The sequence below is a fragment of the Bidens hawaiensis genome, unplaced genomic scaffold (genome assembly GCF_021521415.1).
Source record: "Bidens hawaiensis isolate Kalapana, Puna unplaced genomic scaffold, B.hawaiensis_p1.1 tig00001035_1, whole genome shotgun sequence".
Lineage (NCBI taxonomy): Eukaryota > Viridiplantae > Streptophyta > Magnoliopsida > Asterales > Asteraceae > Bidens > Bidens hawaiensis.
In genome coordinates, this window is record NW_027491061.1 from 225775 (window position 1) to 369953 (window position 144179).

Here is a 144179-nt window from a genome sequence, read left to right on the forward strand (position 1 = left end):
CAGAGCCACCCTCCATATGCTCGTCATAGGCGGCGTGGACGTATTCCTTGCTTACTGCATAAAACAAGACAAATGATATCAGCAAAACGAATTATATTCGCGCAGAAATAATGCAATGAGCAAATAACTCACCTAAGCCATCAACATGGATGACAGGCTCAGTCGCGCTGTCGGTCCACCTCTTGCTCATACCAACCCCCACCAGCGCCTCCTCGCAAAGCGGGGGATGGTTCAGCAGATAACTTGTTAACCCATGTGCCCGTTGGGTTCTTAAGAACATTCTCATCCGCGGGCGCAGAAGTGATCGCGCGCATGGTCATGCGGATAGGAATCACACCAGCCTTAATATAAAAAAAATTTTCAGCCCAGTCATGAAGGCTTTTGAAGGAAACAGTGCAGCACTTAACCTTCTGACTGCGCGGTATGAATGAGAACCAAGAATCTTGGATTTTTGGCTTGTAAAAATATTGAAAGCGCCGAGGGGTGGGCTCCTCGCGCTGAGCTTTGAACATGAACTCAAAATGAGTCATGCGCACTAGTCCACAAGGATGGACTTGGGATATGTGAATCCCATAAAACTGAAGTAGCGCACCCATAAACCTTGTCATCGGAAGACGAAGGTTACAGTGAGTGAAAAAGTGAGAGTATAAAGAGATATAGCCGGTGGGCGGATCTGCCGCCGTTTGCCCGGTCGCCGAGAGCAGATAGCTGTACTCAGGGAGAAAACCCTGAGAGGCGACGAGATTGTCGAAGTCAGACTGTTTCAATTTGCAGGGAATTTCATCCCATCTCTTCATTGTTTTGTTCTTCCCCACCTCCTCCGACGAGGCCTCAGCAGCCCGTTTACCCTTGCCGGTCTTCTTCAAAGTGGACATAACTAATGATTTTACACGGAAGATGAATGAAGATGAAGATGAAGAAAAGACCACTCAAAAGGCTTGCTTTTATAGGCCCAGGAGAGAGAAAGAAACAGGTAATGATCAGAGTTACGCTCACGCGCCCCCACTCGCAGGTGCAGGCCAACATGAGCGCGACACGTGTTCCTGACACTGTATGAGGAGACATGAAAGGCCACTGTAGCACCTCGAGCACACGAAAAGTCTGACACATAACGTCTCCATCTCTGACGCATGTCAGCACCAACCAACCACGTACATGGACGATTCATTTCAACCAAAAGGATAGAATTTCGCGCAACGCACATATGAGAAATGAAAAAGAAAAGACAAACCCTATTAAAAGAGCAAACTATTAAGTCTAATATCTATCTTACCTCGCTCGCGCGAGACAAGACACACATTAGACTGGGGAGGCTTGAAGAGGTATGCACCCGCCTTAACATCGAGCGGGGTGGGTCAACCCACAAGATATAGACAAGAGGCTTGAAATCAGGATGTCATGAAGACACAAAGCCAAAACCTATGCGCGTGGCGCATATCACATATGCTCACGCATATCACATATGTTCACGCATCACATATGCTCACGCGTATCACATATGCTCACGCATCATATATGCTCACGCTTATCACATCTGCGCGTGGCGCATCTGCGCGTGGCGCATATCACATATACTCACGCATATTACATATGCTTGCGCATATCACATCTGCGCATGAAACATCTGCGCGTGAGAATAAAGAGAAGACCTCGCGCATCCCCAGGATAGGCGCATATCACACATGCACATAATCAACCACGTCCTTATGCAAATCAGGATAAGGACAACCATGATTGTGCTCATCAGACAACCTTCCAGAAGGTATCCTTTAAGGAATAAAGAATATGCTGATGTTGACAGCTGCCAATGAAGGGTGGACAACTCAGCAAAGCCCATGTGCTACCACGTGATTACACATGGGTCAGGTGAAATACCTTGGTCAGAGAATATTCAATGAAAAAGCACCAGGTGTCCTAATGACACGTGGCGCGAAGCAATAGGAGGAGGCCAAAAAGGCCCTAATTGGGTCTGAGCCCAATCATTGGAAACCCTAATATTATAAATACCACACCACCTCCACAGTGGGAGGTAAGCAAGAAAATACATTCTAAGTCCTTACTCACTTTCAGATTATTATTATCTTCTCCTACAATATCTTATTCTCACACCGGAGGGTTACCCCAAAGAGGACCCCTCTGTCCCTTTCTGAGGGGTAAGTTCACGGTGCTGCTCGTTTTGTAGGTGGAAGAATTCATATTCCGGAAAACCATCGGTGATATTGCACACTCATACCTGAGGAAAGTTGATCGTATACTAGTAAGTCGATCCACGTTTCTTCAATCATATTTAGTAAAGAAAAAAAAATTGAATATTGCCGTATGTCCTCCGCGTCATAATTAATTAGCTACTTAATATGGTTGTGTATTGACCAACCTCTCTAGTCTCTAACGACCCACATGTCGGCACTTAACATGATAAGCTTAATTAACTTACTTTTCCTTTTTCAAGTACCTATAGTTATCTTCTTTAGACCATGTTCTCTTACTTTTTGCTATTAGTAATTAAGCATTAACCACAAGTTATAAGCATTGATATACTCACACAGTAGTATATAGGGTTTAAAAAAAATACTAACCATGATAATCATATAATCACTTACATATATTGCATATATTGATGATGAACTTATACGTATTGATGATAAATTATAGTTAAAAGAATAGTAAGTTATACAAATAAATAATTATTTTATATATTGATGACAAGACATAGTGCGGAAAAATGTTATTTATACAAATAATATATACATAACCGTTTTATATATCATAATTGTTTCGTATATCATAACTAGTTAGTTATGTATTAACTTCTGTTTAAATTGTTGCGCGTTAACCAACCTCTCTACAATCATGCGTCAATACTTAACATGATAAACTTCATTAATTAACTTATTTTTCAACTATGTATGGTTATCTTGCAAAAACAAACTTTGCAAACGTTATGATAGTACTTTTAATGTTAAACGTGACGTTTAACAATAAAATTATTAACAGAACATTTGTCAAGTTGGTTTTAATGTTCTTTATATTTCAATAATATTTATATACCAAAATAAGCTATATACAAATATTTTTGAGTTATAAAGATTACTATAGGTATGTGTTTTAACGTTTGAAAAATTGAACCTTTATCCATAATTAACATTTAAGACATTCCACATATATACATATAAATAGGAAATTTTCATTAATAATATGGTGAAAATCCCGGTAATTACAAACTTAAACAACCCCACAATAAAACCTCACAGAATAAAAAAAAATCCCAACCCACTATTGCATTTAGTTACTAGTTTTCTCAACTCATGTCAGTTTGAGAAACACAAACACGATAAAAAAAAATAAATAAAAAACATTAAAACTATCATATATAGCCTCTAAGCAGCTGACGGGGCAGTGATGTAACGCCTACCACTCTTAGTCACCGCTGCCGGCTTATCCACCGCCGTCAACTGCGTAGTCGCCCCAGAAATCCTCCAATAATCCAACGTCTCGTCGTTATAAATCTCCCACCACTTCGCCACTAGCATCTTAATATCTTCCCTATCCATATTCTTCTCTTCCCCAGTGTACCTCCACGGCTTCGACCCGTCAGCGCAATAATGCACAACCTTCACCTTCTCAAGGTCAAAGTTCTCCGGGTGACGCCATAACATGGCCAATATTAAGTTATACTCAGTTGGAAGAGGCTTGTAAACATCCTTAAAAAACATATTTAGGAAATCTTGTTCAGCGAATAATGTCGGAGGGGTTGTTTTAACGGATTGTAAGAGGTCGTGGTACGTGTTGAGATTGGGTTCAAACACGAACATGCCCGCGTTGAAGTAGAGTGGTGGTTTGGGGCCTAAGTGTTCTGGCCACTGGACTTTATCTGGTGTTTGTTGGCAGTAGCCGATTTTGTATTGTGGGCTGTTCTTCCAGTTTGGCTCGCAGTAACAGTCCATGACCGCGTAGAAGTGGCCGTCTGGTAAGTCGAACAAGTGGTCTATGTTGTCGAACACTTGTATGTCGCCATCTAGGTAGATCATTTTGCTATACTCCACAAACTGCAAAATAGTTCATATTGATAAATTAATAATCATCAAACAATATGCACACAAGGATACAAGAAAATAATTAAACATGTGCGTGACAAATCCGGTGGGACATAAATTATTGGGAAACATAAAAAAAAAATATTGGGAACTTTAAATTTTTTTTAAAAAATAGTGTTTTTTCATTTCTCTATTCTTGTTCATTTTACATATATAAATATAATATTAATATATATGTATGGGTAAAATTAAAAAAAAAAACTATATATTAATTAACAAATAAGTTATGATTATTTTCCTAGTTGCTAGGTATATAACTTATGTATATATATGTATGTAAAGATCCCAAATTTTTTAAAATATAACATTTTTTTTAGAACGACGACTTTTTTGCATTTAAGCTACCGCACTCTTCAAATTCGAAGATACCAGATGCCCCACTCTGGTCAGACTATGTTGTCTTAAACAATTGATTAGAAAGTAGAAACTACACAATTGAATTTCCTTTTTTTTCTTATATTAATTTAGTGTTATTTGATTATATCACCTTTGTATAGATTTGTGTGTGTGTGTTTATTGCAAGAAACATGAGGTTCTATAAATGGCCTTTTAAGGTATTGCCGTTTATTTTCATGCATGCAAAATAAATTTCTATATTTAGAAAGGAAATTTAAACTTTAAATGTTTCCTCATACACACACACAACTTTAAAACTTTTTATATAAAATTATGAACTATTTTCAAAATATTACCTCCCAAATACGAAGCTTGGAGTAATTAATAACATAATACGCCATCGCAAACTGCGTCTGGTTTTCTGGCGGGTAGAGCGGTTCAATCTCCCGGATAATACACCCTTGGGAGATCAACTTTTGTCGATGATCCATGGGAACATCAGGAAGCATTGCTACCACAAGAGGGTATATCGACTTAGCCTTGCGGAGACCCTTGGCTAGAGCCACCACACCTTTCCAGTAGTCACCGTTTCCAGCCAAGAAGGTGACATAGGCACGGCGAGGTAGGGTCTTGGTCTTGACCAGACCGTATGAGAGTCCGTTTGTGGTGGTTCTTGGAACTGGTGGAGCCATGATGGTTATAGTGATTGGTGTGTGAAGAGTGAGATTGATGGTGTTTGTGGCTATTGTTTGTAGAGAATATTCAAGTGTGTTTTGGAATGGTTTGTTGGTGATATGAAGGTTGGGTGGTGTAGGGTTTATATAGAGATTGTGCGCATGAGGAAACTGAATACTGCCAAATATAAATGAATAAATTAATATAAATAGTAGTTTTAATATTAAATAGGAATATACAAATTTTATTCCACTTTAGTTTTACTAAATTCAGATTTCTGGATAAAATTTGACTATATTGTATTTTAACTTGTAAACTTTTTTATATTTTTTAATTTTTAATGATTAAGTTGTAAACTTACATCATCTACAAGGGGCTTTATATCCATAGGTTTGAATCTATGTGACATTCATTGGAAGGTCTTATCACAAACTTTACCATTGTGGAGGAAGTTTGCTAAGTTGTAGTTCTTGGCTATAGACTTGTAACAAACAACCAAAGTGGGTCTCAATGTCTCATCCTCTCTCTCACACATATATATACATTATATACATATATAGTTTTAATATTTTTTAATGGGTTTGTAGAGGTTTGTTGTTGTAGAAAAAAGTGAGGTTTTTAAGAAAAGTTTAAAATTTGATGTGGCGATGATGTGTCGGTTTGTATAAGTTTGTTGTTGTAGATGCTCTAATAAAACTGCATATTAGTCTAGTATTTTCTTTTTTTTTTCTAAACTAATATATTTATATAATAATATAAAATTTCACTAAATTTTTGTAAGCCCGTTATATTAATTTATAAATAATAAAGTCTCTAGACGTGTGTATGAATTACAAGAAAGTTCATTGGATTTCTGATACCTATTTTTAAATTAACACTATCGAGCTTCTGATTCAAATGTGATGATTGTTAAGGTTTGAGATCTTAAAAGTAAAAGTTTGAAACTTAGCTAGCTCAATGGAATATTTTCGTAGTGATGGTTTCTTGCTTGATTGCATTCTGGGGTGAGTTAGACTTTAAGTGTCAAAATTAGTATGAACGATTGGTATTCTGTCTCTAAAAGACTCATCTGGGTATTAAAGGTGGTTCCAAACACTAGCAGTTAGAAAAAACGAGTGAATTGGGTTGATTTGATGTGGTTAATTCACTGTTGGTTATCCGATGGCATTAGATGTATTAACTTAATTTTAGCAAAGATCCTAGGTATATCTTTAATTGAATGAAATACTGAAAATACTTTTAATTTATAAAAGATTATAAGAGTTGAATAACATGTTGTGTAAATAAAAATTTTCGACATATAACATATTATGAGTCCCACGTGACAATCGGATAATTCAATTATTTATAGTTTTGCTAGTTTGAGGCCCGTGTATTACATGAGTAGTTTTTGAAAATACAATATTGAATAAATAATTAGTATACAAGAAACAATAAACCCGTAAACACTATTAATACAGTCGTTGTACAATAGTCTTTAAAACAAGTTTAAAGTAAAAGATAATTATAAATATCAAATGTTTGGGGTAAATATTAAATTAACAAATTTGAAGCATAAATTTTAAAAATGATAACTATTAATTTACTATTATAAACTTGTTAAAATGGGTGAGGTTTAATGTAAGAGTGACAAGTGGGAAAACTTGTAATATTTTATTATAGAGTATAGATACACATAACCGAACTATAAAAATCTGTCATAATAGACATAACCAAACATTGGTTTCTTAATTAATCAAGTTATTTTGATTAGGTTATATATATTTCAGTTTTTTTTCTTTCAATGGCAAATAATTTTACGTGTAAACCTATCTTTTCGGAGTTATGTCCAAGTTCGACTTCTTGGCTGTCGTGAGACCGTACCCCCTTAATGCGCGGGAACTAGATGGAATCCGTAGACACTCGTCTTCATCGGGTTCAAACACGGGATTAAAGTCATGATTAAATGTTCTTCGAACTGACCCATGTGAGAATCGAACATACGTCTCTATTTTAGAAGGACAAACCTCTTACCACTAGACCAACTTCTCAAGACGGTCATATTTTAGTAACAGTTCGGTTATTCAATTTTTCTCTTTCATGATCCCTAACTAACTAATACGTTATAATCCTAACCATAAATTTGTAATACATGCATGATTTGTCAAAAATCATTCCCATCACAAAAGGTTAATCATCAATCATGTTTTCAATCAATTATTAATCAAATATTAGCAAATCATTTATATCCAGTATCAAACAAATTGTAAACTTAAATTAACAAATATAGTTATTCAATGATGTTTCGGTTATCTCTAAAAAATCATATGTAATTTTATGTTGTTAATTAAAAAGTCTTCTAACAGGTTTTATTTGTTTTAATCAGATTTGATCGATTCAAATCTTATTAATCATATTTTTCCCATTCAACGTGAACCAAGAGCTGACCAATTCATATGTTTTTCTTTTAAAAAAACATACGGTCTGAGCACTGACTGAATTAGATGGCTCTCTCTTAATGTCTCCGTTTAGATGTAAACAAACAACCATCGCATATGATCAAATAAGTGCCCAAAGATTATTTTTAGATCACATAAGTATCTTTAATTTATCAAAATAACGTGATATCATTTCAAACTCTGATATGCAAAGAACTGAATAATATAGCTTATACGTGAGTCTAACTTACGTGCATGACCGCAAATTTTTGTCCACCAAGTACAATTAAATGGGTGGTTGTATATCGATACGCAATGAGAAAGAAGTGGTATTTTTTTGATTTTTTTCTTGATTTAGGTGGGTTGAAGAAAATAAAAGTGTTTTTAGGTAGTGTACTAGAATTAGAGTGCTTTTAGGTAATCCTCCATCTGAGATGACGGATTACATGTACACGCAAGCATGTTTTCCACGTGTATCTCCAAGTCGGATGCCATGTCAACGGGTAATACACGTGGAATCCTCTATTTGAGATAGAGGATTATATAAACTCATTATACCACCATTTACCATGGACTTACCATATGGAGTCTCCTTTTTTACCTCATGGACATGTGTCACAACCCCTGAAATCCTCCATCTCAAATAGAGGATTGTCAGATAAGGAATATATGTTAATAACTTTCGTGAATGAATTGTATTCAACATTTGGAATCAGTAAATGTCATATTTGTCACCATAAAAATGTATTCAACTTTCTCGTGTATAAAACCTTTTTTCATGAGTGAATTATCTGCATTGGACTTTTAAAATGTAACACTAGGAATCCTCCATCTTTACATTTAAAGATGTAATTATAACTATTCTTTACACACTCTTAATACAATATTATTAACTTTTAATGTCAATGAATATGTTACATTTACGTATAGTTAGTTAGGAGATGAGATAAAATAACAATAGATTTTATAAATTCTTCACTTCATTTTTAATATAATACATTACTTCATTTTTAATATGGAAAACTGATGCAGCGGTAAAACGAAAACGAAGATCGAATCACGTTGTTCAGTGAATACCCGTGATGAACTTCCAAAACCCCCAAATCCCACCCAAATGTCAAAGGTCAAGGGAAAATGAAGTGAAAAATCTTTATTATCAAAATTCAAGTCTGATCTTTCACATTACACATACTGAATATAAATAGATGTTCTAATACGGATTGGGCAAAAAAAAGCCATGGCCAACACAAACACAAAAATAAAAACATAAAAACTGCTGAAAAAACATAAATGCCCAAAAATTTATTTAGAAGGCGTTTTTGGGCTTTGTACAGGGGCCCATAACGTGCTCCTCGTCTCAAGCTTTGATTTGACTGGTAATGGGCCTGAAACGGAGTATCGTGGGCCAAGTTATACCCGTTTTCGTGGGTCACATTTTATAACGCTATTTTGGGTCTTTAGAAACATAATGGCCCGGTCTTCTATACTTGGGCCCACATCAAAAACCCTTCTCATGTGGGTTTTTCATACATTGTTTTTAATGTAATGTATAAAATCTATCTTTATTTTATCTCAGCCCCTAACTAACTATATATAAATGTAACATATTCGTTGACATTAAAAGTTAATTAATATTGTATTAAGAGTGTGTAAAGAATAGTTATAATCTGTAAGGCCAAAAAGTGTGGTTTGTGATATCAATTTACGAAACCCGTTAATTATATTATGGTCAAGAAAATAATTAAAGCCGACGAGAAAACCAAACACAAAACGAGAGCTTTGGGAACGCGTGTTTAGCTTCAACAGGATTACGCTTCTAGAATGTTTGTATTTGGCTATATATATGCCTTATGTATTTCATTTTAGTGTGTGTTTGATGTTGTAAATCACCACCCAAGGGGAGCTCACCTTGGGTGGGTCGGTTCTAGTTTAATGTATTAATCTTTTACCGATAACGAGATCGATTACTATCCTTATTATATTTATATTAATTTGTTCGGTCGTTTGATTTACCGCACCTGTCTCAACACGTTTATCGAGAGCAAACCCGTTCGGTGGTCATTTTGGGACTTACATAATCCTATCTTTAAATGTAAAGATGGATGATTCCTAGGGTTACATTTTAAATGTCCAATGCTGATAATTCACTCATAAAAAAAAGGTTTTATTCACGAGAAAGCTGAATACATTTTATGGTGACAAATATGACATTTACTGATTCCAAATGTTGAATATAATTCATTCATGAGAGTTATTAGAATATATTCTTTGTGTGACAATCCTCTATTTGAGATGAAGGATTTCAGGTTTTGTGACATGTGTCCAGGAGGTAAAAAAGGAGACTCCATATGGTAAGTCCACGGTAAATGGTGGTAAAATGAGTTTATGTAATCCTCTATCTCAGATAGAGGGTTCCACATGTATTACCCGTTGACATGGCATCCGACTTGGAGACACACGTGGAAAGCATGCCTGCGTGTACATGTAATCCGCCATCTTAGATGGAGGATTATCTAAAAACAGTTAAATTCTAATACACTACCTAAAAGCACTTTTTTTTTCTTCAACCCACCTAAATCAAGAAAAAAATCTATTTTTTTCATGCAAAGTATACAAGTAGACATGGATCCTTGATGAAGACAATGTATAAGTTGATGTGAGAATTTATGTAAGCGTAAATTATGGCTTAATTAGGGAAGAAAAATAAAAGGAAAATGAAAAAAAAATCACTGTAGATTTTTTGTCGAACTCTTAAGCTATGTGTAGTGGAGAGGTTACAAAATAGGGCGTTTTGCATCATATGACATCCAGTAAGAAAAGAGTAAGTTTTTATTTTAGGGGTGTAGTGGTGTTGTAGCCCCTATATATATAGGTATTGGATCATTTCAGGAGTTTTTTTTACAGCAAGAAGTGCGAGAAGTGAAAGTGTAACTCCATTAATCCATAATTTCACTCACTTTCTTATTGTGTAGGTGCGTATGTACGTGTGTAGGTACGTATTTCTGTATATGTGTATGCATGTTTTTATGTGTGCAGGTATGTAGGTTTGAATGTGGCTCGGTACGTTTGTATGTGTGTAGGTAGGTTTGAATGTGTGTAGGTACGCATGTATATGTGTGTAGGTAGGTTTGAATGTGTGTAACTAAGACATAAATTACATACATGTAGGTAACATCATAAGAAAGTGAAATTAGGGATTAATGGAGTTACACGTTCAAATAAAAAGAAGTTGTTTCCTATGAATGGTAAGAACCAATAGAATTTTGACATTTGGCATTAAAACCTATGATGAAAGAATAATTCTAGGAAACTATGTCGGTTATAATGGTGAAAGAGTAATTCTAGGAAACTATGACGGTTTTTGGTAATTTTAAATCTCAACCATTGATTGATATGATCCAATGGCTATGATTTATTCTTAGTATTCCTAGGAAACTACTTATTTTTAGGATAACCCTCCCCTATATATATATATATATATATATATATATATATATAGAGAGAGAGAGAGAGAGAGAGAGAGAAGATCAAATAAGAAGTTTGATTTTCCTAAAAAGGCTAAGAAGGATGGTATTTTTGTCTAATACATTAATATTGAAAACTCACTTAATTTAATTTCAAAAACCCACTTAATTAAAACCCACTTAAATTTTCACTTATCTCCTACAACCACCACCGCCCACCGCCACCACTTTGCCGGAAAAGTCTTCGGAAATTTCGCTGGAAAATAAAATACTATGAGAAACACAATGAAAAAGACACAATGTAAAAAACACAATGGAAAAAACACTATGAAAATAAAAACACAATGACAAAAACACAATTAAATAACACAATGTAAAAAACACAATGCAAAAAACACTATGAAAAAATAAAACACAATTGTATAACACAATTTTGTAAAACACAACTATGGTAAAACACAATCTGTAAAAACCCACGAAACTTTTTTTTTTATTTTTATAAAGCAATATGGTACTCATATAAAAGATAAAAAAACCACTCGTTTTTATGGTGAAATTGTTTTGAAAAAAAATGTCGTATAAAAATGACATAATTACAGAAATTGTCCTTTATGTTTACACCAGATTTCGCTCATGGTCCTTTATCTTTAAAATTAACATGCTTTATCCTTTACGTTTACAAATCTCACAGTGTTTGTCCTTTGGCCCTAACTCAGTTAGCTTTTCTCGTTAAGTCATGTCATGTGCAAGGCACATGAGGGCAAATTGGTCAAATTACCTATTTAATTAAAAGATTTTAATAAATAAAAAAACTAATTAAATTATTTTATGATAATACTAGATATACATCTCTCTCTATCTCTCCCTCTTCCCCTCTCTCTCCCACTTACCAGTTACCACCACCACCACCCTGTCGTCATCGGTATCACCATCAACTAACACCCTCCACACCCTAAAATATAATTGCTGTTGAACTTCAAAAAGCATTGTTGAATAATGAAGTCCATCATTTAATTCTCTCACCAACAATCCATAGTAGCTCTTCATTCTCGCTGTCATCACAAATCTGCAAATAGGATGAACTCCTTAACCATACCATCATTGAACCATAGATCTACAAATCCCCACTGCGCATCTTCCTACTCCTAACACATCAGCGGTTACTTCAGATCCGGCCCGAATTCCGGCTCCGGACCCATATCCAAACGCACATCCGAGTCACAGCTTCGGACCCATATCAAAAGTTCAAAACCCTATAACCTAAATTGTCGTTGTTGTGGTGGTGGTGTAGTCATAGCCAGCGGTGATAGTGGTTGTCTTAGGGTCGCCGGATTTAGTGTTTTATCGATGGCTTTTTTTTTGGATTTAGTGTTTATCGGATATGCGGGTTTTTTTGTCGCTGGATTAGATGGCCTGTGACGATGGTGGTGATGGTGACACTCGGTGGTGGTGATAGGCGGTGGTGATGGGTTGGTGGTGGTGGTTGAATGTGAAAGAAAAGAAAGAGGATGTGAGAGAGAACGAGATGTATATATACACACATGTATCTATATATTGAGTTTTTTATTATTTTCTTTTTGCAGTAGTCTTGGATGAGTTGTCAAAGTCGATTTAGGGGACTTTCCCGTGGTGCATGATGTTCGCAGACGATATTGTGTTACTTGCTGAGAAAAAACAAGATCTAAACATGAGGCTTGAGGAGTGGCGAACAACCTTAGAGACAAAAGGTTTAAAGATTAGCCGATCTAAGACGGAGTACCTACACTGTGATTTTGGTGAGATAAACGACAGTGAAGACGCACACATCACAATTGAAGGGCAGGTGGTCCCGCAGGTAACGAAGTTCAAGTATTTAGGATCATTTGTACAGAGCGATGGGGAATTAGACAGTGATGTGACCCACCGAGTTCAGGTAGGATGGTGTAGATGGAAAGCAGCCACAGGTATATTGTGCGACAAGAGTTTCCCGACTAATCTGAAGGGAAAATTCTATAGGGTGGCAGTTAGACCTGCAATGCTATATGGAACAGATTGTTGGGCCATCAAGAAGGCACAAGTGCGGAAGATGGAGGTAGCAAAAATGAGAATGCTACGTTGGATGTGTGGGCACACAAGGCTAGACAGAATAAGAAACGTTGTGCTTCGCGAGAGATTAGGGGTGGCGAACATAGCAGACAAGATAAGAGAGTGGAGATTGAGATGGTTTGGACATGTAAAGAGAAGACAGACGACGAATCCTGTTAGATCCGTAGAAAACATTACTATAGAGGGGAGGAGGGGTAGAGGACGACCGAAATTGACTTGGGATGAGAGGATTAGGCATGATTTGATAGACCTAAACCTCTCCGAGGACATGGTTGAGGATAGGAATTCGTGGAGAAGTAGAATTAAAGTTAAGGATTTTTAGAGATAATTGAATACCTTAGGGCTTAGACTTAACTTATTTAGGTCACATACCATAATGGTATTTCCCTTACATATTTTATTATTATTATTATTAGCTTTAATATTGCGGTTAAACTGTGACCTTATTATTAATATTATTATAATTAGTAGTAGTTTTTTATATAACTGTTAAACTTTGATTTCCTTTTTTTGCTTCATACACATGTTCTTAGAGCCGAGGGTCTCTCTGGAAGCCACCTCTTTATTCCTTTGGATAGAGGTACGGTGTGCCTACATCCCACCCTTCCCAGACCCTACCTATAGCTCCGCTGTCGGTGGGATTTTACTGGGTATGATTGATTGATTGATTGATTGATATTATTTTAATTATTTATTAAAACACTTTTAATTAAAAATAGTTAAATTGACCATTTTGCCCTCATGTGCAAAGCACATGACTTGACTTAAAGAGAAAATTTAACTGAGTTAGGGTCAAAGAACAAACACTGTGAGATTTGTAAACGTAAAGGATAAAGCATGTTAATTTTAAAGATAAAGGACCATGAGTGAAATATGGTGTAAACATAAAGGACAATTTCTGTAATTCTGTCTATAAAAAAGTTATGGACGTTTTAAAATGATGGGGGAATTTGACATGTGTCTTGCATGTTTAGAGAGAAAGTCAACAAATGTGTTATCCCTATTATGCCCTTACTCTTGTTTTACACTTGATGATCTCTCTAATTTTGTAAGGCCCCGAACCCGGTAGCCCTACTTTAACGTCGGATTTACTCATAAACACAATTCTTGCAATCAGAGTTAATTAAAACTTCCGCGGAAACGTTTACTTGAAGCATTCGATACAAAACATTCAATCTCTTCTTTGATACTATAAAACAAATCATTATATTTAAAACATCTTTTCTTCCATCTTAAGATGCCAGCCGTTCAATCCATGCCATGTGCCATCCTCATGCTAGTTATTTGGTCTGATCACCTGCGTGCATACTAAAAGTCAGCTACGCTGAGTGAGTTCTAGTTAATCAAGCAACTTATCATACGTGCAATATCCGAAGATCGTTCACGTACCGACAAGCATTATAAAATATATACCTCGTATAACATCTATAGCATACACTTACCACTTAAGGTAAGTGTATTCACACTTCACATCGAGTATGCACACAGCCCCGAAAACATAACAAGGAAATGGGGCTAGAAACTCACCTGAACTCTGCTTCTTCCTCCGATAGTTGTAAATCCCTTCTTTAACTGAGCTCGGCTGACTGTATAAGTTACACGTATCAATACTCGCCTGATTTAATCTGGTGGCCTAGTATTAGATTACTTTTACTTATCGTTTTAATTTATTTTCTAATCGAACTTGACTCTAGGCGAAGTTAAACCTTAGGCGAACTTAGCTTTAGGCGAAGTTAAACCTTAGGCGAACTTAGCTTTAGGCGAAGTTGTCATCAGGCGAACTTAGCTTTAGGTGAAGTTGTCATCAGGCGAACTTAGCTTTCAGGCGAAGTTGTCATCAGGCGAACTTAGCTTTCAGGCGAAGTTGTCATCAGGCGAACTTAGCTTTTAGGCGAAGTTGTCATTAGGCGAACTTAGCTTTGCAGGCGAAGTTCATCAGGCGAACTTAGCTTGCAAGCGAAGTTGTCGGCTGCAGCTACTGTTCGTCCTTAATCATCTTCGTTTCTTAACCAAATAACTCGATTTAGGTATCAACGGAATCGTCTGACCAGCGCCTACAAACCCCAACCATCAAATCGGCCTAACATCGATGTTTAAGGGGTGCGATTTAGGCATATAGGTTACGGATTCTTTTATCAATCAGTTAACCCATCAAATCTTAACCATTTTCAGTAAGTTTAGCTTTGTAGGATTCGTTTTTACCATACAAACACCGATCTATCATTTCTATACTAATCCAAACCTAAACGAACATGTTCTCAATATAAACGTATCGTAAATGAGTCGAACTACGAACACGAGCTGGTCTTGTTGCTTTGGTTCGTCACGACGATCTAGCACCAACGAGCTAGGGTCCTTGCCTTTGGATCTTGGTTCGGGTTGTGTGTGTTTTGGAGTGTGTAGAGATTAGGATGGATAAATGGATGGAATGGAAAGGATTGGGGTTTAAGGGGGTATTTATACTCCTTTAAGCCCATGGACCGAAGGCCCATATTTCCTTTTGGTCCATATCTAATCCCATCTAATTATCCTACTAAGTCTTCATATTTTGCTATTATTATTATCATTTCACTAACTCGTTTATTTCACCCGACAAAATAATATATTAAATATTACTTTAGAAATTTCGGGATGTTACAAATTTAATCTCAACCATTCAATTTTAAAATGAATGGACAAGATTATTTCTTATCCTTCCTAGAAAAACTTATCTTCTTATTATAACTCAACCCTATATATATATATATATATATATATATATATATATATATATATATATATATATAGTATCATTTAAGAACTCTTAAAAAGTTAAGAACTTTTAGGAACCCTTAACAACCAAACAATTTTTTAATTTTTTTATATATTAACATTATTTAAGAGTAGTTTTATCATATTCTATATAAAAAAAATTGATTATATATATTAATCATAAGTTTACATATATGTAAAATTTATGTACTAACAAATTTTATGTGTGTGTGTGTGATGAGTATCATTACAAAATAATTTTATAGTTCTGTAGTGATACTCATCACACACACACACATATATATATAGCACTCACATATGAATATATTAATAATAAAGGTAAAGGAAGAGAGGGCAAGAAACCCCCCCCCCCCTATCGCCCCTAGAATCGCCGAGGGGAGGGGGTGTTGTAGCCCGTCGTCGCCCAAACAATCCGCCCACTACGGATGGCCTTATCATTTGTTTGAAATAGTTTCATCGGTTAACCCACCGCATGACTTGAACACTAAGCCATGTGGGGAGAGACGCATTTTAATAATACCATGATACCATTAGGTCACTTTATATATTTAACATCGGTACTTTAAAACGAGCATTTTATTCATTTTAGTTTGAATATGATATAGTTATGTATTAATAAATCTTTTTTAATGTTGGTATCACATGCCTTTAACTTTATGTGGTTGTATACAATTGTACATTATTATATATCTACATACACATATATATCAACACTAGTTTTTATCCCCCGTATTACGGGGGCTATTTTACATTACTCGTTTTTAGTATTTATATATTTTTTTGGGTTTAATTTTATTTATTGTAATTAAATTTATAATACACCTAGAGTTTGATGATAAAAAGATTTTACAAATAACTAAGATGTTATAACCCGGTTTAAAAGTTATCAGGGTTTAGTAAGACCCAAGACCCGCTTATTTTTTTACTATAAAATTGTTTCTTATTTATAAATAATATTTTTAAAAAAAAAAACATATAATAATTTTTAGTATATCATATTTTATAGGATTTTCACATCAATAATTTGGTGAGAATAATTTTTAATATAATGAGATGTTATAACCCGTTTAAGGAATATCTGGGTTTGGTAAGACCCATATCCGTGAATTCGGGTCAAATGTATGAGAAGCTTTCATTTAAAAATTAAGCAAATATGATGACTCCAAAAGAAGAGGGAGTGACCACATCACGACACATAGGACTTTTATGTTTTCATTTATACATATTTTAGAGGGTACTTTGGTGGTGACAGGTGTGAGAGAAGTTAAACTAGAAAATTCCGTCTTAAGAAATGTTGAAAATAGTGAGGCCTTGTGGGTCTTTCTCAAACTAATTTAATCGGTAATATTGATTCGAAAGTTTTATAATACGCGGAAGGGTAAAGTAAGAAATTTACCCATATGTTGATTTTTTTTTATTAAATGCTAGTTACCAAGCCTTTTAAATTTAAATAACTATTGAATACTTAACTATTTTAAAAATATATCATAAAATAAGGTTTTTTTTCTTTTAATATAAGTATAATATTAGTATATGCTTCTCTAATATCATTTTTTATAACATCATTGTAGTAATTGTTTAAAATAATTGTGTTGTATATCATTACATTGTGTGTAAATTGTGTTATTTTACCATTCTAAGCTTACAATTATAAAATGTTCGGTTACTTGTAACTATATTGTAACTATATTGTTTTACTATTACAATTATGCAATTATACTGTTATAGCATCACAACTATATATGGTATAACAACACAAAGATAATGGTAGAAAACATAATTATACAATATAACTATGTTTTGTGTCCATAAATTAATGCAAATGCCCTCTCGTATGTAGAACCAACAACGTATATGTGACATGATCTCATTGTTACCTACGCTTATTAGGCGAAACCCACTCTATACTGAAAACACTTTAGTGCATTAATTCTTGAAAAAATAACTTAGTACATGAAGAACCCGCTATACACACGTGTATGCTTAGGTTGAAGATCAAGATTCGAGTTTCTCAAGAAACGGGTACCTAGGATGTTCAATTAAAAACTTGGAAGCATACGATCTTATTGGCCGTACTTCATATGTATGGCTGGTGTTAGGGAATGAATTTTATGCTAAGGATCCTTAATCCTTAACTATCTTATGGATAGATTATCCTTGAGATGTGTATCAAGTTATAAAGGATCAACGATCCTCGGTATTATTTGTTTACTAATGACTGCGTTTAGTATGGTGGTGTGTTAGACAGGTATAACAATTTTAAGGCGTACTTGCATCAATTATCCTCATGGAGTATTCTCTAGCTGGAGTATGGATTCAGGATCCTTATTGAACATAGCTAGTAATGGACGATTTCGTGTGAAGATTGATGTTTAAATATCAACAACGGCTCTTAGACTTGTTCTTCCACTTATTTCGCTACAGGACTTCTATGGCACGTGGTCAAAGTGATGGGAGTGGCTAGTGGAGGACTTGCGGATTATTACTAGTTATTGTTAATTGTATTTTCTTTATAATTATCGAGTTATGATCGATTAGGTTTTCACTTGTACTCTCATGCACTCTAGAGCAGAAGCAATTACTCTCTCTACTCACTAGTTTACTTTGTAACATCGATCATAAACTCCACAACACTTGTAACCACCTTTTACCATTAATAAACTTGGCGGTGATAGTTTTCACCGTCCGAGGGTTTTTTGTGCCGAAAAATATTATAATCACGTACCATCCGACCAAAGATTACCTTGTTAATCTTTGACCGAAGCAATTCGACCAAAGATTACCTTGCTAGTTTTTTACCGAAGTAAGATTATCATAATCAAGGGTTTTTTTCCCTCGTGATCAAATCATTGTGTTCACCAATAGTTCGGTTATACATTCACTTTTATCGTGTTAGCACTATACCTCACTTGACAGATTTGGATACATTATCCTTAGCTGATTTTCATCCAAAACAATTTCGCGCCCACGGTGGGGGCAATTGGTGCTACAATCCAGAAAATACTCTATCATTCTCAACCTTTTCATACCCATATCACTTCCAATGGCCTCTCAATCAACCTATGCTTCATCAACCATGCCATCTTCAGTTCCTCTCTCATCAAGGACTTTGCCACCAATGCCTCCGCCAATTACGGGAACACAACGGCCTGCTGCTGCTGCTGGAAGCAAGACGCAACTACCAGTCTTCCAGAGCTCGAAAAACGCTGCTGCTGCGCCGGTGGTTAATACTAACAGTGATGTTTCATCTATGTTTTTGCAGGTTAAAGCATACATGGAGCAGCAGAACAAGACCAACCAGAGGATCCTTCGTGAGATAGAAGATCTCAAGAAGAACAAGAGGCCAGCAGAGGATCTCACCCCCTGATGCCCAGGATGCTGGATTTTGCCAGTCTAGAATCCATGGCTCAGCTCTCACAAGGATCATCTATCCTTCAATAGGGGTCTATGGGTCAACAGGCCCAAGGATCGTCACTATTTCAGCAAGGATCATCTATCATTCAACAGGAGTCCATGGGTCAACAGGCCCAAGGATCCTCACTATTTCAGCCAGGATCATCTATCCTTCAACAGAGGTCCATGGGTCAACAGGCTCAAGGATTCTCATTAGATCAGCCAAGGTCGTCTAACCTACAACAAGGATCCATGGGTCAACAGAATCAAGGATCCTCATATTATCGGCAAGGATCAGCCATCCTTCCACCAGGATCCTATGGTACCCAACCTCAAGGATCCTTAATCCCGAATTAAGGATCCTTCTTTCCGAACCAAGGATCCTTAGGAGTCCAATATCAACGATCCTCAGAAATCCATGTGTAACATCCCGAAATTTCAAAGTGATATTAATTATATTACTTACTAATAGAGGGAAAGTTTACTCGGGTTGTCAGGAAATAAATAATAGAGTAGGAGTTGGTATGAGTCGGGCTAGTGTTGGATTAATGGAGACGGGTTAAATGAGAATGGGATTTAAGGGATATAAATATCCCCTAAAACCCCAAAATATCTTCATTTCCATCATTTTCCTAAAAACACTCCAAAACACACACACCACCTACAACCGCCGGCAGCAGCCGAGGAGAGGGAGAGCGAGGTCCGAGAGAGAGAGAGCGGTTGGTTGTGATTAAGCAAGTAAACGAGATCCAAACAAGCCCGAAAAGTCAGCCGAACTCAGTTAAAGAAGGGATTTACAGATATCAGAGGAAGAAGCAGAGTCCAGGTGAGTTTCTAGCCCCATTCCTTGTTATGTTTTCGGGGCTGTGTGCATACTCGATGTGTTGTTAATACATTTATCCTAAGTGATAAGTGTATGCCATATGTAATATATGTGATGGATATGAATGATTGCTTGTCGGTACGCGAACGATCTTCGGATATTGCGCGTACTGTCAGGTTAAAAATAAAGGTACTAATATTATATATCGAGGATAGTAAATTCCAAGTGGTTGATAGTGTGTACGAATGTTATGATGTGACTGGTTTATTACGTAAATACCGAACTGATATGAAGTGTGATATAGGCAGGTAGAGGTAGAGTGTGTTAAAAGTGGCAAGAGTCTAGTAAGAGTGTTAGTGGCATAACGATAGTACGTGGTAGGGTAAGCCTATACGTGCCTTCGTTATTAAAGTGGCAAAGTGGCATAACGTTCTACGTTATTAAAGTGGCAAAGTGGCATAACGTTTTACGTTATTAAAGTGGCAAAGTGGCATAACGCTTTACGTTATTAAGTGGCAAAGTGGCATAACGTTATACGTTATTAAAGTGGCAAAGTGGCAAGGTGGTAGGTGTAAATAAGAGGCTAAGTGGTAAGTTAAGCAGGTTAGGTGCGAAAGTGTGAATACACTTACCTTAAGTGGTAAGCGTATAGATGTTATACAAGTAACTATTATGTAATGCTTGTCGGTACGTGAACGGTCTTCGGATATTGCACGTATCGTCATGGAGAGTGATTGTCAAGTGGTTGTTAGTGTGTATGTATTCTATGATGCGACTTGCTTATTATGTAAATATTGTATTGGTATAAAGAGTGCTGTTGACAAGTAGTGGTAGAGTGTGATAGAAGTGGCAGAGTCTAGTAAGAGTGTTAGTGGCATGACGATAGTACGTGGTAGGGTAAGCCTATATGTGACTTCGTTATTAAGGTGGCATCAAGTGGCATATAGTGGCATAAGTGGCTAAGCTGTAGGGGTAATTAAGAGGCTAAGCTATAGGGGTAATTAAGTGGTTAAACAGTGGCATGTTAGACAGTGGACTATGTGTCTTCGGATACGTATATATTGTATGAAGTGGTTGTATGATAAGTTGCTTGATTAACTAGAACTCACTCAGCGTAGCTGACTTTTAGTATGCACGCAGGTGAGCTGATTATAGAGTTAGCATGAGGATGACACACGGCATGGATTGAACGGCTGGCATCTGAAGAAAGAAGTAAAGATGTTTTAAATATAAAGTTTTGTGTTATGGTATCAAAGAAAAGATTTAATGTTTTGTAACAAATGATTGATGTTTTATATTCCGCGAAAAGTTTTAATAAACTCTGATTTGAAGAACTGTGTTTATGAGTAAATCCGACGCTAAAGTAGGGTCACCGGGTTCGGGGCCTTACACCATGAAGGAGATATAATCCCCATGCAGACCATAGCCTCTGGAGGACCAACTCTTATCGCGGATTCCTCTTATCCCATCTATTCATCTGGGATGCCGACCTTCACCCAGCAAAGAGGTAACTTGTATGATCCTATATCCTTAGATACTAACCATGGTCCCATGCAGGATACAGGTATCAACCAGGCTATGGCCAAAGAACTACAGAAGCTTAAGGATATGATATCCAGTGTTCCCGGGGTGATACGACCAATCCCCGAGATACCTGAGGGAAACCACAAGTTATCAAGATTTGCTCCACCTATCTGTGATGCTGAAATTCCGAAGCGGTTCCAAACCCCCAACATGAAGACTTATGATGGGACCATAGATCCCGAGGAACACGTTGCACAATATAGGGAAAGGATGGAGATCAACCCTATCCCTGAGAGACTCAAAGAAGCTTGCTTATGCAAAGGATTCGGATCCACAATCACAGGATCTGCATTAAAATGGATGCTAAGTCTTCCTCCCTTTTCAGTTACTTCTTTTTCACATTTAGTTAACTTGTTCAACAGCCAATTTTCCTGTAGTAGGAAATTCGAGAAGTTAACTAGCGATTTATACCGAGTTATCCAACCTAGTGATGAATCCCTTAGGGATTTTGTTACGAGGTTCGGCAGGGAAGCTCTAGAATCCCTAATCTTGACATGGCTACTGCTGTTGAGGCCTTCAAGATGGGAGTTCAGAGGGGCTCCCCCTTTTATGATGATCTCGTGATGACTCCTTGCAGGTCTCTAGATGAAGTAAGGAACAGAGCACTCATATTCATACGGTTGGAGGATGACAAGAGGATCCAGGATCGTCTGGGGAATCAAACGAAACAAGAATCCTCCGACAAGAAGCAAGGATTCTCGTTCAAGAACAACAATACAAAGTTGTATAACAAATTCAACAACCAGAATGTACGAGCGGTTGAAGAAGGAGATGATGATGAAGACTATCCCTGTATCTCCGAGTATTGTTTCTCCGTAGATACTCATGGCTTGATTTGTGCCATGAAGGATCTAGGAGAGAAAGCAAGGTGGCCCCGAAAGAACGAGAAGATGACTACCTTCAAATACAAGTTTAAGTGGTGTGCCTTCCACGAATATTTTGGCCACACAACAGACGAATGCATCGGCTTAAGGAGGGAAATCGGATACCTCCTGAGCAAGGGTCACTTTAAAGAGCTCTTGGGAAGGAAAAAATCCAGGATCCTGAAGATCTTCCACAAAAAGCAACGCCACCACCACCAGACGCTCATGTGATCAAATTTGTCTCCAGAGACTACGAAATGTTTCAAGATTCGTGTGCTATAGAAGAAAAGCCCATAAAAGAATTCGAGTTGGACGATGAAATAAGACCGCTTATCCCCACTACTCGAGTGACTGATCGGAGAATCTTCTTCGACTCAAGGACCCAGGATCCTCAGAAGGATGAGCTGGATGTCCGAATGGTGAATTTCATCTCTGGAGGTTCAGACATTTGTGGAACTTCTTTCTCTGCAGCAAGAAGACTTGCCAAAGAAGTCAAGATGGATAACAGAGACCAACCGATAGTATCCACTACCTTAACAACAGACAAAAGGATCTTCTTCGACGAGGAAGACAAACTAAACATCCAGGATCCTCATCATGACGGTTTGATCATTACTTTATTTATCGCTAACCATTATGTACGCAGGATCCTAGTAGACGGAGGGAGCTCGGTCAACATTATCCAGCATGATGTCCTCAAAAAGATGAACATACCGGATTCGGAGATCATTCCTAGAACATCAGTGCTATTCGGTTTCAGTGGTGAAACCAAGATGACATTGGGGGACATCAACCTCCCAATTTATATCGAAGGGTTAAATTCATACTAGAAATTTTGTGTTATTGATAACCTCTCTTGTTGCAATGTTATTTTAGGTAGGCCCTGGCTGCATGGAATGAAGGCAGTAGCCTCAACGTATCACCAATGCATCAAACTGCCTACTCCTTGGGGAGTTGTGAAGATAGTTGGTGACCAAGCGGAGGCCAAGAACTATTATTCTTCATCAATGAAGCCAACAGCCAAACAAACTGTAGCATAGCAACTACAGCAACCTCCTACGGACGTGCTGGAAGCTCGGGAGAAAGACCTTAAATAGGTATCATTGGACCCCGAGGATCCAGAGATAAAGGTGTTCCTAGGATCCAGTATCCCCAGCAAGACTGAGGAGGATTTAGTATCCTTCTTAGGGCGAAGAAAATCTACCTTTGCCTTCAAGCACACAGACATGACAGGTATTTCAAGAGAGGTAATTACTCATAAATTAGGCCTTGATTTATCTGTTAAACCCGTCCATCAGAATCGAAGAAAATTCACTCCTGAAAGAAACAAGATCATACAAGAAGAAGTTGAAAAACTTCTTAAGGCCGGTATGATCAGAGAGGTTCAGTATCCTCGATGGTTGGCTAATATGGTCGTTGTTTCAAAAAAAATGGAAAGTGGAGGGTGTGTGTCGATTTTACCGATTTAAACAAGGCATGCCCCAATGATCATTTCCCGTTACCACATATAGATTCCATGGTGGATGCAACGGCAGGACATGAGATGCTTACCTTTATGGATGCTTCCTATGGATTTCAACAAATTCAGATGGAACCATCTGATCAAGAGGATACAGCATTCATGACTCCTACCGGCATATACTGTTATACTGCTATGCCGTTCGGACTATGAAATGCAGGGGCAACATACCAAAGACTAGTCAACATGATGTTCAAGAATCAGTTGGGCAAGACTATGGAGGTATACATAGATGATATGGTGGTAAAGTCGAAGAAAGCTGAGGATCACCTTAGAGACCTCGAGGAAGCATTCAATATCCTTGACCAGTATAACATGAAATTGAATCCGTCAAAATGCCACTTTGATGTTAAGGCTAGAATGTTTCTGGGATGTATGGTGACTAAGAGAGGAATTGAAGCAAGCCCTGAGCAGATTGAAGCCATCCTCAATTTGAAATCTCCTGCAAACGCAAAAGATGTCCAAAGGCTCACAGGAAGAATAGCCGCTCTCAATAGGTTCATCTCAAGATCCTCAAAAAGTGCAAGGACTTCTATGACATCCTTAGGATGAATAAGAAGTTTGAGTGGACGGAAAAATATGAGGCTGCGCTTACAGCCTTGAAGGATTACTTATCCTCGGCTCCAGCTCTAATGAAGCCTATGGATGGAGAATCCTTATATCTATATTTAGTTGTCTCGGGAAACACAGTAAGTGCCATCTTGGTAAAGGATCATAAAGGTGAACAACATACCGTTTACTATGTAAGTAAAAGTCTTCTAGATGCGGAAGCCAGGTATTCTCATTTAGAAAAGTTAATTCTTGCACTCATTATGGCTTCTACTAAATTGAGATATTATTTTGAAACTCATCCTATTATTTTGAGAACTAATTATCCTGTGAAGAGTGTTCTTAGAAAACCAGAGTTATCAGGTAGAATGGCCAAGTGGGCTGTGAAATTAAGTGCTTATGATATATAATACGAGCCGAGAACAGCAATCAAATCTTAAGCACTAGCGGATTTCACTAGTGATCTCAAAAAGAAGCTGACTTAGAGGTCCAACAACTAGAAAAGACTAAGGATCATTGGATACTCTTCACCGACGGCGCTTTTAATGTAAGAGGAACAGGATTATGGATCCTACTGAAATCGCCACATGGGGACATATTACCCCAGTCTATAGCCTGTGAGTTTCAAGCAACAAACAATGAAGCAGAATATGAGGCTTTGATCGCAGGTCTGCAATTAGGTAAGTGCATGAGGATCAGGTATCTTCAAGTATATATAGATTCATTATTAATTGCTAACCAATTTAATGGCTCATATGCTGTTAAAGGAGAAAAACTAATCAAATATCTAGATGTTGTGAAGGAACTAGCAAAATCCTTTGAGTTATTTAGCATTATACAGGTACCAAGAGAAGAAAATGCCGGGGCAGATGCTTTGGCAAATTAGCCTCATCTCTGAAAATTCCAGAAGATACGAAGATTCCAATTATTCATGTTCTCTCGCCAGCAATAGGAGAACAAGAAGTTGGAGAGATAACGAATGACAAAGAAATTGTACTTTGGGATCCATTATCCTCAAATAAACAAGAATCATGGATCCTCCCGATCAAAAAGTACATTCAAACTGGAGAGATCCCAATCACTGAGAATCCAAAATCCTTCAAACTCAAGGTATCACAATACTTTTTATTAGATGAAATGCTATACAGGAAATCTTTTGCAGGTCCATACTTGAGGTGCATCGAGGATCCTGAAATCCAATACGTGCTCAAAGATTTTCATGAAGGTGACTGTGGTAATCACACCAGAGGTAGAGACCTGTTTTCTAGGATTCTAAGAACAGGATACTTCTGGCCAACTATGAAGAGAGATGCAATGGAATATTCGAAGAAATGTGATGCTTGTCAAAAACATGCAAACATCCTCCACCAGCCAGCAGAACCTACGTATCATATATCCTCTTCGTGGCCTTTCATGAAATGGGGTATAGATATTGTAGGCAAACTACCTAAGGCACCAGGAGGAAGAGTATTCATGCTTACAATGACAGATTACTTTTCAAAATGGATAGAAGCAGAAGCTTTTGTTCAAGTACGCGAAAAAGAGGTGATATCTTTCATTAAAAGAAATATTATTACTAGATTTGGTATCCCCTCGGAAATTATTTGTGATAATGGTTCCCAGTTTATCGGGAAAAGAACCACTAACTTTTGTGACAGTTGGGGCATCAAGATGATAACCTCTACTCCGGTGCATCCTCAAGATAATGGTCAAGCGGAGTCTAGCATCAAAATCATCATCAACAATTTAAAGAAGAAGCTAGGATCCAAGAAGGGAAAGTGGGCCGAGGAACTACCATATGTTCTTTGGGCCGACAAGACAACACCCAATAATGCAACACGCCAAACACCCTTTTCGTTGGTATTTGGATCAGAAGCAGTAATCCCAACAGAGAAGGTGGTTCCTACTGCAAGAACGAGCATCCATGATCCTGAAACCAACAAAGAAATCCTTCTTAAAGACTTAGACACTGTAGAAGAACTCAGATACCTAGCAAAGATCAGAATAACAGCTTATCAACAAAGGGTAGCTGGGGCATACAACAAGAATATAAGGATCAGAAGATTTCAAGAAGGAGATCTAGTCTTGAGGAAAGCTTTCCAAAATACTACCAATCCGGCTGATGGAAAGTTAGCACCCAAATGGGAAGGACCTTATCAGATCGAGTCAAAAGCAGGAAAGGGGCCATATCATTTGATCACAATGGAAGGCAATAGATTACCAAGAGCATGGAATGCTATCCACCTCAAGAAGTATTTTTTCTAATAAGGATCCAGTATCCTGAGAGGATATATTATCCTTAAAGGATCAAGGATCCCCGAAAGTGGTAATACCTATCCGATTACTTATAGTTTTCAATTTCTTATTATTAATTTAAGGATAATACATTCTTAACATTTTATCTTTTCCAAGTCTTAAGTATCAATGCAGGGTTATAATAATATGTTTGATGATCAAGAGGTTGGCCACCTCTCCTTTACATTCAAGGTACTATCCTATTTCCCTTGGCCTAGCCCAAGTTTGGATATAACCCCCGATGGTCATATCCTCTAAGGTTTAAAGGTTTTCACCTTTCTTATAAATAGAGTTTCTACACTCTCGCCTGGAGCGCACGTTATCCAACGTATAGACCGGGGCAGTGGGACAAGTACACGCTTAGTGGCTGACAATTTCGTTGTTTTCTGCTATATGGAGGATCCTACGAATTATGGTAGACGTACCATACCACCGGTTTATAACGTTTTCACGTTATCTCAAGACAAAGGTTTCTAACATTTTCATGTTAGCTAAGGTTTATAACGTTTTCACGTTATCTTCGTTTGGGCGAGTCCCCAGTTAACATTCGTATTTGGGCTTGTCCCAAGTTTTGGGCTAGTCCCCAGTTTAGGGCTTGTCCCCAGTTTTGGGCTAGTCCCCAGTTTAGGGCTTGTCCCTAGTTCACGGGCTTGTCCCCAGTACAGGGGCTTGTCCCCAGTTGCACGGGCTTGTCCCCAGTTTATTATTTGGGCTTGTCCCCAGCTTAATGGGTTTAATCCCACTAACACTATAAGTTGTTTGCAACAGATTTTCTAAGTTCATTGTGAGGATCAAAATTCTAAGGATCCAGAATCCTAAAGTTATTCCTTCAAGGATTACTGAGAGTTTAGTACTTATGATAACGTAGGTCTACCTAGACCTTCTGGTATGGTCTCTGTTAATGAATTTATGTATTATCTTAGTTGCAATAATTTTGGATATTTCAAGTTAGAGGGTTATTCCTTTGAAGATATTTTATTACTAAAATTTTTTACCTAATTTTAAGGATCCCTTATCCAAAAATTTGTCCTTTAAGGATATTCTATTGTATAACTTTTATCGTCTTTTAAGGATACTTTATCCTAGAGCTTGTCTTTTAAGAATATTCTATCCTATGTAATTTTCATAAGGATCTTTTATCCTAAAATCTCTTAATCAAGATTATTTTTCGAAACTATCAATAATGCTAAAGTTATATCAAACAAACTTTTAAAATAAATAACAAGCAGATAGTTGAAAGTTTTATATTATTAAAACATAAGCCACCAGGACTTATCCAAAATTCTTAACCCGGACTTCACCATGCAAAAGATGGACCATCCATCCGGGTTAAGTGAGTACTACTAACTATTCATAAGTGCAGGAAAATTAAAAACAGGGGCAACAAAGGCTTCATCCCCACAAGCAGAGGATCTCTCCACCTTGTCACCCCCGCAAATTGTCTTAAGGATCTTGGATCCTTTACCCTATTTACTATGTCTGTTACAAACCAAAGTTATTGTTCAGAAAAATATCAACACAAAATAAAAGGTGGGCTCGGGCCTTGTCTTCTGTATCCTTCATCGCCCACCTAAGCTGCTTCTTCGCCCTCAGCAGCACCTTCTCCCTTGCCAGCTTCAGCCACCTCTTTGACGCCACTAGTCCCAGCCTCGGTATCTTCAGCCATCTCCTCATCGTCCTCACCACCAAGATCATCAAGGGCAGCCTTCCACTTTTCCACATCCCAGGTCGTCTTGTCGAAAGCATGATCACCAGCTTCCTTCGCCATCTTGATCCGTGCTTGGAATACCGACCTAGCAGCCCACACCTTGGCCTCATCTGTAGCCTGCTCCACTGCCTCTTGACGTTGGGCTTCGGCTAAGGATAGCTGATCCTCCAACTATTTTTTCTCCTTAGAGAGCTGGATCATGGCCTTATCCTTGGCAACCACGGCTTTCCCTAACCCCGACAGCTTATCACTCATTTGGCCGATAATCTTTTCATAGTGCTCTTTGAAAGCACTCATAGCCTACACACAACAAAGCAATCAAAATCAGAAGGATATTGGATCCTACAACTCAAAGTATCAGAATATAGGATACTTACAGAGAGGACAATGTCATAATGGGTCTCGGGATCAGAGGACCTCTTTCTTTTGGAGGCAGCGGACTTAGCCCTGGTCGTTGCAGTCTTGGGCTCGGAGCTAGTGCCTGCCTTTGAAGCCTCTTTCTTGACAACAGGAGAGGTGACCATACAATCAATGTCTTCAAGGGAGAACTTGCCGTTTGATTTCTGGGATTTCTTGGCGCCTGAAAAGGAAAATTTTAACAGATAAGTTTTCTTATTCTTATTTTATTTATCTTAAAATTATTAACTTACTTGACATGCTGGAACCTGAGGAGATATCACAAAAAGCTTCAATAAAACGGGCTTGAAAGGTCCTAATCTCAGTATCCAGTGCTAGGAACCGTTTTGTCTTTTCTTCTGTACCAGGTAACTTGCCCAAAGAAGCAAAGTTGTCAACTGCAAACAAAAAGGAAGATTCAGAATTAAAGTTAAAGCATTAAGGATTCTGCTATTTCTTAAGGATCTAGGATCCTACCCTTTCTAACCCACTTTGAAGGGAGATCAACCCCTCCTGGTATTGAGTCACGTTTTACAAAGAAAAACTGATTCCTCCACAAGGAATCGTTTAAAGTGACTTTTAGTATTGGGTGAGGTTGTCGAGGTTTGGATTTGAAGATAAATCGGGCAGGGCCGTGGGTGGTGAGGGTGTACAGGTATGATAACTCTGGAGGACCGACATCCATCTCTTGCTCTTCTATGATTCTCTCGATAATGTTGAGGACCCTTCAAACCATAGGCATAGCCTGTATATAGGATATGCCGGTGGAATCGAAGAAGCTTTGGGTAAAAGAAGGAAAGGGATACTTGTAGTCGATCAGGAACGGAGTCGCCGGAAAACACACCCAAACCTTGGAATATACATCGCAGCGGACGCTGGATTCGTAAGGTCGGAATAGGGTTTTCGGAGGGAACAGCGAGCGGAAGTCATCAATCTCGGGATCCGTGAGTTTGCAAATTTCGGTAGATGGCTTGGCTAAGAGGCATTGGGGTTCCATTTCCGACAACTCAGAGTCATCAGAGGTTTGTTCGGAAGGTTTAGAGGGAGACGGAGAAGAAGAAGATGAAGCAGTAGACATTGTTAAAGAAAATAAAGAAAAGAGTAAGAAGGATACCTGATGCGTCGGCTGAAGGTATGGTTATAATCAAAGATATAGGGCGGCATATATAGACGGTTATTATAAAAAGGGGGCTAAATGGTAAATATTTCTGGCAAAACTGTCCCATCTATCAGTTTTCGTAGTAAATTTGAATTTCAAAATGACAGCTGTGTTCCACTATCACCCGCCATTTTGGGGGCAATTGTTAGGCCATGAATTTTATGCTGAGGATCCTTAATCCTTAACTATCTTATGGATAGATTATCCTTGATATGTGTATCAGGTTATAAAGGATCAGCGATCCTCGGTATTATTTGTTTACTAATGATTACGTTTAGTATGGTGGTGTGCTAGACAGGCATAACAATTTTAAGGCGTACTTGCATCAATTATCCTCATGGAGTATTCTCTAGCTGGAGTATGGATCCAGGATCCTTATTGAACATAGCTAGTAATGGACGATTTCGTGTGAAGATTGATGTTTAAATATCAACAACGGCTCTTAGACTTGTTCTTCCACTTATTTAGCTACGGGACTTCTATGGCACGTGGTCAAAGTGATGGGAGTGGCTAGTGGATGACTTGCGGATTATTACTAGTTATTGTTAATTGTATTTTCTTTATAATTATCGAGTTATGATCGATTAGGTTTTCACTTGTACTCTCACGCACTCTAGAGCAGAAGCAATTACTCTCTCTACTCACTAGTTTACTTTGTAACATCGATCATAAAATCCACAACACTTGTAACCACCTTTTACCATTAATAAACTTGACGGTGATAGTTTTCACCGTCCGAGGGTTTTTTGTGCTGGAGATTATTATAATCACATATCATCAGACCAAATATTACCTTCTTAATCTTTGACTGAAGCAATTCGACCAAAGATTACCTTGCTAGTTTTTGACTGAAGTAAGATTATCATAATCAAGGGTTTTTTCCCTCGTGATCAAATCATTGTGTTCACCAATAGTTCGGTTAGACATTCACTTTTATCGTGTTAGCACTATACCTCACTTGACAGATTTGGATACATTATCCTTAGCTGATTTTCATCCAAAACAGCTTGCATATTGTGTATACCTGTACACGAAACGAAAACTTATCGTGTACATGTATCCCAAACTAGGGATGAGCACGGTACCGTACCTGTACCGAAAATACCAATCCCAAAAATCGCAAATTCTTGGTACCGGTACCAAAATATTCGGTTCGGTACCGGCACCGAAGGTTAAACATCCGAAAATACCGGTACCGTACCGTACCGTGCCGATCCCGAAACTTAAAACTTTGGTACCGATTTCGGTATCGGTACCGGCATGGGTTCAGTACCAATCGGTACCGGTACCGATTTTGCTCATCTTATCCCAAACACGAACCTATTACTACCTGGTATACACGTTAAATCACGAAAAGAGTTGTTTAGAAACACATATTTAACAACCTGTTTAGTGAAACAAAAGTCGTCGAAAGTTCATAAAAGTCTTAAAAATAAAGCATAAATTCATTATCCTTAACACATTTAAGACACAAGCCCATAGAATTCAAATCAAAACATTTATTGAAAACAATTCGACTATTCTAGAGCAGGATAAACTATAAAGATCTAAAAACTAGATTAATAACAGGTAGGTAGTAAACGGGATTTCAAGTAGAGAGATTACTAACTTACTAAGTAGGGTTAACGATGAGGCATCAAGCTGTGACAACCGAGGGAAGCACCGGCGGCTGCGGGGTTGAAGTTCAGAGGCAGCACTGATGGCTGGAGAGAGAATGTCGTGAGTGTTGACGGCCGAGAAACAGAGAGTGAGAATGTTTTAGGAATTTAAGGTTTAGGATAACGTGTGTGTGTGTGTGTATAATTATAAAAATCTAACCAGGTACTTAATAGATGCACACGTATTTTAACTGTTTAGACACGAAAATTTACAGGTAAATTCGTGTCTATTTGTTAGTACACGAAACTTGTTAAGACCTTACATGTTACATGTTAAATTCGTGTAGGCACGTATCATGTATTCGTGTCTCGTGTATAAATTATCATCCATGTTCATTTGGTATTCTCGGAATGACAAAATATATAAACAACAAATCAAAATACAACAATTGTTTTGGAATAGAGAAAGACAATTCAACATTGAAGGTTGAAACCAATGAGCTTTAGCTTGATTGACCTTAAAGGGAGGTGGAGATCTTGGATGGAGGTCACAAGCTCTCAAGATCGAATATGTCACAACCGGGTTTTCGTTTTACTGCATCGCGTCCCCGAATGGTGGGTTTTTCTTGAAACTTGATATGATGGGCTTGGGCTACCCGGGGAAGGTTCATCTACAAAATAATCTTAACATGTGAGCATAGAAAACAATACCAATATACAAAAATGAGAACATAGGAAACAATATCAACTACAATACCAATCTACATAAGCAATGTTTTATAATAACAAAGAAAAAAACCTAATAATAACAACAAAAGAATCAAAATCAGGAACAAAATAAGAACAACAAATAATTATAACAACATAAGAAAAAAAACTTAATAATAACAACAAATTGTAAATCAACATATACTTATAACATCTCAAATTGGAAATCAGCAAATACGAACAAAAAATAACAACAAACAATTATAAAAATAAACCTAATAATAACAACAAATCGGTTCTCACTTTTTTTCATGTTAAGAATAAAATGTATTTTATTAATGGGCTACTCAGTGCTATCTGAGATGGCAGACGTATGAGGTCACCTTCTGTCATGTGATTGTCCTGAATAACCGGGTTTTATCTATTTGTCGTTCAAATAAAAACCGACAACACGTGATTAAAGTTACATCAGGTTCTCACTGTTTTCATGTTAAGAATAAAATGTATTTGATCATAAAACTAGACTACTCTGTGCTATCTGAGATGGCAGACGTATGAGATCGCCTTCTGACTTCTATCATGAGATCACCCTGAATCACCGAGTTTTATCCATTGGCCGTTTAAATAATAACTGAACACACATGATTAAGTTATATTAGGAATCTCACTTCAAAATTCCTCATTTCAAAGGAGGTTGTTTTGCACTTTTGCCCTAACTAAATTGATTTACTATCCAAAAAGTATTCTACATATTAGCCATTATAATCCACGTGGCAAGCGTGTGCAATATTTTATGCCTCCATGGGTCATTCTACGATAATCTTCAAACTGTTTACAAATCAACATACAACACATTACAAGTTTACAACACCATGGTCCGAATATTATATTATAATACGTATAAATATAAATTTCAAAACATATAGGAAGAATAATATTATTATATTAATCATACATCACCATCGTCAGTGGTGGTGGTTGACAAGGTTAATAAATAACCACCACACCAACTAAACTACATATCCGTGGATGAATCCATCAGGTGACAACATGATCAATCGTGCGGCTGTTGTTTGTCTTTGACTATTTCACTTTCGTTTCAAATTCGCGGTTGTTGTTTGTCTAATGGAAAGAACCGGACATAAGGACACGTGGCGTGAGTAACTGAAACTAACTGCTTCATGTGGAAGGTGCTGGATTTGGACGGTGCAAGTTATCCTATAATTAAACCGCAAATACCGGAAGCTTCTGGCTTTTAGCATTGATTACCATATTAGAGTGAGGGGTGTGGGGCTTCAACAGGGGCGCGAGCGGAGGCGCTAACACCACACCACCAGGGCGCTAGCGGGGGCGCTAACGGGGCGCTAACGCGAAAAACAATGCAGGCGTGAGCCGGTTAGCGGGAGAAGAGAGAGGGCTGCACAACTTTTGATGGTTTTTTGACCGTTGGGAGCCGAACAAACCAAAAACAAAAAATATTTTTCCTATATACCATTTCACCCATTTTTATACCAAAACTTCAAACCTTCACCCAAAATCAATTCATCTTCTCAACTTTTTTTTAAAAAAAATGGCTGGAAATTGGTTCCCAAACCTTGATTCAGATTATCTTGACGATGATTTATGGTCGTCACCGCACCAACCGATGTTTTATTCGGAGCCGCAAGAATCATCGGGCTTTCAACCATCCAACACACAACCGTCTCCTAACTTTGTTGTTCCGGAGACACAAGAATCACACGGTGAAGCTACGGGACCAAAAAGACGCGTCCACCGGAAAAAACAAGTTGCAACGGACGGGTCGGGACCGGCTTCGACTCCGAGGACGAAACGGAAAGCCACTCCGTGGTCATCGGATGAGAATGAAGCCTTGTGTCGGGCTTGGATAGTCATTTCTGAGGATCGGCGTTGCGGTAATTGTTTTAACGTTTTTAAAAATGATTTTTAATAAAAAAGTTAAATAAAAAAGTTAAATGGAAATCTAATTTATTTAGTCATTTTGCAGCCGACTACCAAAAGAGTAAGATTTTTTGGACAAAGGTTAGGGAGACGTTCTACATGCTCGTTGGGAGTACAGAGCGGAACGCCGATATGATTTCGGGTCGGTGGTCCGAAATCAGAAAATTTGTCGGCTTGTTTACTAATCTTTTCAACAGGAACAGCGGTCGTATGAGACCAAGTGGCAGTGATGATTTGGCGGTTTACAATTTCACGGTCGAAAAGTGGAAGCAGGAGTGTTTGCGGAGGTATGGGATGGTGAAGACGTGGGACGATTTAAAGTTGTGGGAGAGGTTGAAAAGGTGTTCCAAGTGGGTTGAGCTAGTGGCGCCGGACTTTGATGCGGAAGTAAGGCCGAAACGGACTAAAACTAGTTCGTCTGGAGCGTATAGCACTTCAACCGGGTCGGATTGCCGCGTTGGATTCGACCTAAACATTGCGGAGGAGGAAACGTCTTCACCGCCGAGGAGGTGGCCATTGGGAAGGGACGCCAAGGGGAAAAAACCGGCTGAGGGGGAAGCCGTAAACATCGCCAATCTTGTTGAATCCCTCAATAAATTCAACAAAACCATGGAGGTGGTCTCTTATGACAAAAAGGAAAAAAGTCGAATGAGAGATTTGGACTTTCTTACTAGAGACTTCAGTAACCTAAATCCGGTCGATAAAATGCTAATGGAAAAGCAAAAGGAACGTATCCGAAAGAGGTTGATCAAAGAAGACCAAGCCGAAGAATAAGAAGAATATTTTTTTAGTACTTTAATTTTTATTTTATTTTTAGATATTAATGTGTTTTTTTATTAATGTGTGTTTTTTTTAATAATTTATGAGTTTTTTTAATAATACGTTGTTTGAATATATTTATAAAAAAATAAAAAGCTGGAGCCTCTACTGGAGCCCCTCCACACCAGGGCCAGAGACTCCAACGGGGGCTCCAACACCCCCCTTATCCAGTTTCTCTCTCTGCCACACGTCATAATATTATTGGTTGGAGCCCCCATTAAAGCCTCCATTAAAGCCTCCCACACCCCTCAGCCTTAACCTTAGTAGGTCCTAGACTACTATTCTTAAGAAACAAGTAACATGTGTACGTGTAATTAATATAATTAACTAAAATGTTAGTTGGATTATTAAATAACTAATTTTAGCTATAATTTCAACAAATTAATGCGATCTTTTGTCTTATATATCACTAATCACTTTATAATTTTTATTATACTTTTTGCCAGGTTAGTGGATTAGAAGATTTTGAATTAACAAAATTGATAGGTGAACACTGGGTCTAAACGTGATATATCTATTTGTATTGAAAACATCAATTCTAACCGTACACACTAAGGGCCGGCCTACGCCCTATACGGGGTTCGGCCGCAGTCTAGGGCACGGTCTTGACAACAGGGCACAGAATTATTAAAGTATATACATGGTTATATCCTTTAATATGTAAAATCAAACAAAACAATAGTATTGTTTTAGTGCCACTTGTTGAAATAGGCTTTTCAAAATTAGTTTGTTGCTGCCCATTTTGACGCGAGTTCGAATCCTTTACTCCTAAAAAAAAAATTTATTTGTAAATCAAATGTTGTCTTAAAGAACTTGTGTTTTCTTTATTTTTATTTTTTAAAATAAGACTAAAGGCCAGCCATGTGTTTGCTTTATTGCAACATAATTAGTTAATTTAGTCTTGAATAAACGAATGCTATTTTTGAATTTTGATTATTGAATTTGAGCTGCTTTTGCTTTGAAAAATGTTAGGACGTGATCCGTAATTAACTACCTAAAATAGGCCATTTTGGTAAAAAAAAATGATATTGTTTTAAATGTGGCCGATTTTTTAGTACCTGTTTAGGGCACTCAAAATCTCGAAGACGGCCCTGTACACACTTAAAATCGTGTCTTGTTCTTGTAGTATCTCTTAGATGCTTATTTGTGAATATAATTAAGTAACACGTAGTGATTTATTACTGACTTTAACTCAAAAGGAATACTGTTTTTGTGATTGATATGTTTTAATGTTTTTCTTGCCGATTAACCTTTCGCATGCATATATATAATTATAGAGAAAAATAAAAATCATAAGTATTAAAGGTTAAATACTAAAACCTTCTACATAACCCTCTATACATTATCTAAATATAATTTTAAGAAAAATATCTAGAACTTAAATGAGTTAATGGTTCATGTTTGATAGAACGAGTCGTGTTCAAGATTAACCTTTTTTGATCATGTTATATAAGTCGAGTCAAAATCAAATTAATTTAAATGTCAAGTCATATCAGAAATCGCCGAGTTAGTGATCATGATGACAACATAATGATATCGTTCTGTTTATTTTGATAAACTATGTTATTGATTTTAATTTATAGTTATCACAATAGAATTGATGTCGACAAATAATAATTACAACTTTATATGTTTTCTTATTAAGCACAATTAACCGTGCGTAAGTTTAGCCCAAATAATCGTGTAAGTCCAGATTGCCTTTATGTTCATATTCCCAGTCCCAGCCCAACAAGTTCATAAAAGACCAAAACAGGCCCAAAATGTATTTATTCATCAAAATTAGATGAGTACAAAACCGGGTTTTTTTATGACCGAACCGGTTTTAAAACTAAACCGGTTTGTTTTTGCATATTCAAAACCGTTGGGTCAAATCAGTTCGGTGTAGAAACCGGTTTAAACATAGAAGTAGCCAAACTTATCCAGACCGATTAAATGATTTTCTAAACATATCCGTCAAAGCATAGAAGTAGCCAAACTGATATGTTTATAATGCCTCAATAGTGAGTCTGTTATGGTTGACAAGTTTTCCATACCCGTCAAAAGCTGAACCGAACCGATTGTATATATTCTTTTTAATATTAAAGACTATATGTATTTGTTTAGATACGCCAAATTCACGATTAACCCAATAAACAAATAAGTCCAATTTATACTGTTTTGAGCTATTTAAATAGGCTAAATTCATGATTAACCAGCCTACTGTAACCTTCAAAACCAGTTAACGGAAACCGTCATAATCAATCGGGTATTGGGCTAAAAGTGCCCCAAACCAACTCAAACATACCCCTTATTAAAATTATTAAATTAACCAGTTTAGATTTCGTTGGCTTTTGTTCTAATAAGCAAAGACTGTAAGACAAAAAAAATCTCTTATTTATACATTCACATGAAAGTAAAGTCATATTTTCCTCAATGTGTCTCCCCAACTGCTTACTTTTCTTTATATTTTATTTCTTAGACAACTGTAGTGGGGCGTCTTCCCCACCTATAACCTCTCAAAACGCCAGGAACATCCCCCGGACGCCTTGGAGGTTTTGGAGGTGGGGGACACTTCCCCAACAACGATGGTGAAGGTGATGGTTATTGGTTGGTCAAACATGACCGTTTGACAACGGTTCTTTACAAAATAAAAACAAAAATAAAACCATTTTTTTAAAAATTTTATACCTAGTGTTTTAAAAATCGGTTCAAACCGGCCGGTTGAACTGGTTAAACCGGATTTCACGCAGCAGACCGGTATGTTGAGTACAGTATTTTTGGCCGGTATGCTAGAATATCGTACCGGCGGTTTTTATCTAAAATACCGGATTTTACCGGCAAACCGGTTCTATGTCAGAGAAATTTTTATATTTGCGGCCCATATTTTTTCAAAAACTTTAACCAAACAATTAACATTCAAACGTGTAGACTTAGGATTATTTTTATAAAAACTGAGTGCTTTTGCATTATGTTTTTTATAAGGATTAACTTTTGGATTATTTTATGTTATGGGATCATTTATTTTGGGTTATTTTTGTATTGAAGTTACATCTGTAAGAAATTATAAGGTAAATTATTCAACCGGTTGAACCTCCCGATATAACTCGGTTCAACCGGTTATACCATTTTTAGCCAAATCCGGTACAAGTAAAATATCAGTTTTTAAAACATTGTTTTATACCATATAAAACCCCATGTATCAAGTTTTATAAACCACAACTCCTCTCAAAACAAATAACCCCACACATAAAGAATTTATAAAATATGCATCCCTGCAGTTGTCAAATGCTCATGTTTGGGCAATACACATCCACTCAACTCCCGTATACCAACCAACTGACTTAATCGAAGACCACTCAACCGACTCATCCAAACTTCCATGCTGGTAATTACATGTAATCATACATGAAATGTTCGGAGGCTAGCCGAAATCAAAAGAGATAGAATTATTAAAAAATATAGACTCAAGAAGACTAAATATTTTTATTTTAGGTATTTTTTTTATTTTTAGGTATTTGTTTTACTTTTTTGATGTTTTCTAAGTATTTGTTTTATTTTTAATGTAATTTTCTTCTTTTTTTTCATTTAATGGAATGTGTTTATGTTTAATTTAAAAAAAAGTAATAACAGGGTAATAATTGGGACGAGAGTTATCCACTACACATTGTTTTATATAACCCTTATATGGTGATGTGGCGTTACATGGCGCACAATTCTTGATAGAAGAGTTATCCACTACACATGATCTTAGAACATTCAAACATTTTACGTTATATGACGCCCAATCATCATTTCAACATTTACAAAAAATAATAATAATAATAATAATAATAAATAAGTGTATTAGTAAAATGTTCATAACTTTCCTGCAATTATTAATTATTCCTCCTTCTCTTTCCATCTCTCACAAAACGCCTTCTTACGTTATATCCACATAGTTCACCATCATAACTCAAAATTTTTTTTAATAAAAACGAAAATAGTAAAAAAAAATAAAAGCAAAAATGTTCCTCCCGTCTTTCTCGTTCTAAAAAAATGTTGAGAAAAGACAATTGTGTATTTTTTTATTATTATTTTCGCCATTAATTGTGCTATATTCCACTATGATTGTGTATTTTTTCTTGATATTATTTTATATTACACAATTGTGTTATATTTTACTTGACATTGTGTTATATTTTGTGATCTATTGTGTCATTTTTAATTATCATTGTGTTATTTTATTTATTTTCGTCATTGTGTCTTTTTGTTTTTTTAGCGAGAATGACGTGGATATCATTTTTTTAGTTTTTTATTTATATTTTGAGTTATAATTTTTTTATTATTTTTCCTAATTTTTTTCATTAAAGGGTATTTTTTCAATATCACAAATTCTTCTCACACGTCTCATTTTATCTTATCTTTAACTTAGAGATGGACAAATTCGGTACCGATACCGGTATTTCCTGAATTTTTTACCTTCAATATCGGTAACAAAATTTGCGATTTCAAGACCAAAATTTTTGATAACGATACTAGTCGGGTACCCGTCTTATCCCTGCCTTAACTTTTTCTAAACTAAAATCATTTTCTAATACAAAATTGAAAAAAAAAGTCATTTTTTTAGTACCTAAAAGGCTAAAATGCACCACAGTAAGACAAAAGACCAGATTCCACTTTTGATTTTTTTAGAAATACAAATACAAACAATTAAACATTCAATCGTGTCTGCTGGTAGATGATGATGATGATGATGATGATGATGATGATGATGAATCATTCAAATGTTGCTGCTGTTGGTGATGCTTTCATCAATCTAGAGGTACCCATTTCTCATCTTTCAAGTTAGGGTTAGAAATACAGTTAGGGCCTCACATTAAAGCTTCCATTCACTCGAATGCTGCTTCCTCATATCGATCTGTTATTGATAAAGTTAGGAACTTGAATCATGCCCTCAACCTGTTCGATGAAATGTCACACACACCCTTTGCCCTCTCTTATTCACTTCACTCACTTGTTGAATCTTGTCACTAAAATGAAACATTTTGCCTCTTCTCTCATCTTTACAACCAAATGTGTTCCATTGGTCTCCCGGTTAATAAAAAGAGAACGATTGCAAGCCTAGCGTTGTTACGTATAACACTCTCATTGATAGTCTTTGCAAGGATAAAATGATAGATGATGCTTTCAACCTCTTTAAAGAAATGGTATTTGATAAACGAATTATTGCCAGATGTCATCACCTACAACTCTTTTATTTGTGGTCTTTGTACGTTAGGTCGTTGGGACGAGGTCTCAAAGTTGCTAAAAGAAATGGAGGATGATAAAGTTAGCCGATGCGTTTTGCAAGGAAGGTACAATAGAGGAAGCTGAGGCTGTTATAAACATCATGGTAGACAGAGGTAATCTTCCAGACATAGTGACTTACAGTTCACTTATAGACGGTTACTGTCTACAAGGTGAAATGACCAAAGCAAGGGAAATGTTTGATTCAATGGTGCCTAGAGGTCTTGTTCCTGATGTTATCACTTACAGTAGTTTATTGAACGGGTATTGCAAGAATTTGAATATAGAAAAAGCCATGCAAATGTTTCGCGAGATGGCCGGGAAAGGTATAAAACCGAATGTCGCCACTTACAGCACAATGTTACAAGATGTGTTTCAGGTTGGTCATTGTGTAGATGCACACAAAATCTTCAATGAGATGTAAGCACAAGGCCAAATTCCAAACGAGTGCACTTATGGAATATTTTTAGAGGGTCTTTGCAACAACAATAAAGTAGAAGAGGCTCTTTCTTTGTTTCATTTGATGGGTGATAGCAAACTAAACAAACATATCGTTGTTTACAATATCATCATTGATGGGACAGGGAAAAGGTGGGAAATTCCACATTGCAAGAAATCTTTTTCGTGGCATAATTGATAAAAGTTTGCAACCTAGTGTTAGGACATATACTGTGATGATTAGTGGTTTGTGTCGAGAAGGTCTCTTGCAGGATGCAAAAGACTTGTTTCTTACAATGGAAGAGAGTGGTCACCCACCAAGTGATGTTACTTATTGTGTTCTTCTCCAAGGATATCTAAAGAACAATCATCATGATGATGTAGAGATGCATTTGCAAGAAATGGATGGGCGTAGTAACTCTCTTGATGTTGCCTTCGTCTTTGTCTCTTTAAGTAGGCTTACCTTAGTCATCGTGTTTTCTTGAGTATGGCTACTGTGTCTGTTATATGTTATCATTGCTTGCTACGTGTCATATTCTGTTGGTTGCTATCCTCATTCGGGTTGTTATCTGAGGTAATAAACGTCTAGATAATTGTTATCTTCTGTTTTATAATCCAATTACGGTTGTTTTTGCATTATGTTAAAACCTTCAATCTGTTTTTAACTAATTAATTTGCAGATTGCTGGTGGTATCACGCTACCCATCGGATCAGCTAAGCTGTATACCGGGAGTTTAGGATTGCCAATCTGGACAAGTTGTTAACTGCTATATGTTTATCTCTGATTTACATTAATAATTTGTTTAATTGAATTTGATTATTATTATTATTTTTTTGTGTTATATTCTTTTGAATTTTGTAGTGTGCAGGGGTTATTAAACTGTGATGATGTGAAGTGGGGTGTATGCTGAGTGAAGGTCCACGGATGTTTGTGGGTCTGCCTTATTTTGTCAGAGTAAGCGATTTGGTGTTTTTGTTTATGCATTATTTATAGTTTTTTTTATTATGTTGCAATTTTTTTAGGCATGAAATGTTCAAACTTATGCAAAGTTGTAGTTTCTCACTTATCAGGTAAGTTTTTGGACAAACATAGATTGGTCTTACCAACGAGGAGGTGCTTGATGAAGGTTCTAATTGAATTTGACCATAACTTGATGAAGTGCAGGCTAAGACAAAGTCCTAAAAAAACACTCAAAACTGCTACTACCTGCAGCTTAACATGGAAGGTAAAAAGTATATATATAAAGGTATAGGTAGTAAAATATCAATGTCTGATAGCCATATTTTTATTGTGTGTGGGTAGTAGACTACCAACTACCAAGGTGCATACAGGTTTCAATTTTTTTTTTGCTTCCTTTACACTCTGAAGTAATTAACTAGAGGTTGTAAAATGAGTATGCATATCTAAAGAATTACGGGCGTGACAAAAAAAGTCAACATTTACTATAAGAATGCATCAACCCATGTGCATATAGAAGCTTACATCTGATGTATATCACTATGGTTTTCCTATGCCATCACATCAGACACAATAGATACATCTGAGCATTTTTTGAATTGGTCAAAAAGTTTTTGGTTTTTACTGTCTACGAATATGTTCGTTTTTTTATTGGGTCAAAACGGGTTTTATTGAGTCAGAAATAAAAACCAACCAAAAACGACGTGTTTGGTATTTTGAAGAGTGGTCGTTATGGTCACGAGATTTCTAGGATGATATTGCTCCTAACTAGGGATTATGAGCAAATTTAGTATTGGTACGTTACCGTTGGTACCGAATCGGTACCAAAGTTTTGAGTTTCAGTACCGGTATTTTCCGAATTTTACCTTCAATATCGGTACTGTCCCGGTACCGAACTGATACCGAATGTTTCGGTACCGGTACCGGAACCAAGAATTTGCGATTTTTGGGATCAGGATTTTCGGTACCGACCGGTCTCATCCCTACTCCTAATTGCAGGTGAGATGTATCTTCACAGTTGTTTAGATGTACTTTTGCAGGGTAAAAAAAACTTGTTATTTTTTTATTTGTCAAATGTAAAATGTGAAATGGATACTGAATTAAGCAGTTTTGTTGGGTAAGAAAGTGTGTTTTGTTGGGATTTATTGGGTATAGTTGTTGATGTGATGACGTTTAATACAAAACCAACTTTAAGTAGGAATTGTTAGAACCGCTTCAACACTTGTAACTATTAGTTTAAGTGTAACACATAAGATCGTTATACCACCACCAACCCCCTTTCTCTCATATTATATATAAACAACGTTATATGCCTATATACAAGTGTATTATACGGTTTATTGAACATACCACTGCCCTAAAAAGTAATAACAACTTTTCTGACAGTATCATCAAAATCAATATATATGTTTGTCAGCTTGCTGAACACAACTAAAACCAGGATTCTTTTGAACTCCCCTAAACATCATTAACTCTCTAATCTTATCAGCTTCATACCATCTTCCCGCTTCGGCATACATATTCGAAAGCAACATGTAGTAACCAGAATGGCCCGGTTTCAGCTTAAATATATGGTCCGCAGCCCACTGACCCAACTCAATATTCCCATGAATTCTACAAGCTCCAAGCAAAGACCCCCAAACATTCGCATCCGCCTCCGATCCTAACCTGTTGATCATCTCTACAGCCTCACCCATTAGCCCAGCCCGACCCAAAAGATCAACCATACACGCGTAATGCATTTGTGTCGGTTCAATCTTACGTTCCTTCATCTCTTCAAAATACTTCCTTCCTAAATCAACTAACCCTCCATTAGACGTGCACAAAAAAACCGGTTCCGGAACCTAACCGGTGGAACCGAACCGGAACCGGTTCCAGTTCCAACCCGGTTGGAACAATACCCGGTTTGGGTATTTTTGTACCCGAAAATCGGGACCGGTTCTACTATATATATTTCAGTACCGGTTCCAACCCGGTTCCTACCCGGTTATTATTTGGAACCGGTTCGGGTCGTACCCGGAAAAACCGGTTCCGACGGGTTTTTTTTCAAGGGTCAAACAAAAAGTCAAACTAGCCGTTGGAACCGGTTCCGACGGGTTGGTAATATAGCCGTTGGAACCGGTTTTTTAGACACCAAATAGCCGTTGGAACCGGTTCCAACGGTAATATAGCCGTTGGAACCGGTTTTTGAGGCAATATATCCGTTGGAACCGGTTCCAACGGTAATATAGCCGTTGGAACCGGTTTTTGGGCCAAACCTATATATAACTTGTTTCCATTACTTGTTTCACCATTACTTGTAATTATTTGTTTTGGTAAAATTATTTGTAACTTGTTCGACTAATTATTTGTTTTGGTAAAATTATTTGTTTCGACGAAGAAGAATTGTACTATATGTTTTATTATAATTTGTTCGATTAATTTTTGTTACTTTTTTAATAACGACGAACATTTTATTTATTTAAAAACTAACTATTACAAACATTATTAACACATAAACGATACTAAACATAACAACTAAAACATAAAAAACAAAGTCCGTCGTTTTAATCCGGGAATACTTATTTTTGGGTTGTAGAGCCGGACGACTCTCCCACTTCCTTTTTTTTATCTTCCAATCTTTTTTTCTCTCGACAATACTTATTCGTATGTTTTCGTAATGTCGAGTTGGACCCTGCTTTAAGAAACTTCGAGCAATATTTGCAACGTGCCAACTCATGTGAGTCGGTCATGAGACACAAATCGTAATGGACCCAAACATCGGGGCATCTTGTTGTTTCGATCACCATAACAACGTCATCATTGGATGCCATTTGTGGTCGGTTTAAGGTTAATTTTGGTTTGTAGTGTGTTTTATGGTTTTGGAATTGGAGTGTGTTTGATAGTTTTGAAACTTGCTATTATTAGTAAGAAAATACCCTATTTATAGTTAAAAAACCGGTTCCAACGGTCAAAAACGGCTATATAGCCGTTGGAACCGGTTCCTAACGGCTCTAATTTTTAAATTTCAAAAAAAACCGGTGGAACCGGTTTTTACGTAAAAACTGGTTCCGGTTCATACCCTACCGGTTCTTAAAAGTTCGCATATCTGGGCACCGGTTCGGGTCGGGAACCGAACCGGTTCCTGACTGGAACCGGTGTCATTCTCTACCCGGGTTGAAAAAAACCGGTTCCGAACCGGTTCGGGTTTTCAAGGTGTACCCGATTTGTGCAGCTCTACCCTCCATGACTACAAACAGATAAAACCGCTATATAAGTAATCGAATCACATCTCACATTATCATGATTATCGCCTTTCATGGCTTCAAACATACTAATTGCAGCATCGATCTCACCACGCATTCCATACCCCATAATAACTGTGTTCCACGAAGCCACATCTCTTTTAGGCATCTCATCAAACACCTTCCGAGCAAGATCAATACGTCCGCATTTCGTGTAAAGATCCAAAACCGAGTTTGAAACAATTAGATGATTATAAAAACGGGTTCTCACACAAACTGTGTGTATCTCCTTACCAATCTTGATCTCTGCCATATTCGCACAAGCCGAAAGTGCACTAGAAAACGAAATAGCATCCGGTTCTAGCCCTTTTGACAACAATTCACGAAACAAAGTTAATGACTCGAAAGAAGTGTTTGTATGGGAATAAGCTGATATGAGCGTGTTATACGAAACCCGATCTTTATACGACACGTTAAAAACTTTTCGTGCGAGATTCAAATGACCACGTGTTGCATACATGTCTACAAGCACATTGGAAACAAATAACTGAGAGTCAAAACCACCTCGAATCGACCTCGAGTGCACCTGTTTCCCATGTGAAATAGCCCCGATTCGTGCACATGCGGGAAGTACATTTGTTAACGTTACAGCATTCGGAACTTGATCATGATTTTGCATCCTTGTTACCGTATGCAAAGCTAACGATTCAAAGCCGTTTTGAGCATAGTTAGCCACCATGGCGTTCCATGTAACAATATTTTTCGGATCAATATTATCAAACACATTGGATGCTTTGACTGGGTATTTGAACTTAGCATACATATCAAGTAAAGAATTGGCTACAAATATATCAGATTCCATACCCCTTCGAATACTAAACCCGTGAAGCTCGATTCCCCATTGAACATATTCAAGTTCAACCAAAACCGGAAGAATGCTAGAAACCGCAACAAGGTTTGGCACAATACCTTCTTCGACCATCGATTTAAAAAAACCTATAGCATCTTGTTTATAATCCACGTAAGCTAAACTCGTGATGACAGCATTCCACGAAACATCATTCTTCTCAGGCATTTCATCGAACACTTGGCGACACGCTCTCAAATCACCACATTTCCCATACGCGTCAATAAAAGCATTGTTTACTATAACATGACAACCAAACCCCATCTTCACAACATACCCGTGCACCTCACTCGTCATCAACCAGTCCTCGGTTGCTGCACACACAGGCAAAACACTCACAACAGTAACCACATTCAGCCTAACCGTATCCATCATCGCCCTAAACACATTACCCGCCTCATCATAACAAACCATCCCCGAACACACTGCAATAAGTGTGTTCCACGACACGACACGACATCTCTTTTAGGCATTTCATCGAACACCTTCAACGCATTATTCAAACTCCCGCAACACTCTCGTAAAACCTCAAAAGCGTGTTCCGAACAAACACATTCGACCCGAACCCGAACTTAACAACCATCCCATGAACCTCTTTGCCTTTCGGAGCCTCGCAATAATCCGAGCACGTTTTCAAGACAAATGGGAAAGTATGATCATCAGGTCTGACGTCACTACGAATCATTAAATTATAAACCTTGAACCCGTCGTGTACTCCGGCAATAGTGTTGGATCGTATGAATGTGTTCCATAAGAAAGGTGAATTGGTGTATGGAAGTGATTGGTGGAAGAGAGTGTGTGAGGCTGATGGGTCTCTGTAAGTGGCGTATTGGAGGATTAGAGCTGAGGCGATTGAGATGGTGTGCGGGAGGTGGCCGTTGACGAGAGCAATGGCGTGTGATTGTTTGGTTTGTTGGAGTGAGTTTGTTGGTGGGAGGATAGTGGAGAAAGAGTGGGTGGTTTGTGATGGGTTTGGGTTGCCGGAAAGTATGGAGGTTCGCCGGAGAATGGTGGTGTTGCAGGGACGGTAGGACATATAGAAGAAGAAGAAGTTTGTTTTCATTTGTTTTGTTTATTTAAACTTTGAAGTCTATATCAAGTAAAAAAAACCGAATCATAACCGAAAACTAAAACGCTAATCGAAATTAGCAATCAGATGCACAAACCGATTTAAAACTCACAACTGGTTTGGGTTGAAACCATATCGGTTTGGTCAATAAAAGTCAAAGCCGGTTTAAGTTCGAATTGATAATGGTTTCTTGATCAGGTTATGATCAGTTTATGTTCGGGTTTTGAGCGGTTTTTGCCCGGGTAACCGGTTTGGTGGGGAAAATTACCAACCGGTTCTGAAACTACGGTTTCAATCGGTTCCAAAACATAATCTGTTTCAAACCGGTTCGGTTTCGGTTCGATTTTCGAGTCAGTTGAACGTTTTATTTGCTCAACTCTATTAGCAATAACCGAACAAAATTGATGGTTATGGTTAAGTGAGTATGATTAATTAACTATTTGTTTATGGTTATGGTTATGGTTTTGGTTACGATTACGATTAATGTGTCTTCGTTGACTATAACAACAACTGAACCTTGTATATTTATGTTTTCTCCAAAGTTTATGCCCTTATTTCCATCTTTTATACGTTCGTTTGTAGCTTTGAAAATCTAAATTTATGTTGCAGCTATCTATAAGTCTATAATATAGCTTGGAAGATCATAATTATTGAGTTTGGAACATCATAGCCGTACCAATTTCAAGAAGATTAAAAAAATAATAGAAAACATAACCCAACCAATTTCAAGAAGATTAAAAATAATAATAATAATAATAATAATAATAATAAAATACATAACCGAACTTAATTGAAATCAACTCATAACCGACAGTTCACTGATCTATAGTTAACCGTCCATTCAGTTATAGTTATGATTAAGGCCTTATAACTAACTGAACCGAACTTGCACGCCCCTACTTTAAACTAAGGAGTGTAAATGATTCGAGCTGAGCCCATGCTTGATTAGGCTGAACCTCGGCTCGTTTCGGTATATGAGAGCTATAGCTTGGCCCGTGACATTTTTTTTGGGCTCGAGCTTAGCTTGTTTATTATTTACTAATTCATATGTATTTTTACTAAAATTTATATATGGTGAGAAAAACCTTAAGTAAGCCGAAACTCGGCTAAAGCTCAGCTATGGAGTGTGAAATTAATACATAGAAGTTAATGATGGTTCAATAGTGATAAAAGAGTACATGTTGTATATATTTGATAAAATGCCTACTTGAAATGTGGATACTTGTGGCCGAAAGATTTAGGACTTCTTTGATGACACTATTTTTGGGTAATATGCATCAAGATTAGGGATGCGTAAAAACGAATTAACAGGCCCATAACCAAATTAACTGATGAAACGAGTCGTATCACAAACCAGTGGGTTAGTTTAATAATTCCCTCAAGATACCTGTCAAAAGTATCAGTTAAGACTATGAAACATTGCATGGGCGCCGGATAATGCATCTACATTATTCCACTGGACATTATGAGGCAATATTGGGGCGTATGTGTTTTTTCAATGAAGTTTTTTTTTTGTTTGAAGTGGTAATGATTAAGGTGGTGTTTAGTTTGCAGAAGTGAGAGGGAGAATGAAATGGACCATTACAAAGGAATGAAGTAAAGTGTGTTTGGTTGGCTAAGCAGTGGTGGAGCTAGCTTGTAGCTGGCTACCCCTCAACTTTCGTCGGTAGTGCAAATTTAGTAATCTTTTGGTCGGTTTTTGTAATTCGCTACCCCTGAAACAATTTAACGTTACCCCTATTTGTATAAACTTCAACCAAATTAAAAACTAAAATTAATTAAAGCCCAACAGAATTAAAGTCCAAATCAAATAAAACATTGTTCGTTGTTCCTTGATGTTGGACGTTTGATTTAGGCCGGACATCAACATTCAACAAAACAAAATTTCATTCAGCAGTTCTTTCCACGCTACATTTCCCCAACCCCTAGCTACCCTCCTCTGGTTACTGGACCTCCACTCTACAGCCGAGTAGCCGATGCCCGATGCTCCCTCAATCCCTCTTCTACGTTTAGTTGTTCAATTTAGGTGTTTTTCTACTTTTATATAAAAATGTAATTGTAATTTGTTTATATAAATTGTGTAAATTAGTTAGAGATTTAGAGTTTATGTGTAAATTAAAGTTGATTTAGGGTTTATAGTTTAAATTTTGTTTCTTATAAAAATAGGGAACTTGGAAGATGAAACGGAAAAATTTTGGTACTAATTTTTTTAAATTAAAAATCTAAAAAAACGATGATATCGGTCCAACATCAAGTAAAAAAAGCAGTTATTATATGAAATATGGTAAAAAAATTCATTTATTGTATGAAATCCGTTAAAAAAAAATTTTGAACGTTACCCCTTAGATTTTAGTCTAGATCCGTCACTGGTTAAGGAAATGAAATCACCCACTACATTGTCCATTTCATTCATTCTAAAACATTCCAAATTCATTCAATCCACCTCCTTGTTTTTTTTTCATTTCATCCCCTCTTTTACCCTACTCATCTCCACCACCCTCCCACCCCCACCCTCACCCACCGCCACCCACCACCATCACCATCACCTTCCACAACCACCATCACCGCAACCTACCCACCATCTCCCTCTACACCACCGCTAACACCCACAACCCCACCATTACCGCCACCTGCCATCGCCAACCACCATCACTGATCGCCTCCCACTGTCGCCACTACCACCGCCACCACCACTCACCACCAACAACACCCACTCCATCTACCACCGCTACCCGTCAATTTTATTTTATTCCTTCTTTTTTTTTGTCAATCTAACAACATTAGTTAATTATTTATTCCATTTATAGTTTTTTACATGATAACCAAAAAAGACATTGAAACTATAATGAGTCATTCCATTCCATTTCATTCCTTTATTCATTCTATTTTCTCGTTCATTAAAAGAACATTAACTATTAGATATGTTTTTTATTAAGAAAAGTGTTGATTATGTGAAGAAAAATATCTTTTAAGAATCATTAACCGTTAGTTAAAATAAAAAACATCTCATCAAATAAGTTTATAATTTAGGAATTTGGTATTGATACAATGGGTGTCTGGGATTTGAGGACCACCTTTTAACATTTAGGTTAAAAGTATTCACTTTCTTCCTAACACAAACTTCCAAAATCCAGATATTGTTGGGAGTGTGAAAAACTAGAGGACACCTAACCGGACCCACTTGTAACGGATATGCTCCACTCATTGTAGAAGTTGTTGATTCGAACATTATTTTAATTTAATATACCTTTTATTTCATATAAATTTTTTTCCTGTAAATCTTAAATCCTCTAGAAGTAACAGTAAGCATACGTCATGAGCATATATATTATAAACTTAATAGCATATACGGATTAATTAGAACATAAAATTTTTAGATGGAGGACTATAAGAACTATAAATAAGATTTTAGATTCTTACGTAACTGTTTATTAGATTATCTTTCTAACTGCTATTATATATGTCAAATGTCACGTAAAAGAATATTACATGATTATCACGATTGCATATTGAATTTGGTTTCGTAACGAATATTATTATAGTTGTAAATGAGTCGAGCCGAATCATGCCAGATTGGGCTCGTACTTGAGGCTCAATGTTAAACGATCCTGCTTGACTCATTTATCTTAACAAGCTAAACTGTTGTGCTCGAGTTTGACTCCCAAAAAATCGAGCCAACTCGTTTATTTATAAATATTTGAACTTTATGTTTCTATACACATATTATTGTATACAAAAGTAACATAGTTACGCACATATGTGTGTATTAATATCTGTTAACTTTTAGGTTGTAACTTATATTAAATTTTGGACCTTATATTAAACAACCTAAACGAGCAATTCAACATGCCAGCTAACATGAGAGCTAACAAACAAACTTACCTTGACTCTGGCTCATTCGTTGCTCCGCTCATATCATTATTTTCACACACTTCGAATATGGTTTCATAAATTTTAACCTATTTAAAAAAAATCACCAAATATCTATTAAATAAATCCAGAGATGTTAATGTAACACTATCAAAATAGGTAAATTATTACTATATACAATTAACAAGTTTGGTGCCGCAAGTGGCATATTGGGCCACTTGGCGGTATGGTATTAGTCGATGACTTTTTTTTTTCAGTTCAGTTACCATAATAAACGTAATGAAAATCGACTAAATGTTAATTTTTTTTGTTTTAGTTATGGGATCATAACAAATCTAAAAGAAACCGACCGAATTCATGCAGACTCGCAGCCTTATTTAAACTCCATAACTGACAACGCTACCGACTGACCCTCCCCGTCCACATCAAGTTTTATATTTTTTCGTTTTTTAGTTCCGGTACCATAAGGCACGTAATCAAAACCGATCGAATTCGTGTTAAGTTACCACCTCAATGCTCGGGACTGACAACGCTTGGGTTTTACCACCGCCCGTGTTTGTGTAAAGCCCCGAACCCGGTAGCCCTACATTAGCGTTGGATTTACTCATAAACACAGTTCTACAAATTAGAGTTTATTAAAACTTTCGCGGAAACGTTAACTTAAATCATTCATTACAAAACATTAAATCCTTTCTTTAAAACCATGATAATAAACATCATATTTAAAACACCATTTCTTTCATCTTCAGATGCCAGCCCCTCAATCCATGCCATGTGCCAACTTCATGCTAGCTCTTTAATCATATTCACCTGCGTGCATACTAAAAGTCAGCTACGTTGAGTAAGTTCTAGTTAATCAGGCGACATACAATACATACACATATCTTACATACATACATATCTTAACCTTATATGAATATTCATAAGAGGAACGTCACATAATATCTATTAAAAGAACCATGACTATTGCCCATGCTATATATATATATTCCATAAAGGATGCTCTGTATAAATTCTCCATAGAAAGACACTCTATATACTTCCATAGAAGGAACATCCTATATATTTCCATAGAAGGAACACTATGTTTTCCATTAAAGGAACATTATGCTTTCCATAGAAGGAACACTCTATACATATTATCCGTAGAAGGAACTCTGTACGTAATTTATTATTTAATATCTATATAAGGAGACAATAACTATTCTTGGCAATACATGCAATATCCGAAAATCGTTCATGTACCGACAAACAATCATCTTTACATTACATACAATATTCAAATCTATATCTATAACCTGTCAGTACGTGCAATATCCGAAGATCGTTCACATATCGACAAGCAATCATCTTTACATTACATACAATATTCATATTTTTATTATTAACCTGGCAGTACGCGCAATATCCGAAGATCGTTCGCGTACCGACAAACAATCATTCATATCTATCACATATCATATATAGCATACACTTACCACTAAAGGTAAGTGTATTAACTAATCACGTCGAGTATGCACACAGCCCCGAAAAACATAACAAGGAAATGGGGCTAGAAACTCACCTGAACTCGGTTACGTTCACTGTTGATGGTTACTCCTTCCGAGAGGTGTGTACGGCTAACTGTATAACAATTACACGTAACGATTAACTATCACTACCCATATCACGTTTCTAGTATAACAATAGCCCACAACGAACGGGGGGTTCGGGGGCAGCGCCCCTGGCAGCGGGGTTCTAGGGGCGGCAGCCCCTAGCGAGGTCCAAGGGGCAGAGCCTCTGGCTGGGGTTAAGCTGCCAGGTGAGCTTGGAAAAATTTTATTTTCACTAGCTGTCTTAACGCATTTTCCATTAGGATTTTTATATTATTATCCAATTCGCTAACTCATTGCTATAACGAATTAAGCCTATTTCGCTATCTAATTCGTTACATAACCTTCCTTAGTTCGTTATCCAGATTCGTCCCTTATTACCATCTGATTCGTCATCTCAAGACTTAATTCGTTATCTCAGCATAGCGAATGAGCCTATAACGAATCACCAGATTCGTTATCTTATTTAACGAATGGGTGATTAACGAATTAAGGGCTGATTCGTTATCAATTCACACGAATGAGCCCCATTCGTTATGCACGCGTAACGAATTGATCCACCATAACGAACTATCAACAGTTCTTATCCAGATCTTTGACTCTAGGGTCAAAGTCAAAATTGATAAGAACAGGAACAGTCAAATTATATCAGATTTGCGATTAATGGTTCATTTCTTAACGAAATACCATGATTTAGGTATCATTGGAATCGTCTAAGCAACGCCTACAAACCCTAACCCTTTGCTCGACCAAATATACATGTTTATGGGGTGTGATTTAGGCATATATATACGGGTTCTATTAGGCTAACAATTAACCCATCAAATGTTAATCGATTTCCATAAGATTTGTTGCTTTGGACTCGTTTATAACATACTATAACAGATCTATGATTTCCCAAACCAATCCGAACATATATGAACGATTTCTAAATATAGACGTACCTTAAACGAGTCGGTTTACTAACACGGTTAAGCCTTGATGTTGTTTTGGTTCTTCACGAAGATCTAGCACCAACGGGTTCGGGTTTTCACCTTCAAATCTTGGCTCGGGTTATAGGATGGTGTTTGTGTATGTTTATCAAGGTGTAGGCTATGTGTAGATTTGGATAAAAATGGAAAGGATTAGGGTTTAAGGGGTATTTATACTCCCTTAAGCCCATGGACCTAAGACCCATCTTTCCTTTTTGGTCCATCTTTAATTCTATTAACCAAGTCCGCTACCCCTTAAGCTTTATTATCATATTATCCCACTAACTCAAATAATTCACCCGACGCAGATATAACATTAAATATTATTCTAGAATTTTCGGGATGTTACAGTTTGCCAACCAAATAAACATCGTCTTAAATATTTTGTTTTCTTATATGTTAATGTTTTTATATGTTCATTTGATGAATTAATTTTTTGAGTTTTAACCCTCAAATTAATATATATTGTAACGAATGCAGCCGGGATTGACTGAATTCGTGTCGACTCATCGTGGTAACGCTCAGGTTTTACCAGCGCTCGGGTTTTAACGTTTGGGCTTTGTCAGCTGCTCCGACGCAACACGCCGAGTAAAAAAACTGTTAATACATATAATTTTATATATAAAATTGATTGTGGTGGTCGGTATGAACTATGAACAATACTCCCACCACCAGTGGCGGATCCAGAATTATTTTTGAGTGGGTTCACAGTTCTGGTCGGTTTGATGATCTGGATCGGTTCGACGTTCGGATCATATTGATGGTTCTGGCCGATTTCACGGCTCGGGTTGGTTAAGGTTTATCACTTAATACATACTATACAAAAAGAAAACAGTTTTATTATGAACAAGTTATATACCTGTCCCAGTACGGGTTTCCAAAATTAACAAACACGCACACCCAAATAAACTTACAAACTAATTGAACACTGAAGAGGTATGTACCCGCCTCAACACCGAGCAAAGCGGGTCAACCCACAAGATATAGACAAGAGTCAAGACATTACGAAGGAACAAAGCCAAAACCTATGCGCATGGCGCATATCACATATGCTCAGGCATCATATGCCCAGGCACCACACATGCTCAGGCATCATATGCCCAGGCACACATATGCTCGCGCATCACATATGCTCACGCATATCACATATGCGCGCGGCGCATCAGCGCGCGGCGCATATCACATGCTCGTGCATATCACATCTGCGCATGAAACATCTGCGCGTGAGAATAAAGAGAAGACCTCGCGCATCCTCAGGATTGGCGCATATCACACATGCACATAATCAACCTTGTCCTTATCCAAATCAGGATTAGGGCAACCTTGATTGTGCACGTCAGACAACCTTCCAGAAGGTATCTTTTTAAGGAATAAGAATATGCTGATGTTGACAGCTGCCAAATGAAAGGTGGACAACTCAGCATAACACATGTGCTACCACGTGATTATAACCAATGAGAAAGCACCATGTGTCCCAGAGGACACGTGGCGCAGAGCAATTGGAGGAGGCCAACAAGGCTGAGCCCAATCAGTGGAAACCCTAGCACTATAAATACAGCATCAACTCCACAAGGAGAGACACTGAATGATCCAACAACTGACAGTTACAGCCAGTAACATACTCATTCATTCACATTCAATCATATTGAATCACATTCACTCACAGACAGTTACAGAGTATTCAGCTACTAAGCAATACTCTCCAGATTTCCTTACGGATAACATTATCTTCTCCTACAGAATACTTATTCTCACACCGGAGGGTTACCCCAAAGAGGACCCCTCTGTCCCTTTCTGAGGGGTAAGTTGACGGTGCTGTTCATTTTGTAGGTGGAAGAACACAGATCCAAGAGAACCATCGGTGAAGAAACATAATCACACCCGAGGAAAGTAGATCGTCTACCAGTGAGTCGATCCACGTCTCTTCAAGGTGTAACTATCTATGTTCAGTGTATGCATGTGGAGAGAGCTGGGTTTGGTAACCGGTTAAAAAAATAAGAAGTATACTGATGGAAGAGGAAATCGAACCCGGGTTTGGACAACAAAAGTGAAGTGTTTTACCATGGTTCCAATTTATCTATGGGTTCACTCATAATTTATATGTGGGTTCACTTTCATATATCACATAGGCGTTTTCTATAAAATACGAAACTCAGTGGGTTCCCGTGAACCCGCACCCACATACCTAGATCCGCCCATGCCCACCACAACTTCTGTACACGTAGTTATTAAAAACCTTTCTTAACACTAACTATCGTACATCCTAACGAATAGTCCACGCGTTTGCCAAAAAAGTCTTATGTGTCGGTACGATAAAAAACCAAGTTACCAAACCGACACCAACCAAATTTCCACCGCGTGGTACTTTTATAATATTAAATTTAACTCGTTTCTCTCTTTTTTAAAAACAATCATATTCTTTCAAATAACAATAATAATAATAATAATAATTTGTCCATGATAATAATAATAATATAATAACAACAAAGTGAGAAGACCAAACTCGTACGAAAATCAGAAGAATCCCTCAATTTCCTCTCTCTTCTCTTCTCCGTCACCACCAGAAGAAGTCGGTTATCGGTTTGACATTATTATTATTAATTGATCGAAGGCGGCGATGAACAGAAATCGACGGACAAATTCGGTGCGTGAGTCGGATACTCGACTCAATGATTCCGATAGGATCATCGAAGGCGCCGGTAGTTGGGACGCTATTGAGTGGACCAAAATTGATGTATACAAACCCTAGCTCTTTATTATTATTATTACTACTAATGTATTATTATTAATTGATGTGAATTTGTTTACAGCAGCCTATTTCAAGGCCTGTTCCTCATGGATTGTCTGATTTCTTATATGAAGCTGAGGAGGTTCTCGCTGAGGTATAATTATTAAATTAATTAGTATTATTCTCACTAATTGTATGTGTGGATTGATTATTTGAAATGTAGTGTGAATGTGAAACCTAATGCATACTTGATAATTTATTATGGCATGTGTTATTTGGTGTCAGGTTTAACTACTTTTTTTAGAAAAGATAGTGATTAATCGATCTCGGTTTCATGTTGAACGGTAACCTGGTTGGCGTCTAGACATATTGTGGTTTGTTTTTGTGTCTAGAGTCTAAGAATGTGTTTGAGCCTGTGATACTGATATAGTGATATGTTATCAATTTTTTATGAAGGCTTTTGTCAGTTTAAGCATATGTATCAACTTAGACTGCAACAAATGTTAGGATTAAACGCACACACGAAACCGAACACACACACGAAAGCAATAAACGAAAACGAGGATTTAACGTGGTTCGGTCTAAACTGACCTACGTCCACGGGTGGCAACTAGGTATATCTTTATTGAGTGACAAAATATTACAAGTACATAATGTTGTTTATATAGAGACTGAACTAGGGTTAGTAAATTATTATGCAAGAAATCTAAACCGGGCCGGGCTTGGGCCCGACCGCCCACACCCGTCTCCTCTTTTGACTTCATATAATAAACCGGGCCAACAAGGCCTACGAACCCAACAATCTCCCACTCGGAGGCCTTGAGTACTCTCGTCTGCACTCCTGATTGTACTTCTGTAATCTGAACATTAAACTTCTTCTAGTTGCCACCGCCTTCTCATCAATTAACCTGAAGGCCCGTTGAAGCTCCCCGGAGCTCCAACACGTCAGTCACGGCTGAAACTGCCCCTGACCCGTTCTCTGTCTCTACCGGCTCCCACTGTAACGAACTACCGAATCCTGAGATAACCTGAGAACAAACACTCTCCATATTCAGCAAGTAATTCATTGGAGAGACTTTTACAGCTGGAATACTGGTTTTCTTAATTCACTGTCGACCTGGAACTGTAACTGAAACACGACCTGTGCTCCCACTGTCACGATGTCCCCCAACTGATTTAACCTTCCTAGCTCGTTCATCCTGAATCTTCACTTTGGCTCTGGGTTTGTTACTTGCAAAACGAACCTTCTTCTGCCCACGAGATTCTGTGAACCGGATTTTGTCTTTCACCAAAACTGGATCCACTCCTTTCGGTGACATATCGACCATATACAACGAACCCATTTTCTTGCCACGAGCAACCACGAGATTCCCTTTGACTACTTTCCACTGCCCATTCCCGAACTTAACATCGTGCCCCTGGTCATCCAACTGCCCAACTGAAATCAAACGTTTCTTCAAACTTGGAATAACCCTCACGTCTTTCAAAGTCCAAGAAGTACCGGCTGAAGTTATCAAATCAACGTCTCCCATACCCGTAACCTCTAAAATATCATCATTCGCTAGTCGAACCTTTCCAAAATCCCCAAATTTAAGATTCTTCATCGTTTCACTACAGTGAGTGGCATGAAACGATGCACCAGAATCCATCACCCAAGCATCAACGCTACTCTCAACACTACAAACCAAAGCCTCATCACTACTGACCCCGTCATCTGTGTCGTCTTCTGTAACGTTCACCTCTTTCTTACCATTCGGACACTGATTCCTGAAGTGTCCTTTCTCTTTACAACCCCAACATTCAATATCCTTACGAGTCTTAGACTGACTCCTCTTCCTGCTCCCACTGCCTCGCTGTTTTCCCCTACCTCTACCTTCTGTGACTAGCATATTGCCTGATGATTCACCTGAACTTCTGCGTCTTGAATCTTCTCCCAGAATCAGATCTCGAATCCCATCGAAAGTAATATTTGTAGACGAACTACAAACTGCAGTCACTGTTTGCGACCAACTGTCGGGCAAAGAGGATAATAACAAGAGGCCTTGAACTTCATCATCAAACTTAATGTCAACTGACACTATGCGGGACAAGATCGAATTAAGATTATTGATATGAGTTGTAACTGACCCACCCTCTTTCATTCTTGTTGTCACTAGCTCTCGGATAAGATAGACTTTATTCGCTGCCGAAGGCTTCTCATACATGTTGGATAGCGCCTCCATCATACCACGTGCTGTGGTTTCTTTCATGATGTTAAACGCCACATCTTCCGACGACAAAGTAATACAAGCCCTAGCTTTCTTGTCTAACTTCTTCCAATCTGCTTCTGACATCTTTTCTGGTTTTTCATCCTCAAGCACTACATCCAAGTCTTTCTGACAAAGTAGTGCCTCAATCTGCATCTTCCACCAACCGAACTTCTGTCCGTCAAACTTCTGTATCGAAAACTTTCCGTCTTCTGCCATGGCAATGACTAAAACGAAAAACTGGATAAAACAGAGACAGACACAGCAACACGAGCCTGAACTTAACGACTGTTCTACTGAACTCTGTTAAAAATCAACCTATTTAAACCGCAGCGGAAATACGAACTGTAAATCAGAAACTGAAATTTTAAACTGAAACGATAAAACCTGACAAACGCGGTTGGCAACTGGTTATCCGTTTCTTTAACGCTTCTTCTGACTTGACAACTGTTTTTCAACAAAAATAGGATCTTGATTCAAACTTTCATGTCTCGTACTATGCTTCACCGGAGCTGATCAGAAATAAATGTGAGCTGCTGTTCCAAATATATATTTTTAGGCTTCCAAAAATATGTTAACTTGGGCCACTGCCCTAGTTACGGCCAAAAAAAAAAAGAACAAACACCAAATTTTGGTGAACAAATGCTCCAAGCCAAGAAATTAAGCTTCTGGTCAAAGTGTGGTCACGCCACTTTCTTCCCAACAAAAAAGACAAAAAAACCTTATATTCAAACTCTTGTTATTTCTTGCAGAGATGCATGATGCTATGGATAATTGCTTTCGAAAAAAAAAACAGAACCCAACAACTACAACGAGCGCGACAGCGGCTGTTGTGGCGGCGAGAGTCGTACGGCGACGGCGGCGGCGGAACTCTAGCGCAGTAGGGTGGCGGCGGCGGAAGGTTGGTTCCCGTGTTCTTCGTGTGATCCGAACCTAAGCTCTAGATACCACTTGTTAGGATTAAACGCACACACGAAACCGAACACACACACGAAAGCAATAAACGAACACGAGGATTTAACGTGGTTCGGTCTAAACTGACCTACGTCCACGGGTGGCAACTAGGTATATCTTTATTGAGTGACAAAATATTACAAGTACATAATGTTGTTTATATAGAGACTGAACTAGGGTTAGTAAATTATTATGCAAGAAATCTAAACCGGGCCGGGCTTGGGCCCGACCGCCCACACCCGTCTCCTCTTTTGACTTCATATAATAAACCGGGCCAACAAGGCCTACGAACCCAACAACAAATTGATAACAGGGGAACATGTCAAGTAATGTCACTTAGGACATGCCATTAATCACGTGTGATAACCTTATTTAGTGAGCAATGTTAAAGAGTTAATGATGTGCAATATACAGGACCTGCTGATATTCAATCACTTATGAACAAAATAAAAGTTGTTTTCCAAGTGTTATTTAAAAACATCGCATTTGAAGTTGAATTTTGTGATACTTTTGATGTCATGATGAAACTTAAATCCTGGTGTTTATCCTTGTTTTGAGATTTTAGTAACACTGACTTTGTTATGAAATTGCCTTTTCTGAGTTTTCCTTCTTTGGTTTTAGGGATATGGCGTTCTTGTTAATACAGATGAAGCAGGTACCTTGTTCGTGACCAATTTCCGTCTTCTTTTTTTGGTAAGTGTTCCATTTACTGACATTTTTCTCCCTTTCCACAAGGCAGTTGCATATGCTATACAAATTTGTTTGCTTAAAATGTGCACCAAGGATTTGGTAATAGATTTGATCAACATGAAACTGTTTATGGTCTATTGGTATGTTTTTATTGGTTTAAAAATCCCATAAAGCTGTCTCAGTATATACAGAACTATCCTTGTATTCGATGGACCAGAAAGTTTACATCTTGCTGATAGTACATACAGATAAAATACTTCTGACGTGCTTGTATGGCATTAGCCAGTATCATAATTTGAAAGCTAGTTGATATTATATTTGAGTTGTTCACTCCTCATTGTGTCATTCAGTCTCTTGCATGCATTTTCTGCTTCTATTGAATATTGATCAGCATGGTTTATGTATTGGTTTCTATAAACATCATATGATATATGTTTGTGTGAACTGCGCGCATTTATCGGTACTTGGAAACACTCCTATATCTTATATCTTCTTCCTTTTTTTTTGTGTTTTCACTTTCCAGAGTGAAGGATCCAGGGATATTATCGCACTAGGAACTATACCATTGGCCACCATTGAAAGATTCAACAAGATTGTAAGTTTAATTTATTGCTATTGTGACATTGAGTTATTGTTTAGGCCTTAGGGTTTCTGCCAATGTTTAGAGGTATCTTATTACTTATTAGCATGAAATGGCTCTGCTACTTCTGTATAAAGAAGTTAGCGGAGTCTGAAAAATGAAATCTTTGAAGGGATATGTAAAGTGTGATAATAGAGAACGAAATCAAGTGAAAGGACAAACAACAAATGAAAGAGTTAGGTCATGTTGAAAAATTTTTGGTCTGTGTGAAGCCATGCTCAAATTTATAGTGAAGAAGGTCAAAACACTACTAATATCTTCAATTTAATACTTAATTATTCTCAAATCGTGAACATAGCTCTACGCCTCTACACCACTTAGACGCCTACTTAGCCTTTTTAAAAGAACACTGGGATAAGGTGACATTTCAAGAGCTCTTTTCAGAACATGGTATGTAATAAGGATTAAGGAACTGTAGTTTGACAATCGTATAGCTGCAAAAGCTTTGACATATTTTGAACCGTCAGTTTCCAACATATATCTACATATCTTGGTTATAAACACAGTTTTGTAATTCAGTTTCCAATCACATGCTAATATTTCTAAGAGAACACATTTCATGTTCAGGTTATCTAATATTCTAAATTTGATGCAATCATAAGCAGGTTTTCTGGTTAAAATTTATAATAAATCTCGTAAATTCTGTTTATGCTGATTGTTGGACAAGAATGTAGTTGAGTTCTAGATTCAATCATAATCTGGAATACAACTAAGAGTAATGGAAAGCTTGCAGATTTCATAGCAGCTATGCAGTCGATATCACGAATATATCGGTCATTGATCCCTGGGTAAAATATCGGTCAAAATAATATTGGCGATATTGACCGATATTTGACTGATATATCATTGATATTCCCGACATTCTCGTTTTAAGTCTTAATTATCATTTTTTAATGTTCAATGTTAGTGTTTTAAGTCTTCATCAGTTCCTACTTGCTACAATTGTTAGTGTTTTGCAAGTTGCAAAAGGTTAATTTGTTAATGGTAGGAGGGATACTGAATTATTAGTGTTAAATTGCTATATATATGAAATTTACATGATATTAAAATTACCTATGTCCCACCAATATCTCACCACGATAACCAATATCTCAAATATCGCTCCTTGACCGATATTTGATATTTTTCCGCATTAACTGCTTAGCATAGCAGTCATAGCTCTTTAGCAACTAAGGAAAACATATGAAACCATGTTGTTGAAGTCTTAACATATGCACACACATGGACATACATATCGGGTAACCCGAAAGCTTGAAAAATGGAATATTAGAATTTAGAGGACTAGGATGAATCGGAAGATCCATAATTGAACACCCAACTTGAGATATTGTTTAATAATGTTGACATATAACATAATACCAAAAATCCCCTGGATAAGACAAAATGGATAGAGCATGTGGACCACAGTTAATCACACTAATATCTTGTATTAGTTGCTAATGGGTCAATAGGTAATTGTGTATTGAAATTTTACCGAAAGGTAGATGTTACATTTTCTAGTACCTTTTCTTTTGACATTACCCTTTCAATATTAAGTGATAAAATATAATTAAATAGTTTTACCTACATTAGATCCCGGTTTGTTCATTCCCAAAAATCAGATAGCATCATGCTTATCTGTTTCAAATCCCTGTTTTAGTTGTATCCTTGCAATTGCTTTAAACTACAAGATATAGAAGTTATGTTTTAATTTGAAAGTGTCGGTTGTTAACTCGCTAATAGACTATTTCCTTCTTCTAGCCAATGATTTTGTATACATTTTTAGAAGTATTAAAATTTTGTTATAATTTTAAAGGGTCTGTAGCCACTAGATCCTTTTTTTTCATCTTATACTGATTTTATTTTTAATCTGTTATGGTGAGATATAGGTAATAAAGCAGCAGTCAGGACCTAGGCAATCTGATAAGACTCCCACACGACGGCTTCTTCAGGTTATCGGTATGCCATCTGTTTCTATTCTTGTAATGTCATATGTCATCGCTTGTTGTCGATGCATGTCTGACTTCACCCGATAACTGTTTTTAAAATCTGTTTTCTAAAAAGTTACTGGCTTTGCATGACTATCTTGATATTTTAATTGTGAAATTGGTATTGATGTTGTATAACTAAAAGTGATAAGTTGAAAGCTCAAGTTTTCAGAGTGGACTTAATAATTAACCAAAATCTAGTATAACATTATGTTGGCTGTTTAGGGTTGATGGTAGTTGTAGGGTATGATTCTTAAATATGTGCTAAGTGCATGTGAGCTAAGAGATCTGCATGTTCATGCCTTCCATTTTGCAGGAAAAGATATGAGGATTATTATATTTGCTTTTCGGCCTCGAACTAAACAGGTAAATTATGTAATGACAGCTTAAAGCCATCTAACCAGAATTGGCAGCTGTTTAACAACTCATTATATTCCAGTTTTTATATTGAAACCAATCACTCTCAACAATAGTTAAATAAATTCGTGATTTTTACAGAGGCGTGCTGTCTTTGAAGCATTACTGAGGTGCGCATGGCCCACAAGGCTCTGGGATCTGTATGCCTTTTCTTCTGGCCCATCAAGATTCAGCAATACCAGCCCTAGAGTGCGTTTAGTTAACGAGTACTTACGTCTTCTTGGTGTGGAATCACGTCATTCATCATTAAGCACCATTGAAAGTGGTTCTTTCACGTCGTCTAATAACTGGTGGAGGATTAGTGACATTAATGCAACTTATGAAATGTGTTCAACTTACCCATTCTCTCTGTTATTACCAAAATCCATTAGGTAAGACATGTTATAGTTCAAACTTCAAGTTACAAAAAAAAATGATGATTACAACTTGTCCTATGATCTGGAATTTGTTTATTGATTTTCAGAGACGAAGATGTGCTGCAAGCTTGTAAATTTCGTGCACGTTGTCGTTTGCCTGTAATATCATGGTGTGATAGACGTAAGTTCTGGATTTTTTTTTCAATTTAAACTGTAATCATCTTTTGACATTTTGTATGGTCTTTAAGTAATTAAGTCAAATGTACTTTTGTTCAATGGTATGCAGGCACTGGAGCTGTTCTTGCACGATCCTCCCAGCCATTGGTTGGTCTGATGATGAATATGCGAAGGTTGGTGTAAATTTACCACATAACTCCTAATGCATGCGTAGTAATATTTTTGAAAAAATGTCTTACAATACTTTTATTGCAGCAATGCTGACGAGAATCTGGTTGGTGCTCTATGTACTGAACTTCCTGGTGGAAAAAGAGGACGCAGGTAAAATAGGTTTTCTCTTTTATTCAATATTTTCTCACTAATTTGTTGTTTAAAGTATATCATCTTATTGTAAAACATTTTATATCATTCTATTCTTTTTTCTAGGAAGTTATATATTGCTGATGCAAGACCTAGAAAGAATGCTTTAGCAAATGGAGCAATGGGAGGTGGTTCAGAGTCATCTTCCAATTATTTCCAGTCTGAGGTCTGTCAAAGGTTTGACCTAAATAGTATGTTTGTCATGTCAGTATATCTATATAAAACAGACTACGTGTTCGTTTATGTAGATTGTATTCTTTGGGATAGATAATATTCATGCCATGAGAGAGAGTCTTGTTCGTCTCAGAGACTATTTGGATACACATGGAACCAGATCATCAGATGGAATGTCATCATTCTTGGTATAATCCCTAAAAGTCAACTCTAAGGTTAAGAATACATGTTATCTGAGACTTTTATATGACAGAGACATGGTGGATGGTCATGGGGCGGAGGTAATCTCACCAGTATGTCTGCATCTGTTTCAACACTCGGTGACAGTGGTTGGTTAATACACATCCAGAATGTGCTGGCGGGCTCTGCTTGGATTGCTGCTCGTGTTGCAATCGAGTCAGCAACTGTGCTTGTTCATTGCAGGTACATATCAGCATCACCCGTGGCTTTTAATCTATTATTCTGCTTGAATAACATGTAATTGTTTTTGTAAAGTGATGGATGGGACAGAACAAGTCAGCTAGTTGCTCTTGCAAGTTTGTTACTTGATCCATATTACCGCACTTTTAAGGGATTTCAGGTATGTTTTATGTCTTGTCAGCTAATAAAAAATAATTCAGTTTTTTAAAAATCTTTATTTTGAGGCAGGCGCTTGTGGAAAAAGATTGGCTTGCGTTTGGACATCCATTTGCAGAACGAGCTGGAATGGCAGGCTTATCTGGGAGCGGTTCAGAATTACCGAGGCAGTCTTCAGGCACAAATTTCGCGTCGTCACCTATGCGACAGCAACCTGGCACATTCCCGTCCCAATCTTCAATGCCTAATCAGACACAAACTTCAAACAATTATTCTCCAATATTTCTTCAGGTGGGCCTTTTTGATATGCATATCTTTTCTATCTGGTTTGATAGAAATGTTAAGCAATCTTATTAGGGCTTGTGAATGAACCGAACGTTCGGTGAATCGTTCATAAACTGTGCGTCGAGAAGTTTGTTAATTTAATAAGCGAACGAACGGGAACACATGTCTCATTCGTTCATCTATGTTTGTGAACATTCATTTACATTTGTTGATGTTCCTCTGTTTATGTTCATAAGTTTGCGTTTCGTTCGTTGACATTCATTAATATGTATTTAAGTACTTTAGACGCATTACAGTTTAGTCTAGTTTTAATAACTTTTTAGGCCCAACACACTGTTCACATTTACTTTTAATTGGTTTTAGCTCTGTTATGTTCGTTCATCTATGTTCAGTTATGTTCGTTCGTGAACCATTCGTTTATACTCTAAATGAACAAACATAAACGAACACAAACACATTCACTTTTTTAATGAACATGGCGCTCACATTTTCTTAACGAAAGAACATGAACACAAACAAGAAAATCTCGTTCCTTTAATTGTTCGTGTTCGATCATTTGTTTAGTTAAAATTAAACTAGCAAACACAGATATGCTCTGTTCGTGTTCGTTCGGTTCATTTGCTAGTCTAAATCTTATAACTTCGATATCATTATACTGATGTAACTGAACCATTAAGGTGTTAACCAGTTCACCTGTGTTTCATTTGACAGTGGATTGACTGTGTCTCTCAACTATTGCGAATGTACCCTTTTGCATTCGAGTTCTCATCGGTATGTATCTTTCATTAATGGACTGTGTTCTTTGACATATTTGTTTTAACTGCTTTTGTTAAATCAGTTTTAATAATTGTCATTTGCAGGCTTATTTGGTTGATTTTTTGGACTGCTCGCTTTCTTGTCGTTTTGGGAACTTCTTGTGCAATAGGCAAGTATAACGAACCCAACTCTTTTGTGTCAGAACATCACAACTAACAGTTATTAACCCTTAAGACTGTTATATGTTAATTTTCAGTGAGAAGGAAAGAGAACAATATGGTGTATCTGATGCATGTGGATGCTTATGGATGTATTTAGATGACATGCGTGCCTCAGGGGGGAGTTCTCACGTGCACTACAACCTCTTTTATGACCCATCTAAACATGATGGTCCTTTATTGCCGCCAGCCGCCGCCTTAGCTCCGACATTGTGGCCCCAGTTTCATCTGAGGTGGTCGTGCCCTGCAGAAGCTCAAGCTGGTGAGGTTGAAGCTCAATGTAGGAGTTTGGTGGATAGAATCGCTGAACTTCAAAAGGTAATTGATATAATCCCTTATTAGTTCCTCTTGTTAATATCCTCTTTGATGTTTGATAGTTACTTCAATTGATAAAATTCAGTGGTGTTCAAAACCGTTGAAACCAGGGTGTAAACTAATCGAACCGAACTAGAGTACTAGACGTTATTTGTGTTTGTTCGTTAAGCATTTATTGGTTAAGCAAACGGTTCACTAACACAAAGCGAATGAAATTCCTTGCTTGTCTTCATTCATTAAGGAAATGAGTTTTGTTGATTTCATAAACACACACATACCAACATATGCTAATTTGATCAATATAAATATACATTCTTAAACTCAAGTATGGGACATAATCACCCAAAATAAATATATATTTAAGTACTAGGGGTTCTAGCGTAAAAGTTAAGATTGTAAACTAATTAAAATAAAGTTTAGATGTAAGAATACAAAACTAAATTTTTAATAATATAAAATATGAAAACCTTTTAGTGACCGAATATAAACAGACGAACATGAACAGGTGTAAACAAATGTATAATAACGAACATAAATGAACACATTGCCGAAAGTTCACGAACACAGCCTCTGTTTATGTTCGTTCATTTTATTAACCGGATGAAAGTTTTTTGTTCAACAAATGAACGTAAGTGAACTTCCCGCTGAACGTTTGGTTTGTTTACAGCCCTAGTTGAAGCTGACGGAACCACCCAGACTAAGGAAAGTTGGCTGGTTTGAGATCCAAACGTGTCGGTTTTGTAGTTTGGCAGTTAATCAGTTTGGTCCATTAATGCTTGTTTTTTTTCTAATTAATATTAACAGGCAAAGAATATTGCTGAAAGTAAAGCCCGAGAAACGATTGCCGCAATGGAAGCTGTAAAAGCTGAAATACGCAACGAGAAACAAATCAGTAGCACAGCCATGAATCTGGCAAGAAAAGCCAACCGGGAAAACGATATTATTAAACGAGCAATACAATCTCTCGGGTGTAGAATACATGTGTCAGGAAATGATGACTGCACAATCAACATTGAAAGCAATTTAAATAACCTACCTGAAAGATTAACCTCATCTCGTTCAACCAGAGGCAGTCCAAACGCGTATGATGAAAAGACGGAAACGCCCCTATCCGTTACCTTAACGCCTGATGAAGATGATGATGTTTCTGAGAACCCAATTCTTAGAGTTTGTGAAAACCTGTGCCCACAACGGACGCGAGATGGCGGATGTAAGTGGCCCGATTCTAGTTGTGCTCAACTCGAGAGTCAGTTTCTTGGTTTGAGAGCCAATTATGATGCTTTTGATCGGTTGTCTATTTATGATAGCTACTTTCAACCCGAATGACAAACTGACTCACGGGGTTCTTGATGGTAGTATATAGTAAGGTACTGACACCCGGGATGTACAGTTTGAGGTTGTTCTCATGCGGTTTTGAATATATAATTTAAAGACGTGTATGGGCGGTTCAGTTCGGTTTTAGGAGTGTATAGGTGAAGGGTAGAGGTGGGTGGTGCAACAGTTTGTTGCAAATGAGGTGATTGATCATGATTTCATTGTATGGTTGGTATATATTTGAGGTGTACAGATTCTTGGTAGATGTGTTGTTTATCAAACTAGAAATGTAAAAATAGGCTCTGGTAAGTTTTGTTGGTCAATAAAGTGATATAAATGTGCTGTTTTGAGCCTTTGTTATTATTGTTATTGCCATTTTTTTATTTGCATTTGTTTGCTACTGTTTTTGGATTCTATAAGCATTCAAACTAAACATATCATCTCTCATCTAAATCAAGTAATCAACTGTTAGCCAAAGTGATAAATAATTAAAGTAAGGTTAAAGCACATCAGCACATGGCAAGATGATCAACTCCAAGATTTTTACAACCTAAAAGTGGTTACATTATGTAGCTGGCTTATCATAAGTGCATAGAATATTATTAACAGCATTTCAAACTACTATTTATTGCCTCCATCAGTGGCTGCTGGTGGTGGCGGCGAATCTTCTTCATCAGCAGACTGATTATTTGCCCTTCGTTCATTCCATCTTGTCAACGCCCACTTCAAAATGAAAAATCCTCCTAGCGCATAAACCTGTATCCAATCACACCAGTTACGACTTTATCAGTTTCCAGTAAGTGTGTAAATAATTTGCATGTGTGAATAATCAAGAAGTTGGAATGGATAACTAGTCCAAACCTGTAACAGAAACCAAACCAATACATACAACGAATATACACTTTTTCGAATTCGGTATTTGATATAGATACCGTTATTTTTCGATATTTGGTACCGATTCTCATCCCTACTAAGAAATGGCCTAACCGCCTAACACATATAGTATTTAGTACTGATTTTACCTATTTGGTACTTGAATTGTACCGATAACTTCAGTACGGTATTCGGCACTCAGTTTTGTTTTGTTTTGTTTTGTTTAGATTTAGTATCTGTAATTTTAGCACCGGTACCTATGGTACTGATCTCATCCCTAGTGCACACTGTGTTCGAACACTATGAATCCAACTATCAACTGATACGAAAAATTCTCTACTTCAGTTGAATTTAACGAATGATTCAAAAAATTAAGGAAAAAATACAGCAAACTGCATAATTAGGGTTTAGTAAACAATAATAGACATGAATACCTGCCATTTCATACACAAAACTCACACGAAATTTGACTAGTAAGACTATGTGTAGTGAAGGGCTACAAAATGGGGGGATTTTCGACTAAGCAGAGGTGCGATTTTTATTTTAGGGGTATAGTGGTGTTGTCACCCCCTTTTTAATTTTTTATTATTATCTTCAAACATACACCTAGCGAGTCGGCGACAAATCTCTGCCCCCCCCCACACACCCACCACCCACACTTATCGCCTGGGGGCAGTGTTGTAGCCCATTATCGCCCGACAAACCCACCACTTGTCGCCCATTACGTTCACCCTAAGTCACTAAAACTCATGAAAACATTTCACCTACAGTTGAAATTATTGATTCAAAATATCAAGAGAAAACAGCAAAGTAAATAATTAGGGTTTAATAATCAACAATATTATTAACAATATTATTAATATTAACAAGACATGTATACCTGCCAGAGAACAGCAGGTTTAGTTTCCTTGTCCACCTCTTTCGATTCAAGCTTCAACAGAGTCACCGTCGTCGGACGCGGTTCACCAAACCTAACCGTCACCGGTTTCTCCTCCGCCGCCGCGAACAACCGTTTTTCCGGCTTCAGTTTCTACCTTCACCGGCGGCGGTGGAAACCGGAAGTTAGCAAGAAGGTTAGTGAACTTAGAGATGATCGAAGTGAATGGATTCGTAGGCTTGGTTGAGTCGTAGTCCGCCATGGTTGAGGAGTTGTTGCAGGTTGAATGAAGACACACGTTACGTTTGTGACTGATTATTATGTGTTGTGTTGCGTGTGAAGGCGCGTGAAAGCGATGGGAAATTTGGTCACGGAGGTTACTAGACGAAATATTGATGAAAGTAATTGTATAATGTTTGGATGGGTGTGGCACTCGCAATACCAAACGCGTGTATAACACGACAGAGTATTTTGGGCTTGATTAGTTGGGGAAAGCAAAAGTTTAGCTTGAATGGGCTACTAAAATTATTATTGGGCTTGAATTGACAAGCTACTAGAGTTGCACAAAAAAACTGAACTCGAAACCGGACCTGAAAAAAAAACATGAACCGATTTTTTATATCCAGGTTTTTAATATCTGAATCCTTACCCGACCCTACTCGTAGGATACGGATAGGGTATGCATTTCGGTACCAAAACCCATACCCGAACCGGACCCGATTTGTATTCGGTAATACCCGAAAACCCGAACCGGTTCTATACCCGAAACCGGTTTTTCCAATACCTTAATCTGGGTTTTTCATACACCCGATCTATACATGAAAGTACTCGAAAAACACCTTAAAAATACCCTTAAAAGTGCAACCCCTTAAAAAACCCAATCTATACAAGAAAAATACCGGAAAAAACTAAATCTATACCTAAATCTGGGTTTCTCACGTTCTCTTCACGAGAGAATAATTGTATAAACCTTTTAGAAGTTTTAGAAGAAAGTTAGTTACAACTGCTTTGCTGATGTTAGCCTGTCGTCATTCCGTGTTTGAGGATTCTCATCCATTTTATACTTTTGTGTCATGTCTTTATTGAATTATGCGGATAATTGAGACATTCTGCGGATGACTTTTGAAGGAATCCTAGATGACCTGCGGATCTTATTTCATGATCATTAGAGCTTTTCGCTATCTTCCCTCTAAACCGAGTTATGCGGGTGATGAGGACGTCCTGCGGGTGACTTCTGAGGAAGTCCTGGATGACCCGCATATACTCTTTTATGGGTATTTGGAGCTTTTTATTACCATACCTCTATAGTTTGATAGTCCAAATAAACAAGATTTACGAAATACGAAACCAAAAACCAAATTCACAATTCGACTAAATTTTCTAGTTACGTACGATTCAACTTTCAAGTTCTTCTAATTTTGTTTTGTTTTTATTTTTATTTAAATAAAATTTTGACGCCCCTACGGCACAAATTAAGCTTGAAGAGCCGCATTACTTTTTTGGTTTTTCCACTTGGCACGTGACTGTCCGAAAGTAAACAATCTGGTGGTGGGACCAGATTTCCGCGATAAGACGTGTAATCCACGTGGCGCCGTGACCATCATTGACCTGACCTTTATTCCAAAACAACTCTCAACAACGCATCAACTACTTGTACATTCCACATAACCACTTGTACCATACTCTACACTCACCAACTTCCACCCTGTCACCTCTCACTTCCCGTTGATCTAGACTTCCATTCGGCGACGGTTTTCCATCCACAATCTGAGCTAAAGCAAACCAAAGCCTCTGCAATCTGCTATTAATAATATTATTATTATTACAACAACTCGTAGTGGTTTTAGATCTTAATCCGCAAAATGCATTCGCATCACTTGCTTCTCGAGGAACCGATCCGCATGGCTTCAATTCTCGAGCCTTCGAAGCCTGTAAGTCATCTATTTAATCACTGCTGTATTGATTTGTACTACTTGTGTTTATGATCGTTGTGAGTTTGAACTAGTAAGGCTACTAGATGAGTTTTTGAGATTAGTTTACGGTTATTTATTGTGTTCAAGCGAATCTGATTACTAGTTTAGTTGATTTTAATGCTGCTTGCCTGATTTAGTAATGAAATTGATTATCGGTTCGGATTGAGTTGAGTTTTAGTGTGTTGGACTCTAATTATGTCTGGAATTGGTGTGGATTTGGAATTGAAGAAACATGGATCGGCTCACTGGTAGACAATCAACTTTCCTCGGGTATGAGTGTGCTATATCACCGATGGTTCTCCGGAGTATGAATTATTCCACCTACAAAATGAGCAGCACCGTAAACTTACCCCTCAGAAAGGGACAGAGGGGTCCTCTTTGGGGTAACCCTCCGGTGTGAGAATAAGAGATTGTAGGAGAAGATAATAATAATCTGAGAGTGAGTAAGGATTTAGAGTGTATTTTCTTGCTTACCTCCCCTTGTAGAGGTGGTGTGGTATTTATAGTGTTAGGGTTTCCAATCATTGGGCTCAGGTCCTATTAGGGCCTTTTTGGCCTCCTCCTATTGCTTCGCGCCACGTGTCCTTAGGACACCTGGTGCTTTTTCATTGATTATTCTCTGACCAAGGTATTTCACCTGACCCATGTGCAATCACGTGGTAGCACATGGGTTTTGCTGAGTTGTCCATCTTTCATTGGCAGCTGTCAACATCAGCATATTCTTTATTCCTTAAAGGATACCTTCTGGAAGGTTGTCTGATGAGCACAATTAGGGTTGTCCTTATCCTGATTTGGATAAGGACGAGGTTGATTATGTGCATGTGTGATATGGGCCTATCCTGAGGATGCGCGAGGTCTTCTCTTTATTCTCACGCGCAGATGTTTCTTGCGCAGATGTTTGATGCGTGGGCATATGTGATATGCGCCACGCGCGGATGCGCCACGCGCAGATGTGATATGCGTGAGCATATATGATGCGTGAGCATATGTGATATGCGCCACGCGCAGATGCGATATGCGTGAGCATATATGGTGCGTGAGCATGTGATACGCGTGAGCATATGTGATGCGTGAGCATATGTGATATGCGTGAGCATATGTGATATGCGCCATGCGCATAGGTTTTGGCTTTGTGCCTTCATGACATCTTGATTTCAAGCCTCTTGTCTATATCTTGTGGGTTGACCCGCCCCGCTCGATGTTAGGGCGGGTGCATACCTCTTCAAGCCCCCCCAGTCTAATGTTTGTCTTGTCTCGCGTGAGCGAGGTAAGATAGATATTAGACTTAATAGTTTGCTCTTTTAATTGGGTTTGTCTTTTCTTTTTTATTTCTCATCGTTGCGCGAAATTCTATCCTTTTGGTTGAAATGAATCGTCCATGTACGTGGTTGGTTGGTGCTGACACGCGTCAGAGATGGAGACATGTGTCAGACTTTTCGTGTGCTCGAGGTGCTACAGTTGCCTTTCATGTCCCCTCACACAGTGTCAGGAACACGTGTCGCGCTCGTGTTGGCCTGCACATGCGGGTGGAGGCGCGTGAACTCTGATCTGTACCTGTTTCGTTCCCTTTCATGTCCCCTCACACAGTGTCAGGAACACGTGTCGCGCTCGTGTTGGCCTGCACCTGCGAGTGGGGGCGCGTGAACTCTGATCAGTACCTGTTTCTTTCTCTCTCCTGGGCCTATAAAAGCAAGCCTTTTGAGTTGTTATTCTTCATCTTCATTGTTATTTCAGAGCTTTTTCTTTCCTTCCATTTTCATTCCGATTAAGAGCCTGTCTTTTGCTTCCAGATTTCCGTTCTTGAAGTAACCGCTGTTTGATTCACAGTTGTATGTCTGATAACCCAGACACCACAATCTCCCCCAGCAAACGCCGTATAAAATCATTAGTCGTGTCCACTTTGAAGAAGACCGGCAAGAGAAAACGGGCTGCCGAGGCCTCGTCGGAGGAGGTGGGGAAGGGCAAAACAGTGAAAAGATGGAATGAGATTCCCTGCAAACTGAAACAGTCTGACTTTGACAGTCTCATCGCCTCTCAGGGTTTTCTCCCTGAGTACGGCTGTATGCTCCCGGCGGCCGGGCAAACGGCGGCGGATCCGCCCACCGGCTATATCTCCTTATACTGCCATTTTTTCACTCACTGTAACCTTCGTCTCCCGATGACAAGGTTTATGGGTGCGCTGTTTCAATTTCATGGGATTCACATATCCCAAGTCCATCCTTTTGGACTTGTGCGAATGACTCATTTTGAGTTCATGTGCAAAGCTCAGCGCGAGGAGCCCACCCCTCGGCGCTTTCAATATTTTTACAAGCCAAAAATCCAAGATTCTTGGTTCTCATTCATTCCTCGCAGTCAGAAGGTTAAGTGCTGCACTGTTTCTTTTAAAAGCCTTCATGACTGGTCTGAGAAATTTTTTTATATTAAGGCTGGTGTGATTCCCATCCGCATGACCATGCGCGCGATCACTTCTGCGCCCGCGGATGAAAATGTTCTTAAAACAACTGGCGCATGGGTTAATAAGTTGACTGCTGAACCATCCCCCGCCAAGAATATTTGCGAGGAGGCGCTGGTGGGGGTTGGTATGAGCAAGAGGTGGACCGACAGCGCGACTGAGCCTGTCATTCAAGTTGATGGCTTATGTGAGTTATTAGCTCATTGCATTATTTCTGCGCGAATATAATTCGTTTTGCTGATATCATTTGCCTTGTTTTATGCAGTAAGCAAGGAATACGTCCACGCCGCCTATGATGAGCATATGGAGGGTGGCTCTGTCGCGCTGGGCGCTGGGGAAGTTGCTTTCCCCGATCGCTTTGACGATATGTTCATCCCTGTTGATTTGGGATTTTGCTTTGACAGCGACGCGCCTGGTAAGCCTTTGTACTTATGCTTATGCCTTTATAATACCAAACTTGGTTAACATTTCTGTTGCACGTTTTGTAGATGCGCTCGAGAACTATGAGCTAGAGCTCGCAGAAGAGGAGGTGGAGGAAGAAGCTGAGGCGCCACAACTCAAGCGCAAAGCTAAAGGCAAAACTGGCGCAGGGGCCAGTAAAAAACAGAAGAAAAATGATGCCCCTGTTGCTCAGGATCCTCCTACTCAAGCGAAGGGACTTGAGAAAACCAAGGGGTTTACCTCCAAGTTTTCCTTGTCTTATTTGCCTCGAGGTGTGGGCAGTCCTCCTGTCCACACGAGGTATGGTGCCGCCACCTCATCTCTTCGCGCGGCGGACAAGGGAAGCGGCGCTGCGCCTGCTGTTTCCTCTTCTCCAACAGGTATACTTTGTTTATATTTTGTGGTTTTATGAGCGTGATTCCGATAGAGTTATTAATGAATCTTTGCTCACTCAAATGTTTGTAGAGCCGGCGACCTTGGTGGATCAACCTCAGGCGCAACAAGGTACCGAGGCTGCGCCGAAGGTTACTTTGAAGTCCCCTGTTTTACCCTCGAAAAGTGGGAAAATGGACTTCATGGCGATGTTCGACTCACGGACGGCGGTGCGCCAAGGTATATATTGCGCTTTGATTTTCTGACTTTTTTCTTTTAGATCAAGTCATGAATCATTTCTCCTTGTTGGTTTTTTCATAGGAATTATAGCTGGCACGCAAGCTGCTGGCGGCACTGCTGGCGCCGGCGCCGGCGCCGTTAGCTCTGCTCCTGCTCCGACAAGCACTGAATCTCCTCTTATTGGGATTACTAAGGAGCAGGAGACTATTTTACGCGCTGATCTAGCGGCGTCGAGACCTCCCTCACCTCCTCCTGCGCGCAGCCCTCCTCGCGAGACTGGTTTTGATTTTTCCAAGTCGCAGGAGAAAAGGCCTGTTACAGAGGAAGATGAGGTCCATTTTGAAGACTCCGATGGCGGCCGCGCAAGCCCTGTAGCGCCACGAGATTACGTGGCGCAGCCTTCTCGTGGGGCTGGCGCTGACTTTTCTGCTTGCTCCTCGCAGGTATAAGTTCGTTTTGCTCCGCTGTGCGGACTTCCATATTAGTGTTTAGATGACTAGAACGTTGCTTTGTGTTTGCAGGAAGCCGATCACATATACCGCCCGAGATGGAATATTATTGAGGATAGCTCATTTCAGTCCATGGGTGTGTGTGAAGACTTCTGGGCTCACTCTGTGCCTCCAGCTGAAAGGAGGTTTCAGGAGGAGCGCGCCCGCGTGGACTTGCTCAACGACCATCTTTTCGCTGGGTCAGCGTTCTTTGCTGCCTCCCAAGAGCTTCGCTATGACTATGTAAAAGTGCGTGATGCTCTTGTGGAGGCCAAGCAAGAGGCTAAGTTTTCTGCTTGGAATCTTTCTGACGCTCGAGAGAGAGCTGAGAAACTCCAAGCAGAACTCAGCGAGAACCGAGCAAGTGCCAACGCTGCTTTTGTGAAGCGCGGGCATGAGCTGCAGGCTGCGCGGGAGAAGTTGCAGGCGGCAGAGGCGGATGCAGCCAGGTATGCGCGGCGAGCGCGTGATTTGGAGCTAGAGGCAGAGGCACGTGATCAAACTCTTGTGCAGGCTATCACTGACAAATCTTTATTAGAGAGTGAGGTTGCGCGTCTGAAGAAAGAGCTCGAAGCTGCGCGGGCAGAAAAGGATGAAGCCCTGGCGATAGCAGCGTCAAACAACGAAGAGCTCGATGCTGCGCGAGCGGAAAGGAATGAGGCCTTGGCGGCGGCAGCGTCCAACAGAGAAGAGCTAAAACAGACCAAGGAAACTGTTGAGTTGTTAAACTCTCAGATTCCTGCTCTTGAGACGTCTGTTTCTTCCCTCGCGCAGGATCGCCAATGGCTAGTCTCACAGGGTATGACTCGTTGCGCTTATGCGATGAAATACTCAGACGAGTTTCAGACCCTTGTGATGGATTGCAATGCTGCGTCGCGCTTGGTGGGTCGAGCTGAAGGGTTTAAGGATGGCTGTGAATATAGCATGCTGAAGAAGAACCCATCCGACTACCCTTATCAGCTCGACGTTGTCTGCGCTGACATGGCCGAGGTGGGGGAGAAGTATTTGAATACTCCCATTCCCATCCTTGAGCAGGTATTTTAACCTTAATGAGTTTACCTTGACTTATTCTCCTGGTCTTTTGTACTCATACTTTTCCTTGTGACTTGCAGATAGCCGCGCTTGCTGACCAGCCCGATCTCGGCGCGCTAAAGAAATTACTTGACGAGTGTAAAGGGGCTGGTGGCAGCGATGATGGCGCGGGCAATGCTGCCTCTGCTAGCGGCTCTGGCGTGGCCAAAGGACCCGCTCCTGACACTATCGTGATAGAAGACGACTCCATTCAAGACGAACAGCTTGACTATGGTCAGTTTGGAGATGATGAGGAGCGGGCTGCGCCAGATGCTGAGGGAGGTAATGATGAGGGCGATGAAGAGGCTGATGTTGATATAGAGACTTGAGAAGCCCTTCATGTTTTTTTTTTTTTATTTGTAGTTTGTATCTCATCATTTTGTAAATTTGTAAACTTCTATGTTTTGGAATGAAATTTTGTTTTCCCCTTATTCGCATCTTGCGCATTCCCAATTCATCTCTTTATATTGCATGTGTTTGCTTGTTGAATATAAGATATGCTTGCACATTGAAATTTGAACAAGGTTGTAAGGAAATTATTTTACTTAATCCTTGTCATATTTCAAGTTATTTTGCGATATTCTGAATATGTTGACACGTGCTTTGGCATTTCGTTATTCCTCTTTTGCGCGACGTTATCGCGCATTTATTATAGGGAATTATGAGTTTTTTAGCCTTTATGTCAGTATGTGTTACTCTGATATCCATTACAATCTCATGCGCGACCTCGACCTGAGACCTTAACAACTATGTTTTGGCATGTGCTTTGCCTTAGCTGTGTTTAGGTATTTTTATGGTCTAGCTGCGCAGCATGTAGGATGGATGTTGTGAGTAATTTGAGCTAAGGCTCGTATTATTGGGCTGAGGCCCTGAGCTAAGGCTCATATTATTGGGCTAAGGCCATGACGTTTTAGAGTTAAAACTCGTTAACGCGTTTGAGCTTGGAGCTCGCGCATGTATGTTTTACTTCGTTTTATTTTTAGTTTTGATGTCAATATAATGTTGTCATATTGCTCAAAATTAATAAAGGGAAGTGTGAAACATGTATGCAAAAGGTAATAGAACACACATTAAGAGAAAATAGCGCTTATCATTATTCATAATGGCTTAAAAAGCCTTGATTACAAACTTGACAATTTTTACATGAAACATTTTCTAAGCTGTGCTGCGTTCCATGCGCGCGGGATCTTCTTTCCATTCAAATCTTTTAAAGCGTATGCGCCTTTTCCCAATTCTTCCGAGACTTGATAAGGTCCCTCCCAGTTGGGGGACATCTTTCCCGGGGGTATCGCGCGACTAGCTTCGTTGTTCCGAAGGACAAAATCATTTTTCTTGAAGTGGCATTCTTTCACGCACTGATTGTAATATTTTTCTAGTTTTTTCTTGTATTTGGCTTCACTGATGATAGCCGCCTCTCTGCGCCCTTCAAGTAAGTTGAGATCCAACCTCCTTTCGCGCTCGTTATCCATCTTTTTCTTCATGAGCACTCTATGGGATGGGCATCCAATCTCTGCTGGAATCATAGCATCCGTTCCATAGGTTAGGCTGAACGGGGATTCGCCATTGCTGGTTTTGCTTAATGTCCTGTGCGCCCACAGGACATTAGGTAGCTCCTCGACCCATGAATGGGATTCTCCCTCCAACCTTTCTTCAGCCCATTCAGCAAGCTTTGGTTCGCGCGCTCCACTTGGCCATTCCCCTGAGGGTGGTATACTGAAGTGAAGATTTGGTTGATGCGCAATTCCTTGAGCCAGCTGGATATCTTCCTGTCAGTGAATTGTTTGCCATTGTCGCTCACAATTTCCAAGGGCAGGCCAAAACGGCATATGATGTGGCTCCAAATAAATTGCTTCATCGCCTCGGCTGTGATTTTTGCTAGTGGCTTGGCTTCAACCCATTTTGTGAAATAGTCTACTGCCACTACCAAAAACTTTACTCGCTCCTGCGCTTGTGGTAAGGGACCCACAATATCGATTGCCCATTTGTGGAAAGGCCATGCGGAGGTCACTGGAATCAGGTTGTTCTTTGGCCGCATGGTGTTTGGCGCATAGCTCTGACACGCCTTGCATTTTTGGATCTCTTTTAACGCGTCCAAGTACATGCCTGGCCAATAGTAACCTGCGTTCATTGCCTTGGCCACCACCATGCGCGGGCCAGCATGTATTCCACAGATTCCTTCGTGTATCTCTTTGATCACATAGCTTGCTTCCTCGGCATCCAGGCATTTCATGAGCGGTCCAAGATAAGAGCGTCGATATAATGTACCATCAAGCAGTTCGTAGTTCTGCGACTTGTGTCTTATCTTCCTCGCCTGCGCGCGATCGTCCGGTACCTTTCCTTCCTTCAAGAATTCCATTAATGGAGTTATCCATGATGAAGGTGTCGTATGAATTACAAGGACAGACTTCGCTCCCACTGACGGGTTGCTCATTACTTCCACCCTGACATCTTTGCCAAAGTGATCGAAGCTGGTTGATGCCATCTTGCTCAGCGCGTCGGCGGACTTGTTTTCACTGCGCGGAATATGTATGATTCTGAAGAAGTCAAATTGCTCGGTGAGCTTCTTTGCCTGCTCTATATACAGAGGCATAGTGTTCTCCTTGGCATCATAAAGGCCATTGACCTGTGCTGCTACCAAGTATGAATCAACATGGGCCTCTAGCTTTTTAACTCCGAACTTGTGCGCGATGCGCAGGCCAGCCAGCAGGGCTTCATACTCAGCTTCATTGTTGGTGCTCTTGAAATCCAACCTGATTGCGTAAGTATATTCATGATTTTCTGGATCCACCAATTTGAGGCCTGTGCCGGACCCCTCGTTGTTTGAAGCTCCATCAGTGAATAATCTCCAAACATTTTCTTCATTATTGGCCTGCGGAGGGTCTACTTCGCGCTGAGCCTCTTCAATTTTTCATTCGGGGATTTCTGCGATGAAATCAGCTAAGACTTGTCCCTTTATTGCTGGACGGGGCTTATAGGCGATCGTGTGCTCTCCTAATTCCAGCGCCCATTTTGTCAGCCTTCCTGAGAGCGCGGGACGCCGCAAGACTTGCTGGATGTTGTAACCAGTCAGGACTTCAATAGGATGACCATTGAAATATCTGTGAAGCTTGCGCGACGCATGCGTTAGTGATAAAACTAACTTTTCCATGATGGAGTAGCGCGTCTCAGGATCTGTCAGCACCCGACTTACATAATAGATTGGTGTTTGGATTCCCTTGCGATCCACCAACAACACTGCGCCAATGGCGCGCTCTCCTGCTGACAGGTACAACGAAAGTTTCACCAGGAAGTGGAGCTGTGAGCGCGGGCAGATTTATCAGACATTCTTTTATCTCATTGAAAGCTTGCTCGGCCTCAGGCGTCCACTTGAATTGGCTTTTCTTTAAGCAATTTCTCAATGTGTTAACAAATGGGGTAGATTTGCTTGCATGGTTCGCCAGGAACCTATTGATTGATACCAATCTACCATTCAACTTTTGAACTTCTTTCATGGTGGATGGTGAGGGCATGTCAAGGATAGCCTCCACCTTCTCTGGGTTCACCTTGAAACCATCCTTGGTGACCATTACACCTAGAAATTTCCCTTCTTCTACGCCGAATGTGCATTTGCTCGGGTTGAGCTTCATGTTTACTTCCTTTAGGCGCCAAAGGGTTTCTTCGATGTCTTTGAGCATTTGTTTTTCCTCCCTGCTTTTAATCTCCAAATCATCCACGTAGACTTCTAGGTTTCTTCCAATTTGCTCGTTGAAAACCGCATCCATGAGTCTTTGGTAAGTGGCTCCTGCATTCTTCAAACCAAAGGGCATTTTTGTGTAACAGAAAACACCCTTGTCAGTTCTGAAGGCAGTCTTGTCCTCATCTTGTGGTGCCATTTGAATTTGGTGATAGCCCTTATAGGCATCCAGGAAACATTTGAGCTTAAATGGCGCCACAGAGTCCACCTTCGCGTCAATGTTTGGGAGGGGGTAACAATCTTTTGGACATGCTTTGTTGAGGTCCTTGAAGTCAATGCACATCCTCCATGACCAGTTGCTCTTCTTTACCATCACAGGATTGGCTACCCATGTCTGGTATCGTATTGGGCGGATGATGTTTGCGCGCAGTAGATCCTCTACTTGCTCATTCATGGCCTTTGCCTTCTCATCCCCCATGACTCTCTTCTTTTGAGCAATTGGCTCTACAGACTTGAACGTGTTGAGAGAATGTTGCGCCAGGTCTCGCGGAACCCCAGTCAGATCAGAATGTTGCCACGCGAACACCGACATATACGTTGTGAGCAATCTTTTCATTCTCAACCTTGTGTCGTCTGATATCGTAGCTCCAATTGTGATTGTTTGCTCTGGGAATTTTGGGTTAAGAATCCATTCCTTTGGCGCGTTGTTTGCCATTGGAAGTTTCATTCTCCCTTCCCGCGGTATACTTGTCACTGCGCACAAATGATCTCGGTATACAAATGTTACACCTGTTGGTGTTGGGAACCCCAACGCGCCGTGCGCTGGCGACAGTATGGCGTTGAATTGGGCAATCGTTCCTCTACCCAAGATCATATTGTGGCATGAAGTGGTGGGCAAGACCAAGAAGTTGACAATTTCAGCTCGCTTGTGTTTCTCATCCCCCATAGTTTGTTCAAATTGTATCTGACCTAGGGGTGAATAATTTCATTTGAAACACCCGAGATTGGTGCATTCACAATTTCGAGCCTTGCTTGATCTGCTGGATCCAACTTCCTGAAACATTGCTCATACATGATGTCTGATTCACTGCCGGTGTCCACCAGGACTTTTGACACCTCATAATGAGCAATGTGTGTAGTGATGACTAGAGGACTGCTGATAGACGGGCCTCCTCTGATTCTTGGGAAGATTACTTGTTGCTCGCGCCAATCTCCTTGGACTTGCGCGCTTCTCTTTCTCGATCTTTGCCCCAGCCTTCCTCCCTCGGCTACACAGATTCTTTTGAACTTTTTACTGGCTGAGGCTCCATCTGGTTGTTCATTCTCTGGTCTTGGGTTTTTCACCAGGTGAGCCAACTTGCCTGATTTCACATCTCTTTCAATCGCATCCTTCAAATGGTGGCATGCATCGGTGTTGTGCCCTGTGGACTTGTGAAACTCACAATACTTGCCACTGTTTGGTGGTCCCTTATAGTGTAGTGGCTTGGGGCTTTTAAACTGGACATTCTCTGTGCTTAACACTTGTGAAGGCGTTTTAGTGAGGGGAGTCCATATTCTTGGTAGAGGTCTGTTAGGCTCTCTGCCGCCTTCCCTCTTGTCACCCTCTCCGCGATTATGAATGTCTTTTTGGGGCTGGGGTGAACTTGGTTGCGCCTGCTTTTCTGCGGGAGAAAAACTGGTTTGTTGCAACCTGGACCATACAGAGTTTTGTTTGCCCCTCCTTTCGTTGTTGCGCGGTGCTTCTGCTTGATGCCCTCTGTCTCTTGCTCTATCTTGGGCAATTTGTTTTTCATTTCGCGCGAAGACTCGCGATGCTTCCATTAGCTTGGCCCAAGTGGTTGGCATGCCATCTCTGCTTACGAGAGCTCTGCGGAGTTGATCACTGCGCGCACCTTGTATAAAGGCCACGCGCAAGAGTTGCTTAGTGATACCTCCAATTGCAAGAGATTCCTGGTTGAAACGGTTATGTAGTCTTCAATTGTTTCATCATTCCTGCGCACGCAGTGCATGATGTCATCGGGGTCGCGCGTGTGTATGCGCTGCTGTACGAAGTGAGCCTGGAACTTCTCCAATAGCTCTTCGAACCCATCGATTTGTCCGGTCGGCAAGCTTTCGAACCAGACACGCGCCGCGCCCGTGAGGCAGCGAGCAAACATGTGACACCATGTTGGCATCATCCAGCTTTCTAGGTTTCCAGTGTTGTAAAAACCTTGTAAGAAATCGTCTGGATCTGTTGTACCATCGTACTTGCCCAACCCACTTGGCATCTTGGTTTTGTGTTGAATGGGAGCCTTCGCGATGCGCTCAGTGAATTTTGAATGCTTCACCAAGATGGCTGGCCTGTACGGTGTGGTTACGTCCACTTGCCCTCTCGCTGGTAGGTTGTACGGTGTGTACAGATCCAGATCGGCTTTGGCTCCAGGCGCCATGTTCATGTGCGCGCGGAGCTGTGAGCCTCCTGCATGAGTATCTCGCGTCTTCCTCATGCTGTGCACTTCATCACTAAAATCAGCATGTTCGGTTTGAACAGAGTGACCATCTTCCGGCGCGCGCGCCCTTTTTGTTATTCCCTGAATGGTTTGCTTATCAAATGCGAGCCTTTGTGTTAAGTCGGCTAACTTTTTGTGTTTGACCAGCTCATTGTACTTGTCCATTAAACGCCGTTGTTCGTTTATGAGCCATTCTTTAGGGTCATTGGTTTCAACTTCTGGACCCATTGGTCCTTTTTGTTTTGCACCAGTCAGATTCTGGAACGTGAGATCGTCTGGAGGAGTTTCAGTCTGGCTATGAGGTGTTGTGATGAAGGGATGGTTACTGGTGGTGCGCGCAGTATCACGCGGCGCCCTCAGAAACTGCTGTCCCTCATTAACATCCTCAAGCTCATTATCCTCCAGAACTTGATCGCTGTTTCGAACACCGGAAACCATGGTGAAGTTTTTCAGAGAGAACTGATGAGATTTTGTTGCCGTTGTAACAGGTGATGGCGCCAATGAAGAAACGTGGATCGGCTCACTGGTAGACGATCAACTTTCCTTGGGTATGAGTGTGCTATATCACCGATGGTTCTCCGGAGTATGAATTCTTCCACCTACAAAATGAGCAGCACCGTAAACTTACCCCTCAGAAAGGGACAGAGGGGTCCTCTTTGGGGTAACCCTCCGGTGTGAGAATAAGAGATTGTAGGAGAAGATAATAATAATCTGAGAGTGAGTAAGGATTTAGAGTGTATTTTCTTGCTTACCTCCCCTTGTAGAGGTGGTGTGGTATTTATAGTGTTAGGGTTTCCAATCATTGGGCTCAGGTCCCATTAGGGCCTTTTTGGCCTCCTCCTATTGCTTCGCGCCACGTGTCCTTAGGACACCTGGTGCTTTTTCATTGATTATTCTCTGACAAAGGTATTTCACCTGACCCATGTGCAATCACGTGGTAGCACATGGGTTTTGCTGAGTTGTCCACCTTTCATTGGCAGCTGTCAACATCAGCATATTCTTTATTCCTTAAAGGATACCTTCTGGAAGGTTGTCTGATGAGCACAATCAGGGTTGTCCTTATCCTGATTTGGATAAGGACGAGGTTGATTATGTGCATGTGTGATATGCGTCTATCCTGAGGATGCGCGAGGTCTTCTCTTTATTCTCACGCGCAGATGTTTCATGCGCAGATGTTTGATGCGTGGGCATATGTGATATGCGACACGCGCGGATGCGCCACGCGCAGATGTGATATGCGTGAGCATATGTGATATGCGCCACGCGCAGATGCGATATGCGTGAGCATATATGGTGCGTGAGCATATGTGATGCGTGAGCATATGTGATATGCGCCATGCGCATAGGTTTTGGCTTTGTGCCTTCATGACATCTTGATTTCAAGCCTCTTGTCTATATCTTGTGGGTTGACCCGCCCCGCTCGATGTTAGGGCTGGTGCATACCTCTTCAGGAATTAGTAGGATTGTGAGTAGGAGTGAGGATATATCGGTTATTCGGATTCACTGAAACCGAAGACCGAAATTCGGTTTTTGCAAAATCATCCACCGAAATCTGTTAGATTCAGTTAGTTTGTCGGTTTCGGTTCGTTTGATTATGGTTGAATACATGAAATGGAGGTATAAAACATGAAATACATGAAACGGAGGTATCAAAGCTAGAAATATATTTGTAAATGAATAGTTCGGTTCGGTTAACTGAGGGTACACAAAAAAACCGATGAGTGATTTTTAGTTAGTCAGCTTTCACTTAATTTTGGTTTAGTTTGGTTATGTTGGTTTTTGGTTTGGTTTTGATTAACGGTTCGGTTATTGCTCACGCCTAATTGTGAGTGGCTATTATGTGATGTTGTTTGATCTTACTTGTTATGGGAGTATTTTTTTTGTATTTTGTGAATGTAATGAGCAAATATGTTTTGACTATTGTTGCGTAGAGCTTCTTTCCTGCTATGACGAAGATCGTTGGGACTCTGGGCCCTAAATCTCGATCGGTTGAGACGATATCAAAATGCCTGGAGGCTGGAATGTCAGGTGATGTTCACTTTCTATAGTGTGTAAATTGCTAGGGTTCGTCTGAGATGCATTTTGACTTTACTGTCAAGATTTTGATTTCTGACTTATGTCACAAGTTTATATTAAAGATATTTGAATAGCAATTACTAGATGTGTCATTTTTCCCTTGGGATGGATTTACCGTGTTAATTAGATGTGTCACGGTACTGAATAAGCTCTTTCTGAATCATATACTGTCTGTGCAGTGGCACGGTTTGATTTTTCATGGGGTGACACTGAATTTCATCAAGAATCACTGGAAAACCTTAGGGTCGCTATGAAGAGTACAAAAAAGCCTTGTGCGGTAAGTTTGTTTCCTGCACACAGAGAATGAAAAACTATCCAAATTTCACTTTCACCTGTAAAATGTAGAATTGAATTCCTTACATATACGGATTTCCCGAACCATAATATGATGGTAAGACTATTCACGTCCTTTTTACCAGGTGCTGTTGGATACTGTTGGTCCAGAGTTGCAAGTTGTTAATAAAACTGAGAGTCCTATTTCTCTGGAGGAAGATACCTTGGTCACCCTCACACCTGATAAAGAAAAAGAAGCCACTTCAAATCTGTTACCAATAAATTTTAGTGGGCTTTCAAAGGTAAACGTGTTAAGTATGTTAGGATCATCTGGTATGATAACATAAAAACTTGTTAACCTCAACTCTTTGTAGGCTGTGAAAACTGGTGACACTATTTTCATTGGCCAATATTTGTTCACGGGAAGTGAAACAACTTCTGTGTGGTTGGAGGTAAGGCAACACTGAAGAGCATTTCACATATCTTAAGACATAAAGTTTCTTAATAAACTTTTGCAACTATTAATTTTTAATTTCGTGATTAACAGGTGAAGGAGGTGAAAGGGGAGGATGTTGTTTGTCTGATAAAGAATTCTGCCACTTTATCTGGATCACTATTCACCTTAAACGTATCCCAAATCCGTATTGATGTTCCTGCTCTTACTGATAAAGATAAGGAGGTGAACTTTCTTTTGTGTTTCTATTAAATATTCTTATGGTTATAAGGTCGTTTGGTAGCAACCAATGTGTGATATTGGATCACTAATATTTATGTCAAATCATATGTATGCTTGTTGGAGTTCTTTATATAATTGATTGGCTGTTTAATTGTTTGGAAACAAGTATCTTCATAAAATGCTTATATATATTCTAGTTCTTATCTAACATACATTGCAAATTTCAGGTAATAAGCACATGGGGAGTGCGTAACAATATAGACTTCCTTCACTCGTTTTATACTATGTTATATGTGTGTTTAATAAAACTAATCTTGTTTATTTGTATTTTCACTCAGGCTCGTGAATACCTCTCCAAATTGGGTGATCTCAATCAAACTCAGATTTTTGCAAAGATTGAAAATTCTGAAGTACAGTGCTATAATTTTCAAGCTACATGTGATTTAATCGCCTCTCCTTTTATGTCTTACATCAGTCTAAACTGGTTTTCAGGGTTTAACTAATTTTGATGAAATTCTAGAAGAAGCAGATGGTATAATCCTTTCTCGAGGAACTCTGGGGATAGATCTGCCTCCGGAAAAAGTACGTTTCGTTATTATACCGTTAAGTGTACACTCAGTGCAAATGATAACAAGTCCCAACTTTACGGTTTCTGTGTTTTTAGGTGTTTTTGTTTCAAAAACAAGCTGTTTACAAGTGTAACATGGCTGGAAAACCTGCAGTAATCACCCAGGTTGTGGACAGCATGACAGACAACTTGAGGCCCACTCGCGCTGAAGCAACTGATGTTGCCAATGCCGTTTTGGATGGTAAGCTTATAACTTTGTATAATTAGGTCTGTTGTGTTCCGCTCGTTTAACTTTAACGAACAATTGATCAAACACAAACAATCAAACGAGCGAGGTTTTCTTGTTCGTGTTCGTTCGTTAAGAAAATGAGTGTGTTTGCGATCCTTTTTGTTCGTTCGTTAACAATATAAATGAACTATCACGAATTTAAACGAACGAACATAAACTGATCGTAGATGAACGAACATAACTTAGCTAAACCAATTAAAATGAAACGTGAAAAACAATGTGTAGGGTCTAAAATGTTATTAAAGCTAGACTAAATTGTAATGGGCCTAAAAATGTTAAATGAATATATTAAAACTGTAAACGAAAGAACTTAAACAAATGTAAGCAAAGGAACGATCATAAACGATACTAAATGGACGAACGTAAACGTTCAAGAACATAAATGAATCAATGAGAAATGCGTTCATGTTCATTCCTATAACTAACAAAAAAAGTTTGAAATAAATGAACATAAACGAACTTTTTGCCGAACATTGAATGATCGGTTTGTTTACACACCTATGTGTAATATATATGTTCTTATATTTTAAGGTTCAACTGAAGGGTGTTTTCACTTTCACCGTATAATAATTATATGTTAATGGATATGAAATATCAAACCGCAATCATTATACAAACTATCATGAATAAAGTTGTTACAGCATTTATTGATATTCTTACTGTGATTCAGGTAGTGATGCAATTATCCTAGGTGCTGAGACATTGAGAGGATTATACCCTGTTGACACCATCTCCACTGTTGGTAAAATTTGTGCAGAGGTAGATTTTTGTAAACCTCATACAGTCATGCCATTATTACATATCCGGACACTTTTAACTTGTATAAATTTTGTTTGCAGTCAGAGAAGGTATTCAACCAAGATTTATTCTTCAAAACTACTGTCAGACATGTTGGAGAACCTATGTCCCACATGGAATCTATCGCTTCTTCTGCGGTATTCAACTTAGCCTTTTCGGGCTCTTAATTTTGCACAAGTTTGTAGTTTAACGTTCTCATATTTTGAGGGGCCTACTAATGTTTATGTTTTCCTTATTTTGTTGATCAAGGTGCGTGCTGCCATTAAGGTTAAAGCTTCAGTTATCATTTGCTTCACATCATCAGGGAGAGCTTCCAGGTATATTGTTACAAAATTCACATGATATTTCAATGAGTTCTTTTTGCTATTTTTAAACCAAAAAAAAAATATTATGGGGTGAGAGAGGCTCGAACTCTCGACCTCAGACTGTTTAGCTATGAGACATACGCGCTAGCCAACTACGCCACCACCCCTTGATGTTTACTAGGCTGAATCTTCATTTGTTATCCGGATGTAGCATTTCAACTTTTCAAAACTTCATACAATATTTGGATGATATTGCAGATTGATTGCAAAATATAGGCCAACAATGCCTGTGATTTCAGTTGTGATTCCTCGTCTCAAAACAAATCAACTAAGATGGACATTAACCGGTTCTTGAGGTATATTTTTAAATTCTAGTGATTCACTAGTATTTATTATGCTTCTAAACGATGTTATTATGCAGGCAAGACAATCTCTCATCGTTAGAGGCCTCTTTCCAATGCTTGCAGATCCTCGACATCTGGTGAGATTCATCCCAATTTCCAAACCCGTTTTGAAATCACACGACCATTCATGTCAACAACATTCATGTCAACAATTGTATTCTTAAAAATTCTAAAACGATTTCTTATTTTTTGTATATTGTCATTTTGGGGGCAGGCGGAGTCAACAAGTGCAACAAATGACTCAATTTTAAAGATTGCCCTGGACCATGGAAAGGCTAGTGGCATGGTCAAGCCACATGATCGTGTCGTCGTTTGCCAAAAGGTCGGTGATGATTCGGTTGTGAAGATTATCGAGCTTGATGACTAGATCAATTTCCTAAACCTCCGAGGCAAATCGGATCCTGGCTTGTTGCTCAATTCTCATCTTACAATAATACAGTTCTTATTGAAATCCAATTCATTTGATGTATCAAGCAACTTATATAGAGAGAAAGTAACAAGACACATAGTAACATGACATAACAGAAACACCAAAAACAGAACCAAACAACAAACCACTACAAAACAAACCCTAACACCACCAGGACTTAACCATGTTTAGCTTGGAAATCCTTCATGAAAGCAACCAACTTCTCCACACCAGCCAAAGGCATGGCATTATATATCGAAGCACGCATCCCACCAACCGATCGATGCCCCTTAAGTTGAACCATCCCCTCTTTAGCAGCCTCCTTAATAAACTCCCCTTCCAGTTCCGACTTCTCAAGCGTAAAAGGCACATTCATAAAAGACCTAACCGATTTCTCAACCGGCGACCGATAAAACCCACCACTCCCATCAATAGCATCATACAAAATCTGAGCCTTCTTCACATTCTTCTTCTCAATCTCCACCAACCCACCCTGCGCCAACAAATCCTCAAACACCAACCCACACATATAAATCCCATAACACGGCGGCGTATTATACAACGACTTATTATCCGCGTGGATCTTGTAATCCAACATCACCGGAGTAATCTCCTGCGCGTTCCCAATCAAGTCTTTCCTAATAATCACAATCGTCACACCCGACGGTCCAACATTCTTCTGAGCACCCGCGTATATAATCCCAAACTTCGAAACATCCACCGGCTTCGAACAAAAGTTGGAAGACATATCCGCAATCAAAATCCCCTCCTTGTTCTTAGGCGTAGGATAATCCTTAAACTCGACACCGTGAATGGTTTCATTCGCACATATGTGAATGTACTTAGCATCCTCGGTCTGATCCAATGTTTCAAAAGATGGGATACACGTATATTTCTCACTTTTACCACTCCAAATCACTCTTGGCTTTGAGAACTTTGCTGCTTCTTTATACGCCTTATCGCCCCACGATCCGGTCACAATGTAATCGACCGGATCGTCGGGTTTACACAAATTAAGCGGGACACTCGCGAACTGCGTAGTGGCACCGCCTTGAAGGAACAAAACAGCGTAATCTTCCGAAATGTTTAACAATTTCCTCAGATCTGATTCAGCTTTATCAATAATCGATAAAAACTCTTTACCTCTATGGCTCATCTCCATCACACTCATACCGGCACCACACCAGTTGTAAAGCTCAGATTCGGCTTTCCGGAGGACGTTTTCCGGCAGCGTGGCGGGACCGGCGGCGAAGTTGAAGAGGCGGTCTTGGCTGGCGGCAGGGGTGGGTGGTGATACGGTGGTGGTGGTGGATTGGGAGCATTTGATGGAGATGGGTCTGGTGGCGCGTGTGATCGGAAGTGGGTTGAAGCCGGTGGTGGTGGTTGGGGTTTTGAGGATGCTAGGGTTTTTTAAAAGGAGGGTGGTGGGGGTGTTGGCTGACGTGGCCATGGCTGCTGGTTGAGGTTAAAATAAAAAGGTTTGATGCAGGTTTTGAGGGTGGGTGCGTGTGTGTTTATATAGGTCAAAAGAGAGTGAGGGTGAGACAAATTAGTGAAATTAATACTGGGAAAGTAATTAGTTGGGAATATTATTAATTTTGTGTATATATAAAAAGTATAAACTATAAAGTTCATTTTGTTGCAAGGAACTTTTATAGAAAGTTAATGATGTTTTAAAGAGCAGTTTAAAACGTATTTATATAATTTTTGTTTTGTATGACCAATGGATAAAGCCTAGTTATATGACGTTCAGGAGCATAAATCGGTTTAAAACGGTAGAGGTGCAAAAACCGGTTTAAAACCTAGAACCGGTTTGATTTAGTACATAAAAGTCAAAATCGGTTTATGATCCGTTTCGATTAGGGTTGAAACTAGTTTCTTGACTAGATTACAATTGGTTCTGGTTCGGGTTTTCTTATGTTTCGGTTCGGGTTTTGACTGGTTTCGGTGAAGAAAATTACAAACATGTTCCGAACCTATGATTTCTATTGGTTCCCAACCAGATTCTACATATTCGGTTTTGATTCGATTTTCGGGCCGGTTTGGTTAGTCGGTTCTTTTGCCCACCTCTAATATGGGATAATCCAATAACAAAAGACAACCATGTACGCCCACAATCTAAGACAACGTTGAGTAGTTCAAGCCTACCATATTTTGTTTCGGGAAAAACTCGTTATCAAAAGACACTGCGGTTTTCGATTGAGATCGGATTCAAAGTTAGACATATTTTGTAATCTTCACTTACTTTTGTAATGAAAGTTGAGCTAACTTTCATTATTTTAAAATTTAAATTGAAAAAATATTTAACTTAGGATCGGTAACATTGCTACCATCAATTGCTTTTAGAATCTATTAAGTCAAAAGGTTGCATTTAGTTTTATAAAATACGTTTGGTGGGCTCTGGAACAAGTAAAAGCAGAGGTGTGTGGTTTGAGTAAGGTGGGTGAGAAGTGAGATCCCAAAAATACCCTTGGATATTACTTAAGTATCATATTTGACAAGTTGGTTCAAGGTTTTGATTCGTTGATGGGATATATATATTTTTTTTATGAAAATTTTTCCAAAATAACCCTTTTCAAAGATAGAAAGTGAAAAATAGTCTTAAATTTTAATATATTCTCAAAATAGCTCATCTAACTTGGACTGAGTAGACGAGATCTAAAAAAATCTTTCGGCCAATAAAATTTAGACAAGCGTCAAAATCCGACGAGACTTTTAAAAATATTGGGGGACAAGTCCATATTTCCTATTAAAAGTTCTTGAAATTATACAGTCTTGCCATACGGTCTTTTAATGTTTCCTAACGGGTCCTCACAACTTCCAAAAACATGGGAAAATTTGCCTTCAAATTCAGTCTTTCAAGACGCATTTAGGGTAAATTTGTACCAATAAGATCATAAATTTATAAATATTGAGGGATCCCTCCATATTTTTGAACTAAAATTTATATTTCAAAGCGTTCTTGCCAGACGGGTTATATAAGTTTCTTATCTAGACCCTATATATTTTAAACTCATGGAAAAATGTGTCATTCAACTTTGTCTTTCAAGACACTTACTTGAAAAATTGAATGAAGGGGATCATATTTTTGAAAATATTGTGGTACCCGTCCATATTCTTCACAAAATCTTTATATTAAAAAGTTGTCTTGCCAGACGGGTTATATAAGTTTTTTATCTCGACCCTATATATTTTAAACCCATGGAAAAATGTGCCATTCAACTTTGTCTTTCAAGACACTTACTTGAAAAATTTGAACTAAGGGGGTCATATTTTTTGAAAATATTGTGGTAGCCGTCCATATTCTTCTATATCAACCGGATACGAGTACGATGAGAACTTGTATGATAATCGAGAAATGTGTGTTATCTTAAACCGAGCTTCAAGTAAATCAATTAGCTTTGAATGGTTAATGTTTGAAGCAAGACTAACACCTCCCCGTTTACAGTTTATTGGAACATAATCATACTTTCCGTTATCGGTTTGCCAATTACTGTGACATCTGCCCCGATCCGACCTGATTCAGGTACCCGTTCCTCTGACCCGATCTCTTTCTTTTATGTTTAATATTTATTTATACTTATATTTTACTTTTAATAATAATATATATATTTTCCTTCCCGCCTCTTTCTCTTTCTTTCTTTCCGCCGTCCCGTCATTCTTCTTCTCTCTTTCCGCCTTCTTTTCCCTCTTGTCGCCGTCCCGCCCTTACGCCTGGTTTCCCTCTTTTTCTTCTAACTCTTTGCTTGTCCTTTGTTCCTTTCCGCCTAAGGTTGTCTGCGCAGCTCCACGCGCCAGACTCCTTACAAGGAAGCCTGCGTGAAGACCACCTGTTACTGCGATACGCGAGACGAACTGTCCCCGCAGCGCGCTAAGGATTTTAGTTCTTCCCGCGGCGCGCTATGGATACCGTTCTTCCCGCGACGCGCTAAGGAATATAGTTCTTCTCGCGACGCGCTTAGAATTGAAGTTCTTCCCGCGGCGCGCTTAGAAATGTAGTTCTTCCCGCGACGCGTTAAGGTTGGTTCTGTCTGCCTTCGCGCTCGCGCGCTCTTGACCTTCTGTGGCTGCCTTCGCGCTCAAGCTTTCTCGCGCTGTCTTGAGTCTTTTCTTCTGTTTAATCTAGCCGTTTGCTTTTGTGATGTCTTATCTTTTGAGCTGTTGACCTAATCTGCTTTATGTCTGAAAAGTTACTTTCGGCGCAGCATGCGCACCAACCCCATTGGTTGGCAGAAAAAGTGACTGACATTATCTTTGGAGATCTGCTTTTTCCATGCTTGACCAGTACCTTTATCTGACCCGCCCATGCCTGTTTACTGTTCCCTGTCAGCTTTCTCTTGTCCCCTGCAGCTGCCATATCTTTTGATATCTTTTGCTTTCGGAATCTTTTGCTTTTTGGAGATCTTTTCCCCTTTTCTAGGGATTGTGTTCCCTAGGGTTTCTCTATAAATAATAATGTTATTTTCCTAACACTACACACACAAAACACTTAATCTCTCCTGTTCTCTCTTGCTCCTTGCTCTCTCTGCCGTCTTCCTCTCTGCCTCCGTCTTCCTCCCTGTTCTGCCCTGCTTTTCCGGTAATATATATTATATATAATAATTTACTTATTAATTATGCTAACTTATAATCAAGACTTAAAACAAATCATTAAAACAATAATCTTATTTATAGGTTAACTTCTGCTTGTTTAAAGTTGGTTCTTGCTTTATCTTACACCGCATCGTTTATCAAGTGAGTAATCTCGTACCTAATCCCTTTTTGCTTTTAATGTTTTGGGATGTTCGTGTGTTCATACAAACTTAGAGTCTTAAACTGTTTATGAACTTTAGTCGCGCAGTATCCCATGTGTTGAGGACGTAGACTTGGCTGTTTATTTGTATGTGTGGATCATTAACCGTCTTGTCGGTCTATTCCGCAGTTCTCATGGTACCATTAGATGAACACGGGAGAACTATCGTTTATGATTTTCTCTTTTGTTTACACATGCACAGTTTGTCTTGTTTGTGAGCTCAATTGTGAGCACTGGCAGTCTATGAATCTTAGAGTTGGTCCCGATCAGATTACACCCTTGTTGAAAACCAGACATACACATGTTGCGCGCAGATTTATTGTTATCTATGTATTGTATTAAACTTGATTTCTCACCAACACGCAAGTGTTTGACGTTTTATTTTAACACATGTTCAGGTTTGCAGTAGCTGTTTTGGAGCTTGAGGACACGTAGGAAGTTTTCTTTATTTTGGACCTAGATTAAAATGTATCAAGACAAGTTATGGCTGTTCGAATATTATGATTTATAATATATTGATTTATGATGATTTATGTCTACTTTGCGCGTGCGCGAATGAATGTATTTTTTAAATATTGACACCCAATAGTGTCACGAGTAATGAAACAATATGTGGCGCCCCGATGTATAATCCGCCTTTGGTCGGGGTGTTACAGATTGGTATCAGAGCTACGTGACTTTAGGATAGGTGGTTAGACGTAACGGCCTAGAATACCTAAGAGTCCCTTCTCGCGCATGAGAGAAATCTCATGTTTGCGCGCTTATTGTTAATTACTCGTTATTTATGAATATGCTCGCGCTTGCGCAGTATATGATTTTATGTTCTATTCCGCGATATTTCGATTTTTGTTGAATTTCGATTTTTATTGATTTTACTTACATACTCGTTTGTTGGATTTGAAAATCCGAAAAGTCATGGTGATACATGAATAGTTGATTTTCAATTTCCATTTACGATTATGTTCTGAGGTTGGAGACTTGAAAAGTCATGGTGATACATGAATTGTCACTCTCCAATACTCATTTTCTTGTATATTTTATATTGAAGATTGAAAAGTCATGGTGATACATGAATCGTCAATCTCCAATACTCGTTTGCTCGTATATTTTAAATTGGGAATTCGGAAAGTCATGGTGATACATGAATTGTCGATTTCTTGATTCGAATTTGTTACCTTTATTAAAGTCTGCATTTAGGGTCATTTATTTTACTTTAACTTTTGACAGTAACTGACTCCGTGAAACCAAGCTTTTCGAGGTTATACTTTGCGCTAAAACCAAGATATTAACTAAAATTAAAACTTTTATAGAATGCCTCCGCTATCAGCTCGCCATCTCAAGAAGAAAGAAGCCGCGCGCAGACGTTCGCTGCAACGTTCCCAGGAAATGGCCACCGCAATAGCCCAAGCTTTGAGCCAAAACAATACCAACACCTCTGGTTACAACATTAAATCCTTCAACGCGGGTAACCCTCCAAAGTTCACAGGTCTTGAAGGAGCCACCGTGATGCTCCAGTGGCTTGAGAAAATAGAAAACACTTTCCTCCACACCCAATGCCCCTCAGACAGACGAACCCTGTATGCTTCCAGTGTCCTGAAATCTAGAGCGCTTACATGGTGGAATGGAGTAGCTCATGCGCGTGGCGCAGAAGCTGCTTCCAGCATGCTCTGGGAGGAATTTAAGGAAATTCTGACGCGAGAATTCTGCCCTCCCAACGAAGTTAAGCGCTTGGAGGAAGAATTCTGGAACTTGAAGCAATACAGCGGTGAAGCGCGCGAGTACGCGACACGTTTCCATGAACTAAGCCTGCTTGTCCCTCACCTTGTTACCCCTTCCCGCCGAGCCATAGAGAAATTCCTTGGGGGTCTCCCCATGGAAATTCAAGATTCTGTATGGGCCAGGAACCCACTAACCCTCTCTGACGCCATCGAATTGGCCGCTGTGCTCAGCGACAACCATGTCAGAGCAGGAACCCTGTTCCTGCGGGGAGCTGAGAAGACCAAACCTACCAAATCTGCCCCTGAACCAACAGAAACCAAACCAGAACCCTCAAACCATAACCAGAAACGTAGGCGCAGACAAGCTTACGCGCTTACCAGCCCGCCCATAGTCCAGCAACCCGCCTACCAACCTCCAGTATACGCGCCTAACCCTCTGTCAGCCTACCCAACTCCCCCTATAGTCCACAACTATGCCTTAACCAATCCAGCACTCCCTGCCCCGCCAACTAAGAAACCTTACACAGGAAACCACCCCTTCTGCCCAACCTGTAGACTTCACCACCCACCTCAAGTCCCATGTCGACTTTGTAACCGATGTGGCCGCGCTGGTCACCTTACAGAAAACTGTAGAGTCCTTCCCGCCAATCCAATTGCGCCGACACCACCAGTCTACCCGCAGAACCCACAACCAATCTACCCTAACCCACGACCCAGGTCGTGCTATAACTGCGGTGATCCCAGTCATTTCCGGAACGCATGCCCGAGACTACAAGTTCAGATTACGCAAGCGAATCCGGTGAACCAGATTTCGAACCAAGTGACACGCGGACGAGCTTTTAACATAACCGCGCACCAAGCGCAAGCGAATAATGACGTAGTTAATGGTACATTTTTACTTAACGGATTTTATGCTTCTGTACTTTTTGATACTGGCGCCGATCGAAGTTTTATCTCTCGCGCCTTTGAGCAGAAGCTTGCGCGACCGCGCGATAACTTAAAAGAAGATTTTTCAGTTGAATTGGCTAATGGCGAAACTGTTTTAATTAACTCGGTGATTAAAGATTGCACGCTTAACCTTAACGAAAACGATTTTCTAATCGATCTCATCCCCATGCCTCTTGGAAGTTTTGATGTTATCATTGGTATGGACTGGCTTTCGAAGAATCGCGCCGAAGTTATTTGCGCCAAGAAGATGATTCGCATACCTCGAGAAAATGGTGATCTTCATATCTACGGCGAGAAACCCTCCCGCGGTCTTAAACTTATGTCTTGCGCCGAAGCCCGAAGGCTCATGCGGAAAAGGTGTATTGCATTCTTAGCCCATGTGGTTAAACCTGCTGAAGAAAAGAAGAAGCTTCGCGATATCCCTGTTGCGCGTGATTTTCCTGAAGTTTTTCCTGATGATCTTCCTGGTATCCCTCCCGCTCGTGAAGTCGAGTTCCGTATTGATCTTGTCCCTGGTGCTTCCCCCGTAGCTAAATCTCCTTACCGTCTTGCGCCCGCTGAGATGCAAGAATTGGCAAGCCAACTTCAAGAGTTGACTGCTAAAGGATTCATTCGCCCTAGCTCTTCGCCCTGGGGTGCTCCGGTGTTGTTCGTTAAAAAGAAAGATGGATCGTTTCGCATGTGTATTGATTACCGCGAGTTGAACAAACTCACCATTAAGAACCGGTATCCCTTACCGCGTATTGACGACCTCTTTGATCAACTCCAAGGTGCCTCTTGTTTTTCCAAGATTGATCTCCGCTCTGGCTATCACCAGTTGCGCATCCGCGATGAAGATGTTCCCAAGACTGCTTTTCGTACTCGCTATGGCCATTTTGAATTCTTGGTCATGTCCTTCGGTTTAACCAACGCACCCGCCGTTTTCATGGATCTAATGAATCGGGTGTGTCGGCCTTTCTTAGATAAATTCGTGATTGTGTTTATCGATGACGTTCTGATTTATTCTAAGACCAAGGCCGAGCATGAGCAACATCTCCGATTGGTATTGCAAAAGCTTAGAGCCGAGCAGCTCTATGCTAAGCTTTCCAAGTGTGAATTTTGTTCTGATGAAGTACAGTTTCTTGGTCATGTTGTAAACAAGATGGGTATTCATGTCGACCCATCCAAGATTGAAGCAATCAAGAACTGGATTACGCCGACCACTCCTTCTGAAATCCGTTCCTTTCTGGGCTTAGCTGGTTATTACCGGCGATTTATTTCGAACTTCTCGAAGATCGCTTTGCCTTTAACAGCTCTAACGCACAAAGGTAAACCGTATATTTGGGGCTCGAAACAAGAAGAAGCCTTTCTAACGCTCACGCATTTGTTGTGTGAAGCTCCTGTCCTTGCGTTACCTGAGGGTAATGAAGATTTTGTCGTGTATTGCGATGCATCCAACCAAGGTCTCGGTTGTGTTCTTATGCAACGAGGCAAGGTTATCGCTTACGCATCAAGGCAACTTAAGGTTCATGAAAAGAATTATACAACTCACGATCTCGAACTTGGTGCAGTTGTTTTTGCCTTGAAGATCTGGAGACACTACCTTTATGGTACTAAGTGTATCCTCTACACTGACCATAAAAGCCTTCAGCATATTTTTGATCAGAAGGAACTCAACATGAGGCAACGCCGATGGAACGAACTCATCAGCGATTACGATTGTGAGATCCGGTATCATCCTGGTAAGGCTAATGTGGTAGCCGATGCGCTCAGCCGAAAACCCTGCCAGCTTAACTGTATCTTGCCGCGCACGCAGCTTCACTTTGCTCCGATCCAAAGCAACCTTGAATCGCGCATTCGTGACGCGCAGCGCGCATCCATCAGTAATGGTAACCTTCGCGCCGAGTTAGCGTGTGGCGCGGAAGCGCATTTTGTCCCTAATCTGAGTGGAATTCTCTGCTATCTTAATCGCATCTGGATTCCCTTTGATGAGGATCTTCGCGCTGATATCCTGAGTGAAGCGCACAAATCTCGGTATTCTATTCATCCTGGCGCTGATAAGATGTACAAGGATTTGCGCATTACTTATTGGTGGCCCGGTATGAAGAAGGATATTGCTGTGTTCGTAGCTAAATGCCTGACTTGTTCTAAAGTAAAAGCTGAACACCAACGCCCATCTGGTTTGCTCGAACAACCAGAAATTCCTACGTGGAAATGGGAAGGTATAGCGATGGACTTTATTACCAAGTTACCTTTGACAGCAAGCAAACATGATAGCATTTGGGTAATAGTGGATCGTTTGACTAAGTCTGCTCACTTTCTGCCCATTCGTGAAAACTACCGTGTTGAGCATCTCGCGCAGCTTTATGTCAAGGAAATTGTCTGCCGCCATGGTACTCCTTTGAGCATCATATCCGATCGCGATGGCCGTTTTATATCTCGCTTTTGGAAATCTCTCCAATCTGCGCTAGGAACTCGCTTGGACATGAGTACGGCATATCATCCTCAGACTGACGGTCAGTCTGAGCGAACTATTCAAACTCTTGAGGATATGCTCCGATCTTGTGTTCTTGATTTTGGAGGTAATTGGGATTCACACCTGCCTTTGATTGAGTTCTCTTATAATAACAGCTATCATTCCAGTATCGGTATGGCCCCATTTGAAGCACTTTACGGTCGTAAGTGCCGCTCCCCGATTTGTTGGAGCGAAGTGGGAGAAGCTCAAATCACAGGACCCGAACTTGTTCAAGAGACAACCGATAAAATCGCCAAGATCCGTGATCATCTGCTGACTGCCAGAAGCCGACAGAAGAGTTACGCAGATCGCAGGCGAAAGCCTCTCGAATTTCAAGTTGGTGATCTTGTTCTCCTCAAAGTGTCGCCCTGGAAGGGTGTTGTCCGCTTTGGGAAGAAAGGTAAGCTTGCTCCTCGATATGTTGGACCATTTAAGATTCTCGCGCGTGTAGGAAAAGTTGCCTACAGACTTGACCTGCCGCCCGCGCTCAGTAATGTGCATACAACGTTCCATGTATCCAATCTCAAGAAGTGTTTAGCCGACGAGAACCTTCACATTCCACTTGATGAAGTTCAAGTTGATGAATCCATGCATTTCGTTGAGAAGCCTGTTGAGATTATGGATCGCGAGGTTAAGCAAACCAAGCGCAGTCGCATCCCTATCGTGAAAATTCGCTGGGAGTCCAAGCGCGGAGCCGAGTTTACATGGGAAAGGGAAGATCAAATGAAGATCAAGTACCCGCACCTGTTCTCTGCGCAACCTACTTCGAGATAAATTTCGGGACGAAATTTCTTAAAGTAGGGGAGACTGTGACATCTGCCCCGATCCGACCCGACCCAGGTACCCGTTCCTCTGACCCGATCTCTTTCTTTTATGATTTAATATTTATTTATACTTATATTTTACTTTTAATAATAATATATATATTTTCCTTCCCGCCTCTTTCTCTCTCTTTCTTTCCGCCGTCCCGTCATTCTTCTTCTCTCTTTCCGCCTTCTTTTCCCTCTTGTCGCCGTCCCGCCCTTACGCCTGGTTTCCCTCTTTTTCTTCTAACTCTTTGCTTGTCCTTTGTTCCTTTCCGCCTAAGGTTGTCTGCGCAGCTCCACGCGCCAGACTCCTTACAAGGAAGCCTGCGTGAAGACCACCTGTTACTGCGATACGCGAGACGAACTGTCCCCGCAGCGCGCTAAGGATTTTAGTTCTTCCCGCGGCGCGCTATGGATACCGTTCTTCCCGCGACGCGCTAAGGAGTATAGTTCTTCTCGCGACGCGCTTAGAATTGAAGTTCTTCCCGCGGCGCGCTTAGAAATGTAGTTCTTCCCGCGACGCGTTAAGGTTGGTTCTGTCTGCCTTCGCGCTCGCGCGCTCTTGACCTTCTGTGGCTGCCTTCGCGCTCAAGCTTTCTCGCGCTGTCTTGAGTCTTTTCTTCTGTTTAATCTAGCCGTTTGCTTTTGTGATGTCTTATCTTTTGAGCTGTTGACCTAATCTGCTTTATGTCTGAAAAGTTACTTTTGGCGCAGCATGCGCACCAACCCCATTGGTTGGCAGAAAAAGTGACTGACATTATCTTTGGAGATCTGCTTTTTCCATGCTTGACCAGTACCTTTATCTGACCCGCCCATGCCTGTTTACTGTTCCCTGTCAGCTTTCTCTTGTCCCCTGCAGCTGCCATATCTTTTGATATCTTTTGCTTTCGGAATCTTTTGCTTTTTGGAGATCTTTTCCCCTTTTCTAGGGATTGTGTTCCCTAGGGTTTCTCTATAAATAATAATGTTATTTTCCTAACACTACACACACAAAACACTTAATCTCTCCTGTTCTCTCTTGCTCCTTGCTCTCTCTGCCGTCTTCCTCTCTGCCTCCGTCTTCCTCCCTGTTCTGCCCTGCTTTTCCGGTAATATATATTATATATAATAATTTACTTATTAATTATGCTAACTTATAATCAAGACTTAAAACAAATCATTAAAACAATAATCTTATTTATAGGTTAACTTGTGCTTGTTTAAAGTTGGTTCTTGCTTTATCTTACACCGCATCGTTTATCAAGTGAGTAATCTCGTACCTAATCCCTTTTTGCTTTTAATGTTTTGGGATGTTCATGTGTTCATACAAACTTAGAGTCTTAAACTGTTTATGAACTTTAGTCGCGCAGTATCCCATGTGTTGAGGACGTAGACTTGGCTGTTTATTTGTATGTGTGGATCATTAACCGTCTTGTCGGTCTATTCCGCAGTTCTCATGGTACCATTAGATGAACACGGGAGAACTATCGTTTATGATTTTCTCTTTTGTTTACACATGCACAGTTTGTCTTGTTTGTGAGCTCAATTGTGAGCACTGGCAGTCTATGAATCTTAGAGTTGGTCCCGATCAGATTACACCCTTGTTGAAAACCAGACATACACATGTTGCGCGCAGATTTATTGTTATCTATGTATTGTATTAAACTTGATTTCTCACCAACACGCAAGTGTTTGACGTTTTATTTTAACACATGTTCAGGTTTGCAGTAGCTGTTTTGGAGCTTGAGGACACGTAGGAAGTTTTCTTTATTTTGGACCTAGATTAAAATGTATCAAGACAAGTTATGGCTGTTCGAATATTATGATTTATAATATATTGATTTATGATGATTTATGTCTACTTTGCGCGTGCGCGAATGAATGTATTTATTAAATATTGACACCCAATAGTGTCACGAGTAATGAAACAATATGTGGCGCCCCGATGTATAATCCGCCTTTGGTCGGGGTGTTACAATTACCACCATAACAAACAACAACATTATCAAAATCCATGGAAGATAAGGTTTAGAGTGATATGAGAGGATGGTTTAGGGTGGTATGAGGTGGAAGATGATGAAGATAACTCATGTATATTCTTTGGATGATCATGTCGGAAAAGACGGAATCTCATACTATATTGTCGGTATAGACGGAATATAAATAAATTTTGAAGGTCTAGACTAAATTTAAACACATAAGAAATAAACTACAAACTCGTCTTCTTGGTACAAATTCACCCTTAATGCGTCTTGAAAGATTGAATTTGAAGGCACATTTTCCCATGTTTTTGGAAGTTGTGAGGACCCGTTAGGAAACATTAAAAGACCGTCTGGCAAGACTATTTTTTAGTTTCTCTCTCCTAAAAGGACTATTTTGAGAATTTTCCCCTTTTTTATTATTATAATAAGGTCTATTGTTATTTGGGAAAATTCCTAAAATGACCATTTTAGGAGAAAGAAACTGAAAAATAGCCATAAATTTCAACATATTCATAAAAACCCATTAAATTTGGACTAAGAAGACGAGATCTGGAAAAATCCTTTCGCCAATAAAATTCAGACAAGTGTTAAAATCCGACGGGTTTTTTAAAAATATTGGGGACCAGTCATATTTTCTATTAAAAGTTCTTGAAATAATTTTCCGACAGTCTTTTAATGTTTCCTAACGGGTCCCCACAACTTCCAAAAACATGAGAAAATGTGCCTTAAAATTTCGTATTTCAAGACGCATTTAGGATGAATTTGTACCAAACTCTTCATTTCATGCGCCATCATCTGCTAAGCCATTCTTCGTCCTTCGACGTCAAAAAAAATATTAATTGATAATTCAACAAATTGCATAGCAATTTTTATAATTCATTTAGTCAAGGACTAGTCTAGTGATTTTCCTTTATTAATAACTAGACAAAATATAGTTTTTGGTAGGATTGGATTTGGGTTGTGAAGCACTGATAAATCATTCATAACTAGTGTTTTATCTAGTGTGTTACGTTGAGGGGAATATGTTTATGTCTTTATCGCATTGTGGCAATGCATATTGTGGATATGATTGGTATGAGTTAAGTTCGTTAAGATACGAATACAATATTAAAAAAATAATTTGTCAATGCGGATACATTAGCGACACACTCATAACTTATAACAAAATAACTAACATATTAAAAAGTTCGTAACCGCAACGGTGGAAAATTTGTACGTTAAAACCTGATGTCTCAGCGACGAGTCAACGAGAATTCAGTCGGTATTGGCTACATTCATTATGGTATGAACAACGTTGATAAAACCTAAAAAATAAATTCATCAAATTAACATATAAAAAGATTATCATATAAAAAAATAAAATATGTAAAATGATATTTATTCGATCGGCAAAACCCGGGCGTTGGTGAAACCCGCCCGAGCGGTGTCGATCGCGGGTGTTGCGGCAATGAGTCGCAAAACCCGGGCATTGGTAAAACCCGTCGCATTATCAGCCTCGGACGTTGAGGCGGTGAGTCGAAACGAATTCGGTCGATTTTCGTTACGTTAGTTACGGTACCAACTAAAAAAAAATACAAATTAACATGGCCTAATGGTGTTTCGCCACTTGGCCCAATCATAGCCATTACGTCACCATAGTTCTAATTTAGGATAGAGTTAATGGCCATTTTCGTCCCTGTGGTTTGCTACTTTTACCACTTCAGGCCAAAGTATGAAATTTTGTCAATTTAGTCCTCATAGTTTTAAACATTAGCCAATTACGTCCCACCCGTCTAACGACATCCAACTATGCCGTTATTTTAAGGGTATTTTTGTCTTTCTTCTATTTATTTTGAGTTAATGGTATTTTCGTCCCTATGGTTTAATACTTTTGCCACTTCAGTCCAAAGTTTGACATTTTGCCAATTTAATCCTCATAGCCAATTATGCCCCCCGTCAAACGGCATCCAACTATGCCGTTACTTCGTTATCACGTTTCTCTTACATGAGGGTCATAAATGTCTTTTTATACATTACGTGAGGGTATAATAGTCTTTTTAGACGTAATCAATACCGTTTAGCCATCTACAACCCTAGAGTTCGACGAATTCAAGAACAACACTACGATTTGAAGAACACACAGGCAATTTAGTGTATCGATTTCTTGAGCTAACATGGAAATATAAGAAATTCTAAGCTCCTAATGCAAATCTAAGGCAAAAATATACACTTTCTCTAAAAGTCCTTAACCTTAACCATACGTTTTACTGAAGTCCTATCCTTGTCCGTGTCCACAAAAAGGTGCAGCTAGAGTGTTCATGATTCAGGTTAAAACCGCACAAACCAGCCATCAATATGGTTTCATGGGTAGTTTTGATTAAAATTTGATCAGTCAGTTTAGAAATCCTTAGACAATACTAAATGGTTTGATTTATTGTTGAGTGGAAACTGGCCAGAAGAGCAAACATTGGTTGGTTCCCTCATCAACATCAGAAGATCGTGATAACGACTGCGTTGTCCATAAAGTACTACAAAGTTCTTAATCGATGACTACTTTAAATTCTCACCGGTGCATAACCACCACTGCGTTTTCAACCCGTCGCGGCCGTTTAAGCAAAATGATCATAAAAATTTAACAACATTTTAACGTAAGCATGTTTTATGGGGTCAAATAAAACAACTATAAAAGAGTGAGAGTTTAAAAGGTGGGTTGAAGACCAAGTTTGGGAAAATAGAACTTGGAGACCAAGTATGTGTTGTGTGGGGTCAAGTAAACCAATTACAACTTTAGTTTGCTTCTTCTTCAATAGTTAATACACATTACAACACAATAATAAAAAAAAGAGAAAGATACGTTAGTTAATATTAAGTTGGTAAGGAAGTCAATATTAAGTTGGCAAGCAAGGAATGTAATCTATTAATAAGTAATAACAGAATATAAAATAATTAGTTATAAAAAAATGTTCAAAAAGCTAGTTTAATTACTATTAAAATTGCCTAAACTATATTCAAATGTTTATGAACAATGTTTAAATATTTTAAAGACACATACTTTCCAATATAACTTTATGAACCTATTAATAGTTACACTAATTTTCTAGTACTTTCAAAATTATATTTAATAAATTAACCAACAAGAAGTTAAATAATCGGTATGTGAGTATGTAACTTTCATAGTTGGCAATTGACATACCTGCGAATAAGTTTTATTTTAAAACTAAATAAAATGTAAAAGTTTCAAAATTATTAGAAATTTTAATGTAACGAACTAAAACAAACGGACATATAACTAAACGTTTGTGAACACAATTAAACGAAAATGGCGTTTGTTTGTGTTTTTTCGCTTAACTGATAGAGCATCCATTAGTTGTACGGACGGTTTGTTCACAGCAGTAATCAAACCAGCCAAAAATGTGCAGAAGCGAGATCTCAAGGCCAAGGTTGGGATCCTATACCTAATGGACGTAAGCAAAATTTCTCATATACATCGTAAGATCTTAAAGACGACGATAAAAAATGGGAAATCAAACATCTAAGTCGGGTTTTAGCAAATAATAACCATAACAAATATTTAGAGAGGCCCTTCTTCTTATTAACTAATTTTTTGGTTTCATATGCTTACAGAATAACATTCAAAGGTAGGTCTACCAGTTCACTTTTAAGGACAAAGATTATGTAAATTATAACGTCCAACAGAAGTTACAAATATGAATTTAATTGGGTAGAAAATATAATATGAAACCTTTTAAATAATACGGATATGTGGAGTCCAACCATCCCACATCGGCTGTTTAGAGAAAAGCAAAGCAGTGCATTTGAGTATTTAATGCAAGCAGGTAGCGCTGTTGAAAGGCACGCAGCCACGCAGTGAGCACAAAGCGAACTATTCTTTCGCCTTTTACTAAAGAATACCGTGTGCTCGCTGCTTAAAGTGGTATACGCTTATTTTTGGAGAGACCCTTCTATTATTGAAGGGCTCCAACCAACATCTTAAGTTAAAGCTTCTTCCTGATAAACTCTGTTCACGCCTAGATCCTAATTTAGGTAGGTATCTAACTAAATGATTCTATGTAAATCATATACGCAGTTACAAATATTTCAAGAAAACTAGATGGTTAAATTTAATTAGCAAGAAACTTGTTTTGCTTAAAGTATCTAAAAATGAAACTTGAGCTGCATTACAAGCTATGACCCCCTCTGCTAGCAAGAAACTATCATACATTTTTGTCAAGAAAAGCATCATATTGAATTGTGTTTTTTTTAATCATGTATTATTATTATTATTATTATTATTATTATTATGATGTTTTTTTTGACTTGAAACAAGTTGGGTTCATCTTTTTTGTGTTTTTAATACTTTGTAAATGATAAATAAAAATATAAATGAAAATTATAGTTAAGCATATATTTTAACAGAAAATATTTAACATTTTTTAGAAAGTAATTAAACTTATAACTTACTTGATTGTTTATTTTAATAAATTACTACTACAAAAGTGATCCTACAAAAAGGTAACTTAGAAAAACTAGTAATAAAAACACATATCCTCTAAAACTTGTTTAACAGTTTACATGACCCTTAACTTACATATGCAATAAAAACAGAAACTCTCTAAACTAGTTATATTTTTAAAATTTAAACCAGTTTTGTTAACACAGCAACTACATATATGTTTCTGCATCATAAAATTTTAAAACTTAAATACTACACATACATAAAAAATAAACTAAATACCAAAAACATATACATAAATACACAAGAGGATACAACTCACTAAGAAGCGGTAAGGCCAGAAAGAGTGCCAGAATTATGTTTAAAATAAAGGCAGATAAAGCTCATTTGGATGAGGTGGTCAAACCCCTTTACATACATACAAGCAATGCATGCCCTCAACTGCACAACGAGTCCACCCCTGAACTGCACCGCACAACCACTTGCCTCTGCAGTCACCGCCCGCCCCACAAGTCCACCACTGGTCCATATCTGCTACTCACTGTCACACCGGCTCCTCCACTAACTCGTAAGTTCTGTTCCCTTATGCATGAATCTTTTTTTATGATGGAACAAATCTTACTTAGTGTATGCATACCTACCAATGTTGTGAAATGCAAATATAGAAAACACCACGGTTTGTATAAATCAGTAATTTTCCAAAGAAACTTCACAACATGTTTTATATTTTTCCATTCAAATTAAAAAAACTAAACAAATCAACCGTTTTCATTTTGTAAAAATGAGTGCTCTTTTTTTTTGCATTTTAATGATAAAAACAGTCCCTTGCAATTATGAATAAGGTTTGATTAAATCAAACAACCAGACACTCATTTTTTTCAATTTTGAATCTTCTTTACTCAATCGTTAGCTAAATCCTTATAACGTTTTCCAACAAATCAAAGAAGAAGAAAAAATTAAAATGTGTTAGATGCAATGTTGATGGGGCATGTCAGAACCTTTGGCTGCTACTCGTTTTATCACAAAAGGCGAGAAGTTGTATTTTGATTATAACAGTTATGTACATGAATACCCAACTCAAAATTTTGTGTAGTTTCTTTATATATGTATTGATTTCATTTTGTTGTTTATCAAAATGAAATCTATATACACACAAAGAAACTAAACAAAATAATGAGTCGGGTATTCATGATCATAAATGTTATAATCAAAGTACAACTTCTCACCTTTTGTGATGTCACCGGTAGCAGCCAAGAGCGTCTGACATGCTCCATCAGCATTGCATCTAACACATTTTAGATTCTTCTTCTTCTTTGATTTGCTGCAAAGTCTTATAATGATTTATATAACGGTGTATATATCAGAAGGTTCAAATTTTTTTAAAAAAATAGTGACCGGCAATTTGAATCAGTCAAACTACATTCATCATTGCAAGGGGCTAATTTTATCATTTAAATGCTAAAAAGAGTAGTAAAGTTTACAAGAACGATTGATTTTATTTAGTTTTTTTTCCTAATCTGAATTGGAAAATAAATCAACGTGCTTGAGAAGATTCTTAGAAAAATCATTGATTTAGACAAACCGTTGTGTTTTGTAATTACATTTTAACAACATCGATATGCATACGTTAAGCGTGAATTGGTTCATCACAATCAAAGTTTCATGCAAAAGGGAATAGAAACTTACAATTAATGGAGGAGTCGGTGTTTCAGTGACAATGAGCAGGAGCGACGAGCCAATGGTGGATTTGTAGGGTGGACAGTGACTGCATAGGCAAGTGGTGTTGTGGTGTGGTTGACTGGCTGTATAGCGGAGGAGCAGGCACTTGGCATCGTCTAAATTAGTAACTATCGCCTTTTCAATGATGTTTTTATTTTTTGAGAAAGGGGGGGGGGGGGGGTTGAATAGTATGAGGCAACGGTGAACCTCTTGTTGTTTCTAACTGTAATTGATCACGTCTAGTACAACGGTATTTAAAGATTGCAAAATAGCTGAAATTTTTAAATAGTATTTAATTCAGATGCCAATTTAGATTTGAATTTTATTCATGAAAATGTCATATCCGAACGTTGGTAGCCAACGGCTATATTTTTTGAACACCATTTGAAATTTAAATTGTTCTAACGGCTATTTTTCTTTCGAAGTAATTTGAAAATATAATCATCATAGTAAAAGGCTAATTTTTAACATCAAGATTTGATAATTTAAACACTAGCGTCACAGTAGTCAATTACTGATACCAACAACCTTGAAAGTTTGATCATTATAACGTTACAGTTAGCCAAAGACTATATTGCTACAATGAGTCTCATGATGGTTTAAGCAGGCTTGCAACTGGTATTTTGCATTTTAAGTTAATTTTTAGTGTTAAATGATATATCATGGGAAATCTCTTATAATCTATTTTGCTTTGAGCAATAAGTGGTTTTGCTATTTCTTAGCATGAGATATATGCATTGAACTTAACCAAGAACTTTGCAGCAATCTGAAGTTACCAAACAGTCCCAAGTTCTATATTTTGTTTGTGTTTGTGTTTGCTGATACGGGGCAAGTATATGCTTTTGTTCTTTGCCAAGAATTGGATAGATCGGTTTAGGGGATATAACAGAGACCCATTAGTGGCATTTTGAGATAACAAACCACAATAAGTTTCATACATTGATCATCAATAAACAATTATTAGATGTAAAAGAGACGAGTGATTAAACATTAACAAAATCTTAAGGGCAATAAAACCCCTTCATTTAAAAATCAAAGTTCTAAATCAACTTGTGAAACATTACTCTCTTGAAATAGTTATCAGTTGTTGGCCTTAACTGTGTGATCAAGTTCGATATAAATGTTGTGGTTCAATTTTGTAATTAATATAAAAATATAGTTTCGGGTGCTTTATGCAACATTTGTAAGTTAGGGGTCTTGATGTAAATATTAGGCGGTTATGGGCGGTTTTAAGTTAATTATATAACTACCAGGTAGTTATATAACCGCAAAGGTAGGTATATAACCGCCAGTGATGGTTAATTAACTGCCATGAGGCAAACTATAAATAGATGCTCGATATAAACATTTGTATCGTGTCTTGTTTGATCAATAAAGTTTGTGTTTCGGGTTTCATCTCTTGTTATTCTTCTTCTTGTTATGTTCTTGATTGTTGGTTGAATTATTGGTTGAATCATGATCTACCGGGTTCATCAATCACTCCACTGCCCGAGTGTTTTATAAATAAAGGCAGTGATTTGGTTAAGGTTTTGAACCTTGACCAAACCAAAAACATGTGCTTGGAACCAAGTAACATTTATTTAAATTTACAGGACAAATCTCGTTGCGTTATAGTCTCTAATCTCACCGCAATTGTAACAGTTATATCTAAGTAAAGGAGAATTAACATATTATTTGTATGCCATCTATAATCTAACTTAAGACATATTTTTATATAAGAAACTCTTTTATTATAATAATTTATGGTAAAATCTGAATAATGAGAAAAAATTAGATTCATATACTTCAACAACTAATTTCATAACTGAAATATTTACATCTAAAACACATGCGCAACATTCTCTAACCACTCATAAACTTCGTAATCCCCTTTGTACCCTCAGAAACCGCATGTTTGACCAACTCACCCGTAAGCACAAGCCTCACATCAGTCTAAATCCCCCTCGACGTAATAGTCGGCTTGTTATTGTACCTACCAAGCCTCCAACTCTCCCGCGCCAGCTTCTCAAAAATGTCGTTAATAAACGAGTTCATTACGCCCATAGCTTTGCTTGAGATCTATATATACACAACAAAAGAAACGAAATAATGAGTTGGTATTCATGCTCATAACTGTTATAATCGTAGTATAGCCTCTCACCTTTTGAGATATCACCGGTTGCAGCCAAGAGCGTCTGACATGCTCCATCAACATTGCATCTAACACATTTTAGATTCTTCTTTTCCTTTTTTTGATTTGCTGCAAGATCTTATAATGATTTAAATAACGGTGTATATATCCAAGAAAGAAGATTAAAAAAAAAGTGACTGGTAATTAATTTGATTCGGTCAAACTACATTCATCATTGTAAGGGGTTATTTTTATCATTTAAATGCTAAAAAGAGTAGTAAATTTTACAAGAATGGTTGATTATATTTAGTTTTTTTTCTAATATGAATTGGAAAATAATTCTTAAAAAACCTTTGATTTAGACAAACCTTCATGCTTTGTATATTTACATTTTAACACCATCGATATGCATACAGTAAGTGAGAACTGGTTCATCATAATCAAAGTTTCATGTAAAACAGGATAGAAACTTACAATTTAGTGAGTAGCAGTAACGGGCCAATGGTGGACTCGTAGGATGGATGATGACTGCAAAGGCAAGTGATTGTGCGGTGTGAATATGTGGTTGATTGGTTGTGCAGCGGAGGAGCAGGCGCTCGTCGTTGTCTAAATCAGTAACTGTCACTTTTTCAATGATTGTGTTTAGAATGGTGGTGGTTGTGTTGTGTGTGTGGGTTGGGGGGGGGGATGGCAGGGCAGTAATAGTATGAGGCAACGGTGAGTCTTGTTGTTCTAAATGCGACTGAACACATCTATTACAACCGTATTTAAAGATGGCAAAATATCTGAAACAGTAAAATGGAATTTAATTTAGATATCAATTGGAATTTTATTCATAATAATGTCTTATCCGAACGTTCGTAGCCAACGGCTATATTTTTAAACACTATTTGAAATTTTAATTGTCCTAACGTCACAGTGTAGCCAGCCAACGGCTTTTTTTCTACAATAGGATTTGAAATTAATTATCATAAAGTCGCTGTCGACGATATCCAACGGCTATATTTCTTAGTTGGGTTCAGAAAAATTATTTCTTAGTTGGGTTCAGAAAAATTAATGGTCAAACATTGGTAGCCAACGGCTATTTTTTAAAAATAGATTTAAAATGTTAACCTTCATATCGTCAAATTCAAACATTGGTAGCCAACGCCTATTTTTCTTTCAAAGTGAATTGAAAATTTAATTATTCTCACAAACGGCTAATTTTTAACATCATGATTTGAAACCTTAAACACAGTAGCGACACAGTCAAACACTGATAGCAACGACTATCTTTTTACGGTTTAAGCAAGTTTGAATGCTTGATGATTTTTGCTGCAAATTTTATTTTGCATCTTAAGTTACTTTTTAGTGCCAAATGATATATCTTAGGAGATGTCTTAAAATCTGTTTTTGCTTTAAGCGACAAGTGGTTTTGCTATTTCCTAGTAATCTATCTGCATTGAACTTAACAAAGAAATTTGCAGCCTTCTGAAGTTACCAAACTGTCTCAAGTTCTATATTTTGTTTGTGTTTTTTGGTTGCTGATTTGAGGCAAATATACGCTTTTGTTTCTTTGCCAAGAATAATGTGTTTCGGCCTTTTAGGTTAAAGAACTGGACATATTGATTTAAGGATCGAATATAACAGAGGCCAATTAGTGGCATCTTGAGAATTTGAGAGAACAAACCGCAGTAAGTTTCATACATTGATCATCAACAATCAATAAACAATTATTAGATGTAAAAGAGATGAGTGATTAAACATAAACAAATCTTAGGGGCAATCCTGTGTTTTCTGTCCAACGATTGATGTGGGATACCCTCAGACTGCTACTTCTGCTGCTGCCTCTTCAGTTCTCGGTCACAACTTGTGAAACGTTACTCTCTCGACATAGTTATCAATCACTCCACTGTCCTAGTGTTTTATAAATAAAGACAGTGATTGGATTAAGGTTTCGAACCTTGACCAAACCAAAACCATGTGCTCTAATCTCACTGCGACTGTAACGGGTATATCTAAGTAATAGAGAATTAACAGACCATTGTATGCCATCTGTCATCTGGATTCAAAAATAAGAGAGATACGGAAAGATAGATTAATAGCAAAACTTAGTAATAGTTGTTGCATTCCCTCATCTGCTTGGTCGAGCCTTCGGATGCAAGGAAGAAAAAAATTGTTTGGCTTCTCGGTAGTAGGGGTGTTTGGCTTGGTTGATTGAAATGCTGTTCTTCAAAAAAAAAGTAACATAAGTTATCGATATGTCACCTCCATAGTTTGCAGTATACATACCTTTTAATTATTTTTGGTATAGCTTTCAACTTGTAATATTTTTTGTCCATTACAATTTATTCTAATTTAAATAGCTTTTTAAAGCAGACACTATTGTTCATTTACTTTTAATTGGTTTTAGCTCGATCAGCAGTGAACAATTACACGAATACATTAATTTTCTCTTAACGAACGAATAAGAACAAGAAAACCATGTTTCATCATTTTATCCCTGAAATATAAACAAACAAACAACATTCTCCGTTCATGTTTGTTTCGCTTACAAGCCTAACTAAGTTTACACGAACCAGGCGGTACTAACCAGTTAACAAATACCAACTGCTTCAATAAATAGGTTCCGATTAGAGGTGAGCAAATTAACCACCATTACCGTTAACCAAACCATAACCGACGAGTCGGTTTAATGAATATTTGAAAATCGCCAAAACAGGTCGGTTTTGGTTAAAGATAATTCCAAACCCATCATAACCGACCCGCTTCACTTATTTAACTGTAAAGTGAGAAATAGGGGTTTGAAATTTTGGTATTAAATTTGGTTTGTTCAACTTTCAAGAGATTAAATCATGAAAGTTACCACATTTTATGTTATAGTATGTCAAATGATCATTCGGAATTAATTTCCAAATTTTGTTTGTAATACTCTCTAGTTTGTCATGTTGAAGGGCATGTTATAAATAGATATCCAAGTGATACAGCGAGTATAATTAGTGTGAAATGTGGAACAACGAGCAATGATTCCTCTTGTTCTAAATTTTTCCTTTTGCCATTATAAGCTGAAAGTAATCAGAACGGTTTCCATTACACATTTACGCGTAATTGCAAAATTTCCAGAACATAAAAGAAAGTGTTTTCTTCTAAGATGCTCAATAACTTTATGAGATTTGGTTTCTGTAGATGCTAGTAGGTAAATTTCCTGAAAGTTGCCAAGATTTCAGTTATATGATCTTAAAAATCATTCATGGTTAACCGACCCATAACTTACTCGCTATAACCATCAAAACCAACTAATCGAAACCGACATAACGAATCAGTACGTTATGGTTAGACTGTGGGTAGTGGCTCGTGAAGGACGGGGCGCGGCCCAGGTGGCCGGTGATGTGGCTCGCAAACACCGCTACACCGCTCAGGTGAGCCGGGGCGCGGTTGGGTGGCGTGGCTGTGGCCGCTGCGCGTAAAAGAGGGAGAGAGAGGAGTGTGTGTATGTTTTGAGAGAGAGAGAGAAGTGTGTGTATGTTGGGTTTTCGAGAGAGAGAGAGAGAGAGTAGGTCCGGTGGTCCGGTGGTGTGATCTGTGGTGGTGGTGGTGGTCCGGTGATCGGTGAAGGTGAAGAAGCCATGTGGTGGTGTGAACGATCCGAGGAAGAAGCCCCGGATCGTGGTGGTGGTGGTGGTCCGGTGGTCTGGTGATAGGTGAAGGTGAAGAAGCCATGTGGTGAAGGTGAAGAAGAATATTAATATTTATATTAAAATTAATATTTAAAATAAATAAATAAATAACTGGATCAAGCCTCGGATCTCCTGAGCACTACATCCTTCGGGGTTTGGTTGAGGGGCTTGATCCAGTGCCATGTCATCGCCTACGTGTCGGGTTTTGCTTGGCTCACCTGGGGCTCAACCAAGCCCCATTACCCTTAGCCTTATGGGTTTGACACACAACCGCATCAAACTGACCCATGTGCACCCCTAGTTCCGACCAGCAAATGCCATCACTACCAAATGTCTTTTATACATTACCAAATGCTCATAGCATTACTAGATGCAACCAACAAACTAATAATAATAATAATAATAATAATAATAATAATAATAATAATAATATCTCATATATATCATTCGAATTTTACTCATGACACCATCCAAATAAATGTAAGACCAATCTCAGACAAAAACCAAAACTATAAGAACAGCTTGGTAACTGAACTTAATCATAACACATCGTATTCTCATTAAACTTCTTCACCGCCTTGTTACCTTCAGAGATGGCACCGTCAGCCAATTTACCTGGAAACACCAACCTCAAAGCAGCGTGAACATGTGTAACTGTGATAGTCCGCTTCCTAGCGATAGTAGCAAGTCTTGAAGCCTCCTTCATAAGCTTATCTAAGATATGATTCACAAAAAAGTTAATGTTCTCGATAGTGTCACGCGTTATGCCAATATCAGGATTAATCAGCTTCAAAGTCTTGAGTACGTTGATCCCGTACGCCTCCACCGACTTCTTTCTCAACTTCTTGTTCTTCTGATCCGCTACGGGTTTCTTCTGTGCCTTTGGTGCCATTTTCAGATGTTGTTTGTTTTGTGACAAATGATTTTAAGGGAAAATTGGGTTGTTTATATAGGGTTCTGATTGGTGGGAATGATTTGACTGGTGATAACTTATATATTTAACTTATATATTACCTAAAATAGGTATAAGGAATTTATTTTCGACATCTTGTCTATATATGCATATATATAAAATACCTAGGATATATGTTTTTTTTTCTTTTTGATGAATAAGCTACATATTATGTATTTATGATATTAAAAAGTTTCTAGCTTTTTTTTAATTGTAAAATGTCATAAATTGTCAAACCTCGCGTTATTTAATATCATAGAAACATCCAAACGATTTACAATGAAGTGGCAGGTAAGCGGGCAACAAGCTGCGCCGCAACCGCCTTTTAGATAGCAAACCCAATCCTACTAAAAACACACGGGGAGATTAGTATTACAAAGTTGATCCTCACTCGATCTTTGCTCGCACAAAACACACGGGGATATTAGTATTACAATGTTTAGACTTGAAGTCTTATTGAATTATCCTTTCAATTTTGTGGCATTCTTTGGCATTATACAAGAGGTTTTACCATAATCACATGATGTGCGCATTGAGTAATGCTATAACCTAGCTTCTTTTGAGGATGTTATATTCTTTAAACATGGAGGCTTGGACTTTAACATAATCTTAGCCTTCAATATATGTTGTGAACTCAACTTTATTGCTAGAAGTTTCAGCTAGTGAATCATTCTACGCCTCTTGTTGATTCCGTAAAGGTCAAGTTACTTATTAGCGTGTTTCTTCGTCACAATTGTACATCTGATTTATAGTTAGTCAATTTCACTACCTTAACTTCTAAGCATACTCCAGTAATGTATACTTAAAGTGTTACTATTCATTTAATTGAAATATGAACCCCTTGTTAGCAGGGCCGGCTTCGAAAAGACGAAAAAATTTTCTGGCCAAAGGCGAACTTTTTATTGGGCATTAAGTAAAAGAAACAATTTGTTGGGTTTAAACAATTTAATTATAAATGAGCTTATTTGATTATGATTTAAGTTGTGTAAAAAACTTTTGTATAAAAATAAGCTTAAAAATTGTCTCAAACAAGACTAGAACGCACAACCTTTTGGTTAGATGTCATACCCTTTACCATTTGACTAAGCTAGTGGTTATGTAATTGTGTTGAAACATTGATTAAACACATATTTTTGATAAAAATACATATAACATTTTTTTTAAAAAAAAATATTTTGGGCTTAGCGGGGTGTCGGGCCTGTGGCCGTCGACTACCTTGCCATGCCTCAAAGACGGCCCTGTTTGTTAGAATGATAATAATGGAGGATTATTTATTGATTCCCAAAACCCCTTATATAGAGGGGGAATGTTTGGTTGGAAGTAACGGAATCAAGAGGGAACGGAACGAGAGAATGAATGGAATGAATAAGGAAATGCAATGAATCATTATTATTCATTTGTCTTGTTTGGTTAACAGATGGAATTGAAATAAATAATTACTTTATTTTGTTTGGTATCCTAAAAAATATAGAAATTTAATAGAAATAATAAAAATATTCATATCCCAACATATATATATATATAATAACAACTGAAATGGCGACGGTGGTGATGGTAGCTCCGGCGACGAAAATCAGGAAATGGTGGTGGTGGCGGTCATGTGGGGTGGTTGTGGTGGGGGTGGTTGGTAGCATTGGTAGTGATGGCGATGGTAGGGTGGCGGCGACGATGGTGGTGGTCAGGCAGTGACAATGGTGGTGGCGGTTATGGTCAGGTGGTGGTGGTAGCGCTGGTGTTAAGGTGGTGGTGGTCAGGGGCGGCTCGGGCATAGGGCGATGTGGCGACCAGCCGGGACACTTAATTTCCGGGGGCACAATTATATGTGTATATATATATATATTAAAAAAGAAATGTGTCTATTTAATGTTTTACTCTAATTATACAATAACTAGGTTGGTCTAATGGTAAAGGGGTATGACTTTCAATCAAAAGACTGCAAGTTCTAGTCTCACTTGAGACATTTTTAAGGTTACCTTTATGCACAAAGTTTTTTACACAACCTAAATCATAACCAATAAGCCTATTTAAAAATTTAATTGTTTCAACAAAACAAAAAATTCATTTACATAAAGACTATTTTTTTTTGCTTATAACATTTCGTTACTCGTTAGAGTTTACGGGCCTTTTTTATTTCAGCTCGGCCGAGGCATATAAATTCTCGGAGACGGCCCTGGTGGTGGTGGCAATAGTGGTGGTGGCGGAGGTGGTGACGACGGAGACGGTGGCGGTTAGCTGGTGGTGGTGGCGATGGTAGTGGTGGTGGTTGTTGTTAGGTGATGGTGGTGGTGGTGGTGAGAAAGTAGGGTGAGGAAGGAATGGAATGAAAAAAAAAGAGGGGTGAGAAGGAATGATTTTGATAGAATAGGATTCCATGTGTAATAGATGATTCTTTTTCATTGAGCAACCAAACACCACTTACTTCATTCCCACGTAATAAATCATTCCATTCTCTCGTCATTCATGCATACCAAACGCTACTTAAATACACCTAAATATAGATAAGATAAACAATGAAATTATAATAAATATTTTCTTACTAATACTTATATGGTATTTGAGAGTGACCTTAGAGTCTACACCTAACCGAATTTAATAACGTTTATATCAACTGTTTGATTCATTTTTGACATTGCCATTGCCAGACCATGAGCATGCATGGTCTCATGAAGAGGTGGTCAAAAAAACCGGTCCTCGAACCGGTTTGCCGGTTTAAACCGGAAACCGGTTTTTAAGAAAACCGGTTTTTTTAAACCGGTTTGACCGGTTTACAAACCGGCGGTTTGTATATCGGTTACACAATTTGGAGCCTAAACCGGTTTTATAATCGGTTTTTTTTAAAACCGGTTTTTAAAAAACCGGTTTTTTTAATAACCGGTTATTAAAAAAACCGGTTAACCGGTTTTTTTATAAACCGGTTTTTGACCGTTATAAAAAAACCGGTTAACCGGTTAAAAACCGGTTTTTTCCCCGTTGAGTAACGGCCATATAGCCGTTTTTTCTTATTTTTGACCGTTTTTTTTCCCCATTTTACCCCCACAAACATCTATATATAGCTTAGGTTGGGTATTGGTTAGATCACACTCAATTATACAACTCCAAACGCTCTAAACGTTTATTACATACGCGATTATTTTGTTATCTCACGCTCAATTATACCACATTACCACTCCATACGCTCTTATTTCGTAGTCGATTATCATGGCCTCCCAAAGTGCTACTTCATCCGTCAACATGGGTGCCTCGAACACGGGAGAAACGGTTGTTCGTGTCATCCCCACGAAACGAAACCAAGATGTTTGGCAACATTTCGACCTATGCGAAATGTCTAACGGTACCCAAAAAGCTCGATGCAAACATTGTTTGAAGTTTTATGGCAAAGATGCAAACTCCACTTTAAGAGCGCATGTACAAAGGCCCTTTTGCAAGGCCTTGAAGGACGAATCGGGAAGTAGTTCGCAGCCGGAGATGACGAATCAAGGAACGGTGTTTACGTACGACCTTGAAGCGGTACGTCAACAGTTTTCAAACTTTGTGATTCAAAATACACTTCCTTTCAACCACTTCGACAACCCTCAATTCACGTCGATGATGCAAAAGTATGTTCAACCACGCTACCAACACGTAAGTCGTTCGGCCCTTAGAAGAGATTGTCTTAAAGCTTGGAAAAACGCTAAATCCGAACTAATTTCATACTTTTCAAACTTACAAACTGGTGTAAACTTAACAACGGATGTGTGGTCGGTACCTAATGGTTCGCCCGACTCATACATTTGTGTGACGGCTCATTGGGTTGACCCCGGGTCGTGGCAAATGATGAAACGAACCGTTGCGTTTCAATTGTTTGATTACCCGCACACGGGTAGAAATATTTTTAAACTCTTGGATAAAGTCATTCGACAATACAAGATTGAAGATAAAATCTTTTCAATTTCGTTTGATAACGCGTCCAACAATACGGCCGCGGTTGGCCATTTAAAATTAAAGTATAAACCTATTTGTGATGGAGCGTTTTTTCATAGCCGATGCATTGCACATATTATCAACTTGGCCGTGCAAGATGGGTTAAACGTGATCGAAACGCAAAGAAACAATTTTAAAAGAATGTTACGAGATGTTTTTAGCAACAATAAAACATTTTCAAGATACAAAAAATTTTGTGATGAAGCTAATTGTCAATGGTTGGGGCCCAATTGGGATTGTCCAACAAGATGGAACTCGACTTGTGATATGTTTGAGAAAGCCATCCAACAAAAAGAATCACTAGTTGCGTTTCATCAAATAATGTCAACTAGGGGTAAATGTGCACCGTACGATCCTAGAAACCGGTTATTGATTGAGATCGTTACGGAGGTACTTCAAATTTTTAAATCTTGCACAACAAGTTTATCCGGGGTTTACTATCCAACAAGCCCCATTGCTTTACCAAAAATTGCTGTCATGTGCACAAAGTTGAGTGAACTTCATTGTAGGGGTGCACCTTATTTTGATATGGGTGTAAAAATGAAAGAAAAATTTAGAAAATATTTCCAACAACTACCCGCTGTTTTGACATGTGCTGCTGCGTTAAACCCTTGCATAAATGTTGGTTGTGTTGAAGCTTTAATAGAAAAAATTTGTGATGAGCTAGAGTTAAACGACGATCAAAACCCCTATTATAACCAAACTTTAAAGAATGCTTTCAACACCACCTTGTCTAACATGTATGATGTTTACCTTACAAAATACGGGTCGTCTTCCCAAATTCATGACTCGTTAAGAGCTGTTGCCCAATCCCAATCCCAAACCGACCTTGAAATGGGGATGTACTACATGATTTGGGAAGACGCTGGTAAACGTCAAAAGGTAAACACCCCAAGCAGTGAACTTGGAAGGTATGGTGGTACCAACTTTGTGAAACACATGACTCCAGATGAATTTAGAAGTCTTGATTTGCTGGCTTGGTGGAGAGGTAAGGAGGATGAGTTTCCGATCCTCGCCGCCATGGCCAAAGATTTACTAACGGTCCAAGCTTCCACGGTAGCTTCGGAGTCTGCTTTTTCTGTTTCTGGCAGGGTTATATCAATTAGGAGGACTCGACTCACTCCACCAGCTGTAGAGATGTCTATTTGCTACAAGGATTACTTGGACTCTTTAGATAGGGCACAACATCAACGCTCACTCGAGGGGGAAATGGACTATGAGGCGGGCTTGTATGAAGACGAGGTCAATCAAGGACACACTCAACCAATGACCGATGAAGAAGCCGCGTACGACGATTACCTAAGGAATAGCTCGGGATCGGGTAGCGATGAAAATAATGAGTAAGAAACAGCAAGTTGTTAATGTAATCGTGTCTAAGCATTCTTTAATGTTTGTATTTTTGAGTTACGAATATGCGATAACGATTTAATGTTTGTATTTTTAATGTAAAAGCTATAAATGAAAGTTATGTATTTTTGAGTTACGAATATGCGATAACGATTTAATGCTTGTAGTTAACGGTTTGCCTTGTAGTTACCGGTTTGTTTATACTGTGAAAAAATAATGGTTATTTAAAAAAAAAAAAAAAAAAAAAAAAAAACCGGTTAACCGGTTAGACCGGTTATTAAAAACCGGTTAATAAAAAAACCGGTTTATTAACCGGTTCTAACCGGTTCCCAAACCGGTCGTAACCGGTTTGACCGGTTATGGTTTCCATGCACTAAAACCGGTTATTAACCGGTCCGGTTATTAACCGAACCGGTTTTTTTCCAGGACGAAAAAAACCGATTTGTGCACCTCTAGTCTCATGCCCGATGTTAATATAAAATTATTTGGTGAAAACTTCAAATTCGTTAGATTTTATCCAGGGCCGGCCATAAGGTGTGATCGGGTGGGCGACGGCCACAGTCCCTACACTCCGTAAGCCCGATTTTTTTTTTGTAAATTATATATGTATTTTTATTAAAACATTATGTATATTTAGTGTTTAAATTCAATTAAATAACCATTAGTTTGGTCTATTGGCAAAGAGGTATCACTCCCAACCCAAAGGTTGTTGGTTCTACTCTCATTTGAGACATTTTAATAATATTTTTATACAAAAGTTTTTTACACAACCCAATTATAACCAAGTAAATTTATATAAAAAATAAATTGTTTAAACCCAACAAAATCCTCCTTTTACTTATGGCCCCAAAAAAAATTCGCATTCGGTCTAATTTTTTTTTTTTTTGCTTTCTCGGAGTCGGCCCTGAATTTGGATCGAAGAATTGGCCGGCAAATTGTGTACACGAATTCAGTGGCGATTGGAACAGAAGCGAATTCTGATTCAGTACATCACGAACTAAAACGAAATTCACAGCAAGGCCATCGAATTCGGTAACTATGGTTTAAGCAATTAAACATATTCACCTTTCGGCTCAATTGGTGAATCTGTTTAAAAGTTTTCAATTGTAATTATGTTCTCACTCTTCTGAAACAAATACCGATTTGTTCCATAGGAGTAAGACTATTTAATAAGTTTAACATATTCAACTTTCCGATCTGTCAGTGAACTTGTTCGGGTAATCTTCTTGTTTTTAGATGCTTAACCTATCATAAATAAGTTTGCATAAAATACCTGAATCTTTTGCTTTGATCCAGCTGCAGACCATAATAGTCTAGTAGTGTTGTTTCAAACCTTGTTTGTAATTACTGGTTCGGTTTTAGGTAAAAAACTAGATTTCAAATAAATTAATAAAATTTAATATGAGACGGACCATATCAAAATGATACGGTCAATATACGCGTGACATCCGTCACAAATAGAAAAGCTTGACTTATATCAAGGTTTTCTGGATGAGACGGGTCGTCACATAATTAGACGGACTGTCTAATCCTATTGTTCGGCCCGTTAAGGCTAACTATCATTTTAGACGTCTTTCCGATGCATTTGTTTGTAGGTTCTAAGCCCTTATACATGTTTAAATCACTTAGTATAACTTCTGTAACTTATCATGCTCGAGCTTTGATTGAAAACAGCTTGGATACTCGTTAAAATATTATAACGAACTTTAAACGAGTGAAGGGATACTATATCTTACTTCGAAGCTTATACACGACCTAGTAATGACTTGTTAATCCTTCTACGACTACCGGAAATTGATCAAAGCCTTGCTTTAGCTTAGATCACCCACACTAGCTTGTTTTTACCTAAGAACTCTAAAACACTTGCTTAAACTCGATTGTTATGTATAGTAGTATGTAAATTTGATTATTGGAATTGGAAAAGGTCGAGTTAGAACTTCTATTTATAGGCTTATAGCCTCATGCAAGAGCATGAGTCATAATAATCGAGCTGAGATGTTAGGGTTGGCTTTGACCCATTTTTGTTGACTCGACGGGTTAGACGGATCATCACAAGATGAGACGGTCCGTCTCATCGCCCCATCTCAAATTGTAAGCGAATGAGACATCTCGTCTCAAAAGATAACTTAATACCTAGGTTAGTGTTGTAACAGGCCGTCTAATGATGAAACGGACTGTCTCATCTGAATTTTGAAAAATCACACATTAGACCGTGGACTTTTAGTTTGGTCGAATGGCAAATTCGTCCTTAATTTTAATAGTTCACAAATTTGACACGAAATTTTTAGGATGTTATATATGAACATTTGGACACCCTCCTTTCTTAATGAGAAACAATTCACTTAAACCAAGTACATGATTTCTTTAGCCAAATTTCCCTCTGTACGTTTTGTAGCTTGATTGGATCCAGGCCCGACCTTGACCCCTTGCAGGGCTCAGCAGGCATCTAACGCACGCTTCCGGTGAGGGGCAGGGAATGTAAGGTTGTTTATGGATGTCGTCGGCGGAGGAACGGAGCTGCGTTATTGTATAAAAACAAAATTGAAGTAGGAAAAATATGATGATGAGGATATTTCTGTAAAAATTATAGCTCAAATTTTACTGACTTTTGTTTTTTACAATTTTTAACTATATGTCTTTTGTGTGACTAGGCACATTTGCAAAGAGTGACACTTAGCTTTACCTTAAATCAATTGAATTGTAGTTAATGTATAACATAATACTGACCATTGTGTAAAGTTTGTGGACTAATATACAAGAGGTCGTAAGAAGTTAGTACTTAGAGAGCGTTTAGTTTAAGCTTTTTGAAATTTCTTATTTGATTTTTGAAAAACAAATAAATCAAAAAAATTTAAAAAACTTCCTTTTTAAGTTTTTGTATTTTACTTATTATTTGCTTTTCTGAAAAAGCAAATGAGTAATTTCTAAAAGCTTAACTAAACACACCATTAATGTGATGCTTTAACATACAAAATTGAATGTAAAATAAAGTATTTTGACCCTCTAATTTATAAGTTTATACAAAGGTCACTGAAACTATTCAAAAGGTCTAAATATAACAAAATAATAGAATTATCATCGATTTTTAAAAAAAAATTAAGTTTATATAAGTCTCATTTTTCATATATATTTGTCTTGGGTACTTGAAATCTCGAACGGCTCTAATTGGTTTAAAGTTGAAACCACCAGTTATAAATTGTAAGTATCATTGATAGTTTAATACTTTAATCTTAATCGACATAAAGGGAGATGCGAACATTTCATAATTGTGTTATCTTTGTCAAAAGAAGATTACATGTGTAATTAACTCTGGAAATTTATATTAACCATAAAATGTTACATATTTGGAAAGCTATTTAAGCGAGTATCAAAATTTTAAAATAAAATAAAAACCGATAACCTTAATGGGACAAGCAACCAATTCAACCACCCGGGTCACATTAAAAACATCTCAAAGGGCAAAATCAAACCATAGGTGTTAACTGTTAGTGTAATCTTGCGTAAGTGCGGGAACCTAGTTGTCGTACTTACAAACCTAGGGGGTATTGAGTTAATTTTTCTTATATTCTTGTCTAACAAATAATTGTATGGTTATAAATAAGGTTATTTGTAATCATGTAAACACAACTTAATAATCAATACAATAAATGATTAGACTTGAATCTTATTGATCTTCAAGCGGTACGCATACCAAAATTTTAATTCATTCAATTAATCTTCAAGGTTTTGTGGGTGGCTTTGTGTGCACCGACGAACAAGGAAGTAAAGTCATTCTGGAGTTTTGGGATATTTTTTATGGTTTTTGACTTTTGGGTTCACGACATCAGAGAACAAAAAGAAACTCAAAAGTTACCTTGGGTCTAGCGATTGAATCCAAGGTTCACTAAAGTCAAAAGCAGTTGAATATTTTTGTGGACACAAGTTTTCTAAAGGAAACGTCAAGAAATTGTTAGGGTTCTTTTAATTATTTTAAGAGTTCAAGGAAAATATGGAAGAAAGGCCAACTAATCAAGTCGGAGGGCCAAGTAATTTAGTCGGTTTTTCCAAAGAATCGAGTTCCATATCGATCCAGCTTTCAACTTTTACGCCCATCAATTACACGGGTTGGACGGTAAAAATCAATGCCATCTTTAAGGTTCAAGGGTTGTTGGAGGCTATCGAACCAAGAACGGGAATAGTAGTTGACCCGAAGATAGATGGGTTGGCGATTGTGTATCTCTATCAAGCCATGACGGAGGCTTTGGTGATGCAAGTGGCTTACCTTTCCACCGCTAAAGAGATACAGGATGCACTTAAGACTCATTTCGTTGGGGTTGATAGGGTTCGAGAAGCACGTATTGAGTCTCTTCAACATGAGTTCGATGTACTCAAGATGAAAGAAACATACACAATTGGTGAGTTCTCGACCAAGATAAGCTAAATAGCTTCCAAAGAAATCAATCTTGGAGAACCGTTTGAAGAAAAGACCTTTATGAGAAAGCTTTTGAAGTCCACTAAGAGAAAGAGGTATATAGCGATTGTTGATACTACTGAACAGTTTGCGGATATAAAGACCATGACGTTCCATGAAGCCGTTGGAAGCCTAAAAGCGTTTGAGGAACGATTTAGAGATGAAGACAAACCCGTGTCCGGTAAGCAAGAACAACTCTTATATACATATGAATAATGGAAGGCTAAAAGCAATCAAGAAAGGCGTTATTGGAAAGGCAAGATGGAAACTAAATCAAGTCAAAAGAACAAGGGAAAGGGTAAGGTTGTGGATTGGGAAAAGAAAGAACCCTGAGTGAAGAAGGATCAGTCTAACTTTAAATGTTATCGGTGTAATAAACTAGGGAAGTTTGCCAAGATGGCGGGCCGGTTTTAAACATGATGACGGTAGCTCGGAGTAATGAAGATGTCGTTTTTTTAAAAGAAGATCGGGTTGATCCAAAGCAATATGCTTCAACCCCATGTGATAAAAACACATGGATTCTTGATAACGGGGCAAGTAACCACATGACGGGAAATTCGAAGTGGTTTTCCAACATTGATCGCAACATGACTGGGAAAGTAAGTTTCAGTGATGGTTCGTGTGTTGAAATCAAAGGCCGAGGCACGATAGTAGTAGAAGGTCAAAGGGGATAACAACGAGCACTGAGTGACGTTTACTTTATTCCAACTCTAATAAATATAATATAAGTCTCGGGCAATTAGACGAAGGAGGATGCAATATCGGGATCCAAGACGGTATCTTATGGATATTCGAACAAGATGGAAGGCTTCAAATCAAAGTACCGCGTTCCTTCAACCTGGTTTATAAAATTAATTTAAAGGTTGTTTCTCTAGTTTGCTTACAAGTTAATTTGCAAAATCTTGCATGGATATGGCATGCTCGATCGGGACATTTGAACTTCGATGCGCTTCCGGGTCTCTCGAAAATCGCGGATGGAGTGCCAAGAATCGAACACCCAATGCAAATTTGTGATGCATGTATGCTAGGCAAACAAACAAGATCGGATATCCCGAAAGAATCTAATTATCGTGCAAAGGTATCGCTCGAGCTCGTTTATGCCGATGTTTGTGGTGCGATTACTCATGAGACACATGGTGGCAATCGATACTTTTTACTTGTTGGTGACTACACCCACTATATGTGGGTTTTCACGATAAAACGAAAGACCAAGTTGTGGGCTTACTCATTGATTTCGTGAAAAGGGTGGAAAAAGAAACGGGCGAGAAACTCAAATCCATACGAACCGACAACGGGGGTGATTTTACATCCCATGTGTTGGGAGATTACTTTTCAAGTATATCTGTGGCACATCAGTTTACGACCCCGTATACTCCACATCAAAACGGGGGGTGATGGAAAGAAGAAATTGAACCATTCTTGGTACGACTCGAAGTTTGTTAAAGGCTATAACATCACGAAAATTTCGAGTTAAAAATGTCAGGTTTCCAAAGTTAAAGGACCAAATCTGCCAAAATCCAAACCTGAGGGTTTAAAATAAAAAAATTATGTTTTCTTGTCCAATCGCGATACGCGATGGGACAAAGGATAAGCTCATCGCGTATCGCTAATGGGCTTGGTCAAAAGGGTTCTAGAAGAGTCAACAGCGATACGCGATCGCTGATAAACCAACGTCATCGCGTATCGCGATGACGTGGTCTGACAGTTTGTGACACGTGTGCCACGTGGCAACCGTTGGCACTATGTGTTGCCACGTGTCACCACGTGGCAATTGGATCGCCACGTGGCAGGTCTACGTGGTGACTGGCCAAGCCTACGTCGCGATACGCAACGGGCTTAGCCAGAGGGCCATAGTGTATCACGATGGGCCCCAAAATCTTGCCTATAAATAGCAAGCTTGGGTCTTTGCAAATCTCGTCCCAAAATCATAACATCTTTCTCTCTCTAACATCTCACTAGAATCCTATAATCTTATTATCGATCCACCTCGAAGTTCGTGCCAATTCTCGATCGTTATCTCGATTTTCGTTCCTATTTCCTCATTGTTCGTGCCACCTTCCACCGACGTATCAACCAAGAAGGCGTTTGTTATATCTAGACATCATGGTGTTTAGTCTCGTAAAGCGTGCCGACGATTGGTGAAGTATTGGTGTTCGTCGTGTTGCGTGTCAAGAGATAAGTGTCAAGAAAAAGGGTTGAACAAGAAGATAAATAAGGCAAAGTGGCATTGAGGTGCTGCTCAAATATTTAGGGTTTATAAGCCAAGAAAAGGTAGGCATAATGCCCGAATAAAATAATAATAAAATATTATAAAGACTTAAACCTTAAGTCGAGGTTATACTCGATACCTCGATAAAATAAAAGAAAATATAACAAAGAAAGAAATTAAGAATATTATATATATGTGTGATTATATAAATGTGTGAAGTTCTCTGTTATTAAAATATTATTTAAGTAATAATAACTATTCTTAAATAATAAAGAAAATAAAAGAATACATATCTTAGAGAAAAAGAAACGTAGAGTTTTATTAATAAACAAAAGATTTATAGTATTACTTTTTAACTAAAGGTTTTAAAGTAAAATAAATTTTGAACTAAAGGTTCATCGAGGTAAAGTTTATAAAATAAGACTAAAGGTCTTAATCCGAATTTTTTATATCCGACTAACAAAATGTTATACTCGTACTATAGGTGCGAGATAGCAAGGGAAAGACCCTCGGACGGTGTTTGAAGCCGATCCAAATTGAAAAGGTGAATGCGCCCCAAACTTTTAAACTTTTTTTAAAACGAGTCAAACATGTATATGAAAAATGGTTTACATGAGGCTAAGTGTCTCTAAAACATTTATAAACAAGAGTAAAAGTCTATCCCTCAGGCTGTCGTGTACGTTTGTCTGGATCCTTACATATGTGGTAGTACATGGTGTGCGCATCGCACCACACCTGGTTGTAGTACGCTTTCCTGCGGGGAGCACGACCTTGTGTATACGAATGGTACTTAAATAAGTCGAACGCTGCGGTTTTTGCTGGGGTACTTAGGTAGAGACTTGAGTTTGTAAATTGTATTATAACTTTATTATTCCTAAGCCAAGATGGGCTGAGGCTTGCGTAACCCTCGAGGGGTAATAAAGTAAAAGAAAATATTTTAACGTCAGCATATTCACCAGCATTCGTTGCTGACGTATTTTCTAATATTTTGTAGGTAACCAAGATTAGAGCTTATGGAGACGAAGTGCTCAAGAATCCGATGGTTCGGATATTTTGTTAAACTTAAATATTAATGAATGGTGGTTTTGTAAATTATAAACAAGTAAACTTAAATGGAACTTTCGTTCCATCTTTTGTAATGTAAATATTTACAACTTTTAACCAATATGTTTTATAAAAGACTTCCGCATTAACCCGAAACTCTGATTTATTTACAATTATGGTACTAATTGTTGGTCGCACTCCTAGGCCTAAGATAGGGGTGTGACAAAGGCGGTGTCACTACCACAATATCTATGGGGAGAAGCGGTTCATCACTCGGTTTATTTAGTAAACCGGTTACCAACAAAATCTTTGAAGGATTCAACTCCGTATGAGTGTTTTAAAGGAAGAAAACCGAACCTTTCACATGTTAAAGTGTTCGGATGCACGGGGTATGTAAAAGTCCTTGGTACCGGTCAAAAGAAGTTAGACAACCGAAGCATTGTGATGGTTCACGTACGTACTCAACCTGGAACAAAAGCCTACCGTATGTTTAATCCGATCAAGAGGCGAGTACACGTTACGCGGGATGTCAAGTTTGACGAGTGTAAAAGGTACGCATGGGCTGATCTTGACAAACAAGAGGGCGAAAAGAGTCCTGAATGGACCGAGTTTATTGTCAGGTGCTATATTGAACCCGAGCCGGAGCAGGTGACAACTGGGTTTGACACCGGGTCCGTAGACCGACATGATACCGGTGAGTTGGTTTTTATCAACAACAGAAGTGAGTCATCAAGTTCAGAAGGTGGCAGCCCACCTGTGAGTCTGACTAGGTCCGAAACTGGCTTAAACGAAGAATCGCTACAAGTTATCCAGCCGCGTCGAACTACTCGGAAGATGGTTTTACCCAATAAATTTAGTGACTTACTAGTTGAAGGTATACCGACACTCGCTGAGAAAGACCCGACAACCAAGGAGGTAAATCTCCTATTATTATTCGATGACGAACCGATAAATTTTCGAGAAGCGAATAATGAAAAAAATTGAAGAAAAGCAATGGAAGCCGAGATCGACTCGATTGAAAAAAACAAGACATGGCGGTTAGTCGAAGCACCACCCAAAGTAAAACGATAGGTTTAAAGTGGGTCTATAAAATCAAAAGAGATGAAGCCGGGAAAATAACCAAGTACAAGGCCCGACTCTTAGCTAAGGGGTATGTTTAGAAATATGGGATTGATTTCGAAGAGGTGTTCGCACCAGTGGCGAGAATCGAAAGCGTTCGACTTTACTCGCTTTAGCAACAAACCGAGGTTGGGAAGTGCATCACTTGGATGTAAAATTCGCGTTTCTTCATGGTGATTTGAAAGAAGAGGTGTACGTATTTCAACCAGATGGGTTCGTTAAGAAAGGTCAAGAAATAAAAGTGTACAGGTTGGCTAAAGCTTTATATGGTCTACGCCAAGCACCAAGGGCGTGGAATACTAAACTAGACGGGTCATTAAAGGAACTCGGTTACAATAGAAGTAAACAAGAATAAGCGATTTACAAACGGTGTTCCGATCAAAGGCTACTACTCGTTGGAGTTTGTATGGATGATTTGATGGTCACCGGTACAAGTATGCAAGAAATTGCAAATTTCAAAAGACAAATGGAGTAAAGGTTCGAGATTAGTGACCTCGGGTTATTGCATTACTATCTCGGGATCGAAGTTAAGCAAGGTGATCGTGGGAAAACGAAAAAGCAAAGTAGTTATGCAACGAAGATCCTAAAAGAAGAAAATCTTTGGGAAGCCAACTCGACTCAATTTCCTATGGAACCAGGCTTAAGGTTGTCAAAGGAATATGAAACTCCGAAGGTAGATTCGACCAGTTATAAAAAGATAATCGGAAGCTTGTGGTAATTAACTCATACGAGACCTGATTTGAGCTACTCGGTTGGTTATGCAAGTCGGTTCACGTAATCACCAACTTAAGCTCATGCTCAAGCAGTTAAATATAGTATCTGATATCTAAGAGGTGCACTAGACTTTGGTATTACTTTCTCGAGAGCGGAAACAGTATGTTGCACGGGTATAGTGATAATAGTCATGCGGTGAATATGGATGATGGTCGGAGCACCTCAGGTCTAATTTTCTACTATGGTACATCACCGATGTCATGGGTTTCTCATAAAAAAGGAACAATGGCGTTATCATGTGGGGCTGAATTTATGGCAGACACATCGGCTGATATCAAGCCTTATGACTTCGGGGTTTGTTGTCATAGATGACCGGGGAAAATGAGGAAATCGTGACGTTGAAGGTGGATAATTCATCGGATATCGCCTTGATGAAAAAACCCGGTTTTTAACGAGAGAAGCAAGCATATCAACACACGGTACCATTTCATTCGAGAGTGCATCGAGAGAGAACAAACAAAGGTGGAGCATGTCAGTGGAGATTTACAAAGAGCAGACATCCTTACAAAAGCGTTGCCACGCTTGAAGTATAATGAAATCCGAAGCTTCATCAGTGTCACAAGATTAGGGGGTGATTGTGTTAAATTATGTAGTCCAATTTAATAATCCCTTCTCATTCTATTTGTTCTAATTCATGTTTTTTCTTATTTTGTTGCATATGGGCTTCCTGGATATTGAGCTTGTCTTGAGGCATCTTATTGAAGCCCATCTAGGTCTCTTTATGGTCCAGATTTCCTCTCAGTTCGCATCCTCTGATGAATACGTTGCCGACATTCCAATGCAGTTATTGTTGAAGATGGAATGAATCCGTTGGAGTATATGACTGCTAATTGGTTGATTGATCATTGCCTAATATACTTGCATGAGTGATTGATAATTATTGTTGATTGATCGACGCTCCTTGAGGACGAGCCACATATAAATACCCCTTTACATCATGCTGGTCAGGGCATCAATTTATCAACAATGTAGTCTCTAATCTTCTTTCTTGTTCTTAGGGTTTCAACCCCTTCGATTTTTCTTCATTTGTATTAGTTTGTTTAGTTTGATCATTGGAAGAAGCTTTTGATTACATGTTTTCTGACAGATTGTTAATGTAATCTTGCGTAAGTGCAGGGACCTAGTTGTCGTACTTACAAACCTATGGGGTTTTTGAGTTAGTTTTCTCTTATTCTTGTCTGTAATTGTATGGTTTTAAATAGAGTTATTTGTAATCAAGTAAACACAACTTAATAATCAATACAATAAAGGTTTGGACTTGAATCATATTGTTCTTCGTTAACATGTCCCAAGATGACCATCTAGTTGGATCCATAAAATATTAATCTCAGCTTTTTAAAATTCATAATAATCATTACAGTACTTATTTGTTTAATTTCATCTTCAAAAATCAAGTAGTTATCTAGATTTGTTGTGGTTTATGTCACGCATATCTTTTTAACTAGTAATTTAACATAATACATCTATTTACATATTTAATCATTTAAAGTATAATCAGAATAATGAGATAAGTAGACTATTTAAAATTTAAACACAACTTGTTTTATTAGCAAAACAAAGGTGTGCATAAATACTCGTGGATTTCTTCCATCTTCCCTTATTCCAGTTCAATCGCTCATCTATTAATTTAGGCAGCAATTTCCCCCAAAACTTTCTCAAGATATAAAAGATTAGATTAATAAATTTACGACATGATGTTCTATTTTCTGGTGAGTTGCTTTTGTTCCTGTTTTGTGTGCCGTTGATAAATTTTCATATACTAGGTTTTGTAGCATTTGAATTTTTATAAGCAGTACACAAAACAAGTACAAAAACAACACGCTAGAAAATGTAAAAAGTAGAATAACATTGGTGAAGTTCGGTGCTAATAACATGTTGTAGTATAGACGGAATAAAGAGGAAAAACAAGTTCATTCATAATTTAATCTATACTCAACATAGACATTATATATTAGCGAAGGAATAGTAACCGTATTGAATATCCTGTTTAATCTCATAGTCGATCGGGGTGTTATGTATGTATTAAGTATAGGTTTATAGCAAGCTAGTGCAGTTTATCATTATTATATTATATTATAGCATATAACATAAGCACCTAGGTTTTCTTATATGAACCACACATGATGGGTTCTTAGATCATAAACCTCTCATCTCCATGAGTTGTTTCGTCTACCCCCATGACCAATGTTGGTGTGACGCCCTATTTTTTCTACTCCATTTGTCCAAAAGGGTAGTCACATACGCTAGCTTTAGCGTATAGACGAGCATTGCATCCGATGGTTTCAAGTAGAAGCTTATCATTTTGCTCCACAACATGATGAGAAGATATGATCTTTGAGTGTTTCGTAAACTACAATCTATAATTAGTTTTATGCTATTTAATTGATGGATGATGGATTATAGGTTTTATGCCATTGTTTTTAAACTAGAGATCAGTAAGCTATATTACTATCTACAACTACATCAGATAATATGTTAAAATAATTAATCATCACCTTAATTATATTATTTGCACTATGTACTCTTTATAGTAGGCCGGGTGTTCGCGGTTTGGTTTAAAATCGTGAAACCATCCAAACCGGTCATCGGTTTGGTTTCATGATCGGGTTTTTTTCTTAGCTTCTGATTGGTCGGTTTTAAAATTTCCAAACCGTATTGAACGGTTTGGTTTACGGTTTACACCAAAAACTGCCGTATAAAACCGGACCGGACCGTTGGATTCAATTATTTGTTTTTAAAACAGATTTTACTAGTACTGTATATAACACTTAAATAAAATTGAATAAGACAATTTTATCTATAGGTAAAGTGGTTAGGTGGCTATCCCATTTATACGAACCCAATAATCCTCCAAGGTTAATCGGTGAAATCCAATTTAAAGTTACTGAACTGAAATGAGTTTTGAAATTTGTTTATGTGTCGATTATGTTTTTTTGAGGCTTAAGAATTTTATCTTCCTGTCAAACTGTTAAGTTACATGAATTCTTATAAACTGTTTTTCTGTTAGCTCGTGTTCTTTTTTGGATAAGTACTTTGTTTGCTTTTATATATATATATAAGTCTAAACCGTGAAACCAAACCGAACCAAACCATCAGTAACGGTTCAGTTTGGTTTGGTTTTAAATTTCAACGGTTCGGTTTCGATTTTCAATAATAAAAAACCTTTACTAACGGTTTACGGTTGTCCTAAAAACCGGCCAAACCGGACCGTGAACACCCCCTACTTTATAGTATTCTTAAAATTATTTGACTAACAAATTCAAACATTATTAATCATCAACTTATAATTTTATTATTTACAAAATTTAAATGAGTAAAAGTAGGCTATTTAAAATTCAAACACAATAACAACTTGTACTACCGGTAAAACAAATTAGGTGTGCATAAATAGTCATGGTTTGTTCCATTCATCTATTGTGCTGGGCAGCAACTCCTCCAAAACATTGCCAATAACTTTGGTATAATTACTCTTGATGTGAAGGATTAATAAATTTACGATATGATGTTATTCTATTTTTTGGCACTTTCTTGTTAGCTGTTTTTGCTTTTTGTTTCCTGTTTCGCTAATAAAATTCAGATACTATACAATTCGGTTACTGAAGAGGTAGGTCCCAGCAGAGCCCAGTTGAAACCGCAAGACTCACCTCAAAGAGGGACGTCTGCGCAGTTGAACCCGCAAGACTCACCTTCATCAGGGACGTCTGCGCAAAGGCTAAACTCGCAAGACTCACCTTGAAGAGACGTCTGCACAGAAACCAACTAGATCCGCAGGACCCACCATGCTCAGAGACGTGACGTCCTTACGCGCAGTACGCAAACTGTTCCCGCAGGAAAAGCCTCCCAATGGTCGACGTACTCCGCCTGTTCCCGCAGCAACGGATACTAGCCATCAGGGAAGGCTACCCGCGCAGCAAGGCTACACGCACAAGGCACTTAACTCTTAAATAATTCAGTAATGTCACCTGAAGAAGGAGTGAGCAAGCCGGGAACACTCCCGCACAAAGCCGGGAACACTCCCGCACAAATGAGCCAGTCCATACGATACTGGAGGATCTTTTGTTTTGTACCTGACGAGGTATGGATAAAAGATCTGACCAAAGATACGACAGCTCACTGACAACAGTATGACGAGCAGCACGCTCTTGTACTGTATGTCACTATCAGCCGCTGCCTACTCACCAACCTGTCGGAGGACGTGCGTAGCCTGCAGTTGGTGGAACAGGAATAGTACACAGCCGGCCTGGTCACTATCAGCCGCTGCCTACCCACCAACCACCAGCATGGCACGTGCGTAGCCCACAGTTGGCAGAACAGGAATACTATTCAGCCGGCTGTACCTTCTTGGAAACCTACCTTCGGCTATAAATACTCCAACACCTTGGAACGGTATTATCATCTCATCTCATACCATCATATCTGCTTTAGTCATTTCTCTTAATATACACTTATATTCAAGAGCAATCTAGTCTGATTCTCACGCCGGAGGGTGGTCACAAGGAGGTACCCCCCCTTCTCAGTGACGAGCTCACGGTCTGTTTTGTAGGTCATCAGAAGAACAACCATCTTTGCCGGAACTAACCCTCGTGGGAAACATCTATTCAACCCCCAGATTATCTGTAATCTGCCCGGGGTCGATTAGTGTTTCTTCATTGGCGCCATCCGTGCATAAAAGCTAGAACTAATTTATTCAGTTTTTTCAAACTTCTGGAAAGATGGTTAAGGTTACTCCGTTGCCAAAGCCAGCGAATGACCAAGAAACCCCGGTAACCACAACCCCAGCTACTGGGGGGAACACCGGCGAATACACACATTTTACGAACACTACCCCGGTTACCCAAGCCGGGGCAAGTGCAGTAAATTTACGAACACTACCCCGGTTACCCGAGCCGGGGCAAGTGCAGTAAACAATCCTCCCCTGGGATTCATTGATACCCAGGTGGAAAGACAACAGACGAGGCCCCACCGCCAAACACTTGAACAAGTTAAAGCGTGGGCGGAAAAACGTCAAAGGGAATTCCAAGCTGAGTTGGATGAACGCTTGCGTTCACTCCAACAGGCTGACGAATTCGGAAGCACTCAACAGCTCAACATGAGCAATGAGTGCGAGTACTTGGACGATGATTCGGAGGAATCCGACACCGACGCAAACCCTCGCCATAGGGCGAAAGGGAAGCGTAAGGAAACGGACTTCCAACCGAGAAGGAATTTTGGAGAAACCTTCAAACCAAAAAACGCGGGTGGAAACCCACGTGACTTCTCTAAAACCTTCAGACCAACCGCTGCAAATGCGGGAACCTCCAAGTTTGCAAGGGACATTGCGGAAGCAATCGCCCCAAGAAGTGCCAAACAGATGTCAAACATCGGCACCTATGATGGTATATATGACCCAGACGATCATTTGAACAGATTCATAGCGGGGGCAACCGTCAGCAACTGGACGGAACCCACGTGGTGTTATATGTTCCAGATGACGCTGGTTGGAGCAGCCAGAGCGTGGTTCGACCGTCTACCGGTCCACCATATCTACGATTGGGCAGACTTCCAACAGAAGTTTAGCCAACACTTTAGCCAACAAAGAAAGTATACCGAAGAGCAATGGACAATCCTCAATTGCATTCGGATTCCTTATTTAAGTAAAAAATGATTTTTTGTTAAAAGAACTTATTAAATTATGAATTTTTTAAAAGAAGTTTAAAAAAAAATGTTTAGATTAGCTTATGTGTTAGAGAAAACCAAAATGACTAAAAATGACATTTTCTTTTAAATGAAGTGTAATGAGTTTTGAGGGTTAGAATGAGCGTAATATGTAAATCAAACTCATTATGTTAATAAGTTAGAGATTCCTAACTTTTCAAAACCCCTTTATTTTGCATTGTCCATAAGCTAAAACCCATAACGCCTTATGGTTTGCCAAACACCTTATACACCTTATTAATTTTTCAAAAAGTTTATAAGTTATAAGTTGATGAAAATAAGGAATCCCAAACACCCCCTAAATACTTTGTAAAAGCAATATTATATAATTAACTAATATTGTTAATCAAGTGATCACCTTCTCACGTCTTGTTACTTTGCCACGTTAATTTGGCAATTTGTAAGCAATTGATGTCATATTTCCCCATCTTTGTTTTTATGGTGCGTGACCTTTAAGTTCATGATACTAATTTAGGGTTTCACAAAAACAAGTTCTTAAATGGCGTTATTTTTACGACATTTGAAAGACTAGAAATGAGGTCATTTTCTCTAACAAACCGGCTTGTCTTTCAAAAACCGTTGAGGATATCAAATCGTTAGGCTTTCTTTAGATTAAAAACCGCTCATCTTGAAAAAACTTATTGTGAAAAGATTGGTGTAACTTTCACTTGTAATTTTTTGTTCGTTTATTTGTTTTTTTTAATGAAATTCGTTGTTTCAACAAAAAAAACTAATATTACTTTTACAAATTGCGTGTAAATAATATGTAGTATTCGGTTGTATTTTGAAGATAGATGGCGTGACACTCTTTATCTATTATATTTCTACAAACCTTTTAAAAACGTTCATGCCATTCAAAAACGTTAAAATTAAAATGTTCACCTCTTAAAATTTCTTATGAGTTGGAATTTTCAGATTATCATAATTCATTTCATTTAATTTTAATGATCAGAGTTCTAAAATTCTTCTTTGATGATGAATGAAATAAGTAACACATCATAAATGTTTGATAATAATAATATTATATTTTTGATAATAATAATAATAATATTAATCTAGTGAATTTTCAAATATTTGATAAAAAAAAAGGATCCAATTACAAATATACAAGCCATTCAATACTCAAGTCACCTGATCAAATGAAGACAGTAAGACGAGCGAGCCAACAACACAAGCGCAAGTTGCCCGACTCTAATGATTCAAACAACGAAAAACAAACATATGATGAATGGATGAGATCAAGTAGCAAACTTTAGATAAAAAGAAATCTTAAAAAATCAAAGATTTGAATTTGAATTTTGAATTGGAGTTCAAGTTATGTAGAATCCCCCATTTTGTTTTTTTATATGGGTTTTGTATTTCATTAAATAAAAAGGATCCAATTATAATATAAAGATAAGTGGGTAACAAGTTGCGCCGCCACCCCCTTTTGAATGGCAAATATGATCCTACTGAAAACAAAGTTATAGTTTTTTGGCGTCGATAAGTTACTGTGTACGACCCGTTGAACTCTTTTAAGAAACGTAATAGTTTTGGGGGCAAGGGATCCAAATATATCAAAAGGAAAAGAAATGAAGACATGTTGATTCTCGACACATACTTTCTCATGCTTAGCAATTTTTTCTGATTCCGCATTCAACACAGTCTGTCTAACAACAAACCCGGTATCCCTAAGCCCAACAAGGGGGGATACCCCAGTAAGGTCAATACAAGTGTGCTTTCCCCTACCCATCCAAACACAAAAACGTCTGCTGGCCGAAACGTGCTCCCCCCTGCCCATTCAAACATAAAAACGTATGCTTAACAATCTTCCATCAAGACATGAGTTGCACACTCTCGAAGCAACATGTATGGAAACACCATGTAATTCCTAATACAATGACCGATTTCATCGCAACAACTTCTTATGATGTTTCATAACAATCGTCTATTTTGCGAAATCAATGTATTCAACCTTCTTATCTTTTGTTTTTGACAAATGGCTTCTATTCTCCCCTTGATTAATCATTGATTTTTTATCAGTTTTGAGCATCTCATGCAAACTTTGAAATGGATCCTCCCTAAACCTAGCTTCAAATAGTAATTCGTGACGAAACGATCATATGACTTAGGCAATCAACTAAGAATGGAGTCCAAAGCCAACTTGGTGTTGACGGGGAATTCCAGCTTCTCAGACTGTCAATATAGCTCCTTGTTTTGGGGATGCGAGCATTTACTTGAGTACCTTCCTCTTTACGACATGTCATGAGTGCTTTTGTAACTTCAAAACGCTCATGTCAAGTTTGTTGTTGAGACGTTTTCATCAACTCCTAGATCATGTCATAAGACTTGTGACATTCCAAAATCTCATGGACCATAGTTGTCAACATTAGACTTAGCACATCTGTTGAGTTATCCGCATGTTTTCTCCAAGCTTTCATAATGGTCATGGGTGCGCAATTCTTTTTATTTAGCCTTGAGTAGGGCCGGCCAAAGGGCAGGGCAAGGAGGTCGACGGCCTCAGGCCTAGTCCCTCCATGGCCCTGTGAATTTTTTTTTATAACTGTATTTTTTTACTTGACCCACTAAACTACCTTTTATATGGTTGTCAAAGTGAAAATAAAAAAGAAAGAATAAAGGTTTCAAAGAAAAATGAATTTTCCGGTGACCTTACATGGTTCTCCGTAATGAAGTTTAAAAGATGGTGTATTGCTAAGAAAAAAGAAATAAACAAGAAGCTAGATAAAGAATTTTAAAATAAATATAGATATAGGCTAATAAAAGCTTAAAAGGCTAGTAAAAAAAAGAAAGGCCGAGATGGTGAAGTCCTATTTTACTATTTTGTAGTAATTTTAATTGTTGTTTTATTATTATTTAACTTTTTAAACTTTTCTTTTTTTACTTTTTTTCTAGACAGTTAATTTTTTTTCTACCCGTTTCTAGACAGTTAGACTAAAATCTACATCATAAGCTTTTTTTTATTTGATTAACACTCGAATATATTTTTTAGTCTATAATTTTTTATAAAAAAAACTTATCACACTCTTAACATCTTATTTTAATTGCTTAAAACTTTTTAGAATTCAGGTTTTTATTTTTGTAGTTTTACCATCACTTTTAAATACACAATATTAAAAAATGGGGGGGAGAAACTTTTTTTAGAGGCCTAGTTCCATTCTCATCCCAAGTCTTGGATTTTTTAGGCATTTTCAGAGACGGCCCTGACCTTGAAAACCATTCTCAGGTTGTGGAATCATTGCAAGAAGTTTGTGCATTCAATTTCTCTTGGAACATGATATACCGAAGAGATTGCTTGGAGTTGACAAGAGTAAGTGCGTTTGACTTCTAAAAAAACTAGATTTAAAAGTTTAGCATGTACAATATGACACTTCTTTAATGGAGATCTTTAAGTTTAGTTGTAAATACTAGTAAAAAGACTAAGGTCCATATTTCGCCATGCCCAGTTATTGGCCAAACTCTATCCGCGGGATAGGGCTATTTAGGCAGGTAATGTTTGCCATTTGCATCACATATACAACTCCAAGAACTTATGGGATTGTTTGGGACAACTGTATATTCCGTTTTAGCACGTTTAGTCTCATCAATGTCTACTATCCTCTGTGATTAGCTAGAGAATTTTTATAATTTATCGATTTAAACCATGTATTCACGACTAATGAATTCTAATAATTTTAAAACATCATTAATGAGGTTTCCAAACTCTACACACCTAATAACCTATAATCATTTAAGTTAAACATCCACTAAATACCCATATACATGACATCTTGATTTAAACACAGAGTTGAAGCCAACGAGTTTCAAATATTCTTTTTTAGGGTTATTATGTTTTGTTAATCATGTTTCTTATTTGGTTTCCGATAATGATTTTATAACACTTCAATTAATACATCTGACCCTCATTTTGATAAATTTACTAGAATTTGATCCAATTTCATAAATTAAAAACCGGGAGTCAGCGGTTTGTTTGCAGTTGGTTAAAACCCACTTATAAATGTCAAACCTGCTAAACAAAGCAAGCAGATTTGCTTTAGTTTCAACATCAACAGTTTATGAACACCCCTATACCATGATTTTTTATATGCTGATTGAAAATAGACTTCACAATCAGACCAAACCAAACACTCGTCTAAACCAGACGGAAACAAGTCTAAAACAGCTAGAAATGGACTAACTCAGCAGTCAGCACCAAATGCAACTTGCGTCTAGGCACCAGATGCACACTTTGCACCCTGCGCCTTTTAACCACCTAGCGTACTCCCCTACTCTTTATATCTGAGCGAGTCTTGTAGATTGGTGTAATAGGTGTTTCAATGTACTATTTCAGTTTTTTGTTTTGTGCATTGCAGAAATGAGAACTAATGTTTGATTTCAAAAAGCTTCATTTGCAGATCAAACCCAAGGAACACACTTATTATAAAAAGAGTAACTTAATTATTATGATGTTTTAACTAGCACAGAAAGGAGTGATTCATATGTTATGTCGATATTAAATGCAGAAACTACTAATGAGAGTTATCCCCGATTTCAATGTTTTTTTATGAATGCAACCTTCCTCAAGTTATGCACTTCATGAAAATTAGATCAATAGCGTAGGATATCGGGTACTAAATTGTTTCCAGCGCTCTTTATTTTCCTACATACTGTGTTAGCGGTACCAAGTTCTTTTGTTTCTAAGCTCTTACAGAGGCCTAACTTATATGAATTTTATGAGTGAGGACAGTAAATTAGCATCCTAAATAACGTAAAACAGGCACCGACAACCGCACCAGTTCCACTGTGGGACTTTGCTACAACACGCCCATGTTATGCAAGCAGGAGCGACATCCACATCTCCACTCCGGTTACCTTGCTATCATAAGCTTCAGTGCTTCACCATATACATACAGATTGAAGGTGGGGCTCGTAATGCATTAGCTAGTTCTATGCATCATTTAATTAATCCCATTAATTTACTATGTCTTATTTCATCGTGTAGATAGTGGATTAGTTCTTTCAGTCGTTAGTTAAATCAATGACTCAGACGGATATGATCTTACAAGTCTATATATAGGAACTATGCAAAACATCAAAAGTATGATGAAGCATACGCATCCTACTCTCCTGATTTCTTTCTGTTTCTCTACTTGGTTGAGTAGACAACAACTGGTATAAAAAGGTAGAGAAATAGATAGAAATCAAAAGCATTATAGGAATTCAATTAACATTCATCATACTTTTAAAAATCTACCAAGCTACCAATACAGACTTACAAAAAAAGGACCAACCAAGGCAGAGGTAACTAATCAACGAGTTAGAAAACCGACCCACTAGCTAAAAGATGAAATATAACATAGCTAAATAACAAGAACTAAATGACGCGTAAATCAAAAACACATTGCAAGACACACATTCAACTTCATATGCACGACAGAAAGTCATTACAACAAGACCACTGGAGTAAAGATAACACACATCAGCTAGTTATAATCTAGTTAAACAGTATCTATAAAAAAACAACTCCATTTCAAAATCAAAGAGCAGCAACACTTTGCATAATGTGGTAGGCAACAAATACTTATAAACGCAATATTCATCTCACACAAATCAACAACCAAATCAATTCTTCTAAATCCAAACAAACATCAATTCTCCCATCAGTGTTGTAGCAATTGTCAGCTGCTACAGAGATTATTCAGGATTAATCATCGCCTAGTCGGGATTTTTACAACCATCTCTCCGCTTTAAATTATCATGCAACATAAAATTCTAATCTAAATCAAAGCAAGTAAACACGCATAAATTCATATAAACTACCATCAAAAGCACATAATCCAAACATAAACCCATAAAAACTACCAATTTTCCAATCACTCGGTCAGTGTTTTGTAGTAGTTGCTAGTTGCTAATGCTAGCTAAGCAGTTAATGCAGAAAAATATCAGATATTGGTAATTTTAGAATCATGTATATATATCGCATTTTAACACTAATAATTCAGTATACTATCCTACCATTAACAGATTAAACTTTCGCAACTCGCAAAGCATTAACAATCGTAACAAGTAAAAACTGATATAAGACTTATATAATATCATAGAACACTAAAAAATGATAGATAAAACTTAAAGCACTGATATTAGGAATATCAGTCATATATCGGTCAAATACCAATATCGACAATATTATCGGTACCGATATTTTGACCGGTGATACCACTACATAGGTTGATAGACAGGCAAGGCACCAACGATAGATTAATTAAATAAAATCAACATTTAAGTAGTAAACAATTTTACAACATGACTCAAATTATAGTTATTAAGCAATATCAAAAGCAAATAAAAAGGCATAACAAATCCATAAAAAACTTAATATAATCCAAACAATTAATCCTTCAAAACACATTCAAAGTTTTCAACACAAAACTCAAAACTATCATCATCGTCATCGTCATCGTCATCGTCAGTATATCCCACCAATAGCAAAGCTATAGTAGGGTCTGAGGAGGGTAAGATGTAGACAGCCTTACCTCTACCCCATAGGGATAGAGAGGCTGCTTCCGGTGAGTCACTCGGCTCGATAGTAGTTTTGCATCAAGCCTTGGACATAAGACACATAACACTCAACCATCGGGACACCGACCGATTGGTGCGTGTACCCTTGTCTTTCGGCTATCAACGCCACCACATGATGCCTTATTAACCTTCCGCCACTTTTAACTTTATTTTCACGATATTGGTAAAATAACGTCAAAATTAGTGCAATTTCGCTTTTGCCCACCCGAGGGTTCACACATATATACATTATACGCGTGCACCGCAAGTAGGGCGTAAATAACAATAATAATAACGGAAATAACAGCCTCATCTCTTCAGAACCGGAGCTTAGATAAAAACCACCGGTTCTTCCCAGTCTTAAACCGCTCCTCAAACCTAGCCTTCGTCTCCTTACACGCGGTAACCTTCTTATCTCTCGACTGCAACGCGTCAACCGTCACAACGTCCTTCAGATCCACATCCAGCGTGTACCTAGTCGGCATGATGTGGTTATAGTTCACCAGCTTAATAAACGCCTTCACGCGAGACTTTTTGGCCGTCTTCTTTGCTGAATCCTTACGGATTACTTTCTTCGGGTATTTGGAGATTCCGGCTACCAAGCAGTGGCCGTACGGACGGTCGCGAGTGCCGTCGTCGAATTGCTTCACGATGACGGCTTTACGGCCGGCGAAACGGCCGCCGAGAACGACTACGGCTTTGTTTGGTTTTAGAAACTTCACCATTGTTGGTTGGTTTGATTACAGCCGCCGGTGGTAGCAAGAAGTTAGGGTTTTTGGGAAATGGTTAAGGGTTTGGTTTTATAGTGAAGGATCGTGAGAATTACGAAATTGCCATTAGGTTTTTACATAGAGTTTTATGTTTATGCCCCCTTTGGTTTGTGATATTGCAGATGAGTCCCTTGGGGTTATAAGTTGTTCAAATATAAGTTCTCTTAATAACCGTATAAAGAGTTACATATGTATAAAAGTTGGTCACACACTTGTAATTCTATCGTGGTAATTTTGTATAATGAATTTGATATTTACCGATTTGGGCCAAGCCTTTTTTCCACATATGTAAGGTTTGTTTCAAATATTAAATTACCTTATATGTAGGTTAGAAGGGTAGAGGTGGAAAAAAAAACCAAAATCTAGAACCGGACCCGAAAAACATATTCGAAACCGGTTTTTTATACACGGGTTTTTAGTATCCGACCCTACTCATAGGGTACGGATAGGTATGTATTTCAGGTACAAACCCCGGCATCGGATCCGATTTATACCCGGTAATACTCGAAACCGGAATCGGGCCCGATTTATACACGGTAATTCTCGAAACCGGAACCGGGTTTTTTCGATACCTGAAACCAAGATTTTCAAATACCCGATTTATACCCGAAAATACCCCTAAAGATTATAACCCCTTAAAGTCCAATCTTTAAACGAAAAAAAGCCGAAAACAAGGTTTTTCCGATACCCGAAAATAGGGTATTCAAGTACCCGATTTTAGAATAACCGGTTCTATACCTGACTCAAACCCGATGCATAAGGTATGGTTTTTAGAGACGATACTCTGACCCGAACCAGGTATTGCCAATATCCTGTCATACCCGAACTTGGTTCCATACGCACATGAGAGAAAAATTACAATGTTTTCAGACCTGGCCCAGACGTCGACCAAAACGCCTTACCGGGTCAAAGGTCGGACCGACTAGGGAGGGCGAACCGGTGTTTGACCCGGATGATGTCATAAATAATTTAAATATATATATGGTAGGGTTAACGTAAAAAACAATAGTTTTGTGAGAAGTATAAGAATAGATGTAGACCCCTGGATCTAGGATCTAGTGGTTGAGATTGATAGTTTTTAAAAGTTGTATAGTTTCCTATTTACATGGTATAGTGTCATATTTTGGTGGTTTACTTTATTTTAAAGTCCTCTCACACTTCTCACAAAACTATTGTTTTTTATTTGAACCCTTTTCTATATCTGCATATATATATATATATAGATAGATAAAGGATCCAATACAAAAATTGGCTATCGTACATTACGTACGCGAGGCTTCCTATCGTTGATTTCCAATTTCATTAATTTGATCGCGTAAGTTAACAGAAGGGTGTTTTTGTCTTTTTACATTACTTTTAAAAGATAATCGCGCCTGTATAATAAACGGTTTTTGCATATACCCTGTTTTATTGAATTTTATCGTTGTATCCTAAAACTGCTTAACAATTGGCGAGTTGTTGTTCGATTAGCATTGACGGTGTTCGTTGATTTTTAGCGTCATGTATTATGATCATCAAAGTAAGAAATTGTAGGTTTAATTCTAATCAATTGTTATTTATTTAGCTGTATACTGTAGGTTTAATTGACGGATAAATTAATTTTTTTGATTTTTAGGTTTTTTTTCTGTTGAATTTTTATGATCGATAGTGTGTTTAATAGTTTTGTGAACTAATTGTGATTCAGTTAGACTTCAAATTATGTGTTTTAATAGCAAATCGTGGATAGGATTGTCGATTTTCTATTTAGAACGTGTTAGAACGTATAATTGGACTTCAAATTTGAGGATTCATGTTAATTGAGGATCATTAAAGAAAATTGGACTAGCAAATCGTGGATAATTGGACTTCAAATTTAACTAGTTAGTATCGTTAAAGAAAATAAGCAGCGAGAATCATAAAGTTAATTGAGGATTCATGTGGAAGAACAACTTTGCATTAATTATAATCGAAAGAAATTGAACGTGTTAGAACGTATAATTGGTTAGTAATTGTGATTCGGTTAGAACATATTATAACGTATTAGAACGTATTAATTTATTTTTTATGTTTGATTATATTTTAAATTATATTTATTTACTATGTATTTTCTAAACTGTAATTAGTTGTTTTTTAGGCGATTTTTTTTACTTAAATTGCTTTTTGTTTATCAGATCCTTCACCAGATGTTGTTATACCGCAAGTTAATGCATCTTGTAAACCTGTAAAAGGAATGATTTTTGAATCTGTTGATCATGCATATGATTTCTATTGTGAATATGCAAAGAAAGCTGGTTTTTGTGTT

General features: G+C 38.3%; 6 protein-coding genes, 1 non-coding gene and 2 pseudogenes across 9 annotated transcripts in view; 4 read left to right on the forward strand and 5 right to left on the reverse strand.

The window, feature by feature from the left end:
• Window positions 1–3162: 3162 nt before the first annotated feature.
• Window positions 3163–5296, reverse strand: LOC143556661 (galactinol synthase 2-like). Its single transcript, XM_077045933.1, has 2 exons — window positions 4787–5296; window positions 3163–4046 (listed from the first exon to the last, which is right to left on the reverse strand). Exons 1-2 carry the CDS (start codon window positions 5120–5122, stop codon window positions 3378–3380), a joined length of 1005 nt encoding a protein of 334 aa, XP_076902048.1. The 5' UTR covers window positions 5123–5296; the 3' UTR covers window positions 3163–3377.
• A 37934-nt stretch (window positions 5297–43230) lies between these two features.
• On the reverse strand, window positions 43231–47138 carry LOC143556341 (pentatricopeptide repeat-containing protein At3g57430, chloroplastic-like; annotated as a pseudogene).
• Window positions 47139–56054: 8916 nt separating this feature from the next.
• LOC143556670 (phosphatidylinositol-3-phosphatase myotubularin-1-like) lies at window positions 56055–68015 on the forward strand. 2 transcript variants are annotated; one of them, XM_077045938.1, is made up of 19 exons: window positions 56055–56223; window positions 56300–56371; window positions 60039–60110; window positions 60631–60702; window positions 62616–62685; window positions 63031–63080; window positions 63213–63502; window positions 63595–63668; window positions 63774–63837; window positions 63920–63985; window positions 64091–64190; window positions 64273–64386; window positions 64452–64621; window positions 64694–64778; window positions 64847–65065; window positions 65771–65830; window positions 65920–65988; window positions 66076–66351; window positions 67153–68015. In XM_077045938.1, the coding sequence occupies exons 1-19, from the start codon at window positions 56107–56109 to the stop codon at window positions 67672–67674; spliced, it is 2562 nt and encodes an 853-aa protein (XP_076902053.1). In that variant the 5' UTR covers window positions 56055–56106; the 3' UTR covers window positions 67675–68015. The 2 variants fall into 2 exon arrangements, with proteins under 2 accessions (XP_076902053.1, XP_076902060.1); XM_077045945.1 differs by having other exon boundaries at window positions 56075–56223; window positions 56303–56371.
• A 2824-nt stretch (window positions 68016–70839) lies between these two features.
• On the forward strand, window positions 70840–88436 carry LOC143556687 (pyruvate kinase 2, cytosolic-like; annotated as a pseudogene). The gene is made up of 14 exons (XR_013139417.1): window positions 70840–71343; window positions 84543–84639; window positions 84867–84964; window positions 85107–85262; window positions 85335–85412; window positions 85508–85639; window positions 85864–86046; window positions 86129–86218; window positions 86301–86445; window positions 87164–87252; window positions 87333–87428; window positions 87541–87608; window positions 87855–88077; window positions 88215–88436. The product of XR_013139417.1 is annotated as a pyruvate kinase 2, cytosolic-like (transcript).
• Window positions 88437–88494: 58 nt separating this feature from the next.
• Window positions 88495–89899, reverse strand: LOC143556696 (phosphoserine aminotransferase 2, chloroplastic-like). Its single transcript, XM_077045960.1, has one exon. It carries the CDS (start codon window positions 89857–89859, stop codon window positions 88588–88590), a length of 1272 nt encoding a protein of 423 aa, XP_076902075.1. The 5' UTR covers window positions 89860–89899; the 3' UTR covers window positions 88495–88587.
• A 15066-nt stretch (window positions 89900–104965) lies between these two features.
• On the forward strand, window positions 104966–105084 carry LOC143556854 (U5 spliceosomal RNA). The gene has a single exon (XR_013139455.1). It is a non-coding gene; the product is annotated as a U5 spliceosomal RNA (small nuclear RNA).
• Window positions 105085–113580: 8496 nt separating this feature from the next.
• On the reverse strand, window positions 113581–113937 carry LOC143556496 (histone H2B.1-like). The gene has a single exon (XM_077045797.1). The coding sequence runs from the start codon at window positions 113935–113937 to the stop codon at window positions 113581–113583; it is 357 nt and encodes a 118-aa protein (XP_076901912.1).
• A 27474-nt stretch (window positions 113938–141411) lies between these two features.
• Window positions 141412–141905, reverse strand: LOC143556347 (large ribosomal subunit protein eL27x-like). Its single transcript, XM_077045688.1, has one exon. It carries the CDS (start codon window positions 141851–141853, stop codon window positions 141446–141448), a length of 408 nt encoding a protein of 135 aa, XP_076901803.1. The 5' UTR covers window positions 141854–141905; the 3' UTR covers window positions 141412–141445.
• A 2101-nt stretch (window positions 141906–144006) lies between these two features.
• LOC143556508 (protein FAR1-RELATED SEQUENCE 5-like) overlaps window positions 144007–144179 on the forward strand; it is a 1192-nt gene continuing 1019 nt past the window's right edge. The window contains exon 1 of the mRNA XM_077045809.1: window positions 144007–144179. This exon is cut by the window's right edge and continues 647 nt beyond it. Within this exon, the coding sequence (XP_076901924.1) occupies window positions 144108–144179 (72 nt within the window). The 5' untranslated portion in view covers window positions 144007–144107.

Coding starts and splice junctions, on each gene's coding strand:
- LOC143556661 (XM_077045933.1), bottom strand. CDS start 5,122: ATGGCTCCACCAGTTCCAAGAACCACCACAAACGGACTCTCATACGGT. Junction 4,047..4,786: donor CCAAGCTTCGTATTTGGGAG/GTAATATTTTGA, acceptor ACTATTTTGCAG/TTTGTGGAGTATAGCAAAAT.
- LOC143556670 (XM_077045938.1), top strand. CDS start 56,107: ATGAACAGAAATCGACGGACAAATTCGGTGCGTGAGTCGGATACTCGA. Junction 63,081..63,212: donor TTCGGCCTCGAACTAAACAG/GTAAATTATGTA, acceptor TGATTTTTACAG/AGGCGTGCTGTCTTTGAAGC. Junction 66,352..67,152: donor GAATCGCTGAACTTCAAAAG/GTAATTGATATA, acceptor TAATATTAACAG/GCAAAGAATATTGCTGAAAG.
- LOC143556696 (XM_077045960.1), bottom strand. CDS start 89,859: ATGGCCACGTCAGCCAACACCCCCACCACCCTCCTTTTAAAAAACCCT.
- LOC143556496 (XM_077045797.1), bottom strand. CDS start 113,937: ATGGCACCAAAGGCACAGAAGAAACCCGTAGCGGATCAGAAGAACAAG.
- LOC143556347 (XM_077045688.1), bottom strand. CDS start 141,853: ATGGTGAAGTTTCTAAAACCAAACAAAGCCGTAGTCGTTCTCGGCGGC.